Genomic DNA, 144,179 nt, shown 5'->3' with positions numbered 1-144,179 from the left:
GTGTTTGGGAAGCATTTAAAGGAAAGAATTTCTGAAATTATTCTACAGAGTGAAATCTAACAGTCCTATAACCCATTAGAGTTTACATACGACTTTCACATCTCTCCAGTTAATTCTTACAATACCTTGTGAGGAAGGAGTTTTACTTATCCCTAATTTACAGATTGGAAAATTAGTTTCTGATTGCCTTAAAGGGACTTGCCCAAGATTGTCTCAAACATAGTTTCTCAGACCAAAATTTTCCGATGATGTCATGTTGCTATAGAGAAATGTTTTCATGTAACTACAAATTAAAATGTTCACAACATTTATCAAGGGCCTAAATAAAAAGCAACAAATGACTGTAACTGATTTTTTTTGATGAAGATAAATTATATTTATTCCAAATAATTTCCCAATTCTCCAATTACTTATTGACCACTTGATTTTAAACAGTGTGTGCTGAACTGAGTAGAAAAGAAATAAAAATTTATTATGAATGGAAGTTATAATTAGAATTTGATAATAATTTCATCTGGATGAGAAATAAGTTATAAAATATATGGCACATGCCCTTCCAAAGTATTAATAAATAGTTTTACAGTAGTAGCAATCCATTATACACAAAGAACCAAAAGAAATAGTATAAGTTGGAAAGAACATGGGCTTTGAATTCAGTCAAGTCTATGTTCAAAACCCCAAATCCTGTTTCACTTCTTATTGGGAATGTGACCTTGGCCAAGTTACTTGAGAGCCTCTTCATCTTTGAATTAGTGATAATAGACACATCTAACAGCATTCTGAAGAGGAGCGCAAACGTTAGATTATCTTAGTTTGAAAGCAAGTTTTGGGCAAGGGAGAGATCCAAACAACAATCATGACATGTCCAAATTCACATTGTCATGGGTCACAGCATTACAGGGGTTTACACTTATTTTCTATTGGTTCAACAATTAAGCAAAAAGAGATGAGATCTGAAAATCTCAGCAGTAAAAATCGAAACAATAAATTAAAATTAAGAGAAGGGGGTGGGTGAAGAGGCTCAAATACTGGCTCTCCCACTTACCACCTGGGCAAATTACTTAACCAGACTGTGCCCTATTGCCTTCATCTATAAAATAAAAGGAAAATGGGGCTTCCCTTGTGGCACAGTGGTTGAGAGTCCGCCTGCCAACGCAGGGGACATGGGTTCGAGCCCTGGTCTGGGAAGATCCCACGTGCCGCGGAGCAACTGGGCCCATGAGCCACAACTACTGAGCCTGCACATCTGGAGCCTGTGCTCCGCAGCAAGAGAGGCCACGATAGTGAGAGGCCCGTGCACCGTGATGAAGAGTGGACCCCACTTCCCACAACTAGAGAAAGCCCTCGCACAGAAACAAAGACCCAACACAGCCAAAATAAATAAATAAATAAATTTATAAAATGAAAAGAACAGTAGTAGCTATCTTCTTGTGGTTTATAACATATAGTAGCAAACAGTCATAATTTACTAATTTTTTTTCTTGGCAAAAATAGGAAAAATCATTGATTGTACTGAGTTTACAGGACTTTAGTCTTTTTTTTTTTTAACATCTTTATTGGAGTATAATTGCTTTACAATGGTGTGTTAGTTTCTGCTTTATAACAAAGTGATTCAGCTATACATATACATATATCCCCATATACCCGTCCTCTTGCATCTCCCTCCCACCCTTCCTATCCCACCTCTCTAGGTGGTCACAAAGCACCGAGCTGATCTCCCTGTGCTATATAGCTGCTTCCCACTAGCTATCTATTTTACACTGGGTACTGTATATATGTCAATGGCACTCTCTGACTTCATCCCAGCTTACCTTTCCCCTTCCCCATGTCCTGAAGCCCATTCTCTATGTCTGCACCTTTATTCCTGTCCTATCCCTAGGTTCATCAGAACCATTTTGTTTTTTTAGAAGCCATATCTATGTGTAGGCATACGGTATTTGTTTTTCCCTTTCTGACTTACTTCACTCTGTATGGCAGACTCTAAGTCCATCCACCTCATTACAAATAGCTCAATTTCGTTGCTTTTTATGGCTGAGTAGTATTCCATTGTATATATGTGCCACATCTTCTTTATCCATTCATCTGTTGATGGACACTTAGGTTGCTTCCATGTGCTGGCTATTGTAAATTGTGCTGCAATGAACATTGTGGTACATGACGGTTTTTGAATTATGGTTTTCTCAGGGTATATGCCCAGTAGTGGGATAGCTGGGTCATATGGTAGTTCTATTTTTAGTTTTTAAAGAACCTCCATACTGTTCTCCATAGGGGCTCTATCAATTTACATTCCCACCAACAGTGCAAGAGGGTTCCCTTTCCTCCACACCCTCTCCAGCATTTATTGTTTCTAGATTTTTTGATGATGGCCATTCTGACCGGTGTGAGGAGATACCTCATTGTAGTTTTGATTTGTATTTCTCTAATGATTAGTGATGTTGAGCATCCTTTCATGTGTTTGTTGGCAATCTGTATATCTTCTTTGGATAAATGTCTATTTAGATTTTCTGCCCATTTTTGGGTTGGGTTGTTTGTTTTTTTGATATTGAGCTGCATGGGCTGTTTGTATATTTTAGAGATTAATCCTTTGTCAGTTGCTTCGTTTGCAAATATTTTCTCCCATTCCGAGGGTTGTCTTTTCATCTTGTTTATGGTTTCCTTTGCTGTGCAAAAGCTTTTATGTTTCATTAGGTCCCATTTGTTTATTTTTATTTTCATTTCTCTAGGGGATGGGTCAAAAAGGATCTTATTGTCATTTATGTCAAAGAGGGTTCTTCCTATGTTTCCCTCTAAGAGTTTTATAGTGTCTGAACTTACATTTAGATCTTTAATCCATTCTGTGTTTATTTTTGTATATGGTGTTAGGGAGTGTTCTAATTTCATTCTTTTACATGTACCTGTCCAGTTTTCCCATCACCACTTATTGAAGAGACTGTCTTTTCTCCACTGTATATTCTTGCCTCCTTTATCAAAGATAAGGTGACCATATGTGTGTGGGTTCATCTCTGGGCTTTCTTTCCTGTTCCATTGATCTATATTTCTGTTTTTGTGTCAGTACCATACTTTCTTGATTACTGTAGCTTTGTAGTATAGTCTGAAGTCAGGGAGCCTGATTCCTCCAGCTCCATTTTTCTTTCTCAAGATTGCTTTGGCTACTTGGGGTCTTTTGTGTTTCCATACAAATTGTGAAATTTTTTGTTCTAGTTCTGTGAAAAATGCCATTGGTAGTTGGATAGCGATTGCACTGAATCTGTAGATTGCTTTGGGTAGTATAGTTATTTTCACAATGTTGATTCTTCCAATCCAACAACATGGTATAACTCTCCATCTGTTTGTATCTTCTTTAATTTCTTTCATCACTGTCTTATAGATTTCTGCATACAGGTCTTTTGTCTCCTTAGGTAGTTTTATTCCTAGGTATTTAATTCTTTTTGCTGCAATGGTAAATGGGAGTGTTTCCTTAATTTCTGTTTTGTATTTTTCATCTTTAGTGTATAGGTATGCAAGGGATTTCTGTGCATTACTTTTGTATCCTGCTAGTTTATCAAATTCATTGATTAGTTCTAGTAGTTTTCTGGTAGCATCTTTAGGATTCTCTAGGTATAGTATCATGTCATCTGCAAACAGTGACACTTTTACTTCTTCTTTTACAATTTGGATTCATTTTATTTCTTTTCTTCTCTGATTGCTGCAGCTAAAACTTCCAAAACTATGTTAAACAATAGTGGTGAAAGTGGGCATCCTTGTCTTGTTCCTGATTTTAAGGGAAATGGTTTCATTTTTTCACCATTAAGAATGATGTTTGCTGTGGGTTTGTCATATATGGTCTTTATTATGTTGAGGTAAGTTCCCTCTATGCCTACTTTCTGGAGCGCTTTTATCATAAGTGGGTGTTGAATTTTGTTGAAAGCTTTTTCTGCATCTATCAAGATTATCATATGGTTTTTATATATCAATTTGTTAATATGTTGTATCACGTTGATTGATTTGCATATATTGACGAATCCTTGCATTACTAGGATAAACCCCACTTGATCATGCTTTATGATCCTTTTAATATGCTGTTGGATTCTGTTTGCTGAGTATTTCTGCATCTATGTTCATCAGTGATATTTTTCTGTAATTTTCTTTTTTAGGGACATCTTCATCTAGTTTTGGTGTCAGGGTGATGGTGGCCTCGTAGAATGAGTTTGGGAGTGTTCCTCCCTCTGCTATATTTTGGAAGAGTTTGAGAAGGATAGGTGATAACTCTTCTCTAAATGTTTGATAGAATTCACCTGTGAAGCCATTTGGTCCTGGGCTTTTGTTTGTTGGAAGATTTTTAACCACAGTTTCAATTTCGGTGATTGTGATTGGTCTGTTTATATTTTCTATTTCCTCCTGGTACAGTCTCAGAAAGTTGTGCTTTTCTACGAATTTGTCCATTTTATTGGCATATAGTTGCTTGTAGTAATCTCTCATGATTCTTTGTATTTCTGCGGTGTCGGTTGTTACTTCTTTTTCATTTCTAATTCTGTTGATTTCAGTCTTCTCCCTTTTTTTTCTTGATGAGTCTGGCTAGTGGTTTATCAATTTTGTTTATCTTTTCAAAGAACCAGCTTTTAGTTTTATTGATCTTTGTTATCATTCCTTCATTTCTTTTTCATTTATTTCTGATCTGATCTTTATGATTTCTTTCCTTCTGCTAACTTTGGGGTTTTTTTGTTCTTGCTCTAATTGCTTTAGGTGTAAGGTTAGATTATTTATTTGAGATGTTTCTTTTTTCTTGAGGTAGACTTGTATTGCTATAAACTTCCCTCTTAGAACTGCTTTTGCCGCATACCATAGGTTTTGGGTCGTCGTGTTTTCATTGTCATTTGTTTCTAGGTATTTTTTGATTTCCTCTTTGATTTCTTCAGTGATCTCTTGGTTATTAAGTAGTGTATTGTTTAGCCTCCATGTATTTGTATTTTTACAGTTTTTTCCTGTAATTGATATCTAGTCTCATAGTGTTGCAGTTGGAAAAGATGCTTGATATGATTTCAACTTTCTTAAATTTACCAAGGCTTGATTTGTGACCCAAGATATGATCTATCCTGGAGAATGTTCCACGAGCACTTGAGAACAAAGTGTATTCTGTTGTTTTTGGATGGAATGTCCTATAAATATCAATTAAGTCCATCTTGTTTAATGTATCATTTAAAGCTTCTGTTTCCTTATTTATTTTCATTTTGGATGATCTGTCCATTGGTGAAAGTGAGGTGTTAAAGTCCCCTACTATGATTGTGTTACTGTCAATTTCCCCTTTTATGGCTGTTAGTATTTGCCTTATGTATTGATGTGCTCCTATGTTGGGTGCATAAATATTTACAATTGTTATATCTTCTTCTTGGATTGATCCCTTGATCATTATATAGTGTCCTTTTTTGTCTCTTGTAATAATCTTTATTTTAAATTCTATTTTGTCTGATATGAGAATTGCTACTCCAGTTTTCTTTTGATTTGCATTTGCATGGAATACCTTTTTCCATCGCCTCACTTTCAGTCTGTATGTGTCCAAGGTCTGAAGTGGTTCTCTTGTAGACAGCGTATATATGGGTCTTGTTTTTGTATGCATTCAGCCAGTCTATATCTTTTGGTTGGAGCATTTACTCCATTTACATTTAAGGTAATTATCAATATGTTCCTCTTACAATTTTCTTAATTGTTTTTGGTTTGTTTTTGTAGGTCTTTTCCTTCTTTGTGTTTCCTGCCTAGAGAAGTTCCTTTAGCATTTGTTGTAAATTTGGTTTGATAGTGCTGAATTCTCTTAATGTTTGCTTGTCTGTAAAGGTTTTAATTGATCCATTGAATCTGAATGAGATCCTTGATGTGTAGAGTAATCTTGGTTGTAGAGTTTTCCCTTTCATCACTTTAAATATGTCACTTCTGTCTTACAGAGTTTCTGCTGAAAGCTCAGTTGTTAACCTTATGGGGTTTCCCTTGTATGTTAACTGTTGCTTTTCCCTTGCTGCTTTTAATATTTTTTCTTTGTATTTAATTCTTGATAGTTTGATTAATATGTGTCTTGGCATATTTCTCCTTGGATTTATCCTGTATGGGACTCTCTGTGCTTCCTGGAGTTGGTTGACTATTTGCTTTCCCATGTTAGGGAAATTTTCAACTATCATGTCTTCAAATATTTTCTCAGTCCCTTTCTTTTCCTCTTCTTCTTCTGGTACCCCTAAAATTTGATGGGTGGTGCATTTAATGTTGTCCCAGTAGTCTCTGAGACTGTCCTCAATTCTTTTCATTCTTTTTTCTTTATTCTGCTCTGTGGTAGTTATTTCCACTATTTTATCTTTCCGGTCACTTATCCGTTCTTCTGCCTCAGTTATTCTGCTATTGATTCCTTCTAGAGAATTTTTAATTTCATTTATTGTTGTGTTCATCATTGTTTGCTCTTTAGTTCTTCTAGGTCCTTGTTAAACGTTTCTTGTATTTTCTCCATTCTATTTCCAAGATTTTGGGTCATCTTTACTATCATTACTCTGAATTCTTTGTCAGGTATACAGCCTATTTCCTCTTCATTTGTTTGGTCTGATGGGTTTTTACCTTGCTCCTTCATCTGCTGCATATTTCTCTGTCTTCCCCTTTTGCTTAACTTACTGTGCTTGGGGGTCTCCTTTTTGCAGGCTGCAGGTTCGTAGTTCCCTTTGTTTTTGGTGTCTGCCCCCAGTGGCTAAAGTTGGTTCAGTGGGTTCTGTAGGCTTCCTGGTGGAGGGGACTGGTGCCTGTGTTCTCATGAATGAGGCTGGCTCTTGTTTTTCTGGTGGGTGGGCCTGCATACGTTGGTGTGTTTTGGGGTGCCTGTGAACTTGGTATGACTTTAGGCAGCCTCTCTGCTAATGGGTGGCTTTGTGTTCCTGTCTTGCTAGTTGTTTGGCATAGGCTGTCCAGCACCATAGCTTGCTGGTCATTGAGTGGAGCTGGGTCTTAGCATTGAGATGGGGCTCTCTGAGAGAGCTTTCACCGTTTGCTATTATCTGGGGCCAGGAGGTCTCTGTTGGACAAATGTCCTGAACTCTGCTCTCCCACCTCGGAGGTTCTGGCCTGACACCAGGCCGGAGCACCACGACCCTGTCAGCCACATGGCTCAGATAAAAAGGGAGAGAAAAAGAGAGAAGAAAAAATTAAAAATTAAAAAAATAAAATAATTAAAATAAATATGAAAATATTATTAAAATAAAAAAGTAATAAAAATGAAAGAAGAGAGCAACCAAACGAATAAACATATCAACAAATTATAACAAGCACTAAAAACTATACTAAGATAAACTTAAAAATCAGAAACAGTTCAGTCACAGAGAGCAAACCCCAAGTCTACAGTTGCTCCCAAAGTCCACCACCTCAGTTTTATGTTGATTTGTTGTCTATTCAGGTATTCCACAGATGCAGGGTACCTCAGGTTGATTGTGGAGATTTAATCCGCTGCTCCTGAGGCTGCTGGGAGAGATTTCCCTTTCTCTTCTTCGTTTGCACAGCTCCTGGGGTTCAGCTTTGGTTTTGGCCCCAACTCCGTGTGTAGGTTGCCCTCAGGCTTCTGTTCCCTTCCAGACAGGATACGGTTAAAGCAGTGGCTTACTGGGGGGTCTGGCTCACTCATACCAGGGGGAGGGAGGGGTACGGTAGTTATAATTGTAATGCTGTGCAAGCCTGAGGTGACAGAGGCCGGCATGACGTTGCAACAGCCTGCGGTGTGCCATGTGTTCTCCGGAAGAAGTTGTCCCTGGATCACGGGACCCTGGCAATGTCGGGCTGCACAGGCTCCCAGTGGGGGTGGGTGAGGGGCCATGTGGATAGTGACCTGGGCTTGCACACAGGATTCTTGGTGGCTGCAGCAGCAGCGTTAGTGTTTCATGCCCACCTCTGGGGTCCGAGCTGATAGGCGCAGCTTGCACCTGTCTCTGGAGCTCGTTTGGGCAAGGCTCTGCATTCTGTGGGCAGACGGGGAAGGAATCCCCTCTCCTCACAAAACAATAGTATCTTGCCTCTTAAGCAGCTCCAGACTTTTTCCCAGACTCCTTCCAGGCTAGCTGTGGCGCACTAGCCCCTTCAGGCTGTTTTCTCGCAGCCAACCCCAGTCCTCTCCCTGCGCTCCAACCGAAGCCCGAGCCTCAGCTCCCAGCCCCCACCCACCCCCACAAGTGAGCAGACAAGCCTCTCAGGCTGGAGAGTGCTGGTCGGCACCGATTCTCTGTGCGGGAATCTCTCTGCTTTGCCCTCTGTACCCCTGTTGCTGCGCTCTCCTCCGTGGCTCTGAAGCTTCACCCCCGCCCCCGCACCCCCACCCACCCACCGTCTCCGCCAGTGAAGGGGCTTCCTAGTGTGTGGAAACTTTTCCTCCTTCACAGCTCCCTCCCCTAGGTGCAGGTCCCATCCCTATTCTTTCGTCTCTGTTTTTCCTTTTTTCTTTTGCCCTACCCAGGTACGTGGGGATTTTCTTGCCTCTTGGGAGGTCTGAGGTCTTCTGCCAGCGTTCAGTCAGTGTTCTATAGGAGTTGTTCCACATGTAGATGTATTTTTAATGTATCTGTGGGGAGGAAGGTGATCTCCACGTCTTACTCCTCCGCTATCTTGAAGGTCAGTATAGCTGATTTTTCACTAGCCTTTTATTGACTGATTTTTTCCCCCTTACCTCCTCATACCTAACTATGTCCTCAGGGAGCTCTCATGTACAAACTGTTCATCTTCCATATAAAATCCACCATTTTTTCCATCTTCTAAACTAATCTTCCTTTGCTGGGGACTATTGTATCTGTTGGGTACAAACATCTCCAGTGAGTGCTGCCATTTCTCCCAGACATGAATTGCTTTCTGTAGATGCTTACAAGCTCTTTCTGGGTACCACCACCTTTCCTGGGTCTACATCTGCTTCTTCTTGGTACCTCCATGTCCATTGTATAAAGTACCTGTTTCCACTAGATTCTGCCATGTTTCAGTTACCCTTATGTATGCTGTTATGTCTACCAAACTCCACAATTTCCATTAGACCCTATTGCCAAAATCATTAAGTGTCATTAATTTCCTCGAGATTTCACTTTGGGGCAAAGTTCTATAAATAGTCCTTTTATTATTTTTGTATTTTATTCAGTTATTAGCATAACAAATTATCAAAGCAATGATTCCCTGGACCCTAACTGCCTTAGATTAAACATACACGTCCTCTCTAGGAGCCAGACACAAGTCTATGGAAGAAGACTTCTTCACTCTGACAATTAAAACCTTGCTCAAACAGTCCTGACATATTCCCTCTTCTTTTAGATTCTCTCCAAAAGGCTCCTTAGCCACCCAGGAAGATTTCTAAAAGGCTCATTTCCTTATGGTCCAGGCATGAATTGATCTATAATACAGCATTACTTTGACCAATTAATGAATTGTAAAAAAAGAGAATTCATTTGGACTTGACTTGCAGAAAATTCTCTATAGAGAGACTCATTTAATGATTTAGGATGACATTTCCTTTTCTCTACAGATCCAATTACACAGCTTGTTTCTGCAGTGAATGATGTTTTCATCAATAATGTAAACACTGTTGGGTTTTGTTTTTCACAATTTTGTAAACCAAGTGTAGAATTCTCTAGTCTATGAACCATGGAAATGTTAAAATTACGCTAAAATTCTTAGAAACTGGGAGACAGAAGAAGGGAAAAAGAGAGAGGAGATTATACCTGAGCAAACTGCATCTTTTGTTTTTGGAATAAACTGCTACTGCTAAAAATTGATGAATCAAGAAATGGAGTTGTTATGTTTATTTCTTAAGCTTATGGGTGGTAAAGTAGGCAGTACCAGATATCCACGAGAAAAATGTAAATCAAAGAAAAGTAAAAGAGACTGCCTCTTGTAGTAAACCTGCAGTAAGCAGGTGGGGCGTGAAACTTTTACTTTTTATTGTTTGCTCTGCCATAATAAGAGAATATTTGGGGATCAAGCTCTTGTGTTTACTTGAATAAATTTCTTCTCAACGTGCACGTTGAATTCACCTATCCTAAGTAATATACACGAACCCTTGGTTGGAGAATACCAGCCTATTATATCACAGAGTAAGTATCCCCAGTTTTCTCTTACTCTCTTCCAGGCAAGAAAGGCCAGTCACTTGCCACCATGAGAGGCCCTAAAGATCAGGGAAACAAATCGTTTTCTGACCCTGACTTCTCTGCTACTATAGTCTTCTGCAGCCTTAAGCCATGCTGTAGGCCAGAGCCCAAAACCAGATCCATGAAGAAGGCCTGTTGTAATTTCTCAATTATTTATAAACATGCTATCATGAAATGAAGGACAAATCCCATGCTATCCACAAAAGAAAAATCTGTAATTCAAATAAGTATATACACAACATACGCATGATGAGGAAACATGGAAACATCACATGTGAAGAAAGAGTGCTGCCTTCACCCAGTTCTGGTGACTGGCTTTCATTCTTGCATTGCTTGATCCCTGCTTATGAACTGCCTGTCACTTAAAAGAATGATGTGCACCAGACCAACCTTTGGAAGAGTCGTGCACATGTTAACAAAAATTATTAAAAAAAAACTTGCTCTGTTCCAAAATCATAAGTCAACTGTTTGTTAACCAACAGTAGCTGTAAAATTTTTACATCATAACATCTAGGACACCCTAAAAAACATTTGTTGAAAGTAGAAATTATAAATATACCATTAAAAATGGTAAATTGTTTCACCATAAAGATTTTTTCCCTAAGATCACACAAGATGAGAGTGGGAAAAGAAGCTGTGAATCCAATTGCCCATCAGACTCCTATCATCAATTTTGGATGGAATGTGGAAAATATTGTTTCTATATCCAAATTACAATCCACATGTGACACCTACTAGGAAATAGGACATTTTGTATATAATAAATAAATAGTCATAAATTTTTGTTTTCAGTCTTTAATTGAATGTTATTTTTCCCTGCTGGAAGAATTTTCAAAATTATCTGGACCTTCTAAAGCGTATAAAGCAGTGAACTGTCCTTTTCCTTGTTTCTTTCATTCTGTGGAATAATTCTCTCAGCAGTTAGGAAGCATTTGGGTACACTGCTGATTTGTAGACTGCAATGATTTTATATATATATATATATATAGCCGTAAACACTAATTTTGGATGTTAGTGTTGGATGGCCCACCCAAACACTAACATCCAAACTTTGGATGGCCCATCTAGTGCATGATATTGATTCTAAAATAGCAAGGGATTAAGTGAATTTCAAAACGGCAACTCACCAGAAGAGGCCCAGAGATTATATCGACCCATATGTGTTTAAACTGCAGAGTCGTTCAAGAAAAAATTGCTACTGAAGCTCCAAATCTGGAAGTGATCCCTGATCACCTTTGACATTTTCAAAAACAGAAAATTATTTGGCTTTATCTTAAATGTCACTCCTCTGCAGGTGAAGAATTTATTCATTTCGGAGATTGCAGTATGGAACAAACCATGCTGATGCATACTGGCTACAGAAAGTTTAACAGAATTGACTACATTCTTATGAAATAGAATTTGAGTATTTGCTGAATCATGTGGATGCAATGATTAAAAGAAAAGGTCTTACTTCATCTTCAGAAGTAGTAGGGTTTGGAGGGAAGTTTCCTGGTCTAAGAGTTATAATGCAGGATTTGAGTCCCAGCTTCAGCAATTAATAGCTCTAAGTCTTTAGGCAAGTCAGCCACCTCCCTAGGTCTCTGTTTCCACATCTGTAACAACAGAGTTGGTACTACTAGCTCTTTGGTCTATTCAAAAGTCTTTGCTTTCTCATTTCTCATTTTATGTCTCATCCTCAGTCTTCTCATATGAAAAACAGGGCTAAATTCCAGGCCCTGATAATTTCAGTAGTTATGAGAATGCAATTGAGAATATGGATGTGAATCTACTTTGAAACCATAAAAAAATAAGGTATTTGCTTTATTAATTTATATAGCTGCAAAATAATAATATATTGAGAAAAGCTATTGTCTTTATTTGTCTAAAATATATTTTTAATTCTAAGTATTAAAATTAAAAGTTACTAAGTATTAAAAGTACTTAATTCTAAGTATTAAAATTTGTGTTATGGCTATAACCTAATTTGTTTGAATTGATTGGCTATTTCTAATTTCTTAACTCATACGGACATGTTATCTCTTAAGAACAGATATGGAACTTTCTTTCTAGACAAGAATATGAATAGTTGAGCATTTGGACCAGTCATCCTCTAAGTTTGTAACAAAAGCCTGCCACATAGCTACTGAAATAAAGGGAAAGTGGAGAGATGAAATTATAGTCACCGGGGTCAGCACCTTTTCTCTTTTTTTTGGAGCAGTGTGGCACTAGTGTCATCTAAGAAATGCAGTGTGGGGCTTCCCTGGTGGCGCAGTGGTTGAGAGTCCGCCTGCCGATGCAGAGGACACGGGTTCATGCCCCGGTCCGGGAAGATCCCACATGCCGCGGAGCGGCTGGGCCCGTGAGCCATGGCCGCTGAGCCTGCGCGTCCGGAGTCTGTGCTCCGCAACGGGAGAGGCCGCGGCAGTGAGAGGCCCGCGTACTGCAAAAAAAAAAAGAAATGCAGTGGTATTTTCTCTTGAGAGGAAAGAAAGCTCACAGCCATTCTGAAGCAGCTTCATGCTTTCTTATGTAGGGCTCTTCACTGTTCTGCCCCTCTGCCATTCTTTGTGGTTATAAATTTGGCATCACCTGAAAGAATTTCTATGATGAACATTCTTTGTAAAAACATCTCTCCTGACATTTCTTTAGCCATTTAAAACCCTTCCCTACAGTCTCTACTGCTACCCCCAATCAAACTGAGTTTCTCACTATTCACTGTATATTGCCCCTTACTTTCCAACTTCTGCTCATGCTGTTTCTTCACTTGGGATTCTTCCTCTCAATGGTTTCATGGTGAAATCTTCTCCATCTTTCAAAGTCCATTTGAAATTCCAACCACTGGATGAAGGCTTCTGTGATGATCCTGAAGGTTTGAAATGTCTCCATCCTCTGGAATTCCATAGCCTTTTAGCCACATCTTACCACTTTTGCTTTTGTTGGTTATTTACCTCTCTTTTCTGTCGTTTTTAAAAACTGTTTAAAGAGAACAACATCCTTTATTCGGCCCCAGTAATGCAATACGTGCATCCCTAGGGTCTCTTTAATTCATTCCAACATTGATATGCTCACCTGCGCGCATATGCTCACCTGCGCACCCCCCTAGTGATGGTACTGTCTGAACTGGAGTCCACAATAGCTGCACGTCCCAGTCTTTGTTTCTTTGTTGACGTTTATGTATACTTTCAGGCGGCCAAGGGCCCCTCCACCGCCGTCACACTGTATCACTACTCTCGACTTCGCTCACAGGCTTCTCGGCTCTCTGATCAATGACAAAGTTTTCGTTCACCTCTTTCTGATGACCTACAAATTGAAATTTCCTGTCATCTTTATCGTCATAAACCTGGCCGAAGTTCATGACCTTCTACCTGGTAGGTGAGGTCCGCACCCTGAAGCACCACCTGGTGCCCAGGGGGTGTCTCTGCGCTGTGCACGGCCCCATCCCAGCAGCCGAAGGAAGGTCACCACCGCAGCCTTCTTTCAGGCTGACCCTTGACCTGGCGCGCTGTTGCGCTGAGCGCTGACGCATGCGCACGGCTCTCTTGTCGGCATATTTAAATCCAAGTGCCTTGGGGGCAAGATGTGGTCATTACAGTATTTCCCAAAGGACTTGGCACATAACAGTTAATATGTGCTAAATGAATGGGTGTAGATTATTAACTTTAAATGTTACCAATTATCTGAGTTTTCACCAGGCTACGAGTAAAACTAAGGTCTCATTATATGAATAATTGAATCTTATTAGTTCTGAGTCTCCAATATCTACAGGAAATTCAGTCTCCTGCAGAAAGAGTCCTTTTCACCTCCGTATTTCTGAGAGTCACCCAAGAGGTCTGCTCATGGTTTGCTTAGGGACGTTTGAAATGTGCTGTAACCCTTATTCATCTGATGATACCTCGTGATGCCTTCAGTGAAAGTACAATTGTTCCAGCTAAATTACCTTTCCACTCACTTCCTAGGAGTTTACCAGAATGTCATTGTCACTGAAAACATCCCTGACTGTCATCCCTGTGTCTTTATGCACACCCTTCTCTCTGTGGTTCTCATGCCTCCCTTCTCTGCATGTCAAAATCTTACGTATCCTTAAAAAGCTCGATCAACTGCCTCTTAGGATAATATCCCTGATTTCTTTACAGGATTTGATTCTAACTTTCTATGAACTTTGATTAGCACTTTGTATCAATGTACTTCCCCTAGAAACAGAGTTAACCTTATCTCTACTACTAGCATTAACTCTTCTTCCCTCTACCCTACTTCTACCTCCTTCGACCCTCCACACACACAATACTTAGTCTCTTTGAGGTCAAAGACCAAGTGTGTTTCATCTCTGTAATTCTCACATTACCTGAGGCATTACCAAGTACATATCTGTGGGTCAGTAAACATTGATAAATCTAAAGTACATAAATTTCAGAGGACAAACTCAATGGAATTTCAGCACTTACCTTCCAATTGCTCTATCACAATTGTGCCAACAGTCCAGTAGCATTAGACAGAAGTAGAGTACAAAGGCTAAGAGCTCCAGAATCCTAACCCAGGACCTTACTAGAATTGTGGCTCTATACATGCCTCAATATTCTAAACTGAAAATGTAAATAACAGGGCTGGCACATAACCTGGAAGGCTAGTGGAAAATACAAATGCAGAGCCCCAGGCGTGAAGGAGGGACTGGCCAGTGTCCTCTTCCCATGGGCTTGCCTCCTGACCTATAGTGAATGGATCACCTCCAAAGGAATTGAAATTTTCACATGGGAATGAGTTTAATACCTAGATTGGAGATAGGTGAGAGGTCCTTGCCAAACTGCCTGTCCAATGCTCTATGGCCAGAGAGTGATGGTGAAACACAGCCCCCCAAGCAACCTGGTCAACTCCTTGGGCAAAGAGCAGCAGTTTGTCACAGGGAAGAAGGAAGCCAGGAAGAACTTGTCCCAGGGAGGTGGAGAGGTGGTGGGAGCCAGGACAGTGCATGTGCCCAGGTCCCAAACCCACTGCATATGCTCCATTGTCCCATGAGACTTAGCTTACAAAACATAAATTCAAATATCAAATTATGAAGAATTTCAAGATGGTAACCAACCACAGAACATTAAACATTAAGTGCAGGGCCCCATATAGCTGCACTAGTTAGAGGCTCATGAAGCCACACTAAAATTAGTAATAAATCTCTAGACTTGATGTAAAGGCTACATTTTCATGCGCTGAATAGTGAAAAGACATTTAAAACTTCAAGATTTAATTTGCTGTTTATACTGAATCATTGGACATCACACTATGAATATGGATCTAGCTTTAGTCTGAATAGTCCTCCCATTTCATCCTGAACCTCTATCAAGAAAGAGGAAGGAAGGGAGCAAGGGAGGAAGGGAGGAAAGGAGGGAGGGAGGAAAAAAAGAAGGAAGGGAAAGAAAGGGAGAGAGGAAGGAAGAAAGCAAGCAAATTCCATTTTCATTTTAACTAGGATGCAGGAAAAAAAAACCCACAAATTCAAAAATACAGTCTAAAGCAGCAGAAACTTGCCCTTAACCCCTTGGGATGCAGTGGCATAGGGAGCAGTGGTGCATTGCAGAGAAATCAAGTTTCCAGGGGGGCTGAAAAGCAGCAGAAAGAGCCAGAAAAACATGTGTTTCTTGGAGGTCAGGAGCCCATGGGAAACAATTTTGGAGAAGTAAGTATTTTGAACAAGGATGAGATGAACTAGACTCAGATCAGACTGAGCCAGCTTATGGGGTAAGATGGAGTGATAAAATGGAACAAATGTCAAAGGATGAGAGTTAAGCCTTTATACATTCAGAAAGATCCATAAAAACACAGCTTCTGAGAGTGAGAGGCTCAGCCATGTCCCTTGGACAAGAACCGTGTTCCTTGGTTGTATTAACCAACAAGGGAGGTGGGGAGCCCAGGACAGGCAGAAACCCTCCTATGCCCAGTTTGGTTGAGGGATATGGAGTAGGTACATCCTCACAGCAAAACTCACAGTGCGGATCTATTTGAAGAAAACAGTTGGTATCATTTGCAGCAGAGGACAAATCCTGGGAGACCATAGTATCCCTTGTCCTCTTTTTCCCCTTCCCAAACCTTTGAAGAGCTACTCCAGGAAAATTCAACTCTTTCAACCATATACCATAAAGGAGGACCTAACACAGCCTTGATAAAAGATACTATAAAAAAGAAAGGTGAAAGAAACAAAACTTACTGTCAGAAAAAAGAAGACACACAGAATATATTGTCATAAACGTATGAAAATTATAACCATAAATCTATCATTAAATTCATAAGTTTAATAAAGCAATCATTGCTCAAAGGAAGATGGCAAAATGAAAATACAAGAATTGAGGAAAGAGGGGAGATAAGAGGAGGAAGTGAAATATAAGTGGCCAAATTGGAAGAAGCACAAGAAAGAGTGGACATTGTGGAAAACACAGTAAGGAAAACTGAGAATAGAAATAAACAAATTAAATTAAAAAATGGAATTGAAATACATAATTAGTGGAAAATGATAGATATGAAATGGGGTGAAAATGGAATAAAGCAGTGGATGAAATAGAGTAAAAATAACAGATATAGAAGACTGGCAAAGCAGAGCAAATATAGACATAACGTGGTCTCTGAAGAAAAAAACCGAGATAATAAGACGGAACAAATATTTAAAAATATAACTGAATGAAATTTTTCTGGCATAAAAAAAAAAGGCTTAAATTTGCATATTAAAAGAGTAAATCATGTACCAGGGAAAAGTGACTCAGAGCTGTCAACATTGAGCTATTTCCTACAGAAGTTATTTGACTTTAGACAAAGAATTATTTGGGCAGCTAAGCAAACACTTCATATCACTAGTAAAGTGAAAATATTGTATTGGTCTCAGATTACCCCATAGCAGCTTTCAAAGGCAGAAGACGATAAAGAAATATCTCTTATTCTAGGAAGTAAAATGTAATCCAAGGAATTTCCATCAAACCAAGCTGAGTTTCAAGTAGAAAGGAAATAGTCTGACAGCTGATCCTGAGTCTTTCTAGGGAAAAATGAAAAACAAAAACAGAAGCAGAGTGTATTTCCTTTCTCTTTTTTTGGCCTCTGCTCAGTTTGCCGTTCCCCGATCAAGGATCCAACCCTAGGCCCTGGAGGGAAAACTTGAGCCAAGCAAGAGATGAGTAGAGAAATGCAAAAGGAGTGGCAGTGAAAATAGAAGATATTTGATTGCAAAACAAAGACACTTTTAAAATGTTAGGAGTAAGTGGCAGGATAGAATTTAATTATAAGAGCTGATGATGTAGAGAAGATGTAATTAATGTAACTTGAGAGGCGGAAGGTGAAAAAGAGAGTAGAAGTTGAATAAAGCTAGGAGATGCCTCTCCAGTAGTAACTGGGACTCAAAGGATAAGATCTAGAGTGACAAGAAAAGCAACAGAATAATAAACATCTTTTACCATATAAAGGTAAAGAAAGTTAATAGTGTTGACTAAAATTGGGTGAGGGGAGAAAGATTATAAACTATAACAGATACTTTGTAGAGGCTTACAGAACTATGAATATTACACAGTGGTACAGTTATAAATTAATTATGAGAAAAATAATAACAATCATCTTAAATATCAGAACTGCAAATAAACATAGAAAAGAATTCAGAATAGTTAAAAATATGTAACAGAAAACATAACATAAAATTATTGCAGACAAAAAACAAATATATCTGCAATACGAATAAATGTAAATAAGCTTATTCACCTATTCAAAGAAAAGATTTCACACTGAAGCACAAAGTAGTAATGTGAGCACATGCACATAAAAAGTGACACCTAAAAAGAAGGATTCAGAAACGTTTAAATTAAAGGGTGTGCAAAGGTATATTAAACAAATGTCAAATCAAGAAAAACATGGGTTATAATCTACATATCAGACAGAGGTGATTTTAGGTCAAAGAGTAGGGGAGACTTTTATTAAAAATTCACAGAAGCAGGCTGCAAATAGTCACATTCCACAGCATTGTTTTCTTCAGACCACTTTATTGTTTTTCTCTTTTGGGCCATCTAAGAAATACTCTTTAGGCATCTGTCCACCTTGATGATAGCATGGGCACCCTATCGTCATTCATATCCTCGATAATGTTGCAAAACAACCTGTCTAGGTAATAAGGAGAGTGTCTAAGTTACTGATTACTAAATTAGAGATAAAAGCTATAGAGAACAAGACTTCCTGAAGGCAAGTAAATTTTAGCACTTTCTACAGATATTTCTTAATACATTAGCCCTGGCTGCTTCTCAAAATGTATGAAGCAGGCATAATTTTTCATTATATAGTCTCTCCCTGTGAATCTTTTCTCCCGCCCACTCTCAGTCCCTGAGGTTCAAAGACTGTTGAGTGCACCAGCTACAGGATTAGGCATGTGATCCAGATGTGGCCCAACAGAGGACCCCATCCTCCTGACCACAGTGATTAGATCATGCATCAGCATATAACTCAGCCTGGACAAATGAGAACACATGGAACTTTGCTGGCCCTATCCAGAAAGGCCTTCCCTTTCTCTTGCAGTTGCTAAACTGAAAGAACACAAGTCTAGAGATTCCAGTAAAGAGCCCAGAAGCAACTCAACACAGAGAAATCAGAATCTGAAAGACTCCTGATGACAGTACTAAAAGTACCTGAATCCAGCTATGCCTTAAAATTTTTCCTTGAACTTCCCAGTTCTATGAAAAGGGAAAAATAAGATGCCTTTTTTTGGTGGTTATTTAAGCTAGGTTTGACTATCTGTCTCTTGCAGCTCAAAAATCCTAATAGAAAACTTTTCTTATTTAATTATAAGATATAGATACATTTTAAAGGTTTTAATGCTCTCCAAAGTATAAGTATATTACTTATTCTTTCCAATAAAATCCTCATGAAAATGGAAAGATTATATTTAAGAAAGCAGATATTCAACATATATTCCTTACTTTAATCTCAAATTCTCTGGAGCAGTTAGAAATTTTTCAATAGAAAAACAACATACTGGAGAGGAAAAAGAAAAACAAAACACTAGGAATAATTTTTATAATCCTTATTACAAGTTATAAAGTACCATCATATTTTAACAATTTCATTCTCCTACCCCCATAACAAGCCTTTAAGGGGACGGCGTGTTAACTGTTTTGAAAATGACCAAAGCCAAGTTTCAAAAGTCCTAACGTCCAAATCACAGAGCTAAGGAAGGGAACAAGAGTTGAACACAAGTATCCCAATTTATTCTTCGTATGTCCATTCCACCATGTAGACTTAGATCAGAACAAACAAAATCTGACTGTTCAACTGTTTATTCTCAACTGCAACTGTTCATTTTCACTTGGGTTCTGGAAATCAAATGGATTTCCTCTTTTACATTTGCAAATCAGTAAATCTTTCTGTTCAGTTTTTCCTCTACTAGTCCTGTTCAGAAAATCTGTGTTCACATTACACAGAGATATTGATTTTGCTCACCAAAGAATTATTTTTTAGGTACTATTTATGAAGAGTGTAGGGGAAAGCCTCTTTCGTTCATTACAGGAAAGTAAACAGTTCCTACAGAGCTGCCTGGGGCTGTCTTCAGATAATTTAATTTGACACATAAACAATTTACAGGGCTTGCCTGGTGGCACATGGTTGAGAGTCCGCCTGCCGATGCAGGGGACACGGGTTCGTGCCCCGCTCCGGGAAGATCCCACATGCCGCGGAGCGGCTGGGCCCGTGAGCCATGGCCACTGAGCCTGCGCGTCCGGAGCCTGTGCTCCGCAACGGGAGAGGCCACAACAGTGAGGGGCCCACGTACCGCAAACAAAACAAAACAAAACAAAACAAACAATTTACAGAGTCGATGCATTTGTAAATCCTGTGAAATGGTGCTAGTTGTGATGGTGGATAAAGATGAGGAAAATGGTCAAGAGGAATAAGACGGTTCCTGTGCTGGGGAGACAATGGGTGCAGCATAGTGGGTAAGGGGATAGGGTGTGTTTCTTGGGTTTTAGAGTTGCAAACCACAAAATTCCTTCCATTTTAAGGGGAAAAAAGAGTATGCTTTGCATGTTAGGTGGCTTAAAATATACCTGAGGTGGAGACAGAGTCAGAGCTGGATGTGTGCAACCAAGAGCAGAGTCCGGGGACTGCTTTTGCAGACCCCATTCTTAGTACCAATGGAGACACACACAGCAGCTCTTCAGAGGCCAGACACCTTGGCCACCAGGCTTTCCTGCAAATGGCTCCCATGGGGCGAATGCTCCCTCAGGTAGCTCTCTTGTGAGGATGTTTCTGTTTGAGAGGGTCTAGGTCATATGCCTGTTTCCCTGCTGCAAGGAAGTCAAGGAGGACAAATATCTGTCTTCTGAATTGAGAATAGAGTCACACATTTAGTTGAAATTTCTCAAACATAGAAAGGATATTAAAGGGCTCCTGACTTTTTCTAAGCATATACATGTCTACAAGATAGATTGGAGGAAATACAAAGGGCAGTTTCTAGCATCTTACATCTTAAATCTTACATCTTCTGATGGAAGACATGGCAGAGAGACTTGAAGGTAATGATTTTGAGAAAAACTGTACTTGAAACAGAGCTTAGGCAGCAAAGCTGGACTCCTAGCACCCTAATTATTCTAATCCCTTCACAAAATGTTTTGCTCTTCACTCCTTGGATATCTCAGACAAAGTCACCTTGCACTAAAGATGGTTTTGAAGCTTTCAAGGTGCTTTTATAGAGACAATAATACTAAAATGTAAACTGTCCCCGCCATGGTCTCAAACATCAAACTCACAGATGTCAAACTCTAAACTGAATCCAAGTATACTGAAATAATTTGGCAAATGAATAAAACAAAACTCCAGAATGGAAGATTAACATCTCAACGTCTAATAATGAGGCAAGCAAAGCAGTTCACATTCAACTTTTTGAAGTGATCCCCAAAGAGCTGATTTATGATAGCCCTGAGCTAACATAAAGCTGGTTCTAAAGAAATCTTTCATCCTTGCTTTAAATGTATAACAAGCAGAGCATTAGAGAAACAGGCCAGACTCTACCAAAGGAGAGGCAGGTTTCATAATTATAATGTCCTCCAGGGCATTGTATAAGACACCAGGTCACAGGACAAAATCCCTGAGCAATCCTCCCTAACACTCCAGCCTGTGCCTTCCCCCCAAAATGACTAACTTGCAGGTGGACTGTTCACCCAGCCAGCTCCTAGTGCATTTAAACATTTTTATATTGGGGGGTTCAAAGAGGCAGTAGGAAAATAGACCATACCCTTACTTTCTGAATGTCTAACATACATCATTTACATGATAGTTTTATTATTTTTTGAAATTCACTCAGTCAAAAAGAATATTAGTTATTATTTTAAATGGAATACTATATAATGATTACAATTATGTCTGTGGAGAAATGCGGGGTACTAAATATTTTCAATATATTAGTTATATTTTTGAATGCACAGAAAAAAATCAGCAAGGATATGCCAAATTTTGACAATGATTGTCTTTCAGTGTTTGAATTTTGTGAGGCATTTTTAATTTGAATTTTACTCTTTCTTTCTTTCTACCTTCTTACCATCCTGGATGTTCCAAATCATCTCTAAAACATATATATTACATTAATAATCAGAAGAATAACAGCAAAGGCTTAGTTTAGGATGTCAAAGTCACGATTATTTGAGTACAATGTAAAATACATGATAATTTATTAATGTTTTGAATATATGTTAGCCCCAGAAACTTGTTTTTGAAATAAAATAATTTTAGTTAACTATTTGGGAAGTTTAACTTTCTAAACTGGACTGCTTCCCTACTGAAAAAGAAACAGCAGGCATTAGAAACACTAAACATGTTTTCAAGGCCTCAAATCAACTAATACTGTCATGGACATCGACTAATAATAAGAAGGGGCCTGATTTTTTTTTTTTTTGCTGCTCCACATGGCTTGTGAGATTTTAGTTCCCCCTCCAGGGATTGAATCCAGGCCTTCGGCAGTGAAAGGGCCAAGTCCTAACCACTGGACCGCCAGGGAAATTCTGGGCCTAATATTTTTTACTGCAACACTTAGCATCTCTAAACTACTCTATTTCTGAGCTCTTTTATTTATATATTGTCCTCTGGTCTGCATTTCTGTGGGGCTGTGTAGCTGTGGCCATTGCTCCCCTAAAACCAGCATTGCTTTCTCTTGCCCTCACTCTCTCCTCCCTGGTAGAAGAGTGGGTAGAAAAAGCATACATGTTGGCACCATGCAGGTTGCATTTGAATTCACATTTGAGCATTTACTAGTGTTCATGATCTAACCATTTAATCATCTGTAAAGTGGGCATGCAAATAAATAATAGTCCACAACAACCCAAATAGTAACCCAACAATAATAGTACCCAGCAAGCATTTAATGTGTTGGAAAATTGAATTAGTTGGGATGCGTGAAAGCAGCTTTCAAATTATAAAGCAATATGCCAATGATTTTATTCTTTTCAATTCTATATTTGTTGCTTTTAATAATAAGCCGTGGCTTTAAAAACCAGACTACACATACTAAGTATAATGAAGAGTAAAATGAAATCTAGTTAATGAGCTTTAAGTGTTGCCTGAATTAAACTAAACGTACCAAGTTTCATCTATTCTAAGACATACAGATTGTTCCACAGTTTCAATATTTCTAAAATTGGGATGTGTCCTGAACCAATCGTGTCTTGTAATTGCTGCTGCCAGATGGCATTGGGGATGTGGTCATTACCTGCCCAAGGGCAAGCATCAAAAGCACCACCCTCAACCCTTGCAAAATGGTGTCTGCAGCTTGGAAAAAAGTCCCAAAGTAAAGGGTGAAGCACTCTTTGAAGAAATTCTGCAACACCAGTTTTCCTAGTGGTACAGAGGATGATACTGGAAGAAATGACATGGATGTGGGTGGCAGTGAGGCCAAACAAGATCTGAAAGAGTCAGACTCTGAGTGTGGAGAAGTGTCAGGAAAAGTTAATGAATTTTTTTTAAGTTTTCATTTTTTAGGTATGTACAAAGAGATGTATAATTATGCAAATTTTCATGAATGACTTAAAAATCTCTATCAATAAAAGCTAAAATGCAAAGTGGTATGAAAGCATATAGCATTATTTTTATTGACAGCATTTTTCTCTCAGTTATTAAACAATAGTGGTACATCTTACAATCAATGGATAGAATTAAATAGGGTAAATGTCCACCTGTTCGTTTTTGTTTTTGTTTTTGTCCTGTTACCCTAATACTTCAGCATGCTCTCTTAGGAATAAGGACATTCTCTTATAAAATTATGGTACTCTTATTACATCTCAGAAAATGGACAATAATTCCATAATGTCATCTAATATCCAGTCGATATTCAACTTCTCCAACTGTCCAAAAATGTCTTTTATAGTTTTTTTTTAAACCAGCATTCAATCAAGTTTCATGCATTGCATTTGACTAAAATTTTTATTATTATTAGCACTGTGTACCAACTACTAAGTAGGGACAAATTTATTTTGTTTTAAACCTGCCCCCCTTTATCTTTTAAGGCATTGGTGTTCATTTTGTTTCATCCTGTTTTTATCTTGTGGAACTTTTTTAAGGTAGGAAATATTTAGCAACCTTATCAAAAGATTTGCCCACCTGGAATCTAATTTTTTTTACTGAGTTTCTTATCTTTCAGATGTAAGAATAAATAGAAGGTCATTTCTTTTTTTTTTTTCAACATCTTTATTGGAGTATAATTGCTTTACAATGGTGTGTTAGTTTCTGCTGTATCACAAAGTGAATCAGCTGTACGTATACGTATGTTCCTATATCCCCTCCTTCTTGCGTCTCCCTCCCATCCTCCCTATCCCTCCCCTAATAGAAGGTCATTTCTAAACTTAACTTTTGAATTACAACAGAACTAAATTGCTCTCTGGAGCAATACATATGTACACCAGAAGTTCCAGATATCTGGAGAAGCATTGCCTTTTGAAAGTTCAATGTCATGTCCCCTGAGTGTTTTGGGTTTGGCTAATTGTGAGTAACTTCCTTATTTTGATGAAATATTCCAATCTTCCTGCTGCTACTTTAAAAATAGTTCCTTTCATATTTTCTTTAGAGAGGAGGTGGTGCTTTGAATATGATGTTCATATCTTGGAAAGAATAGCATTTCTCGATGAATTAAAATGTTCTTTTTCAATAAAGAATTTGCTGTACCATTATTGTATAAAATGGTTTATTACTGGTATGGGAAAAGAAATGTACAGACTTGAGAGAAGTGTATAGACTAAAGAACAACAAAAAAAATTGAATGTTAAAGATAGTAGGACGGGAACACTGCATATATCTTATTATGCTTTCCATTTACGTTGAAGGAAAAAAATGATATTTTTGGAAAAAATTGGATATTAAAAACCACACAATACCCAATATAGAGTACAACGGAGATTATCAAATTTACCATGTTATCTATTTTTGACTAAACAGTTTTCTATCAAGAATCCCAGAATATTTAATTGAAATTGTCTGGCAACCCTAGTGCTGCAAGTATGTTGTATATTCCTATTTTAAGTTGTTCAGAATGAATATTTTGCCTACTTCTAGGTTTCAATAGGATTTCCGTAAGTAAGACATCTAGACAGTAGAATTCTGCATGAGTAGAGTTTTTCTGCTTATATAAATTATTCCTTGTTCAGTTGATAGTAAACAATAAGCTAACCCAGAAATGTGCAACATACAGTGATGTTTAATCATTGGTTTAGCATAACCTCTATTAAATTATTATATAGATTTACTATGCTAACCAGATTCAGAATGGATTAGTCTTAATTTCCAATCAACTGATACATTAGTAAGTAAGTGGACAGACTCTATCAACAAGCATTTTCTTTTCTTCTGTTTCTCCTATCCTCCCAAAATAATAATTTTTAAAAATCCAAATATATGATCTTGGGATGGAAGCTTCCTCAGTTATGCTTCTAAGACCCATCATTACCATTTGAGCACCAGGGCATCTCAGTGGGCAAGTAAAGTCAAGGCCATTTCTATTTTTTGAGGTTCCCAGTTGCAGAATAAAGAAATGCCAAAATATGGCTACAAAACTGATGTATGTTAAAGGTTTACATTTAACAAATTCATTACGTTTATGCTCTAGAAAATTCAGTCACTGTGTATGTTACATCTTAGAGATGACATCAAAAAAATATTTTTAAGACTCAACATTATGAGAGATCCTGGACTCCGCAGTCACTCTGCAACTTCTGGTCTCTCTTAGGTCCTGCCAATCACACATTCACTTTGTGAAATACATAAACTTTTGATTCCCCTATCATCTTCAACTCGTATAAACTATTTTCAATTGGTCACTGTAGCTTTTTTGTCATATTTGTAATTAAAAATGTGCCACAATAAAGTACCAAACATTGACATCCACAGCAATAAAAAAAAATGATTGAAAAAAATTTATCAATATCTTCTTCCACACAACATTTTTTAGGACAAATCGTTTTATACTTTTAGTATATCATTTCAATTCCATGGAGACCATCAGAATTCCTACGAAAATATCTACAGAAATATTGCCATTTTATTTTATTCTTTTATCACAGAGGAAATTTCTCTTACTTCCCAAGATATAGGTCATCATTCAATTTCCTGCTTTTACCTCATCCCTGTCCATCAATAAATAGCTGTATCTCCACTGGCTCTTATCACCTCTCTCCAGTTTCACAAGTAAGTTGGTCTTATATCAAGTCAAACATAATCCTTCAAACTGTGCCCTAAATCACATTTTCTTCCTTAGGGACCTCACAATATCTTCCTTCTTTTCTGTACTCTCAGCATCTCTCTCTACTGCTTCCTTTCTCTTCATACATAGGTACATATGAATCTCTCTCCCATTATTAAGAATTAAATGTTCAGTCTGATTTCCAGGGTCTTCTAGCCATCCTTTAATCTCCCTGATTTCCTCTGTAACCAACTACTTTAAAAGTAGTCTACATTTTCTCCTTTCCATTCTGCCCTCACCCTACTACTATGTGATTTCTATCCCTATCTCTCCAGGGAAATTTTTTCTCACAAGGGTGATCAGTTATCCCATTTTTCCTAATAAAATAAACACATTTCAGCCTTGATCTTACTTAATTCCTCTGAAATATATAGAAGTCTGGACCAAACCTCTTGAAATTTTCTCCTGGAAGACTTCCACGATGCAATTCTCACCTATTTTTCCATCTACATCTCTAGCCATTTAACCTCCTGCATGAATTCATTTTCTCTCAGCTACCCTTTAAAAGACAGTGTTTAACAGAGTTCCATCTTTGTCCTTCTTTTCCTCTTACTGTATTTGATCTCCCTTAGTGGCCCCATCTACTCTTTGGATTTCAATTAACACTGGGTTGCTAAAGCACAGATCTATTCTTCCAACCTAGGTGTTTCTTCAAAGTACCTGGCCGCAACAAATGCCTTTTGCACTTCTCTATCTACTTTTTCAGGGGTCTTCTTAGTCCCCAGGGGATCACTCAGTACTTTTCATCATCTCTCCAAACTGCCTCCCTTTTCAGTCAATGGAACCACCACGCTGCCTAATTCAGAATCCAGGAATTATGCTTGGTCCTTCCCTCTCCCCTACTCCTCACATATAATTGATCGTCAAGCCTCTTGAGTCCACCCACAAAGTCTCTTGGTTTTGTCAGATGATTTTCCCTTGCACAGTGCCTGATGTTTAAAACCTTGCCATTTACATTACCCGCCTACCTTTTCTCCCTGCCCTCAGTTTAATGACCTTCAGTATGTCTACCACAATCTTACCAGGATGATCTTTGTAAAATGAAGAACTGATCAAGCTGTTTCTCATTTCCAACACTACTTAAAACCACTCGTTGGATTCCTACAGCCTTCAAAATAAAATATCAACCCCTGAGCGTGGCCCTCCACAGTCTGGCACTGCCAATCTCTGCAGCCTCCTCTCTTAACCACATTTGCTTTGCAGACTACATTTTAGTTATACTGAAATGTGTATACCAAATACTGACATTTCAATCATATTGAAACACATGCTTTGAACGAATCCCTGATAAAACACACGCTTTCAAGCATCCGCACCTCTGCACATCATCCTTTCTTGACTCAGCTGGAGCATCACCCAGGAGACTTTGTTTGCTCTTTCCCAAGGGACTGGGGAAATTCTGCTGCTGTATATTCTCATAGCTCATTGAACTAATCTCAGCTACAAGACTGTCTTGTTTTATGATAGTCAATGCATTTACGTGTATATTCTCTAGGCTGCGGATTCTGTGTTCCTTGAGGGCGTGGATCCTATCTTCTTCATGTCCCCATTGATCTTCTCAATGACTGGCACACACTATGTACTCCATCAGTGTCAAATGAATGAATATAAGAGCTACTTACCAATACTCCTTTGTGGTTAGTCATATGATAACATCATATGGTCTCAGTTAAACTTATAAGCATTTTATTTTATACAGATGTATAGATAGATGTATAAAACAAAAATAAACCAGGAATTTGTAAACTGATCTTTCCTACTGTAGACATTAATATCGTCATCCACAATTTTACATGTGTGCTCACACACAAACATACATGCACAAAAGCTTCTCACTCTGCAGAAATACAAATTATTATTTTAGGGATCACTGGTAAAGAAAATGATTAACAATGCTTCTGTGAATGGGAAAGACATTGTAATTAGTTACATGTAACTAGAACAGGCAGATGAAAAAATCTAATGCAAGTAAAAAACATTCCGTTGGCATTTTTGAGATTATAATTCTCTTTTATATAATATTCTTCTAAAGGGAAACATTACACATGGCTATCTTTAAAACATTATTTTAAATAATCAAATGCATCTCTGAGGCTTCAAAGAATATTAAAAATAACAGTAAGACTCAGGGAAAACTATCTTGCATAAAAGCATATAGCTTGTAAATGAAAAAGTCATGAAATGTTGGCATTTTAAAAATTAAGTATATCTCATTCCTTTATTGGAAATGATTGGTTTAATTGAAAATATTGTAGCCTCTAGGGTCTCTTCTGTAATTTTAAAGTCTCATTTAGACTCTTAAGACAAAAATGGAAAGAATAGTGGTTCTATGTGGTACCCACTCATGATGGGACTCTTTTATGTAAGTGTGATGGCACTACAGGGACATCTGCTTCCACCATTGAACTCCTGACAAGTAGAATCTCAGGGAATACAATTTATGCATCATTAAATCGTCAGGGTCCCTGATCAATGGAGAAATCTAAAGTTAGATGATGCCAGCCGTGGCTTAACTACTCTGAGGGGAAGGAAACCATCAGGTCGCAAGAAAAAAGTCCCCAGAAAAGCAAAGCTTCCCCCTTTCATATCCAGCCCCACTACTAAAGGGGCTCTTTACCCTACCAACCTGGTTATACCACATCTGCCACTCGGACGTGAGGCTAAGAGATCGTAAGAGGAGGACACAGATGTGTCTGAGGTAAGACCACTGCCATCCTTACTACACTATGGTTCCTTTCACTGGTATTAATTCAGTGCATGTGATGCAAATGAGTTTTAGATCTCACATTTAGTTTTCTTAAAAATCAGCTATACAGTGAGGAATACATGAGGCATTTTAGATAAAGTAGTATTCTTCTTTATTTCCCTGAAATGTTTCATATCCCAAGAGCAACTTGGTGCTTATGTTTAAATGTGATTTTACATTATAAGGATTCTTATTCATTCATGACAAGAAAAACAACTTCTACAACTTAGCTAATGTAATACACAGTTCACACATGTTTTCATTTGTGTTTCATCTGATCTCTACAGTCATGTAAGTATTTTTATTTTTTACTTTACAGAGCTGTAGTAGGCTCGGGGATATTACATTAATTTGGAAGTTCACATACATACTAACTGGTGGATCATAAAATTGATCCCACGTCTTTAGACATGAAGTCCAATGTTCTTTCCACTACTTAATTCTACAATGTCCTTAAAGACATAATATTAGAGTGTAATATACTTTTTCTTCAACAAAGTTTTTCAGAGTAAGTATATTGGGTTATAAGTATATTGGGTTATAAGTATATAGGGTTTCAATTGTACTTGCTTTGTTGAGATATGCTTCCTCTCTAAGAAAAAAAGTACCCAAACATTTGATTCTCTAAATAAAAAGTAGAAACCACTATTCCATAAAGATGAAAGAAAGAAAGGAAGGAAGAAAGAAAGAAAGAAAAAAAGAAAAAAAGAAAGAAAGAGAGAAAGGAAGGAAGAAAGAAAGAAAGAAAGAAGGAAGGAGGGAAGGGAAAGAAAAGAAAAGAAAAAGAAAGAAGGAAAGAAAAAGAAAGAGGGAGGGAGGGAGAAGGGAAGGAAGTATAAAGGGAGGAAGGGAGGGAAAGGAAAGGGAAGGAAAAGAAACATCAGATACTTCATTTTAAAGAAAAAAATGTACATTAGGGGTCTAAAAGATTCCATCTTTTAAATCTTTAGCTCTATTAACAAACTCTATATACAGTTCTTTGTATATAAATGTGTATGACTTTCTGGAGAAAAGAGTATAAGTCTTTCACGCCTAGTAGTCTGTGGTAGTTTTATCAGAGGAGTGTATCTCCTAAAGTAAGGAACTGTTTGTGTAGGAGACAGAAAATAATAAGGCAGAAAGTTCTAAGCATAAGAAAGAGGCAACTGAATGAAGCAAAGGGAATCTTGGAGGGGCTTATTGACACTCATGGAATCTGAAAGATAGGTTGAATTTCCACAGGAAGGGCAAAAAAGGAGAGGACATTTCTTGCTAAGAGAAAAGTAGGAGCAAAGATATGGAAGAAAAATGTATGTTTGGGAAAATGCAGATGATTGTAACATAACAAGAACTTAGATCGTGTATAGGGGTCAGGTGGGCTGGAGTGCTTCAGGAAGGGCAACAAGTTTATTTTCTTGTTTTGAAAGCAGTTTATGTTAGCTTCAGTAAGAATAATAACGCCAGAGTCTCTGACCTGAAAAAGATGGTTTGTTTTCCCTTCTTTAATTTACAGAGGAGAAATGTGAGCCCTAAACCTGGTTTCCAGCTCTGCCTTTCTCTTAGTTCTTATTTATAAAGGACAAGCCTCAGATCTACTCCATTATAGAAAGGCTTAGTTAGTGCTTGTTACACTATGTAGGCTTCCTGCCTCACTCTCATAAACAATTTGGTAATATTTCCCACCGAAGGAATCACGTATTTTTCCCTAGGTATATAGACAGAGCAGACCTCAAAGCATATTTGCCTTTTGGATAACGTAGATCCTAATTATAACTCTTTGGAATGAGCTAACATCCCAATCTAGCTCATGCTCATTTCTTTTTGAGTTCCTTTTTCTCATCCATCCACCTAAAACATTTCCAGTTCATACAATTCAAGAAAACTGGGTTAATTGAAGTCACATGTGTTGAGTGTAAATTTATTTCAGCTTTTTCATTACTATCTCAGTCCAGCACTAAAATCTTTAAGAAAGAATTGACTATCGTGTGGAATTAATTTTAGAAACTTAAGGTTCATTGGTTAGATGAGCTCTAAAGTCCTTTTCTAAAAATGCTATTATTTTATGTTCTCAAATTCTTTTTCTTTAGAGGAAATAAACTTTCATATACTTCGGTTATTTTTAAATTGCTTTAACATGTTTGAAATTGTCATAGGTTATTAGATACCGTGAAGTTGCACCATATATAGGGATTAATTAAGTTCTCAGATCAGCACAGAAGGTGAAAATCCCATATTCCAAATTACCCTATATGTGTATATATGTATGTATAAATATGCATGTGTAAAATATACTACAATAATTTAAAATAGTGCTTATCAACGATGAGAGACAGACAGAAATCCATGAATTACAGAATGGCAAACATATAGAGTTGAAAATTAGAAATCTAAAATGCCATTTGATGAAAACTTCATTATATATTTAATTACAGGACCCTGAAGTGATGGTAGTATATTAATAAGGAAAAAGTATGCTAAGAAATTACTCTCTTTGTATTAAAAATTATTATGACTATACTGATTAGTTATCAGTTTGCTCACACCTCCACATTCATTCTATACTCTGAGATGCTGGGGCTCAAAATACACCAACTCTATTTCCCAGATTCCCACGCTGGTTGGCTGACTGTGACCTCCCACCAACAAGCAGCACTCTGAGAGCAATCCTGGAAAGTAGGAGGAGGGGACAAAGAATTTCCTTTCAGCCTAGGCCCCTACCACTGTAGCTGTGGTAGCAATGATGCTTGACCAAGCCTGCAGCTTCTTTTTGCTTCCCAAAACCAACCACACTGTGTCCCTTATCTTCACTGTTTCCTCTTTATCCCAGGCTCTTCCTATAGCTATTATTTTAGGTCACAGTGTTTCCTTTTTGCTCTTTCAACTCTTTAACTACTGTGTAGTGATATCCCAAATCAAATCTATTTTATTTTCAATGACTAACGCAGTTTTCATTTTCCCATCAGGATTCCAACTGATGCTATAAAGGATTTCCAACTGAATGCCAGTCTGTAAATGTTTTACCATCTCCTACAATGACCATAGATGGGTATGATGAGAAGATTGGCCAAAAAAAGAAAAAAGAAAAAAAAAGTCAATGACAGCGTCCTGCCCTTTGGAGCCAAACAGAAACAAACATGTGCTGAATCCAGTGAGCAAAAGATGTATTCTCCTCCGAAGTTACCCCTAGTCAAGACGAAATTCCCTACACATCAATCGCTCAGAAAACAGGAAGTAAAAGGAGAACAGTTTTGTTAGAGAGCTTTCCACTAGAAACTGGGTCACAAAAGGGAGGGGAGGTGGTTTGAGGAACATTTTTATCTTCACTTCAAGAGTTTCAACATTATTTTATGCTTTTCAGCTTCAAAAATGTCCTCGTTCATAAAAGTTTTATGAGTAATTTAGGTATTTTCTGTAAAGCAATACAGAATATACAATAAGTTTTTGAGTTCAGGGGTTTTCTCTGTTAGCAACTAATTTCTGATTCCTCTCAAAAGGCACCCCAGAAATTTTGTTGTCTTTTACCTATCACACTCTCATTTAGTGAAGAATTAAATGAAACCTGAAACCATCATTTTAATGTAATCTTGGGGCTAAAGGTTATGTTATTTTAAATGTTAAATATTTTAGTTCAAGAAAACAGCACAGCACTTAAGTGTCTTTTAGAATGAAGGCAATAAATAGCGCAAGTAGGCCACCCATTCAGATATACTTGAGACATAATTTTATGGCTACAGCCAAATTATATGTGACTCATGGCAGAGCTGTTCTAACGATTTCAATAAGTTACATCGATACCCCACTGACTGCTGCCAGCAGAAATAACATATAACCTATTGAAAGTAACCAAGGACCTTCAAGACCTCTGAAATAGACATGTATGGCCCACAGGTGTTAAGAGCAAGCTGGGCTTTCCTACTCATCTGTGACTATTCCGGCAGAACAGTTAGTTCATTATATTGATGTTTCTAGAGACAGACTATCCTAGCAAAATAGTTTTGTCCTTGGTCATTTCTGACTTTCAAAAATAAAATAGTGCCATTTCGTATTTTTAGAATGTACAAATTCTTTCATATCTCTTAACTAATCTGGTCCTCACAGAAGTATCACTCTGACTTGACAAAGGAAAAACATGAATGCTCCTGGAGGGGGGCGCTTAGGCCTGATCACACAATGTGGAGTTGGGAGCCAAGACTAAGAGTCACAATCATCACAGAGCTGGGGAACATGGTCCTCAATACTCCCAAACAGAGAGGATATACTCGGGGTTTAACTTTCATTTTTTTCAAAGGAAAAGATAAATGTTTTATTTCAGACCTGTTTCAGGGATATCAGAGGATGAATTATTTCAGTCAGACCCAAGCAAGATTTTATCTTGTATTCACAAGGAGATAAAAACAAATAATGGAGCGACAAAACATTCCCTTGGAGCTAAAGTGTTTCTTTCATAAAGGAAAGTCCAAAGGATAAAAACTTTGGTCTAATACAACCTAGAACTGCCCTTGAATGATTTTTGTGTATAACAGTATAAAAGATGTTGATGGTACTCTACAAGCTAGAAAGCACATATAAGCTTCTAAGGAATAAACTATAGCAGATGAGAGTTTCCAAAACCTCAGCATAGTCTAGAGCAATGGTCCTCTGTGGTCCCTGGAGCAGTGACATCAACATCACTGGGGAATTTGTGAGAAGAGCAAATCCTTGGGCCCCACTGAATCATAACTCTGGCGATGGAACCCAGAACTCTGCCTTTTACAAATGCCTCCAGGTAATTCTGCTGCATGCTGACATTTTAGAACTTTAGGTCTAATGGAATAATTAAATTTAAGGTCAAATTTGAATTTGTAAGTGTCCACTGTGTCATCTAGGGTAAATAATCCAATTTTTCATGGCCTAAATTTATTCTCTGGCAAAATGAAAAAAACACCTTCTTACTGTATTATTTTAGAGTTTGAAATAATCATAATAGCCAGTGCTCTCATGCTGAAAACTCAGCCCAGAAATATCCTAATAAAGAAGAGAATCAAATAACCATTCCACAAGGAAGCTACTACTAAAATAAAATTCCATGGACACCTGCTTCACCTTGAGCAATGCTTGGGCCATAGAAGTTTAAAAACCACAGAGGTTGCCGAAAGACTCCACGCAGCGAAGACCATTCTGCAAGAATGCTGAGCATGGTGTATGCACTGAGGCAGAACTCATTTCTCATCCATATTGCATTACTCCTTTGAAAAGTGGATGTACAAGATTTCAGACCATAAATAATTTACCTAAATACCCATGGATCTTCTGAGTATTAGGGCTGTCCTTTTAAATAGACCAAAACTTGTGAAAATTTGCCTAAGAAAGACAGCTTATGCCCAGCAGCAAAATCTGTTCTTTAGTGAGAGCCAGGGCCAGTAATGGAATGGCTGGCATACCAGGACCAATCTTATCCCTGGAGATGGGAGATTTTCTAATTCTGTTCCCACTGAGTCTGGAGGGCCTCAGAACCTCACCGTGGGTCTTCCCAATTGCTTCCAGGACAGATTGGGTCTAGCTAGTGTCTAGCTGCAGAAATCTAACTTTCTAGAACCTCATGCACACAATTCCAACGGGTCTCCCTGAGCACACAGGGTTGAGCTGGGCCCTGGGAACCTCCAGAAATATTTTTCCTGATGCTCTCATGAGACAGTCCCCCCCACCCCCTCCCCAGGGAGAACATGGCCCTAAAGGCCACTGGGAGTATTGGAATCCAAGATGGAGATCTCGAAGATTCTCCCCCATCTTCTGGAGCAAGCAGGGACTGTCACTTGACCTCTCAGCTCAGAGCAAATGCCAGCAGTCATTAGCCAGCATTCCTATCGAGGTTCTAGATGAAGCTTATTGAAAATCTATCAGAGCTGACTGTGAAGGTCTCAAAGTCACACCAGGAGCCACAAGTCAACTCTGGTGAAGTTGATGCCATCAAGAACTTGGCTTAAACCTGCAATTAGAGACTGAGTTCTGATGACATCCAGAGAACCTCAGTTCTGAGACCCCTGGAAACTTATCCTGGGCTTGGACAGTTAATATTACTGGACTAGAGAAGCTTCTACGTGAACTTGACCAGATTCTTGGGGAATGTTGGCTTTATGTGAAGACACACGATATGACTGAATATCTCAGCCTCAGGAGCCAGTGTTTACTACCAAAGACAAAACAACATAACAAAAACAACAAAATAAACACGGGCTAATCCAAGTGTTTAGGGGCCCAGCTGCCAGGGAAATCTTACAGTTACTAAAAAACCTCATTCTCCTTGCAGCGGGACACCCATAGAAGAAACGCCTCTGCAAGTCACAGAAACACCCTAGTAGTAGGAATGGCCTTCACTTAGTAAGACCCAAATGTCCTCTAAGAACCAGGGACTCTGGTAAGCCATTCTGTAGTCCATTTCACAGGTTATTACATCGGGGTCAGGTTTAGCATTAGTTGATAGTGTTATTTCCTTAACAAATGTCCCTGAAGCCAACTATTTTTTAAATAAAACTCATGAGTAATATATGTTTGCTATAGTAATTTAAAAGAAAATATAGTCATTTATAGAATAAAATTTTCTTCCTTTCTTCCATATATATATATATATATATATAAATACATACATACATGGACATATGTATTTGACTGTTGGTTAAATCTTCTTGTGATGCTAACACTAGAACTATACCCATAGCCTATACAAGATAAATGATAAGCAGCTTGAGGTGTATGTACTTGGCCAAGCACCTGCACATTATCATCAAGATGCTTTTTCAAGTAAAAAATAAATGATATCGATGAGATACTGCAGTATCAGACAGTGGTACAATTAGCAAGGTATTCAAATCCAGGGCTGATGGCTTCCAAGAGCTCAGCTCTGTCTCTGTGATCACACATGTCCTGAGTGTGTAGTGATTTGGGGATACTGTAAGCTCTGCCTAATAGTCAGAAGACCCCACTCTGCTGGTGTCATGCATGATTTGCTGTTGCCTTTCATTTATCCTGTCATGGAGTGAAATAAACTTGGCGCTGAGTAAAGCCTATTCCTTCTCTCGTGAGTATATCAGTTCAAACCTAAGATCAACACCACTGATCAGGCAGAGTGGGCATTGCAGCCTTAATTTGCATCTCTCTGATTACCATCAAGTTCCCGTCTGCATTTCTTCTCCAGACTATCTGTATTTTTTAAACTTTTTCTATGGGTTGTTGTGTTTTTCTAATTAATTTGTTAGGAAACTTTTTTATATTAGGTGTGGTAACCCTTTATCAATAAGTGTTAGATTGTTTCTCCCAGATGATTATTTGTTTTGTGACTTTGTTTCAAAGAGGGCCTTTGGCTGTGCATAAGTTTTTATTTGTATGTGATTAAATCTGTCCTCTTGTTGTTGTTATCTGGGGCTTCTGGATTCCTAAGATTTACGAATAGTATCCTTTGTTTGCTTCTCACAGTTGTTTTTTTTTTTTTTGGTACTCGGGCCTCTTACTGCTGCGGCCCCTCCCGTTGCGGAGCACAGGCTCCGGACGCGCAGGCTCAGCGGCCATGGCCCACGGGCCCAGCCGCTCCGCAGCATGTGGGATCCTCCCGGACCAGGGCACGAACCCGTGTCCCCTGCATCGGCAGGCGGACTCTCAACCACTACGCCACCAGGGAAGCCCCACAGTTGTGTTTTATTTTCTTCCCACAGCTGTGTTTTAAATTTATTACATAATTTGATCTTTTTAAATTTAGACTACAATTCACCATGTACCATCGTATACTCTATACCAATCTTGATTTCCTTCAAAGGAAAATCAGCTGTCCTATTACCATTTATTAAATGATGTACCTTGTTTTCACCCCTGAATTGAAATGCAGCCTCCTCAGATACTAAGAAAATATATATTTACATTTATATTTAATTCTGTTTCTACTCTCTATGCTGATCTACTGATGTATTTGCCTATTCCTGTTTTTCTTCTTAAATCATACCAGCATTATAGTAAGTTTTAAATCTGATATGTAGGTCTTCATTATTATTTGTCAAAGCCTTCTTCAGTTTCTGCTGAGTATAAGATAGGCTACAGGAATGTATTGGGAAACGTGGAAATATAGCCAATATTTTGTAATAACTGTAAATGGAGTGTAACGTTTAAAAATTGTATATTTTTTTAATTGAAAAATAATACAAAATATCTTCTTTAGTTTCTATGGCTAATGATATAGTGCTTACATGGGGTTTGCAAAAATGTAATTTTGAGCAAGTCATGGTCCTACACAAATGTAATTTTGAGTAGGTCACAGTCCCTCTCTGGAACACGTTTAGAAAATTAGGTGAGTAGTTCTCAGTGTGTCCCATGGCAGTTCATGTACTTACTCTCCAGTTTTCTGTTCTTTATCCTTGGTGTTCCTGAAGATTTCTTACTTCAAGCTCAGTTGTGTGCTTTCAGTAGGATATCAATTACATTTCATCTGGCATCCCAGGTAGTTGTGTGTTTGTGTGTGTGTGTGCGCGTTGTGGAGGTGGGGCTCTGGTCGTGAAGTCTGCAATAAAGGTAAATAAAATAGAAGTCCTCACCTATCTATGTCTCAAGGAATTTGTCTCTGAAATAAGGGAGTTGAACCAGATTTTGCTCCTAAGTGTACTCCCTAGAGCAGAAGCCTGGACACTCCTGGGGACAATACTAGAAAGGCAGAACATAAGTCCCCACCTCAGATCACTGTTGTGGCCTCTCCCGTTGCGGAGCACAGTCTCTGGACGCGCAGGCTCAGCAACCATGGTTCACGGGCCCAGCCGCTCTGCGGCATGTGGGATCTTCCCGGACCGGGGCACGAACCTGCGTCCCCTGCATCAGCAGGCGGACTCTCAACCACTGCGCCACCAGGGAAGCCCAGACTTGCATTTTTAATTGGAGTCTTAGGGCTGGTTTGCATATTTGAGTCTGACAAGCACTGAACTAACTGTTCTTTTATATCCCTGCAACTTTAGCCATACAGAAGTCAGTAATTAAACTATAATCCTGGTTTCCCTGATTCTTCCTACATGTCAGACTGAATTAAGTCTGGGAACCTGCTCCAAATGTTAAAACCTTCTCTAAAGAGTTACTAACAGGGAGGGAGAAAGCAGTAATCAGGTTTACTGGGAATTTTCCCAGTTCGTGGTAAATAAACTGTCATTGTCCTGGTAGCTTGCATGAGTACATGTCCTCTTTGATTTCTTCAGTGATCTCTTGGTTATTAGTAGTGTATTATTTAGCCTCATGTATTTGTATTTTTTACAGTTTTTTCCTATAATTGATATCTAGTCTCAAAGTGTTGCAGTCAGAAAAGATGTTTGATATGATTTCAATTTTCTTAAATTTACCAAGGCTTGATTTGTGACCCAAGATATGATCTATCCTGGAGAATGTTCCATGAGCACTTGAGAAGAAAGTGTGATCTCCTGTTTTTGGATGGAATGTCCCATAAATGTCAATTAAGTCCATCTCGTTTAATGTATCATTTAAAGCTTGTGTTTCCTTATTTATTTTCATTTTGGATGATCTGTCCATTGGTGAAAGTGGGGTGTTAAAGTCCCCTACTATGAATGTCTTACTGTCGATTTCCCCTTTTATGGCTGTTAGTATTTGCCTTATGTATTGATGTGCTCCTATGTTGGGTGCATAAATATTTACAATTGTTATATCTTCTTCTTGGATTGATCCCTTGATCATTATATAGTGTCCTTCTTTGTCTCTTGTAATAATCTTTATTTTAAATTCTATTTTGTCTGATATGAGAATTGCTACTCCAGTTTTCTTTTGATTTGCATTTGTATGGAATATCTTTTTCCATCCCCTCACTTTCAGTCTTTATGTGTCCCTAGGTCTGAAGCGGGTCTCTTGTAGACAGCATATGTACGGGTCTTGTTTTTGTATCCATTCAGCCAGTCTATGTCTTTTGGTTGGAGCATTTAATCCATTTACATTTAAGGTAATTATCGATATGTATGTTCCTATTACCATTTTCTTAATTGGTTTGGGTTTGTTATTGTAGGTCTTTTCTTTCTTTGTGTTTCCTGCCTAAAGAAGTTCCTTTAGCATTTGTTGTAAAGCTGGTTTTTGTGGTGCTGAATTCTCCTAACTTTTGCTTGTCTGTAAAGGTTTTAATTTCTCCATTGAATCTGAATGATATCCTTGCTGGGGAGAGTAATCTTGGTTGTATGTTTTTCCCTTTCATCACTTTAAATAAGTCCTGCCACTCCCTTCTGGGTTGCAGAGTTTCTGCTGAAAGATCAGCTGTTAACCTTATGGGGTTCCCCTTGTATGTTAATTGTTGCTTTTCCCTTGCTGCTTTTAATATATTTTTCTTTGTATTTAATTTTTGATAATTGATTTGATAATTGATTTTGATTTTTGATAATTTGATTAACATGTGTCTTGGCGTGTTTCTCCTTGGATTTATCCTGTATGGGACTCTCTGTGCTTCCTAGACTTGATTGACTATTTCCTTACCCATATTAGGGAAGTTTTCAACTTTAATCCTTCAAATATTTTCTTAGTCCCTTTATTTTCTCTTCTTCTTCTGGGACCCCTATAATTCGATGGTTGGTGCGTTTAGTGTTGTCCCAGAGGTCTCTGAGATTGTCCTCAAATATTTTCATTCTTTTTTCTTTATTCTGCTCTGTGGTAGTTGTTTCCACTATTTCATCTTCCAGGTCACTTACCCATTCTTCTGCCTCAATTATTCTGCTATTGATTCCTTCTAGAGAATTTTTAATTTCATTTATTGTGGTGTTCATCATTGTTTGTTTGCTCTTTAGTTCTTCTAGGTCCTTGTGAAATGTCTCTTGTTTTCTCCATTCTATTTCCAAGATTTTGGATCATCGTTACTATCATTGCTCTGAATTCTTTTTCAGGTAGACTGCCTATTTCCTCTTCATTTGTTTGGTATGGTGGGTTTTACCTTGCTCCTTCTTCTGCTATGTATTTCTCTGTCTTCTCATTTTGCTTAACTTACTGTGTTTGGGATCTCTGGTTCGCACTCTGCAGGTTTGTAGTTCCCATTGTTTTTGGTGTCTGCTCCCAGTGGGTAAGGTTGGTTCAGTGGTTTGTGTAGGCTTCCTGGTGGAGGGGACTGGTGCCTGTGTTCTCATGAATGAGGCTGGATCTTGTCTTTCTGGTGGGCAGGACTGCATTGGGTGGTGTGTTTTGGGGTGCCTATGAACTTATTATGATTTTAGGCAGCCTCTCTGCTAATGGGTGGGTTTGTGTTCCTGTCTTGCTTGTTGTTTGGCATAGGGTGTCCAACACTGTAGCTTGCTGGTCATTGAGTGAAGCTGGGTCTTAGCATTGAGATGGGGATCTCAGGGAGAGCTTTTGCCATTTGCTATTACGTGGGGCCAGGAGGTCTTTGCTGGACCAATGTCCTAAACACAGCTCTCACACCTCGGAGGCTCAGGCCTGACACCCGTCCAGAGCACCAAGACCCTGTTAGCCACACAGCTCAGAATTACAGGGAGAAAAAAAGAAAAAAAGAAAGAAAGAAAGAAAGAAAGAAAGAATAAAATAAAGTTATTAAAATATTTTTAAAATTATTAAAAATTAAAAATAGAAAAGTAATAAAAAATTAGAGAAAGAAAGAAGAGAGCAACCAAGCCAAAAAACAAATCCACCAATGATAACAAGTGCTAAAAACTATACTAAAAAAAAAATAAAGACAGACAGTCAGAACCCTAGGAGAAATGACAAAAGCAAAGCTATACAGACAAAATCACATAAAGAAGTATACACATACACACTCACAAAAAGAGAAAAAAGAAAAAATATATATATATATAAATTAAAAAAGGAAGAGAGCAACCAAATCAATAAACAAATCTACCAATGATAATAAGCTCTAAATACTAAACTAAGATAAACATAAAACCAGAAACAAATTAGATGCAGAAAGCAAACCCCAAGTCTACAGTTGCTCTCAAAGTCCACCACCTCAATTTTGGGGTGATTCGTTGTCTATTCAGGTATTCCACAGATGCAGGTACATCAAATTGATTGTGAAGATTTAATCCACTGCTTCTGAGGCTGCTGGGAGAAATTTCCCTTTCTCTTCTTTGTTCATACAGCTCCTGGGGTTCAGCTTTGGATTTGGCCCCGCCTCTGAGTGTAGGTCGCCGGAGGGTGTCTTTTGGGAAGTCTGAGGTCTTCTGCCAGCATTCAGTAGGTGTTCTGTAGGAGTTGTTCCACGTGTTGATGCAGTTTTGATGTATTTGTGGGGAGGAAGGTGATCTCCATGTCTTACTCCTCTGCCATCTTGAAGGTGCCCCCTCAATAATTTAATTAAATTTTAAATGTTTTCCTACTAACTGATTGACAGTTATTTTCTGGAAGAGATGAGAAATTACTGCTAAGCTTGCTGCTGAACAATATGGCAGAAGTTTTCTATGGCGTTTGAAGGCTTTAGACGCCTTCTCTCTCAACTTCGGAAATGTAAAGTCAGCTGGAAGAAGACAAGGTGGCTCTGAGCCATAGAAGCAGAGGTGGGCAGGAGGAGAAATATTGCTGCCCTGATTGTTCATTAAATAAAAATGTAACTAAACTTATCCCTTCAATAGAAACAGTATCTAGGGCCTTTGTTTCTTTAGATTTTCTCCTGTGCCTGACTTGGCACTTTTTAGCACCTTTGCCAAGTGGGTTCAAGACAAGTGTACATATACTTATCCAAATGGCTCAGTTTGTCCTTGTTTAGCAGTTTCGGTTAAAATTCAAGTGTTAAAATAGGTGAAAACTATTGGTTAAAGTATGAGAAAGAACAAGAGATGTTTTCAATTTTTTTCCATGTCAACAAGTAAGAAAAACTAAATACAAGGGAAACCATTGTATTTCTGATTTCAGCAAGATTAAAACAGGCACTAATGTTTTGCAAATTAAGATGCAAAATAAATTCGTTACTTGTAATCTTAATTTCTAAACAAGATGGAATAAAATCTAATGAAGAATTTGCAAGTATAATAATTCTATTGTTTTCTCATTTTAACAAATAAAACAGCCATTTGAATAAACTAAGAAAAAATAGACAAGCAAATGGAAAACTATATTAAAATTACCCATAAATCTCACTGCTAAGGAACGACTATCCTTCACATTTATAAGCTTATTGTTTCAGTCTGTTTTCTATTCTAAAATATATGTGTACGCATAGCTTATATAACTTGTATCATAATATGCCTATTGTTTTATAAGCCTTCATTTCATTAAAAAATAAATCATGAAAATATTTTACAGATTAAGATTTTATAATGTAATTGTAATAGCAACAGGATGATCTACATGACCATCCGTCCAATTTTTTTTTCATTTTTTCATTTTGAAATTTTAGACTCACAGAATAGTTGCAATAATAGTACTGTACAAAGAAATCCTAAAATCCTTTCACCTAATTTCCCTAAATATTATTTTACTGCACTTTATCTGTGTGAATGTCTCTCTCACTCTTTCTGTGTGTGTGTGTATGTTTGTGAATTATACTTTTTTTCCTGAACCATTTAAGAGTAAGCTGCAGACAGGGTGATACCCCTTTACCTCTAAACACTAGTGTGTAACTTTCTAAAATGAAGTACATTATCTTACATAAACAGAGTACCATGATTAAAAGCAGGAAATTAACACTGATATGATACTTTTGATATACAGACTTTATTCAAATTTCTCCAGTTGTCCCTTAAAATCTTTTATAGAATAGGAATTTTCTTTTTCTTATCTGGGACCAATCAAGGATCACATATTGTGTTAGTGAATTGGGTAAGACCCAGATCAGGGTGAACATTAAGATGTAGGCCTATTCAGAGAAAGACAAATATCCTATGATATCACTTATATGTGGAAGCTTAAAAAAAATGATACAAATGAACATATTTACAAAATAGAAACAGACTTACAGACACAGAAAACAGACTTATGGTTACCAAGGGGGTAACGGGTGGAGGAGGGATAAACTGGGAATTTAGGATTAACAGATACACACTGCTGTATATAAAATAGATAAACAACAAGGACCTACTGTATAGCACAGGGAACTATACTCAATATCTTGTAATAACATGTAATGGAAAAGAAACTGAAAAAGTCACATACATATATACACATATATATACACATACATATGTGTGTGTGTATGACTGAATCACTTTTCTGTACTCCTGAAACATTGTAAACCAACTATATTTCAATTAAAAAAATAAATAAATATTTTTCAAAAAGATGAAGATCTATTAAGAAGTTTTTACTTAATCTTATAAAAATTGGGGGTTTTAAGGAGGAGGGAAGATTCTGAGATTGTTTCGTTTTGTTTTTTAAAAGGCATTTCTGTTGGTGAAATATTACAAAAAATGGTTCTACAGAAAAAGGCACTTTAATAAATTCCTGGAATCATGAGAGGAAAGAGGACAAGGTGGAGACTGTATGGATGAAGAGGAGGAAAAATAAGAGATGGACCAAAATCCAGTGTGCAAAGGTAAGCGCCGCTCCTACATTCCACAATAGGAATAAAACAGTTTAAATTTGTGATGCCAGACCTTCTCTTATCACTGGTATGAAAATTCACACATAAGAGACAGGACAAGAAACGTTCCCTGTTTTTAACCTATGCTTGCAAAGGATGTTTTAAGATCGAGTCTGCAATGAACATTGTGGTACATCACTCTTTTTGAATTATGGTTTTCTCAGCTGCATCGCATGGGGAGATCAGCTCGGTGCTTTGTGACCACCTAGAGGGGTGGGATAGGGAGGGTGGGAGGGAGATGCAAGAGGGAGGGGATATGGGGATATATGTATACGTATAGGTCATTCACTTTGTTATACAGCAGAAATCAACACAACACTGTAAAGCAATTATACTCCGATAAAGATGTTAAAAAAAAAAAGATCGAGTTTGTAATGGGTGGCTTACTTCTCAGTGGAAGGAGATAGCCCAGTTTCCCATTTTATTTCTAAAAATCTTTTTATACCATCACAGTCCCTATTATTATACACCAAATTAAGACAGGCCCTAAATGCTTTACTTTATCCCATAGTCAGAGTAATATTAGTGATCATCCCTAGATTTGTACTTGATTTTAAGTAATCATCTCTTTAGTTATCTATAATGCTAAACTTTTTTCTTATAATGCTAAACTTTTGTCATGTAACAAGCTAAATTAAAGAATAAGCAACAGCTTTATCAGTTGAAATGAAAACATATGCACATATATTGTTTTCCAATCCTATAAAGCCTGAGAGCCTACCCTAACCAAATAGATCTATCAATTAAATGTCAAAGTCCAACCTGAGAGCTTAGTGCATCACAGATTTCAATGTGCACATGTCTCTTCCAAGAATTGAGTTAAAATGCAGATTCTGATTCCATGGGTTTGGGCTGGATTTTGTATTTGAACATTCTGCCGGGGATGGGGGGGATCCATGGTGCTGGTTCCCAGACCACATTTTGAATAAGAACATAGAAATCAATTGCTTACCGCTGGATAACAGATTTTTCTCCTTGAAAATGAAGGTGGAACAGCAGGTGGGAAAGGGCACAAGGGTGGGGTCAGGATAAGAAATCTAAGACTTGTCTGCCATCAACGAGCTAGGTAACATGGATAGATCCTTTAATCATTGGGGGCCTCAGTTTCCACAATGTAGAAATCTGCATTAGAAGAGCGAATTGTTTTCTAGGACATAAGGTATGTTTCAATAAAAATTTAACAAACTTCAAGGCTTCATGATGAACAAGCTAAAGTTGATTTAACTGCAGTAAACATATTTATTTAAAAACGGTAAATGTTTTCCTGCTGAGAGTGCAATCTCAAATAGTTACCATGTGATTATAAAGAAATGCAAAACTAAATTACCTCCATGAGAAACTGACCCTTTCTTTTTACGAAGTCACAGACTGAATGAAGCAGTAAACAAAGAACGTGGCCAAAAAAAACATGATCCAGGAGATTAAAATGTAGAAATGGATACACTGCTTTTCTGCCTCAGGCATGGCTTTCGGCAATATATACACTTTGAATTTGGAATGAAGCAGATTTTCCTTTATTTCATTTCAACATCTGGCTCGGAACTGATGGGAGGTAAGGAAAAATCAAGTGTCGGGTCTCTTGCTTGAAGAAGTGTTCAGATGAGTATTGGCAGAGCTCCCCAAGGAATAAAACTGGAACACTGAAAATCCAAAATTACAGACATTGTACAAAACATAATTTCCTAATAATCTGCAAGCGGTCAAATGGCAAGGATGGAGTTTTTAAACTGAGACAGACAGAGAGATCGTTTAACTGGGTTGAGGCTTATCCTGGCACATTCATTCACCTTCTCACAATCTTCAGGATCATCTGTGCTCTCGAAGCAGACAAGTATCCAGGGTCACCTTTTGCCAGTTGCCTGAGTCCTGTTGCTTTTGATCACTTTCTCCGGCAGATGTGATGTGATTCTTTCTGCCAGCTCATTCCCCTGCGTCTGCAGACTTGAGGCACCCTGCTCTCATCTCACTAGCAGCGCTGCCTCTGGGTGAAAAGCACTTAGTCCTGCCACAGGCCGCTGTCATCTCCTGACAGCCCAGACTCCCACGGCACCTCTCCGTCTCGTTCAGTGTCAGATTCAAAGCCCTGACCGGCTTCCACCGGCAGAAGCTGCCTCTTAATTGCTATAGATCAAAAAGTACTGAACATGTCAATTAAAATAGAGTGGAAGAGGGCAGAAAAGATCTGGCATTTATGAAGACAACCCATTTCCTGCTGGGCTGATGGCTTTCCTTATGCCTCATGGCCCTGCTTGATTAATGGGCACGTCATTTCCCACCAACACTGCGAATACAGCAACTGATGGCAGCATCTGTCTCCTTTGCCCTGCTCTAGCAGACTTTTCTCTCTCCTATAATTTGTTCCGTTCTTTAGCAAAAGGGTTTGTCCCTAGAACTACCTACATATTTCCAGGAGAGGAGAGCTCCCGAGACTACACACACAGATATCACAAAAGAAGAAGCCCTATTTCTTTTCATTCACCTATTTGTCCTTTGTTCTTTCCTATTAACATTCTATTGTCATGGCTAAAACCTTGATTTTTAGAGCTGCAAGGGGGCTTCACTACATAGAGTCTAAAGGATGAGTGAACAGAGGCCCAGAGAGCTGAACTGGCTTGCGCAAGGCTACACAGACACTCTCCTTCCTACCTGGCTTTCTAGGCGATGCACACTTTCATTGCACAGCTATGTTCCCAGGCTCTCCTTGACTCAAGAACCAGGTCTAAGACCTGGAGAGGCAATTACATGCGGGGCTGAAAGCCAAGCCTAACATGCCTCATTGGTCCTGCCACTTACTAGCTTCCTCCTCTGTAAGGTGGGAAGTTACAGCAGTAAGACAGTCAGTGTTGACAAAGCTCTCTGGTCTGAACACACAGTGAGTTCTACTTACAGACTCTTTCTTATGTGGAAATTAGTTTTCAGAGGAGGTTGATGGGTCCAGGACAAACCCTGAAACATGGCACCTGGGCGTATTGAATATCTGAGGCTGAAGGGGTTCGAGAAAAGAGCAGAATTAGAAAATTCTCCTGACCTTCCCCCCTTGTCCTTCTTCCTTGAAACAGGTCATAAAACTTATGTGAAGGTTCCCTCCCTGTATCAGGAGGAAGGGAGATATTCTTATCCCTAGAGATGGGGAGTTTGGAGCCGAGAAATCTGTATAAACAAACCTTGCTAAACTCGCCCTTATCTTCCCAGTTACTTCTTCACCATTTAGTACTTCAGGCCCAAACACCTTCTTCTTGTCAATTTTTCACAGATTTATTGTTTCTTTGTCTAAAAGGTATAAAAGCTTTTGGCTCTGGTCATTTCTTCAAGTCTTCATTCTCTTGCGAATGCTCCCTTGGACATGTGAAAATTCAATAAAACGTGTATGCTTTTCTCCTGTTAAATCCATCTTGTCAGATTAATTTTCAGTCCCTGCCAGTGACCTTAAGGGGTAGAGGAAAAGTTTTCCCTTCCTTACAAAGTAAATTTATTGTTCACTCAACGTATTTAATGTATCCAAATAAGTTAGAGACCAATGCTCTCGAATTTGGTAGATCAACAGATTGCCCAATTTTCTTCTCCCAGGTAAGCAGATTAAAAAAGAAATCCACTTACTAGCACATCTATCTTGCAAACTAAAGAATGCTTAAATTCAAAGTATTAGAAAGGGTACAACTTGAAAAGTAAAAACAATCTTTCTCAAAAAGGAACAATACTTTTGCTTCTGATGAGAAAAACGTTGTCAGGGTCAGTGTTAGGACAAACCCTGGAGCTTGCATGCCCCTTTTCTCCAGCTCATCTTCTCTAAGGAGGAAGCTGCTTGCTGTCTATAGCCCCCTTCCCTCCCACCTTCCCACCCTGAGTCAAGCCTCAGGGCCTCTGACTGTGAAGTCAATTTCCAGGCTTCTAAATGATGCAGGAGTCAGTCACCCGAGCCTTAGCCAGTGTTCTTCAAACCTGCACATACATTCAATTTGCCAGAATCAGGATCCCCAAAATCAGCAAAGGTAAATGATAGGCAAATCTACGAAATGAAATATAACCTGGAAAAAGAGCAAACCCTGCCTTCTGTTGTAAAATCCATCTGCACTTCTGGGGAAGCCCATAAAAATGGTGCATGAGAAACAAACAGAAAGCTTAATAAAAGATCAATGTGGGTTTTAACTGCGTGAAATGCGTCCATACTTCAGATAGTCCATACTACTCAGTTTTGTGGAACTCAGACGGTGCCTGGAGGTGAGGTGCCCGTAGGAACCGAGACAGACTAACACTGGCAAAGAGGTGATTGGAAGTGCCAAGGCCCTGGGCTGTGTTGTAAAAGGACACTGAAGACCCAGGGACGACTATGTGGGAGAAGTGAACCATCAGGGAGATAGTCACTGTCTCCAAATGTCTGAAGAGCTGTCATGAGAAGAGAAAGTAAAACTGCTAGAGGGCATAAGAAGGTCAAATGATTGGAAATAAGGAAACCAGATTTATGCTGCATAAAGAGAAAACTGTTAACCCTTAAACCTGTCAAGAGAAAAGGAAAAGAGAAGAGAAGAAAGGAGGGGAGGGGAGGAGGGAGAGGGGAAGGGAAGGAAAGGGGAGGACGCTACAGGTTCTAGCAAAGAGTTAGAGAACCTGATATTCCTGCAGTTTGATCTGGAACAACTCCTGGCTTCTTTCTGTTTCTCTTTGCCCATAATTGAAGTTGTTATTGCTGATAAACTCAGAACATCCTTCCAGTCTGAATATGTTCTGCCTTTTATCAATAAACATGTCTGAGTTTTTTTTTTTTCTTCCCTTAGTTTTGACTACGACAACTATCATTTATCGAATATTTTCTATGAAAAAGGTACTGTAAATTTTTGAAATAGATTATATTATTATCCCCATTTTACAGATAGGGAAACTAAGTTTCAGAGTTGATATGTAATTTGTTCAAGCCACACAGCTAGCAAGAGAATCAAAAACTTACTTCTAACCCAAATCTATCTGATGCACTTAAATCCCAGGTGCGAGGCCTGAAAACAGTTCAAATTTATTACCTTGAAAGAATACTTTTTCTCATTTTGCTCTAGGAGCCTTTGTGGCATTACCAAATTCTATGCCTAGAAATTGACACAAATTCCTGATTACTCAAGGATTCCTTTGAGATTAGCATCATAAGATCTTTGTCCTTCCCGGATCTGTTTTTCTTTGCTGTTAATGTAAACCTCCACAACAACGCCTTCGGTCATGTTCTGGGACTCAAGGCCCACATAAATGACACTTTAGACCACCAAGTGTTCAAAGTCCTTGACCCTAAACTACAGTCATCTTCCTTTGCACTGCACTTCTCATCTACTCCTTGGGCTTCAGTCCTTTTCCATATCTAAAATATCCTCCTTCTGACCAAAAGCTTTTATTCTTTACACTCACTCCCTCATTTCCTGATCCCTGCACCCTGATCACTATGATCTCTTGGAAAACTTTTCCCTCTTCTTCAAGAATGTTACTCCCTTACTTCTGGGCCTCATATCAAGATGTCACGGTACCTCACTTATTCTCTTTCTTTCTTTCTGGCCCTTTGACTCTGCTACACATGCCCATCTAAACCCCAACAATGGATCACTTCCAACCATTCAGATCTCCTGCCTCTACGTATGGGTTGCTGATGCAGCTGCTGAAAAGCAGGCATTCGTGAAGATGGATGCCGCCATAAATGCAGAGAATCCAATCCCAGCTGCTCTCTCGATCCACGGTACTCAGCAGTTCCTAGTCAGTCCCCTTCATCATTTCCCTTGGCCATTTCTCCAAACTGTCGCCATTCTCCACTGGCTTCTAAATCCCACTTTTTGGTTGTAAAATAGAACTTTGCTTCTTATTTCACACTCCTCAGACTTCCAACCTTACCCCCTCATTCTCATTCTCAGCACAGGAAATTCTCTCCTACTACACAGGAGAAAAAAAAAAAAAAAAAGAAAAGAAGGAAGGAAGAAATGAAAGATAGAAACTCTATCCACTTCCTGCCACAAATCTATGTCATCTATACTCCATTGTCTCTGGCCTTCATATTATATATAACCTATTATATAATATGATCTCCAAGGCCAAGTATGAACATATATATGTATGTGTGTGTGTGTGTGTGTGTGTGTGTGTTATACACATAGAATGCATATGACTATGTGTCTCTGGCTCCTCACTTTATCAGAAATTTTATTCTATCGGTACTGAAGTTTCTTTATTAATAGTGCAAGTTCTTCAAACTTTTTTTCACCCTGGTTGATCAATCTCACTAGCTTTGAAACATGCTCAAATCTCTCTGAACCCTACATTCTCCTTAATATGACTACAATTACATGGAATTAAATCCTATGTACAGAAAAGGGCCTGGAACAGAATGTAGTAAAAAGTGTTTGTAATTGTGTTTCCGTAGGACTATGGGTGATGCATTAATTGATTTAAATTCTACTTATCACAATTCTAAAAAATTATATAATTAGCATTTAATACTTTCATAAGGTATTGTTTTTTGTAAAGAGTATGACTTTTCCTAACTAAACCAGTGTATTGGTTTTTATATCCAGCCAATCCAGTTGATGAGTGCTAAGTCGCTAGTACTTCAAGGTTTAAGCCGTCTTGCCGGCTCCGAGAGCCCTCTTCTGGTAAAATGTGGGTACAACAGACAAAAAAGCAGAATTTACAGTTTGGTGAAGGTTAGAAAACACCAATTCGTATTGATCAATCATTTTGTTTTCACTTGCATTATTGTATGAGCTAGTTAACATGTTAAAATGGGACTCCCCCCGTCTCCGTTTGAACTGAGGTATGTAATTGATCTGTGCTGTCTGTTAAGAGGAGCCACTAGCCACGTGTGACTCCTGAACACTTGAAATATACCTAGTTTGAACTGACAGGCCCTGTGAGTGTAAAATACACACCTTCTTTCAGAATTTATTGTGGGAAAAAATTAAGTTTAAAAAAATTAAGGTTTGGGAGGCTCTCAGCTATTTTTTCGTGAAATAAACTCTCTGCTCTCTTCTCCTTCTGTGATACCCATTACCCTAATGTTGCCCTTTCTAAAAGAGTCAAGATTGTTTTTAGAGAATTTCCTCATATTTTTAGATCTTAATTATCTTTTCCCTTCTACCTGTCTCATTTCTAGATTTCTATTTCAAGCTCACTATTTCCCTCTTCCATATGCCCTGCTTTATTTCCAATGCTTTTAAATGCATTCTTCATCTCATTTATTGAGTTCTTTAGCTCCAGAATATCTGTTTGGTTCTTTTTCAGAATTTCAATTTCTTTGGTAAAGTATTACTTCTGTTCACTAATTTTATTCCTGAGCTCATGAAATTGCCTCTCTTAGTTTTCTTGTAGTTTGTCAAGTTTCTTCATGACAGCTATTTTGAACTCTCTAACAGATTCAAAAAGTCAGATATTCCATGACTTTAAGTTTGGATTCTGAAGAATTGTCATTTTCTTTTAGTGATACAGTGTTATTGTGGTGCCTCATGGTGTTTGATGAGTTGTTCCCTTGCTGGTGCCTTTAAAGTAGTGAACATGTTTCTACTTTAGATAAAGCTTTTTTCCTAACTTGAATCTAAAGATTCAACAGATTAGAAATTAGAGGCCTTTCTTTTATTTCTCAGTAAGTGGCACTATAGCCTAACATTTTGGCTTCCCTTATCTGAGCTGTCTCTGGTTGTATTTGAAAGCCCTCACTTTCCAACCCTCCACCACCTCTGTCAGAGGTTTCACCAAGTGCTCTTATTATCACTGCTTTTGTGCCCCTGGGATTGTTGGTGCCTTGCTGCGGCTGGTGTTGCTGGCATTGCTGCCTGGGGCACTAGGATGGTGGGCACTTCTGCAGCATTCAAGATCTTCTGAGTTGCAGGCTCTGCTGCCACAGAGAGAGAGAAATGGGGAGAGGGGAAGCCAGGGTCATGGGTGCCTCTGTCTTGTCCGGTGTTATTGGGTTCCTGGATGCCACCACTGCAGGCAACCGTCAGGGGGCTGGAGTTGTGTGCACCGCCTTTCCTGCTGATCCTGGGTTCTCTGGGGCTTCAGGCTCAGCTGCCATGGCCAGGGGACCAGGATTGCAGGCACAGCCTCCACTGTTCCCATGGTTTTTGTCTCCTGTATCTGTTCCACCCATCTTTAAATGTACAGATATGTGGAATTATCTGGCATCCTGGTATGTTGGACAGAGGTGCCTTTTTTGAGTTGTGGATGTTTTACTGGTTGTAGATTGAAAGGGAGGGACAAAGGAAACATCTCACTCTGCCATGATGCTGACATTGTTCTCCCTTGTTCTTTTATCCTTTATCCTATAAAAGCTTCCCGCCTTCCACCCCATTCTGCAGTTCTCTGAAAGAAGACTCCACTTCATAGTTCGCCCCCTTAGTTTGTTAGTATCACCTAAATTGTCTTCTTTAATCATTTTTTAACACTACATAGTAAATGGGGATCCCAAGAATGTCAAGGTTGGAGAGAGCTTTAGGAGCCCTCTTTCCTTTCCATCCGTCAATTTACTCAACCTAGAAACTTCTACGTTGAGCTCCTACTATGTGTCAGGCACTCTGCTAAGCAAGAATAAGATGCAGTCCTAACCAGGATTATATGTGGTTAGAAATCACTATTTCCCAGTGTAGCCCACTTCACCTTGAAAAATATTTCATTTTAGAAAGATTCTGTTTACATCTAAATAGAATTACAAAGGAGCCTGTATGTTTGGAGAAAGTGAGTTTATAGTGGTTGGAGCATAGTTTAATGAATAACTTGCTACTTCCTGAGGCAGCCTAACAGCTTTAACTGTTAGAAAAGTTCACTTGTCCACTTTGTCAAAATCATCCTGGTAACATGAAGACTGCAAGTTTATAAAATGTTCCTCTTTTTCGCCAGTAATATTTTTACCGAGGTTTGACTTTTCTGATATTTATCACAGCTTTATTTTCGTTAGTGTTTTCATGGAACTTTTTTGTTTGCTTTTTGTGTTGTTTTTTTTTTTTTACTTTCAACATTTCTGTATCATGTATTTTAAATATTTCTTATAAGCATCATATAATTGGGTTTTCTCAGTCTGACAATCTGTGTCTTTTAATTGGAACATTTAGTCCACAAACACTTAATATAACTACTGAAATGTTTAGGTTTGAATTTACCATCTAACTACTGGCTTTCTACTTGTTTCACTTTTTCTATGTTCCTTTTAGATTGATTATATTTTATTATTCCATTTCTCTCACTATTATCTATCTTAGTAGTTTTACATTATTTTACCACTCTTTTTGTTGTTATAATAAAGATTACAGCAAGCATATTTGACATATCAAAGTCTAATAAAAGTTAGTATTTTTACCTCTTCCTTTACCTTGCTTCTTAGTGTGTTGTTAGACCAGCGGCATAAAAAATCACCTGGGAGCTTGTTAAAATTTAAAATCTCCAGCCCCACTCCAGAACTTTTGGTCAAAATCTACAATTTAACAAGATCCCTAGATGATTCATATATTAAAAATTTGAGAAATACTGCTTTATGACACTTTAACTCCATTTACTTTATCATAATTCATATACCATTTTGGTGTATTTTATTTACGTTTTAAACCCACAAGATACCTAATCATTGTTTTAGACAGTCAATATTCATTTATATTTACCAACAAATATATACTTTTCATTTATGTTTATTCCTTTCTGTATTTCTGACCTTTCATCCAAGATCTTTTCACTTTTGCCTGAAGTACACATACATCTTTAGTGTGGCTTTTCATAGCTTTTGTTTGAAAATTTATTTCCCTGTCATTTTTAAAACTTCATTATGGACATTTTCAAACATATATAAAAGTAGAGAGAATAGCATAATAAATCTGATTTACTCATCACCACTTATTGATATATGGCCTATCTTTTCTTTTTTATACTCATTTATGTCCTACCCCTGACATCGTATCATTTCATCTATAAATATTTCAGTGTGTATCTCTGAAATATAAGAAATTTTTGTTTACAACACAACCCCAATTTCATTATCAGACCTAAAAAATTAACACTAAATTCTTAATATCAACAAATATCCAGTCAGTGTTCACATTTCCCTAATCACCTTATAGATTTCAGTCTTTTCAACTGGTTAAAAGTATTGCTTGTGTCTTACACTGTTCCCCTTCTCCATTTTCTTTACAAATATATTTTATTTTGAAGAATTTTTGTTGTTTGTTTTATAAAGTTTCTTAGTCTGGATTTTGCAGATTGCAATCTTATGTTGCTATTTAAAATTGTCATGAATGCCCTATACTTCCTATATATTAGCAGATAAATCTAGAAACTTGGTAATTTTGTTGATAATATTGTTACTTTCATTTGGAGGGACATAATATCTAATTCTCTCTCTTTTTATGATACCAACTGTTAGTGATCATTGTGTAGATCTATTAATTCTTTGAGGGTTGCAAAATGATTCTATCATTCTATCATTTTTAAAATTTGACTATTAGCTAAAATATTCTATAAAGGGAAATTTATCATAATCAGCTATTCATTTATTCATCAGTAAGATACAGATCTTATTTTAAAAAGAAAAAAACAACAGGCAGGATAAATGCTTGATTATTCTCCATATTCACCAGTTTTCAAAATAATGAGCTGGTCCATAGCACCTGCCACAGGTGATCAGTAAGGGTTATTTTAAGGGGATAAAGATCATTTTAAATACATGGGTTTAAACATATTTTATGTCTTTCTATCCATTTCAGTCATTATTCTTATTGATGCACAAATTATCCTGTCTTTGGCTGATTGGGGATATTTTGACAAAACCTTTTCTTTGATAGCTTCTTTGCTATCTGGTAATATAAGATATTGCAGTTTCATCTTGCAAATTTAAATATCTAAAATTAGCCATTTCTCTATGAAAGTCTGATTGGTTTTTTTTGGTAGAAAAAAAGACCACAATCTGTGCATGAAGGATGTTAATCGCTACCAGGGTGCTATTTGTTTCTAGGTCTATTTGCTTTATTTTACTTTCACTTTTATAGTTTTCCTTTTACTTGTAAAATTTTGTTTCATAGTGATTTAAAATAAGTATCTGGTTATAACATCAAATCTACAAGATAAGGTATATCCCATTATGTCTAGCTTCTACATATCCCCTACACATGTATTTCCTCCCTCCCTATAGCTAACTTTTAAAATTTTTATAAACATTCCATTTTTTCTTATTATAAGGAAACATGCATACACAGCAGCATCCCCACACACCCCCTTTTCCAGATACATGATGCAAAACCTTTATGCTTTCACCACCTTCCTTTTCTCATTTAAAAATATATCCTGGAAATGACTCCATGGCTGAGATTTCCCTCGTTCCTTTTGACAGCTAAATTGTACTCCACTGTTTATTACTCCTCTCGTTACTCATGAAAAGCATGGTAAGATAAATTTCCCAACATTAATCTATAAAATGACTCAGATTTGCTTTCTAAGAAACTGCCCAGAGTGATGGCAGCCAAGTGACTATGTAGGCGCCTCCAAGCTCCAAATTCTGCCACAGAAATATCTAGAAATAAGCAGAAACTTTGTCAGAACTATGGAAAACAGTCATAGGTTTACATTAACCAAGTGAACACAGAATCCAGAAAAAGTTAAAAACAGTAGAAAAGCTTCTAGGCATTTTACTCGCCATCGCCCCGCCCCCTTCTCTGGCTCAGCCACAGTTGAAGACAGTAGCCTCCATTCCCAGTTGGGGCACCCTGGTCCCTGTTTCCAAAGGAAGCGGAGCAGAATTCATTTGCAAATTATTGTGTAAATCTTTATAACTTGACTGGGGGGCTACCTGAAGGAGTGATGCAAAATCCTCATCTCTGTTTTGCCTAAGTTGGAATTCACGGAGGCTAGAAAAGCAGTGGGCATCATTTGAAAACATTGCAAAGTAGATAAACCATTCAAAGGCAACTGGGGCAAGAGATTACAGTTGAGACAACAGATAGCCGGTCTTAGGAGAAAAAACCGGGGAGAGAGTTTCTTTGTGAAATTGGAGCAATTAAAAGCACCCATATTTATGGAGAAATTTAGAAAACCATGCACATGCCCAGGGCAAGATGCATGCTCAGAAAAGACCTCAGAAGAACTCAAGCTTTGACCTTGGGTAGATCTTAGACTCAGTGAAAGTCTGGCTAAGTGTTAAAGGAGGGCTTCAGAACAGTCAATCTGCAAAGACTAGGAGAGATTTTTTTCCTTTTCTTTTTTTTTTCACCTCTGATGTTCATGAAAATCTCCATCAAACACAAGAATATACATAACATAAAATATGCCATTTTAGCAATAAAAGAATATACCAACTAAATAAATAAATCAATGAAATGATGAAAAAAAAGAAAATCACCAAAGTGATCTTAAGTTTCCCCTGGAGGAATAAATATGAAAGAATAGCCATAGACATATTTTGAAAGAGTCATCAAGGGGAAACGTCTCACTAGATGTTAATTTCATGATTTAAAATGTAGTACTAGACTAGGAACTAAGACAAAAATTTTTTTTAAATGAGGAAATACAAAATTTGAATCATTACAATAGTGGCATTTCAAATCCACAGGAAATGAGTGTGTTGCTTAATAAACGACATAGAAAGAAAGGACCAACAAAGTGAGAAAATAAAATAAAGCTAAATTATATCAAAACAAACTCCAGGTGAACTAAACATCAAAACCTAAACAAAGCATAAAAATGCTAGATTAATATATAAGTAAATAGTGGAGTTTTCCACTTGTAGGAAGATGAAATAAACCTACTTCTCCCTATTCTTCCCACTAAATGCAAGAAAAAACAAACAAACAAAAAAACCTTTAATGTTATATAGAAAACAAACACAAGAAGACTTAAAATGGTAGAGAAAAAAAAGATGAGGGATTTGGGGACCCCAGGAACAACATGATTTTGAGTTCCTTGGGTTTTCTTTTTGCCTTGTATATATCAGACTTGGATCTGAAGAAGCCAGGAACGTGGAAACACCAAGAGGCCCAGAAAACAAAAGGCACCAACCAAGGGCCTTCTATCTCTAGCCAGAGAACTGGGAAAGGGACAATCTGGCAAGACAGATACGTTTAGACAACAACAGTTCTACTCCAGCCAAACACCACAGAGAAAACGCATGGCTCCATGACTCCCCTTGCCAGCAACGGCCTGGTGGGAAGCTTAGACCTTCAGCCTTGTTAGGCTGTAGGGAGGACCCTCGACCCCCTATCATACTAGGGTGGTGTCAGAGAAGGCAGAGTAGGGAGCTGGGACTTACATCCCCAAGGTGATGAGCCATCCACCATGTCCTCTCCCTGACCACACACATACACAGTGTCAGTGGGGACCATGTGAGGAGTCTGGACCTCCTCCACACCAGGCAGCAACAAGACATCCCTCCCCTTTCTTGTTAGAATGATATAAAAGGAGGCCTAATCTCCGTTAGTCACGACTTTCAATAAACCTTGATCTAAACATCACACTTTATGTAAAAATTAACTCAAAATGGATCAAAGATTTAAATATAAAACTTAAAACTACAAACTTGTAGAAAAAAGTACAAAAGAAGGGCTTCCCTGGTGGCGCAGTGGTTGAGAGTCCGCCTGCCGATGCAGGTGACACGGGTTCGTGCCCCGGTCTGGGAAGATCCCACATGCCTTGGAGCAGCTGGGCCCGTGAGCCATGGCCGCTGAGCCTGCGCGTCTGGAGCCTGTGCTCCTCAACGGGAGAGGCCGCGGCGGTGAGAGGCCCGCGTACCGAAAAAAAAAGTAAGACTAAGCAGAGTTCTTAAGACTTGACGCCAAAAGCATGATCCATAAAAGGAAAAATTGAGATATATCACTTGGTACCCACCTCTCCAGGCCAGAAAAGTCCACTGTCATTTACACACACATCTGCCAATGGCAGATATACCTGCAGACACACACACTCACACACACACCCCGCCCCCAGCTCTGTGTCTGAGAGCCCCCAAGGCCTGGTCAGGGATTTGAGGGCAGGTGCTTGGTGGGTCAGCCGGAAAATCTTCCTCAAAATCAGGCAGACACTGAGAGCACTGCTCGCGAGGGCACAGATCAGGAAAGGAATGACACAAAATAATCAAGTGTGGCAGGTGCACGTCACAATTCACATGACCAAAGGCTCAGGAATCGGTGAGAAATATACGTTTCGGGAGTATGAGAAGTAAGGTATACTAGCTGGACGTTCAAGAGTTCACAAGAATATCTAAAGACCTTTCAGTGAGAGAGGGTCATATTTGAAGCTTGGGGATAGAAAGAGACAGATTTGGTTAGAGGAACACATGTTAAGTTGAGGGCAATGTGCTGGGTGTGGAGCTAGGAGCAGAACAGCACAGTCAGGAACACAAGATCAGCAAAGGGAACAAACACGCAGTTATAAGTTCTGGAGACTAACGTACAACATGGTGACTACAGTTAATGGTAATGTGGTATATACTAGAGATTTGCTAAGAGAGTAGGTCCCACGCGTTTTCACTACACACACCTGCACACACAGGTAAGTATGAGACGCGATGGGTATGCTGCTTTGATTGAGGTAATCATTTCAGTGTATACGTACATCAAAACATCACATTGTGCACCTGAAATATATACAATTTTTGTCCAAAATAAACAAAAAAAAAATCTTTTTAAAGGACACGAGTTCAGGAATGAGGCCTTTCAAACGAATGCCTAGGAAGAGTTCGGGATTTTCCAGGCTCCCAGTAGGGCATGAGGCTCTTCTCTTTTTGAGGTATCTTAAAGGAACCCAGCACATCTTGACAGCCAGGATCCTAGAATATTCGACCTGAAGGAGTACTTACAGATTGCCAACTCTCACTGCAATGAGCTTATTAGTAGAAAGGGTAAGTGGTGTTCCAAGGTCCTGAACCAAGTTCACAGAAAAGCCGGGACTAGGACTCAGACCTCCTTATTCCTGTCGATTTCCTTAGTCATTGGCTCTACTGCAGTGTTTAGTTCATGTTTGTTTAAGCACGTAACTCAGATACAATGGGGAGGAAACACGTGATCTTTCTGCCCCTTGATATGTGGGTGAAATTTCTTCAAATCCCTACCCTGTGACATGTAGTACTCCAAAGCCTTCTGAGATTTCTCTAAATTTCCAAGGAGTAGAAGGCAGCTAAGGTTCTCCCGGCTGTCTTTGAGGAGCTTTCTAGTGTGCTACCTCTCCACACCACATGGCCACAGCCTGACACTCGGACCCAGCCATACCCACAAAACCCACCCAGGCATATTGGGTACCTCCTGCCACAGATTAAGGGGAGCTGCCTTAATTACATATTTAATTTTTTAATTGACTTTTAGGTATGCAAACTTTTACCCCTGGCAACTTTCACCCATTCTTTAGAAACTGAAATCAACACATCACATTTCTTCAACTAAAAAATACTGTAATGTCTGCATATCACCAGTGCTCCTTAGGTGTCTGGTAGTGATACACAGTGTAAACCTTAAACAGAGCAAAGAGCAATTTTCCTTAAGCAAAAATTAGTTTATATGGGAAAAGCAAAGGACTTGCAATTTGGGACAAGCCAACTATGTTGAAACATAAGCAAGTCTGGAGAACAAATGGGGAGGGGTTGTTTTGAACAAAAGTTCACTGGAGGAGAATGAGATTTTGAAGTGGTGGCGGCTTCTCATTGGCTGAAGATTAGGGCAGCTTACTGTTGCCAGGTGAGAGAGGAACTCTTCCTCCTTCCTGCTGAACTATACAAGCTGCAACGCGTGGCACATGCGAGAGCCCTCCCTTCGTGGCTTCCCAACTCCAATTTTGGATTAGGTTTCCTTAACACGTTTTCACAACAGTATAGATGTATAACTGAGATCACTTAGATTCCCTGTAATATTTGCCAGAGAAGGAAGTGAGGTCTTGAGTCTGGCCGAAGGAAACTAAATATTGGGTTGGCCAAAAAGTTCATTCAGGTTTTTCCGTAGCGCCATGAAAACCCCAAACGAACTTTGTGGCCAACCCACTAGTTACCTCTTTAAAAATCAGTTTAACAGTCATTGAAAATAGTATCTTATTTTTGTTATGAGGGATTTTTTGTTTGTTTTTGTTTTTGTTTTTTTTGCGGTACACGGGCCTCTCACCGCTGGGGCCCCTCCCGTTGCGGAGCACAGGCTCCGGACGCGCAGGCCCAGTGGCCATGGCTCATGGGCCCAGCCGCTCCGCGACACGCGGGATCCTCCCGGACCGGGGCACGAACCCGTGTCCCCTGCATCGGTAGCCGGACTCTCAACCACTGCGCCACCAGGGAAGCCTGTATCTTATTTTTAAGTAACCTGCTAAATTTCTGCAGAATCAGTTTCCTCATCATGATTAGTCTAGTAAAGAAAATTAGATAAAGAAACACCTCATAAAGGTAAAATGTTAAATGCTGGTTATTATTAATGTCTATTTTTAACATCCATGGACTGCATGTGCGGTGCAGACTTGGTTTTTGGCCTCACGGAGCCTTTGATCATTCGGATTATTGTGTGAACATCCACTTACCTGTTTTTCTTTCAAATACATCAACCAAGCCACCAATCACCACACACAAAACAAAGCCACTTCTCTAACGGATTTTTTTTTTTTTTCCTAACGGATTTGGACTTGGGAGTACTTGTTGAGAATGTTAATGTACTAGGAAGTATAGTGTTATACATGGTTACAGTAACCAGAATAAGATAAAAAGCTACTGTTATTAAACAAAGATACATTAGGGTTAACTTTGTAAAGAAGAAAAAACAAATGAATATTCCCAGATCTTCCCAAGTCCTTGAATGTGGTAAAGAAAACATGAGACAGAGACCATTAACGTAATAAATGGATGACTGTATTAAGAGAAAAGGACAAGATTGGTGTTTGCCTCCATCCGTTCAGGAAAACAAGCACACGGACTTATACAATACTTTGGTTTAAAAATGATTCATAATATCAATGTTAAACCTGATATTGAAAGAATCCAATGGGTCACAAGGTGTAAAAAACGAACCACTGAAACACAAGCTTGCATAGATGAATGAATGAAGATGTATAACTGGCACTGAAGGGAGGCTTGAGCACTGGATTCTGAATGACGTTAGCACCTCAGTCGCCCAAGACACAAGAACGTCTCCAGCACCACATTTCTCACTTTCCCCAATGAGGTCATGAGCAGAAACCTGTGCTGTATGAAGGTGGATTGAAACAGACTGTTTCCATCAACTTCTTCCAGAAGCGTGCACACATACCCACTGGTACCCAACATCAGTCACCTTAAGGCATCCAGTGTCCCTCACAGTTTCACTTAATCTCTAGATAGGCATGTGATTTGAGGTGGCCTCCTTGTTTTCTGTCCTCAGACTGGCAACTCTATTCCATTAAGGTTCTGTTCAGTTCCATGAAGTAACTATTTCAAAGCTGCCTTTCCCTCTGGGGCTTGGCTACAAACTGATGAGCACTTGAGATAACATCTCACTTGTTTTTTAAACATCTACTTTCCAAATGTCAAAGGGCTTTCTTACCAAAGCATCCAAAACCTCTGGGCACTGTGCAGTTACCTCTTGCAAGAGGATACTTTTCCAAATTTTGAGACAAATGACAGCACCACCTCAAATTTCCTGAGTAACTTGATTTATACGAACAAACTCCTATACTTTATAATTTGGCACCTTTCAAAATACAACAGTGTTGGGATGGATTCTTCTTAAGGAAAACCGCATTACAGAGAATTTTCATTTTGGAACATCATTTTTATATGCTGTCATAATACTTCATGAACTAAATATTGGGTTGCCTTTAAGAGGCAGGTGAAAAATATAGCTATATCCGAGAAAGGGCATTTGGCTTTCAGTCTATGACAAAGCTGAAGGTATAGCCTACGGGGATTTCAGAGGCTAATTCAATAAGAAATTTTAGAAATTCTGATATCAAAAACCCTCTCACTAAATTTAGAAAGAGTTAGAAACTCTTTTAGCAATTATGGTCTGAAACTCAGTGCAACAAAAATTTATCCTAAGTATATGTATGATGTGTAATAGTATATTCTCTCAACTGTCTTCTCTTTGCTGTCCTTAATCCTTGCTCTTTTGTGAAGGAAATGTCACTTGACCCCTGTCTTTCAATTCTTCCATTCTTTCTATATGAAACTCAGCAATGAATCATGGGGCACTAAGTTACACAATTAGTTCTGTTCTTATCTGAAATGCCTTATGCTATGAAAAAGTTACTCAAGATGAGAGAAAAATTTTCTAGTTTGCTGAGAATACACAAAAACATTTAAGTCTATTAGGAACATATATCTAGGCAGTGTTCACACATATTTAAGGGCAAAGAGAATGATTTTTAGGACCAGACATTTCCACCAATCAACATGATTACTTAGATGATTGTGTTAGTCTGTAGCATCAAATACAACCCTAAAACACACTCTGGTGTCTCCCCTACCATAGCAAAAGTTTCAGATTGATTTTCTCTTAAAAGTAATAAAATACAAACACTCTTCATATCAACAAATCTCCCATTTGAGTAAACGTCTCTGTTTTGTTCGGTTTCCTTTTTTTGTTAATGTATGCATTTTAATATATAAGAGTGTTGGTGAAATTCTTACAAAACGTAATGACTTCACACTGCATAAGAGAACCTTTGGAAGTATCTTCTACACAGTAGCCATAGAAAAGGAGGACAGTCAACTCTCAATTATTTAGGAAGTGATCACCTGAAGAATCCAGTCAGGAAATTCTCTCTCGCCTACTACCAGGCTTGTTGGTCATGCCACTGCTCATTCACAGATTGAGAGGCGATTTGAAATGGAATGACATACCTATCAGTGTGGACGTCACTCACAGCTTGGTGTGAGGATGTCCAAAGCTTCTGATGATGAGGATGTCTGGGGCTCACCTGTGAATTTTATATCTCAATGGAGAGTTGACAGTCGTTCACATATAGGAAATACAGTACACTGACCTTGGTCAGAATCAAACTAATTTAAGGCAATACTGCTCCTCACAGACATTGCTGGCATACAGTGCAGGTCTCCTAAGAAAAGTGACTGTAGAAGTGAGGATTTCCTACTTTACCCTTTCCTTCTTGATTTCTCTAGAAATAAATTCAGCATTTCTAATGAGAGTTAAATGGCAAGAGTAACAACAGCCTCAACTCTTCCCTTTAACAGTCTTATGTATCCTCAGGGATAAAAGAGACTCTTCCCAGAGAACTCTGGGTGACACCGGGTGCCCCGTGCAGCATTATCAGGCCAGTCTCCAGTTTGCTTCTCCCTGCCCAGATGACCTACTATGGACTAGGGAGAAAAAAAGGATCCTATCACCAGTAAGATAAGCAGTTATGGCTTTAAGACTCACAGGCACCACCAGATAGAAGGAAAAATGGATCATTTTATCTAACTTTTCTCTGACTCCAAGCAGTAAGCAATGGACAAAGTACTCCAAAAATGTTTTTGTCTTTGTTTCTTTTCCTTTTCGCTCAAAGAGCAGGTTTTGATTTCTGTATGCTTGTTTCTAAAAAGCCAGTATTATCAGAATATAGCACACTATGTAACAGTGAAATCTACCTGAAGGATTCCCTTTTCCGTATTAACGTCCCCAACATAATAGTGCTTTCCCAAAAGGGAAAAAAGCCTTTGAGTGCAAGTTCTATCTTGTTCTCAGTCCTTCAGAAAGCTGCTTACGCAGGGGTCTTACGTCTTTATGTGGCTGAGGATATTACAGCCAATCACCACAGTTATCTTTCAAGGAAATCATCACTGAATAAAGGAATAATCTTGGTACTCCCCAACGTGATTTTTATGTAAAGACAACACTCATTAAAAATCAAGGCCCTAGAGTGTTAACCACTTATGTGGTAAACTAAATGCACCATATTATACCAGGTGTTTCCAAAGAGCAATCTGGCACAAGACAAAATTCAGAGAACATTTGACAGTAGTAAAGAAAAATAATAATCAGTTGACAGTTAATTAGTTTTATACTGAAAAGTCCCAAGATTGTGCGAAAGGTACGGACAATGTCTGCAACGGATTTATTCATGGTCCAGTCCCACTGTGGGCCACAGTACAGAAGAAAAGGGGAAAACAGGTCTGGTTCCTAATTTCCTCGTGAGTCCAGTGGAACACAGGCCCAAGTTCACACATTACGGAATATGTTGATCTAGATCCAAGTGGCCACTGCCATTCTAAAAAGGTTTTCCTCCTGGGAGCATCTATCCGTATCTTTTCTAATTTAGACGTTTCTCTATGATCAAAAACCATATAGTCTTTTCTGCAGTTCATTAGTCTGTTGCTGGTTGTTGTAAAGTCACTTGGGAAATAGTAAGTCCAAGACTTTGTATGCAAAGTCACCTTCTAAAAATTGCAGTGTTATTTTAAAGCATGTGTAGCAACCGTCCAGTCTCCCAATAAAATTATGTCTAACAATGGTTAGACAGTAGAGTCACATTATTTTCAACTCAGAACATTTAATCTTACCCTTATCTAACCTTGCTTCCAGGCGATGACTTACAAAAAGTTAGGTTGCGGCAATGGGGTGTGCATGTCCAGTAGCCTTATGATAAGGCTCCACAACGCACTGTGCTCATTCAGTGATACTGATGTTAATGAGACCTGGTCTCCACAGAACACAGGTATGGAAACAGAGAGATTTTCTAAAGGCCAGAAGTATTAGTTTACATCACAACATTAAAGCATAATACACTGTGGGCTTAAAAATTAAATTGCATGTGTTCCAGCAGTAGGAACAGAAACAAAATAAATGCTTCCATATTTATATAAAAATGACAAAGTGAAAAGCAGAGAACACAGTGAAGAATGTCTGGCAGTTTCTTAAAATACAATTGTTAGTTGCTTCTATAGTCTCAAAGAAACAATTACACTATTTGAATGAGAGTAAGAGGAATTCGACTGGTTGAATTTGATCTGTCTCCTTACTCACAGGGAAAGAATTATTCTGATACTCCTTAAAGTGTCTGCTTTACAAAAAAAATTAAATTAAAGTAAAATATTTAAAAATTCTAATCTTTTAAAAACCTTAAAAAAAAAAACAAATTTTCAGTACAGATGCTGAATTTGTGTGTCACGAGGGAAATACCACCTTTGGTCACTCACTAAGACAGCTGAAACACTAACATCCTGGTCACGTGTTAACTCACCTGACATTTGTTTTGAGTAAAATATATCCAGTTAGCATTTTACAATAATAAATACGACTGGATGAAGTAATACATGAGAGGCAAGAGAAATGTAGAATTTGAAAAGAAGAACTGATCATTGTATGAGATAGAAAAATAAACATTTATAAAATAAAAATATGGCAAATGTTGCCCATTTGCCTGATTTTCAAGTAAAAATATACTGTTTTTTTTTCTTTAAAGCTACCATAAAAAACTTTTTAAAACATGAAGCAAAATCACAGGGCAGACAAAGAAAACTATAGCATTACTGTAAATCAACAGTACCTAAACTTTGGATATTGAAACCACCTTCTGGAATTTGACTTAAGGCTAGGGTCTCCGTTTGGTTTGCCCTTGCCTATTTAAATAAAGACTTTTTCTCGTTCATTTCATCCTGGACATTCAAAGTCCTGTTATTCTTCCTTTCCCCAATTTTCTGAAATGACTACATCCTTAAGGGTTTTGTTTCTTTCTAGATTATCATTTTCCCAAAACTTAATTCTTAGATATCTTTTACTTAAGTTCACACAGTCCAAAAACTTTATGAAACTAAAGATCTTTCTCAAAATGAAAAACCCAAATCTGCTCTGAGAAACTAGTCTAAAAAGCTTCCTGAATATTGCCCAACTTTAAAGACTATCTCAAAAGATAAGGCAAACAGAAGCCAGAAAAGAATGGATTAACCGTTTTTCTCAAGTCACCCACAGATTTCTTTCCTAAACAAACATCACACTAAAATGCCAAAAACGTCAGATTCATACAATGAAAAATAACAGGAAGTCAGGCTGAAAGGATATTATTTATATATATAGCATGACTGATACTTATGTTAACTAACTAGTATGGGAAAAGAGGCATTTCCATGAGGTTAGAAGATGGAAAAAAATTCCATATTTCTTGAAGAGGGGTTTAAAGGTCTGGCACAAAAGGAATCCAATGCCCCTGTGTCATTAACAAATGTGTAGAACCAAACAGTTGGATGAAGAACCCCTTTATCAACTTCATGCCCAATTAATCTACTTATTGACAGATACACAAAATATTTTTGAGAGGTTGCCAACATATGCTGCTATGATCAGTCTTACAGCTAGAGAAAATGATGGCAGCACCATGTATAGAAACATCTTTCCAATTCCATTCCCTTCGGCTTTATAAGTAAATGTAAAATAAGAGAAGGGATACAAAATTTTTCATTTTCAGTTTTTCGATTTTCAGTTGATTTTGCACAGACTTTAGTTAAAACTTCACAGAATTAAATTTTTGCTAGTAAATACTAATAGATGGTCCAATGCGCAGAGGCTTCAGAAAGCCTTGCTATTGAGGAGGCAATGGCAGCGACGGTGTTAGTGAATGACATCTAGGCCAATCTTCTCAGGAGGGCATGTAAGGATACGTAAAACCTCTACAGTCCTGGTAGTCTGTTACATATTTCAACTGTTCCAGGTTTTTTTTTTTTTTTTTTTTAATATTTTATGGTTGTGATTTTTTTCTTTCCTTGAATAGTAAAAAGCAAATGTCTCTGTCTTTTAATATATCATACACTAATGAACCAAAAAAAAGCTATTTCTTATATTCTTTTATTCTGCATTGCATCCAAACATTGTGTTACTTTGATCATTATCTCCACAAAATTCTAATTGCTAAATAAAGCCTATTCCCTAGATATCAATACTCCATACCTAACGAAAATGGCATTTTATAGAGCTCTTAGATACTATATCCCAGGAAGCGTATGCAGCATAAAGGTGGCCAATATTCAGAAGCTAGATTTTCTTGTACTGCCCACGTGATCAGGAATAACCAAAACATTTTAAATGAATGAAAATTATTTATGGTCTAAAAAACACTTGAGGATAAATCTGAGGAATACAAAATATAGGAGAAAAAAATAAGCATGGAATGCATTCTGTATCATCCAGTAATTTTGCTACAGTGAGTCCGTTTTCAAGGCAGGTTCCTAGGTTTTTACGGCTTATAATGGAAACCTGGAGAGAGAAGGAAAAAAGAAGAAAAACGATGAAGGAAAAATCTCTGAGACACTTTTTCTCCCTGCTCAGGTAAAATAATTTACCTATATTTATATGCATTTCAAGTGGTTCATATTTTGTTTGTTTTTGGTTGTAAGAATACAATTGGCTCTCCATATCTGCAGGTTCCCCATCCACCATGGACTGAAAATAGTCAGAAAAAAAATTTCCAGAAAGTTCCAAAAAGCAAAACTTGAATTTGCCATACGTTTGCAAGTATTTACAGAGCAGTCGCACTGTATTACGTATTGGAAGTAATCTAGAGATGATTTACAGTTTAGGGGAGGACGCGTGGCAAATGCTATGCCATTGTATACAAGGGTCTTGAGTATCTGAGGATTCTGAGATCCTCGGGGGTCCTGGAGCCAATCTCCTGCAGATAACCAGGTTGAATTTACATTCAGAATCAATGTGTTATTTTAATATTATGTATCAAATGTATGTCAAGGACAGGAAGGCACCTCCTAAAAGTGATGCATGTATATAATTTGAGAAAGAACCTCATGAACTTCCTCCAGTTAAACAAGGGATGGTAAAAAGGCCACCAACCAATGGAAATTGTAGTGTATGGGTTGTTTTGATAATATTCAACTAATCTCATCTTTTAAGTAATGTTTTTTGTCTTAATGTCAACATTGGATGAATGACAGAATGATAGGGAAGCAGGAGAAGGAGAGCTTTTAAAAAAATACAAATGTCTGGCAAAACCTGCCCCCGGAAATTCTAATTTAATTAGTCTAGAGTTGCACCTGTGCAATGGTATCTTGTAATCACCTCAGAAAAGAAAATTTAAGTAAGTTTGGGAAGGCAATCATTAGATTTGGGAAAGGATAATGAAAACATCACCTAATAAATCTTCAAAAACCATAAAAAAAACCAAACATCAATTGATAAGACCTAATCTTTGTAAAGTCTGTTGCAATCTGCTTTCATATATTTTACTCATATAATCCTGACCATGCTGATACCATTAAAATCACCTCCATTTTTAGATGAGCAAATTAATATGAGAAACTACATTTTCCTCACTCATTTTATGGCTGTCATAAAAATACATCTAAGGGAACGCATACGGTTAGTAGAGGAACTAGACCCGATTATTCCTTTCATTTTAAAGATCTGGTCCAACTTAGATCTCGTATTTTTTTCTCATGTTCTTTGTCCCATTTTTCTTCCATGTGATGTGTTTTGTGTGATGTGTGTATGTATGTGCGTATTTTAATCTAATTAAGAGAATCATGGGCAGATGAGAAACAAGAGCCAAGACAGGAAAAGCCCAGTAGATCTAGATGCGGGACACAGTCTCCCTTTAAGAATCTGATAAAAGCTATGAACGACCTCTCTCCGGACCCTTGAACAATGTGGGGTTTAGGGGTGCTGATTCTCTGCACAGTTGAAAATCCGTGTATAATTTATAGTTGGCCCTCTGTATACACATCTGCAGACTCAGCCAATATGGATGGTGTAGTACTGTAATATTTATTATTGAAAAAAATCCATGTATAAATGAACCCCTGTGCAGTTCAAACCTGTGTTGTTCAAGGGTCGACTAACTGTACATAGAAAAGTCCTGTATTCAGCTTAAGGTGTTTGCTTTCTGTTTTTTAATCATTTTTGTTTGTTTTCCAAAAAATGAAGACTATTATAATGATCTTCCAAGAGGAAGAATAACTTATTTTTCCACTCTAGTGATCTATAAGACGGCATCTGGCTTTTCCACCACAGCATGAGGATTATTAAAACGGATCTGAAACCTGACCATATATATTTTTATTACCTTTATGAGAAGACTCTGACTTTGAGAAATGACGTGTGGAATTATGCTGGTTTGTAAAATGAGTGTAATCCAAATCCTCAGCCTCTGTCATGGTAGGTGGTAGTGGCCTGAAAAAAAGTTAGAATTTAAAGAGATACTCTAAGGAGTAATGACAACAATTCCACCTCTCACTGGATCTCTTGGCAAAGACATTTTCAGTAGAAATACAAAGCCAGAATATTTTAGAATCCTCATGTTAGTTCCTGGCCAGTTACATGACCTTGGATAAATTATTTAATCTTACTGTTCCTTTGTTCCGATGCACATAATTCAATGAAAACAAATATTTTCTGAACACCTAATATGTGTGAGGCATTGTGCTAAGGGCTAGAGAAACAAAGATTAATGTTACCACTGCCATTAATGAGAAGTATGCTTTGTTTTGGTAGGTATTACGAAGAAAAAGAGAAAGAAAGGAAAGGATAGAAGGGAAGAAAGTAATTAAGGGAGAGAGGGAGGCAGGTAAGAAGGGAGGACAGAGAGGGGACGCTGGCCAACACAGAAAATTTAGAGCAAAGTTCCTTACACCACTAGGTGGCAGAGTAGAACTTAGAGAAGGAAAGGGCAGTAATACCAATTACATGTGCGACTTTTCATGTCAAAACAAGACAAACTGTAAAAATAAATTGGGAAACTTTTAATACTCCAAACTTTGTATTATTTTACTTATATAACATAAATTTTTACAGACATTTGGCACTGATAAAGATAGAACAAAATCTCTCCCTTTTTTTTGGTTGTTGTTTCCTAAAGGTATGCTCAACATTTGTGTTAAAGCATGGAACCAGATGAGGTTAAGACCTGCCAAATATACAGCCACGTTGTAGGATGCGTCGTGTAATTATATATGCAATATGGAAAGCATAAATATTTTGAAGTTTGGAAAGTTATGGTCGGTTTGGGTATAATGGGTTCTGTCATATAAGAATGAGGACAAGTGTTCAAATTTCTCACCCTGACCCAAGCAGTAGGTATCTCCCTGGGTAGTCAGTGTCTGGAAGAGGTCAGCATCGGATGTAAATGTGTATATATATTGAGGGCTATGCTATGGGCTCTACAGAGACAATCTCAACTTTCAGAATGAGTTTGCATGGTAGCTATCATCCACATATTTTAGAGTTAGATTAGGTTAGATCAGGTAAGCGATCTAAGTTCACACAGTTGGTTAGTGGTAGAGCCAGGGCTCAAACTCAACTGGACTTCAAAACCAGTGCTCTTAACTACTATACTATGCTCTGCTACATAGGTGTGTATTTTTATCATTAGCATTATCTGCATTCAAGATTATACAAACACACACACACATACACACAAGCACACATACTCCTTATACTTTCAAATGGTACGTGGCATATGTTTTTATACTTTCTTACATTTTTATACACATATGATAAATATGAGTGTAACAAATAACGTGGCATTTTTCTTGTTTTTCTTTTTGAACCATTTGTTTACAAATATTAGAAATCAAATCAGTGTTTTCCTTTCATTATTCATGGATATTTATAACATTCGCCTTTAAAAAGTAACATAACACTTGGCAGGGACAGCTGAGACAAAGCAATCTGACTCCAGAATTAAGAAAGTTAATTAAAGAAGTAACTTAGGCTCAAGAAAACAGGATTGGTAATCAGGGTGGCAGGCTCTATTTTGTACTCTTTTTAATACCCTCATTAGGTGACTGGAAACTGGAGAAACACAAGCCAACTGGTACTGTCAAAAAAACTCTATGTTGGGCTTCCCTGGTGGCGCAGTGGTTGAGAGTCCGCCTGCCGATGAAGGGGACACGGGTTCGTGCCCTGGTCCGGGAGGATCCTACATGCCGCGGAGCGGCTGGGCCCGTGAGCCATGGCTGCTGAGCCTGCGCGTCCAGAGCCTGTGCTCCGCAACGGGAGAGGCCACAGTGGTGAGAGGCCCACGTACCGCAAAAAAACAAAAACAATAAACTCTATGTTTATTGCCTCACCATCAACTCATCATCAAGGAAAGGGATGCTAAAGAGTGAAACAAAGTATAGGACACCAACGAGTTCTCTAGGATCCCCCCTATAAGGATAAACAAACGAATCTAGAATGCCCTCAGTTCTCTTGGTGTGCTGTTTTGTTCAATATTTGATTACACGGAGAACAAATCTTGCCTTACTGCTTCCAGGGGTCCTACCAAACTATTTGTTACACTGGAGACAGTTACTTCAGTTAAGGGTATTCATATCCAAAGTTGGAAAAATCCTGTTAACTAATAGTTTGTTCTACAGTTTTTGATGTATTAGGATTACTTGTTTCCAACTGCTCGTATGAAATGATTTGTATCTTTAAGCTAATAGTGATAAAGCCAAATATGCTTCAGAATTCACTCAAAATTCATTTCTTTAAGAAGCCCGCCTAGACACCTAGACTAGTTTAAGTGTCTCCTTATGCTCTGCTAACAACTGTATTTTTCATCCTTAGCATTTAACACAATCATAATAGTTATTTGTATAATTATCTGTTTAGGTTATAAATTTCATAAGAGCAGGAAACAACTTTTTTTGACTGCTGCTTACTTTAGCTCTGGACAATTTATTAGGGTGCTCAATAAATACTTGATAAATGAGGAAAGGGAGACAAATATATTTCATATTCATAAGAATACTGTAGGAACTAAATGAGATTTATAAAATCCTTAAGTTTTTCTAAGGGAAAAATGCAAAACTAAAATACCAAGTAGTATTATTAATATACAATCCTAGAGTTAAAACAATTTGGAACTTGGGTTGAAACTTTTTCCAATTACAAAGAATTGGAATTAACTCAGATTGCCTACTGGTTCTATTTTTTAGACTAGAAATCTTATAATAGACAATGCAAATGACTTTTAACCATGACTGTTACACTTAAGTAAACGTCTTGAACTAGCAAGCTCCATGTTTCTCAACCCTTGAAACCATCTCTTTCTGTACAAATGGATAACTCAACTTCCACCATGATTAAATATGAAAGAGGAAACCGCAGACTCTAACCAGAAAGCATACCTTCTGATATTAGTTGTATAAGATACCTATAATAAGATAATAGGCTTTAAGTTTTAACTATGAAAATATAGGTTTCATAAAATTCTTATTCATTTTTGTTTTGCCATATATAGTCTTTCTGCAAAAGCTATTTAAAGACAAACATTCCTCTTAATTCAATTCAGTTCTATTAGTCATAGGCCACTTCATTTACAATAGCCATTTTTAACACAGGATCATTTGATTATTCATAATCAAATACATCAAATATTTTAAAGAGTACCTATTACATTCCAGAAACTTGTTTTCAACTTTAATAAATCCTTTAAATAGACATTCCAGACTGTTCTATCATAGGCTGTCAAAGTTATTCTAAAAAAGCCCAAGGTGCCAAGGTGTTCTAAAAGGCCCAAGGACTTCGAAGACTGCAAAATTACTAACTCTAAAGATGATTTTAATTCCCTTCATTAAAAAAAGCATAATATGCCACACCTATTTACCTACTGAGAACAGTTTAGTTACTTCTTATTTTCCTTGGCTGTTGCAGGGATGTAAATAAAGCTGAAGTATGTAGTTCTAAAATTTGCTTTAAAAGGCATTTGGCATGTGCATAACTAAAAGCTGGAAGAGGAACCAATTTTATACAATTAGACAAACTACACTACTGTTGCCCTAAAAGCTTTACAACCTGATATAATTTTCTGAAACGTATTTATCTTCTGAAAGCCCATGGATTTAAAAGTAGAGTATGGCATTTTAAGGACACTATATTCTCTTCAAGGAAACAAGTCTCGTAGTTTAAGCGTGAGCAATGAGTGGCAACAACAGTGTATACTTTTCAGTGTGATAAAATTTTTGTTTTAATAATTAATGAAGGGCTTCCCTGGTGGCGCAGTGGTTGAGAGTCCGCCTGCCGATGCAGAGGACACGGGTTCGTGCCCCGGTCCGGGAGGATCCCACATGCCGCAGAGCGGCTGGGCCCGTGAGCCATGGCCGCTGGGCCTGTGCGTCTGGAGCCTGTGCTCCGCAGCGGGAGAGGCCACAACAGTGAGAGGCCCGCGTACCGCAAAAAAAAAAAAAAAAAAAAAAAAATTAATGAATATATTATTAATAATCAGGACCAAAATACAAAGTTTCAATAATTTAGAGTTTTCAAAATATTAGATTTAGTGTTACTTTTGTCTTTTTCTATTTAATGCTCTCTCTTCCTCTTCCAATCAATTTCCCTTTGAAAATCAACAGAAAGAAATAAAGAAAAAATAAAGGTTGCTTCCCCAGAGACTTAAATGTTGAGAACCTGCAGTGGAAAAACAGCAGACGTTCCATAACCATGACCCAGGACTGCTTGAGAGAAGTCAGAAAGTATACATAGCATAGCCACAGCTATTTGATCTAGTGGGATTTAGAACAATCTGCAATGACTCAAATGAGTATTTGCCTAGGACGTTGAGACTCACAGAGAAATGAATTTAGGTGTATGTAAATGTCATGCACACACTAATGTGACCCGGAAACTCAGAAAAAATTTAAAACCTGAGATTTTACTTAGGAAAATGGTTAATCCCATCCCTTCCTAGCTGAGGGCAGTCAATTCAGTGACTCCAGAGACAAGAACTTGGTCCTAACCAAAAGTACATCTTTCCTTCTATACCCCAGCTTCTGTAAAATTCTCCGTCTTCCTGATTTGCCTCGTTCAACCCAATTTAAAACTGAAAACAAAGCTTGAAAATAACCTGCAAGACTTGATACCACCTTACAACTGCAGATTTCTGGATCTCCTTTCCAAGGAACAAACACTCTTTTCAGGCAGCCAACATCTCCTTACTCACCCCAAGATCAAGTTCCTCACTCCCTTTTTCAGGTGTCATCTTACCGTGCTGGCCTGTCATTCTTAGAATGGTGATGTTCATCACTCTCTCTTGACTTTGAGTGTGCTGATTTAGCTGTCTTGGGCTATGGGGAAAAAAAAGAAAAGAAAAACACACACACATACAGAAAACAGCAAACAAACAGAGAAAGATTAGATTTATTAATTATCTAAATGATATGAAACTCTCCTTTAGTAATTTCAGGTTACTTACATCCAGTTGAGCAACTTAAAATATTTTTAAATACAGCCACTCAGAGACAAAAAAATATATAATCATGAAAGTGTGTTGCAGGTTTTCAGTACAGCCAGATGAGTGGGCTAAACACACACAAACACGATTCCCCATAGAGATGCGCTTGGCCGCCCATTATTAACAGAACAGCTGCACAGCAGCTGAGGAGAGCTATAACTGATCAGGACCCTATCACGCCTTCCAGGGACAGACGCCCCTCCCCCATATTCTCTGCGTTAGCTCCTCCCTGAAGTACCTAGGTAATAGTATCTGGTGCACATTTCCTGAGTGGTTTTACAGATGTGAAAACCCCCACCAAATGGAAGATGTTAACTACTTGATGACCATGAGCACACAGCCCCCAGGCCTTCTAAAAATGCTCTCCTGAAACCCACCGGGGAGTTCGGGCTTCTTGAGTACTAGCAGTCCCAGACTACTGGTAGGGGGCCTTACAGTAAACACTGCGCTTTCCTTCCCCACAACCCAATGTCAGTAGAGTGGCTTTACTGCACATGGGTGAGCGGACCCAAGTTTGGTTCAATAACAGAACTGGCGGGACTCCCAGAGTCTGTGGAATCTAGCTTCATGCTCTTAAGCTTATTTCTGAACACCTGACTTAGGGATGGTAGTTTTCAAGCTCAGAAACTAAGGCATATTCATGCCAACTTTTCCAGGAGAGAAACAATTCCAGCACCAGTTACAGAATCTAGAGATGACAGAAGTCCTGATACTGCTAGAAATGTGGTCTACCCCCTCTTCCTTTCCTGATTTGCAATCTTTAAAAATACCTACTCCCTCACAGTTAACAAAGAACCTGAGTAACTCCTGGTCAACTACTTATGGTTTAATTTACGTAACAGAAGCATTTGGGAACCCTTCTACCAAAATGAAATATGTCTGTTAGGAAAAATCATGCATTACTAAGAGAGTACAGGAGGGAGATAAATTAAATAATTAACATGCAAATAATATTTTCATCCGCTTTCAGACTCACAGCTAGGTAACTGAGCAACAGGCAATAGTAGAGAGGTACTGTTATGCTTTCTCTGTCTTTGTTTTCCTCAAAACATGCTGAGACTGTGACAGGATCAGAGACCCAAGGGAGGATTTTGTTTGAGAGAGGGAGGGAAGGGGGGAGGGGAAGAACAGTGCTAAACATCAACCATATCATGGACACACACCCTGGCTCCATCCTTCCAGCATAGTACAAACTCCCTCCCTAAAAGCCTTTACTATATGAATTCTCACCCCCGCTCCTTTGTTGCTTTTCCATTTTGCATTTTTCAGCCAGCTTGACCTTGTATCTGTTAGCTGTCTATAGTTTATCTTCCTCTCTACATTACACATTATTCTGGGGAAAATCTATCTTTGTCTTTCCCTGTAAGTCCGGAGTGGTCCTTTGCACACAGTAGCTAATGAGTAAGATCTGTTCAACTAAACTTGCAATCACCATATACAACAATTAGATTACAGGAGAATGAACAGCAGTCGCTGACTATTCTGTCTACTATTTCTGATTAACGAGGGGATGCTTACAGTTCAAGCTCATGCTAGAGGGTTTCACATGCAATGATTCCTGGTGATAAGAATGGCCGTCAGTCTGCCATGGGTCAAGTGATGTCAGAGGAAACAGAGACACCTGCACATGATCAAGGAGGAAAGGCAGTATACGCAAACAGGGAAAGTTGAGAGAAGAAGAGAAGGGCACTGTGGAAATTTAAGAGCAAGTGAAAACACTACATTCTCCTGTAAGGCAAGCATAGTAAACCTAAGATTGCTCATGGCCAGAGGCACCTACCTGCATCTCAGCTGGTCTTAAAATGAAGGACATGAGTTTTCCGACCTTAGCAGTAACTTTTTACATAGTTACTTTGAAGAATTCAATATGATTTTTCATGGTGAATCTGACTTTTACAAGTCAGATTCACATATGCAATACAGATAATTTGTATACCCTAAATATATTTGTGAGCTTACCCTAAAACAACGTCTCCCCATTTCAGTTCTAATTGTATTTCTAATTAAAAACAAACAGACAGACCCTACCTTCCACTCGGGGTCATGCTTTCTTTTGTCCAAAGATGATTTCTCCCGTTCCCTGGCTTTCTTGTAAGCTTTCTTTTCTTCAGCCATTAGAAGTCTAGCGATTTCCTAAACAAAGTCCAGTCAATATCATTGATTGCAAAGTTGCAGGTAGAAAATTGGGATAAATTGGGATAAAAACTGGGATATTTCCAAAGAATATCAGCTAAACAAATTAACTAACACGAACTCACCTCATCCTGAGCTACCTGAGCTGCTCTCATGTCCACCTGGGTAGCCTACGGTATAGAAAATACAAAAAAGTATAATTTAATTGGAATCTGTGTTGTCCATTAAAAAAATCTTCATAAAAATAAATTGGTATTTGAAACTAGTGGTGATTAACACCCCTGAAGATGATAATCAGTTGGTATACTTTTGTTAGCCAGAGCAGGGTCTATTTTTATCAAATTCTACAGTGGATTCTTAGAGAATTATCAGAACTCAATAAAGGAGAGACAGGGATATGGAATTCTGTTGCTAATGCTTACTCGGTGAGTACAACTGGACACGTTATTCCTATTGTCTTGATATTTCCACCCATAAAAAAGGTATCAGTTTCTTGACAGAGAGAGGACTATAATGCCTATTATATAATGTCAAGATTGATTCAATTCACAAAAAACCCACTAATTCACCTAAAATTCTGTATTAAAGGTTGCTCACCAAAATTTCTTCTTCTTGCAGTTTTCTGGCAATTTCAGCATCATTCCATTCCTGATCCCTGTTGGTCACTCGTGATGGAGTAGAGACCACTTCCTTCATCCCTCTGGGCTTCATTCCTAGAAAAAGCTCAGTGCAGTAAGGCTACTGAGTGTGTTTTCTGAAAAGTGGCAAAATTTATGATAAAGAAATTTTTCTTCAGTATCTAACAGTGACAATACTGCCTCCACTCTAAAATTCAACGTAGGGTGTGCTGGAAATCATTGTTTCCCCTAGGCATGCAAGACGTGATACAGGTAATCCACACATTTAAAACAAAGTTACCCACCCAAACCTGCTGGGTAAAAACTGCCCTCTCACATAGTTTCTCCAGCAGTAGAAAATCATACAAGGAACTGTAAGTGAGGCTTTTGCAAAACAGGAAGTGAAAAAAGATTAAGTCCCTGAAATAAAAAGAATTTAGAGAAAAGCAAGTTATTTGGAGTCTTAAAGAGACTAAACTGTCAAGGCTGGAGGAGATGAGAGGCTTTCCATCTTTTTACCTCGGCCCTGCACACCTTACTTCCGAGGGAACAGAAACAGCATCACCTGTGAGTTATGTGACAGTCCCTATTAACCAGTCAGTGGTCCTGCCAAGTGGCTTCTGCTCTTATGGCCTCCAAACCCACTTGCTTTAGAGCTTTCCTATAGCTCTGATCAGCTTAACGTTGCTAAATTTTACGCAAGACGTAACATAAGTGAAATGTCAGAGAGCACAATGACCTTAGAGTTCTATTGTTCTGAGGAGAAAGGAACATGGGGACTGGTACGGAATTTTGGCTTTTTACTTTGAAATTTTATAAGCAGCATATATTCCTTTTATAACTTTCAATTAAGTGGTAAATGCTAGTGGTTATTCTAAAATTGTGGGTATTTCCTTCTTTGTATCCTTTATAAATTACACTTATTCAAAAATGTGACTGTATTACATTCAAAAATAATAAAAAATTTTAATGCAGTGAATAAGATTAACCATCTGGAATAGCGACTTTCAGTAAATGGATTACTAAAGGGAGAAAGAAAATTTACTCCTAGTTGCCTATTTCTTTACATTAGAGGTTCTCAATCATGTCTATATATTAGAATCACTTGGAGTACTTTACATACACATGAAAATTTTTGATCCAAACCCCTGAGATTCTAATATAAGTAGCCTGGGTGAGATCTGGCCTTTGTTAGTTTATTTTAAATCTTACCAGTTGATTCTTAATTGCAATTACCATTAGAACTACTAGTTTGGTGTATTATGTCCATCAAATTAACTGTACATGAATATAACTTTTATCAAAATGCCTCAGCACATGATTCATTGCTTTAAACAAAAGAGGAAAAAGGAAAGAAAACGATACAACTAAATTCTGGGCAAATGAAGAGTTTAAATTATCTGGTGAAGCCTCTTTTTGAACTTTAAACCTAGCTTTGTGGTAAATCCAAAAGCCACAGACTCATCTGCCTTTCCCCAAATAAAGACTATTAAACCTGGCTTTCTTACCTTCAGGTCTATTAGCACCTGATTACCCAGAATTACAGAATCTACTTCAACTTCACATTATCTCTAGAGCTACTGAATCTTATGCTAAGCTGGGCTGGTTTTAACGCAGATTTCTGAGTGGTCTGGGACAGTCAGGAAACAGTGGTATACTCACTCCCAAGAGTAGATAAAACTCCTTGAGTTATGTTTAGCTTAGTCATAACTAGAAGGGAAGATTTCAGGGAAAAATAAGTAAAATTAGATAGGGAAGTTGGCATTGGGAAAAGTCAGTGGACAAGATAGGTTGCTATACCATATGCCCTCCTACAGAAATGGCCCTTCCACGAGCAACCCAAAGCCTAGCTGAGGACGACAGGGGAGATCACACTTATGCCCTGCTCTTTCAATTTTGCCATCTGGGGAAAGAAGTACAATGGAAATGTGCTCAGATTTCAAGAACTGAACTTTCTCCACTACTATGCCTCCTACTCTACACCACAAGATTAACTGAGAAAATATTTTGTTTTAATATCAATCAAAGATGCTTGGAAGGCATTCAAATGAAACAGTCAAACAAAGAGTCTCATCTGGTTTGAAAGGTGTTAAGACTGTGACCTCTTGGCAGTTAAAAAGAGAATTACACATGGGAATTCCCTGGCGGTCCACTGGTTAGGACTCCGCACTTACACTGCCAAGGGCTCGGGTTCAATCCCTGGTCAGGGAACTAAGATCCCGCAAGCCATGCGGCATGGCCAAGAAAAAAAAAAGAGAGAGAGAGAGAGAGAATGACATATAGATCAGTGGAACAAAACAGAGAGCCCAGAAATAAGCCCATGCATATATGTTCAATTAATTTATGGCAAAGAAGACAAGAATACACAATGGAGAAAGGACAGTCTCTTCAGTAAATAGTGCTGGGAAAACTGGACAGTCACATGCAAAAGAGTGAAATTTGACCACCAACCTATACCATACACAAAAATTAATTCAAAATGGTTTGAAGACTTGAATATAAGACCCCAAACAACAAAACTCCTAGAAGAAAACATAGGCAGTAAGCTTCTTGACACTGGTTTTGGAGATGACTTTTTGGATTTGACACCAAAAGAAAACTCAACAAAAACAAAAATAAGCAAGTGGGACTACAACAAACTAAAAAACTTCTTCACAGCAAAGGAAACCATCAACAAAATAAAAAGGCAACCTACAGAATGGGAGAAAATATTCACTAGTCACATACCTGATAAGGAGCTAACATCCAAAATATATAAAGGACTCATACAACTCAACAGCAAAAACACAACCTGATTAAAAAAATGCGCAGAGGATCTGAATAGACATTTTTCCAAAGAAGACATACAGATGGCCAACACATACGAAAAGGTGCTGAACATCACTAATCATCAGGGAAATGCAAATCAAAACCACAGTGAGGTATCACACCTCACACCGGTTAGAATAACTATTATCAAAAAGACAAGAAATAACAAGTGTTGGCAAGGATGTGAAGAAAAGGAAACCCCTGTGCACTGTTGGTGGGAATGTATATTGGTACAGCCACTATGAAAAACAGTACAAAAGTCCCTCAAAAATTTTTAAACAGTTAGAACTATCATACAATCCAGTAATTTCACTTCTGGGAATTTATCTGAAGGAAATGAAAACACAAACTCAAAAAGATATATGCACCCTGTGCTTACTGCATTATTATTATTTACAATAGCCAAGACACGGAAACAACCTAAGTGTCCATTGATGGATGAATGGATAAAGAAAATGTTAGATACATACACACACACACACACACACACACACACACACAGAGGAATATTATTCAGCCATAAAAAAGAATTAAATCTTGCCATTTATGACAACAGGGATGGACCCTGAGGGCATCATGGTAGGTGAAATAAGTCAGAAAGAGAAAGGCAAATACTGTACGATTTCACTTATATGTGGAATCCAAAACAAAACAAAAAGTCCTGAGCTCAGAGATACAAAGAATAGATTTGTGGTTGCCAGAGTGGGGGTTGGTGGGGTGGGCAAAATGGGTGATGAGAGTCATAAGATACAAACTTCCAGTTATAAAATAAATGTCATGGGGATGCAATCAATGTACAGCATGGAGACCGTAAGTACTGCATTGCAGATCTGAAAGTTGCTAAGAGAATAGATCCTAAAAGTTCTCATCACAAGAAAAAAATTTGTAATTATGTATGGTGACGGATGTTAACTAGACTTACTGTGATCATTTTGCAATACATACAAATATACACTTGAAAGTAATATAATGTTATATGTCAACTATACCCCAATAAAAACAAACAGTTATATTTTGAGGTAATATCTCTCTAGGTCAAATATTTAGAGGGAAAAAGAAGAGTTTATTTGAATTCTTGATATATCTTTGGAACTTGCACGTCTCATAAGTAGAAAATTTCTACAGCCTGGAATACTAGATTTCTGGACCGACAGGACTGCCCATTAAATGCAGCATACTCCGTACCAAAGGTGAAAAGAGCTTTTGTAAGTATGTAATGAGGAACTTCAGATAGTACCGTGTAAGGCTGTCATTACAGAAAACAGAGATGCTCTAAAATGTTATTAAACATAGTTAATTCAAAGAAATTACCAAGATGGCTGCCCTCTTTTTGGAAACCCAAACATAATTTGGAAACTAGCTTTCAAAAAACCAGGTGGACCATACTTTCAAGAGTTCCACGTTCATTTCTTAATCAAATTCTTGCTTATCTTTTTCCGTTCATCATTCTCCAGTCTGAGGACACAAGAATCTCCCTCAATAAACACAAACAAAGCTTACCTTTCAAGAAATTCTGATAAAATAAAACTGTTAAAAATACTGGTACTCAAGATAAACTTATCCCAAACTATGGAATAAGGTAATCTGATGACACGTGGATCCTGATACCATTCAAGAGTATTTTGTAATAAGCCATTCTGACACTTGGGAAATATCATAGCAGCATGGTGTTTAATGGCTCTGAGAGGCTGGAAGTTGACCGGCAGAAAATTAATAAGCTGTTGTAATTTAATAGCTCAATAGAGGTGTTTACCCTCAAAGGTGGTATAGATTTACTGCCCTTTAGAAAGTTAACCAATCTTATATTTAAGTTAGCAATTTTATTCTGTGTTCCATTTTCAACCAATTATAAAACCATGTCCTGGGCTTCCCTGGTGGCACAGTGGTTGAGAGTCTGCCTGCCAATGCAGGGGACGCGGGTTCGTGCCCCGATCCGGGAAGATCCCACGTGCCGCGGAGCGGCTGGGCCCGTGAGCCATGGCCGCTGAGCCTGGGTGTCCGGAGCCTGTGCTCTGAAACAGGAGAGGCCACAACAGTGAGAGGCCTGCGTATCGCAAAAAAACCCAAAACAAAACAAAAAACAAAACAAAAAACCACGTCCTGCAGATCAATGCTCTTAGAACTAGCTCTTTGCTGTCCTGCTAGTTTCTTCATTATTAAGTTAAATAAAACTTTGGCTTATGCTAACAACTTTAAGAACTGTGCTTTCACAACAGCCACCAGTAATAGACACCAGTATCTAATAATTATATTTTAATGTATCTTCTGACCTATTCTGGGTAGGTGGGGGGGAAGGGCATCGCAAATTCAGACGCCTACAGGGCCCACGTCGGTAAAGTTTGCAAAGTAAGTTGAATATAAAATGACAGACGCTAGCAGCTATGTTGTAGCCATTTTAGTAGCTGCCTAGTCACACTGTTTTTAAACCCTTATGCTATTAAAATAAAACAGACAAAACATTTGCCTATAACTCCAGTACTAGGGCCTGTGAGTCAGTGTTTGTTTCATATTAGTTCCACCCTTTCTAAGCCTGTTTAAGATACTCTCAAGTGTACTGAAAGCCATAAAGATTTAACCAGCCCTCAGAGCACACTTAGGAGGTTGGAGTCACAGAATCAGAAATGTAGAGGTCGATGTAATCACCATTCCTCCCCGGTATCTTTTGGACTCCAACATGTCTTTCTAAATCTGGATCCAGTGTAACTTACTCATAAAGCCTACTCCACGTAGATTTTATCACTTCCTCCTCTACTGCCCCACAGCTCTTTGTTAAAAGTATATCAAATTTGCAATTGTTTGTCTACATATCCATCTTTTTGGCTTGACTCATGAAACTTCTGAGGCTCAGATCCAAGCATCCATCCCCAAACATAAAGCCTGAGGCAAGAATATTTGTGGCAGACACTCATTTGGCTTGCTGAACTGAATTTTCATTTTCTTTATCACCAAGTCCTTTAAAAACTTAAGGACTAACATGATAGGAAGAGATAACATGAAAGGAGGAACCAAAAGGATCAACCTGAACCTGCAATCTAGAAACTACTTTCCAGACCAGAAGTAGAGGTTGGCTGGGCAACAGTAATGGAACTTAAGTAAGAACAGTCATCTCCTTGGTACTTTTTTCCCCAATAATCCTCGTATCTCTGGAAAACTTCCATGAGAGCAAAACAGAACTAGGGAGATGAGTATGGTCTAATTAAAACACCAGACAGTGCAGTACTATGACTTGCAGTGGTACAGCCACACGGAAAACATCACAGTGGCAGTTTCCAGACAAGAAGAGAGAGAACCATTACTATGTCAGTGACAGACTTCAGAGTTAGGCCTCATGGATGCCAGAAATTTGAGGTTTAACACTAATGTTCACCTCGTTCTTATATAAGTACCAAGAACTCACCTCATATTGGCACTTCAGAACACCAACTGTAGAGTTAGAGTTGAAGATGGTTAAAGCACAGGAAGGAACTCAAGGCGATTGTTTTCAAACTTTAAGTACGTGAGAATCACCTCCTGGTCTAAAACAAACCCGAATTGCCATGTTGCACTCCAGAGATGATAACATATGTAAGACCCAGACATCTGAATTTTTAGGAAATAGCCCAGCTGATTCTGATGAAAACAAACTTGAAGCTCACTATTTGAAAAACGCTATCTTAAGAGATTGCCTCTCCCATCTCTCACTTTAGAGCCGGGAAAGAGGAGGTCAAGAAAATCCAGTACTTCCAGCCCCGCAGGTCTTCTAGTTAGGCAAATACTATGAAGGTGGTGTTCCTAAACCTTCTGGGTTCACTGAATCAAAACCAGAAACTCAAGAGCATTGCTTTGGTATCAGAATCTCTGATATATGGTCTTGGCAAATTAAAAATTGTATCTGGGATGGGTACCTCCACTGCAACCTGGAGCTGGAAGAATGTTGTAAGGAATGAGTGTATTCTCTTAGAAGGCAGAGATTTGAGATTAAGTGAATACCTTTTTGTAATATTTGGCTCCAGGATTTATTTCCAAGCTAGGAGCACAAGCCAGAGAGAAAGGACAGGTTGTTTACGATGCTTATTAAATACAGTTGTTTGTATGTATATACATGATACCAGAACTTCCAACGAGGCTGCCCTTTATTACCTGCATCATGGAGTTGGTGCCGCGCCTCACTCTCTGAGATGGGAGGAGCCCTGGGCCTGTGCTTCCTCTCTCTGTGCTCACCTTGCCCATGGTTGCTTCTATATACAGCTTCCTTGCAGTGAAGCCCCGCTTTCTGTGAGGCCTTGGGAGAAAGCTGGTCTTGGTGCCTGGACTGTTTTTCCCAATTCCGAGTTCGATGTCTATGGTTAGCCTCCCAGTCTTCCGATTCAGTGCTCAGAAACACCTCACCACTGATCTTGGGGAGAGGAGGTCTTCGGAGCCTCTCATGACCAGATCGTTTCCTTTCAGGCTGCTCAGTGTTAATTCGGGTATCGTCCCTCGTTTTACCCAAGCTAGAGGACGAAAGAGGTTTCTCTGATGAACGATGCTCCTCCAGTTCTTCCAAGTTCTCCTGTGGAGGTTTCGATTTCTCCTTTCTCTGCTTCACAGTCTTTTCCTCACTTTGGAGTCTATAGGACTTTGAGAAGCCAGAACCCAACTCCCTTGCCCTCCTTGACCGTGGCTGGTCTGAGCGGAGGTGGAGGAATGTGAAAAATAGAAATGCAAGTTAACTTCATGAGTGTGAACTCACTACAGGACAGAGACAGGGCCCAAGTTTAACATATTTTAAAATGAAGAGGATTACGTTTTCAATTTAACAAACTGAAACGAAGGGATGAGCATTTGCTGGAATGGTCCATGCGTACATGAAGGATTCTGGGTACATAGCCAGAAAGGTAGAAAACTAAAATGAAAGTAAGTGAAAAAAAGTAAATCTGAAAGAAGAGCTTGATCATGATTAGCGAAGAGTTAACACATACTTTAATATTTGCCAATAACACAAATTCTAGTCATTAAATGTTTAATTCTATTTATAAAACCAATTTGGAACTAGTATATGGGGGAAAAGTGAGAGCTGAAGGAGTCTTATAAAACAGAAAAAGAATTAAGCTTTGTGATTCCAGTCAGAGACTTTCAAATATTCTTATTGGAAATAACAATAAATCTAGGTCAGAATATTGCTAATTTCTACTCAGTCCACCAGAGTGATGAGCCACAGATTTTTGTATTCCTCTGTCCTTTCCGCATAGGTGGCCAAAGCCAACAATCCCAGCCATGTTACGGTTCAGTGTGGAAGAAGAGGGAGTAAAGGAGAATTTTACGTGAGTAAATGACCGTATTATCTTTGGATAACTCTGTTCCTAATCTTACTTGAAATTTTTCAGAGGAAAAAAATTAAAAAGAGATGCCATAACAGAATACATAAAAAAGAAGTCACTTCCTAAATACATTTCAAAAAACTTCATGATATTGTTTTCTGGGTATAAAAATACAATATGTGCTAAATATACAAGTCCCTAAGTTTAACACAAACTGCAGAAACAGCACACAGATGGGTGCTTTTTTGTCAGGTCTCATTTAAGAACAAGCAAACTGTGAAAACAAAGGAAGTAAATTAACAATGCACATTGCAAGAGCGTATTTATTTTAACATTTTCTAAGACATTTACTTTAACTGGGAAGTAACAAAAAGAAATCCTAATTCTGTGGAAAATTGCTAAGATAGCCAAGATTCCCTATTGGAATTAGTCACTCGCTGAACTGCTTTTGAAACAGCTACCGTAATTGGGTGGGATGTAGAAAAAATAACGACCATAAACTTCCTTAGTTATTACGGGTTTTGTTTGCTTGTTTTGGGTTTTTTGCTTTTGTTAAAGTGTGTTATTGTTATCTAATGAAGGAACAGAGGTGGGGAGGTGTGTTATATGTATCTCTTATGCCATAAGCTTCCACTAAAAACTCCAAATTGTTTCCTCTTGAGCTTTCCAGAAGAAAAGAACATTTGCCTCAGAGATGACATCTAAATTAAAATCTGTCTTCTAAAAAGTCTGTAGAGGTATTTATCTTCATAATTTATGGAAAACTTATTTTTTACATAAGCAGAAGTGAAACAGAACAATTGCTCTCTGTAATAAAATAAAGTATCTACTCTTTTAGCCAAACTGTTATTTTAGGAGTATCTTGACAGCTGAGAAAGAATCACTTCACTACTGCTGTGAATTAACATAATACTGACCAGCTACATAAATGATGACCCCAACTAGGAGACAATGGTTTAGTGTTAATACCTATGTTCCCACAGAAAACTGCAGAAGTGAAGCCTGCCTTTAAGCCCAAAAAGAGACAAGAAAGGTTTTGTTTTCAACATGGATTTGTCAAGTTATGACTGTTTTGTTTTTTATTTTTACTTCTTTCTAAAAAGTTAACAAATATTAGTAGTTTTACTTTAGAGAAGTGTGTTGCAAGAATTAGAACAGAGCTGTCACTATGTTTTCACAGAGTTGACAGGAAAAAATATTTATTGTGATCACTTGTGATATCTTTAAACCTGGGAAAGAAAAAAAAAAAAAGAGAGGGGGTGGAGGAATCTGTTTGAATCCTTTAAAACCCAGTTCAGTTAAGGACTGAGACTTTTATGTTTCTTGAGACCAAGTTATTTGGCAAATATAATTAACTTCCTTATAGCCAATACATACATACATACATATACATGTATATACGTATACATATATCTACACCCACACATATGTTTGCATATATATATATGCATATATATATGCAAACATTTGATTTGTGTGCTTCCATGTTTGTCTTTCAAAATAAAATGATTTTTGTTTAAATAGACAAAATACTATGTAGTACACACATTACATTAATATATGTATAAATAATAGTACTTTAGAGTTCGTAAGTCTTCAGAAAAATTATGTTGTTTAATCTTCTCAACATCCATGCGAAGGATTTATTTTTAGAATCTCCATTTTAGAGGTGAGAAAAAGGCTTAGAGTGATTCCAGTAGATAACTTCCTTAACATTACAATTTTTCTAAGGAATGGATGAAACGTGAATCAAGGTCTAATGACTCCAAAGACCATGACTTAAAGTCTCTAATATGCTTGCAATACAGGTAAGTGGCTTTGAAAAAAAAACATGGATTCATAAATGAATAAGATATACCATTTCAATCAATATAAATCTGACAGATGTTTTGGATAATTTCAGATTTGTAGAAAATCTATAAATGATTATTCTTAAAAGATTAATTTATTAAAGTTTAAGTAAAATGAAAGCTAAAACAACCACTTCTGTAATGATTTGCTGTGATTGTTATAAGACAGACAAAAATCATATTGCGCGCAAAGAAGTACAATTAAAGAATATCCCTTATGTGTTGGGAAAGGACCACTGCAAAGAACGTAAGGCTGCTTTGTAAATATGAGCTGGACTGCAATATGGTTTCTGTGGAACTCAACTTAGTCTAACTCAAAGGCATATAAATGAAGATCACGTGCTCAGCGATATATCGTCTCCCAACAACAACACAACTGAAGAGAAATTCCAACAGTACTTTACAGGCACATGCTCAGAAGGTCATTGTTTTCTCTTACCAATCCCCCTCAACTCCAAAAAAGTAGCATATATGCCATTCTCCATAACTTTACAAAAGCAGTTAAATAGAGATTTGTAAAAATTTTAGGTGTCCCTGAAAATCCATGGAATTCTTAACATAGTCTAGAGAGATGAAACAGTATGTCAGCAGTCTGGTCAAAACCACCAGGCTTGAGTCCCAATTCAAGTTAGTATAAGGTTTTAATAGAGGAATGCTAAAATTAGTACTTTAGTGTACTTAATTTACTTACCACCCTAATGTTTTACGCCAGACCACAATTCTAAGATTTTAATTAAAGCTGACGAGTAACTCTTTACCTTCTGACCTCTAGTACAGAAAAATACGGCAATAATTTTTCTTTTTAAATGAGGTACCACATTTGATTAGAAAGACCAGCATAAGGAAAATGGCTATCAACAAAGAGCTGAGCATTTTACATATGGAAGAACAACACGCCAAGCAATAAGTAGAGAATCAACCTGCTTACTGATTGTGTTATAGAGCTGAGCTCTACTGATTAGGATAGATTTAGAACACTGTGACTGCAAGACTCAAACTATAATAATCCTATCACCTACATATATGTATCTTTCATTCTACTCATCAAAGACAAATACCTACTTACCTTTTACAATGAAATTATAGAAAAGCAATTGACAATTAATTTTCAAGGGACTTGGGGATTACTGACCTTAAAATCTTTACTCTCTAGAAGCTGCTTTTAGATTTTATTTAGCTGGTATCCTAAGTATAGTCTCCAAGCTGAACTACAATAAATACAGACACTAAAAACCATAGGAAATGTCTTTCCTTTGACAGATCTTTAAAAAGGACTGAACAATATTTGTCAATATTCGTTTCCCAACACACTTTTAAGATAAAGATTCACCATCACCACAAGTGCCACCACCACACCATCACCACCACCACCACTGCAAAAGCAAGCACTAGAGAAGGGATCTCTCTATCTCAGAAATTTTTCTATATGGTAATCAAATAGCAAAGAAAGCATCAAGAGCAAAAAAGGAACAGAGAATCTTAAAATTCAATTTTGTCATCAGCAGGTTAACCCATTGGCCTAGGTTTAAAAGATACGAAGCATGGAAAAAAAGCTTTGGTATCCAGTAACTGATAAATGCTGTACCTCCTTTATTATTTGTGCCACTTTGCTGCTTCAAACAGTACTGTCCAGATTTCCTTGAGAAAGATCAAGCCCAGAGACTCATATGCCACTTTTCCACACCCCAGTTTATGTGCTTAGAATGTAATACAACATTCCAAGTAGCAATAGTGCAAAAGAATGCAAGCCAAATTTTGCTAAACTATATTCAAGTTTTAACAGCCATAAAAATGGCTCTGGTCATCCAACTAAAGAACAGATGAATTTATTAGATAAGATAAAATTCCACCACAAATCTAAAGGGGCCCTAGGGTCACTTTACAGACAAATTTAAAGGGGTGTCTTGCAACTGAGTCTAAGGATAGAGTAGGTCATGATGCAAAAACTTACCTCCATCTTCATAAGAGTAACTACCACCATAAGCATTGGCTCCAGGGGACTCTGGAAAGTGTTTTTTTCGCTTTTTCTCTTCCTGTAACTCTTTTTCTTGCAAGAGTCGAGCTATGTCCTGCAAATACAAAGAGAAGGGAAATAAACATTACCAGAGAATGAACAAACTCCATACACTGACCCTACAGGTCAATGGTTTGACATTCCACTGCCAGGCTTTTGTGGCTCTGCCTCCAGCTAGGCTCTCTAGACTTCCTGATATTAAGCTCCTTCTGTCCAAATGCCACAGATGACTGCTCAATAGGAAGGGCACAAGATCCAGATGAGAGGGAAAGGTTTTTTTTAATTGAATTTAAATCTAACGTAACTTGAAGACATTCAAATGTAATGTTCCTAAAGGTGGTTATAGAACAGAATTTTTTAAATACATATTTATGGGCCCTTTTTCCAGGATGATGATTCACTAAGTCTGAATGAGGAAGAGTACCATAATCTATAAACTTTTATAAACTGTATTTACAATGTAATTTGAAAACTTTTTTAAAAGAATTTTTCAGTTGGTTCTCATTTAGCTTTGCATTAGAGGACCACCGTCTTAACTAATAAAAAAGAGAAAACAGTCTTCCTCCTGTCTCCCCTCTGCTCTATCTCCAGGCAAGTTTTTAGCAGTTACTGAGTGATGAGTAATAACATTCTGACTGCGTCCCCTAAACGATTACCGTCCCCCATGAAAACAAAGGTATATACAAATAGCTGCAATACAACTGAATTATAAATGCCTCAAAAAAGAGGGTAAAATGTCTATGGGAGCACAAAAGAGGGAATATTATTTCTACTCAAACGGATTAGTTCAAGGCTTTGCATTAATGTTAGGTTTTGAACAAAGCACTGGATTCCAACGGGTAAGGGAAGAACAGAGAACAGCATCAGCAAAGTTATAAATATTTTAATGGGCATCAATCTAGGGAACAACCAATAGTCCAATTAGAACACTGGATGTGGGGTGTTACAGAGAAAGGTGAGGCTAAAAAACCAGGCAGAAGCTGGATCACAGGCGCCCCTTACAGACAATCTTAAGAAGTCTGGCATCTGTAATGTAAGGGATGAGGGGTTCCTAAAGGTTTTGAGCTAGAAAGTGACAGTGTTCTGAATTTGAAGATTATTTCTATGAAAGGCCCAATAAAATAGCACATAAACTTTATTCATGTACACTTTTTTGGAAAGAAGATCCCTAGCCATTATCAGATTCTTAAAGATCTTACAAATATGGCAACAACACTCACCGATGCAAATGGTAATAATAGCCATAGGTAGTTTGAGGGGCTAACTTCTTTATATTTACAATGAGGAATATAAGATGTGCTCAGATGTAAATGGTGCAAATTTTGAGGCAAGAATTAATCACTATTCTTCTTTTTGCAATTTTCTGAATAAGCCAATGTGAAGAATATACTAAGACTGCAAGGCAAATAAAATTCATCTGAATGACTCAATTTCTCTTATATCACTGTAGCAGTAAGTTGGATCCTGAGGCTAGGTAAATTAGCAAACGTTATCCATATACTTGACTTTTAATGCTCACAAAATAGCCTTACAAACCTGACTTTATGTTAAATACATGCCTAAATTCAAACTTATAAATATACTATTAACATATATCCTTTAACTGATTTCTATGCTGGAAACTTCTCATAAGTCTGTAAAATATATACATATATATTTGATAAGTAATCCATGCAAAAGCACTCACAAAATACTGCAGCTCAGAATGAAAGGTAAAGAACACAGTCCCACTTAAAACACAAGTATAATTTTCATGCAAAGAGATCTGAATTTCTAATACTCTGATGGAAAAAAATCCCCTAAACCTAAAGAATATGATGATTTTCTTTTTCTCTTCCAGTTCAAGTCAGAGATGCTTTAGAGACACGGGGACAGAAACATTAACTACTAAAATGGATTTCTTTGGGCCTGAATTCTTTATCTGTAAAATAGAGTCTGAACTACTCAACCTTAAAGTCAAATGTCTTGACACCCTAATGCACCATTGTAATAAATCTGAGAGTGTTACCAGGTACCAGCCCCTGTGCCAGGTTCATTCTGTTTGATGTCTTGCAAAGCAATATACCAGTCAGTTAGGAAAAGAGAGAGGTGTGACAAGATAATTTATTCTCCCCAAAGTAATACCTGTTACAGAATTTCCCAAATCCCTATTTATTTTACTGCACAAGGAGGAAGAAAATGTAAACACTTCCCTGAGTTGCCACGTTTACTAAGCACCCAACACTCATTTTCCTAAGTGGTTTGTTTTACTGGAAACAAAAAGTTTCCCTTGATATAACTGAATAACAATATAAAGGAAAATTACCAGGTCCAACTGCCAGTAGAAATTATTAAACTCTACTCCAGGGACTTTATAATTGCTTTGCTGCTATTGAATTTGGTCCTAATTAATACATAGTAATAAGCCTGCTCAATGTGAAGAGCCAAAGTGGAACCAAAGAGAAACAAAGGTGATGCCTCTTTTGTACAATGCATTAGCTAGTCCAAAGGAGGGCTTTTAACCGAGTAGGATCATAATAATCATAATGTGTCATGCACCTTAGCACCCAAACCCTTTGCTCTTTTAACCTCTCAGCTCTTTTCTGAGTAAGCTTCTTCTGTCTGAGAAGAACAGCTAGCTAGACTTGAGGAGTGAAAGGAAAATTGCTGCTATGTTATAAACCGTGGTTTAGCCCAAGTCAGTTTTCTTCCCTGCTCTCCAACATTACTGCACAATGGGTTTAGTTAGGCGATTTCAATATAAAAAATTTCCCCTGAAACAAGCTAAAGATGGCAATTATTAGTCACAATGCTTGGATGCAGCGTAGTCACCCTTGACATAAACAACCTCCTTAGTCTTCAGCTTCCTTCCTGTTAGTCTAGAACAGCATTTCTCAAGCTCTGTTTCTGAGAACAGTGGTATCAAAAGTTTCTCCAAATAAACCAGAAAGCATTCAATAGAAAACATGTATTATATCTAACTCTTTAAACACATTAGCTCATTTCTTTGATAAAAGAAAAGTAACCTGTTATCTTCCTGTAACCCAGGAATTTCCAAATTTATTTTGGGACAGATGCCTTTTTGTTACATAAAAAAATATAAACCTTATGAAACTAGTGTTCAATAAAACATAACTTGGGGAAAAAAATCTAAAAGAACTCATAAGCCCTTTTGAAGTCACATTCAATTATTTTTTAATTAATCAGGTAGACTTACTTTGGGTTAATATGTAGAAACAACTCTGCTGCATACAAGACTTTCTAGTAAATACATTTATTGAAACAACACTCAACTCTGGAAAACTGGAAGTTGTGAGCATAAGTAAGGGCACAGGTAAGGATCCCTGGAACGCTAGAGGAAAGTTATTTTAAGAAAAACATAGATTTACTGATTCCCTTCAATGGGTCAAACATTCTGCTAGAGACCTCCTATAGGGAAACAAGATATGTGGTCAATATCATTAATGTTCTTATCTATTAAGTGCTAGAAGAAAAGTGATTAACCTAATGTAAGACATGCAGAGATGAGCGCTCTAAGAGAAGCATTCATACAATCAAGGTGCAATGGAACCCAGAGGAACCCCATGCATCTTTCTCAAGTAGAAGACAAATTACTGAACTGTGATGCTGGATCCCTTAGGGTATTTTTATGGTTTATGTGATTTTATATCAGGGTTACTCCCCCCTTAAAGTTTTCACCTCTATCATACAATAGTACTGGGATTCAAAATGAGAAAATCTTGGGTATAAAGACAAGCTAAAGGAGATCTGAAAATGTGATTGTCAAATGACTGTCAGAAGAACAAAAAAAAGGAAGCCGTTCCATTAGATTGCTAAATTTCTTTTATTAACTAGCAATTAATATATTAACATCTAACTCAGTAGGGAACTCAAGCAGGAATAATCCCCAAAGGGTTACTCTATAAGACCAGAAAAAGAGGGTAACACCAATTCCGTTGCTATAAAAACATCAGTATAACTAGGATAAAAAGAGAGAAGAATTTTCTCAACCAGAAGAAACCCACTCACTCCCCGTCTGGCTATATATGTATAAACCTATTTCTAAAGTGCCAAAACATAGGAAAAAAATTCAGTTGCTAAAATTATTATTATCTGAGCTATTCTCTAGATATTACCAACTTATATAAATATTTTTTTAGAACACAAATTACTAATGACCTTAAGAATGCTATGAAAAAGTTCCATGGCTCACACTAGATTAATTTTTAATGTAAATTGGTTACTAAGTTTATCCCTGAACAGTTCACATTATAAACGGCTCCAAATTGTTGGACTAGTGCCACAGACTTTTCATAACATGGTTGGCCATGCTACTGTTTATTTACGCAAAAAAAAAAAAAAAAAAAAGTTTTTCGCTAAAATAGTTTCACATTCACATATATTTGGACCTAGGTTCAAAGACACACATATGTATACATTCACACACAATTAGTTAAGAGTTTTATTTAAGAATAACTGAGTTAAATCAACTAAACACACATTTCTTGGCTTCATTAAACAACACTGACAAATGCTAAAGCTGTGGCCAAAGAGAAAGATCCCAATAAAATTAATCCCCCCATATTAATCACAAACTCATACAGTCCAGTATTACCAAAGGCTACAAGCCCCTTCAACAGGGCACTGAGAGGAAGGAAGGAAGGAAGGAAGAGGGAAAGAGAGAAAAGAGGGAAGGAAAGGAAGGAGGGAGAGGCCACAATGTTGGTAAGAATACAAAGGATCTTTTTTAAACTTTTCTACATCTGTCTCCCCAATGGAAATGCTACCTTCCTTACATCTGTGCTCTGTTAAAAAACACAATAAAATTATACCATAACAAAGCTAGACATGCTAATTCACCCACACGAAGTCGTATAACACTACTCAGGAACAATGTTGTTCAGAAAAAAATCTGTCCCAAGAGGAAAGGGGCCTTGGATTCTACATCTGTTTTGGGGGACTAGGAACTACCCAAGAGAGTTGACCCCAAAAATCTCTAAAAGAGATTTGGGTGAAAATCAGAGAGGAATTTTCCACAGCCCTGCCGTTCAGTAAGAACTCATTAGCTAGGCAGACTCTACAAGGAAGCAGAAGAGCATGGGGGCGGTGAGGAGGGGGGAGAATTCGGACAGTTGATGAGTAACAGGCAATGCAAAGTTGGACAGAAAAATCAGCACAATTGTCTTAGTCTCCCCTATTAGGCACCCTGGACTAAAATAAATAAGGATTATCATACATCCTTCAACATCAAACTTTACTAATGCAGATTTTGTTTATTTAATATTACAACATACTAGTCAGCTGGAAGTCACATTTTTCTACAACAGAAGAACATCTTGGCGGGACAGCCATCTAATCTAAGGCATCAGTGAAAAGTCAAAAAAGTCTGAAAGCAGTTTTTTAAAGGCTAGTCTCACTAAACGTCCACAACTAGATTTCTCATCTCTCACTGCACTGCACTGGGGAAGGGGGAACATTTCAGTAGGTCAAACAATAGTGGAAGGCAGTGTAGTAGGAGGGCAGCAAAGCATAAACTCCTGAAGATCCCTCAGATCAGACCACACTAGAACACACCTAAGCCTGTGTATTGTTTCCCCTTTCTAATTTCACGCTTATCTCCCTATAAGAGAAATCAGAGTTGTTGTAAGGGGCAGAATGGTGGGGAAAACACCTGGCAAGAAAGCAAAAAGGAAGGAGCAACTATTAATTTAATATGTGGCAGAGACTTTATATACTTAATTTTATTTAAACTTCACAACAGCCCTTTGGGGTAAGTGTGGCGTTACCATGGACTTCTTCAATTTGGAACCTGAGGCTCTAGATGGTTAAGTGAGATGCTGAAAGTCTCAGCTAAAAGTTAAATGGATAAGATTCAAACCCAGGATAGTCTAACTCCAAAGTCTCTGTGTTCTATGTTGTGTCACAGTACATCCAGGTCAGAGGCAGTCAGTCAGGAGACTGAACTGTACAGACATTTCTCTGGCATCTTATTGTAGCTTGGGACCAGTCATTTACTTCTTCAAGACTTAATTTCTTCATCTGAAAAATGCAGTTATTCACTACACTACACACTTTATATAGTGTAACAATGAGATTATTGTGACTGCTATTTAGATTCCACATGCGTAAAATAAAGTATTTTGGTTTCCCGAATACTGTTTTTCCCCGAATGGGGTGGGGGGAGGGGGGGAATTACAGGACACCAGTAGCATTTATAAGAAGCCAACTTCATTACTCTGTGATATTTAAAATAGAAGCTTTTCTGTCTACAAAACATAATCACTTCTTTCAGTTGCCAGTTTCATCTCCAAGGCAGTCTTGACTATAGAGATGCAACACATCCTGTAGTAAGAAAGAGCTCCTGTGTTGCTAACAGGAAGGATGAAAAGGAATCCTTAATTCCTACTTACAACTCTGATCATCACATAATCATGGTTTGTTTCTTAAAGAAATAGCTAAATACACTCACACCAGGCGTCTCACACTCACCTGGCATTGAACAAGGAGTTCCAGAGGAACAAGGATGGCTCAGTGGAGGAACAGAAGATGCAGGCTGGTTCACTGATAACCCTGATTATATCTATTTAATAGGGTGATCGTATGTGCCAGTTTGCCCAGGAGAGTCCCAGTTTATGTACTTATTAATAGCACCCACTTTAACCCTGAAAAGTATTTCTGAGTATGCAAAATACCATATGGTCGTTCTACTATTAAAAATAATAAATCATTTTTTCCTTATTATAAATCAAGACAATGGCCAAGAACAGCACAATAGGTGTAAAAAAAGCAGACAGAGAATCAATGCAAATTGAAAAGGAACCATTTGAAATGCTGAAAACATAACACAAAAGCAAGTGATCATTAAGCGCAAATTCAGGTCTTCTCACAAAACATATACTACTGCTCATTTTAACCATTTTCAGCTTTAAAAACAACACAGTTTAAAAATATATACAGAATCAAACAGATCATTGTTTTGAGGCAGCATATCACAGGAGAGTGAAACCATTAACAAAAAAGAATGAGAACAATGAACAGTCCCTGACTCCTGTTCAGGCTACACTCAAGGTCTGCTCTCCTTGAAGTTGTGGGAATAACCCGCAGACAGACACCCAGAATTGAGCTGAAGCGTCCTTTAAAAATTCATTTATACCAAGAACTTCAGAGCATGATCTTATTCGGAAATAGGATCTTTGCAGATATAATTAAGAGGAGATCATACTGGATTAGGGTGGGTCCTCAATCCAATGACTGGTGTCCTTATAAGAAAACAAAAGGACAAAAAGATACAGGGAAGAAGGCCATGTGACAATAAAGGCAGAGACTGACATGATGCAACTACAAGCCAAGGAATGCCAGACAGCCAAGAGCCACCAGAAGCTAGGAGGAGGCAAAGAAGGCTCTTTCCTAATGGGTAGCATGGCCCTGCGAACAGCTTAATTTCGATTTGCAGCCTTCAGAACTGTGAGACAGTAAAGTTCTATTTTTTTTTTTTTTTTTTTTTGCGGTACGCGGGCCTCTCACTGTTGTGACCTCTCCCGTTGCGGAGCACAGGCTCCGGACGCGCAGGCTCAGCGGCCATGGCTCACGGGCCCAGCCGCTCCGCGGCATGTGGGATCCTCCCAGACCGGGGCACGAACCCGTGTCCCCTGCATTGGCAGGCCGACTCTCAACCACTGCGCCACCAGGGAAGCCCAAGTTCTATTGTTTTAAGCCACGTGTGTGGTAATTTGTTACAGTAGCCCTACGGAAATGAATTCACAATTTATGTCAAATTATCCATTATCATCTTTTAAGATTTCACCACTTAAACAACTGGTCAAAGGGCAATAAACAGTGGTTCATGGAGGGCGACACTTGGACTATGCACCCCAAATGGGGAGAGTTCTTCCGCCCATCCAGCAACCCTACACTGAGCCCGTGAATACAGAAAGTCACAGCTCTGGAGCTGAGCAGCCCTCCTCTGTGGGGTGGAGGGGCATTAACTAAGTTGTACCTCATCCTTCTTCTCCTGAATGCGTCGTCTCTCGGCCTCAATAGCCAGCTTCTCCTGAATCTCCTGAGCAATTTCACAGTCTTGTTGTTCACTAAAACACAAAGGTGAAAACAACATGATAAAGAACGTAAGGAATGATTTTTCCTAAACACAATTTCCTGAATAGTCACTATGAGCCAGTGCATATTTTTATCTCACTTAATCTTCACAATAATGATGCAAAGAGGTTGATATTGTCATATCCTACAGATGAAAAGACTTGAGGCCCAGAGTAGTGGAATCATTTCCCTAAGATTGCAGAGAAAATAAGTGGTAGAATCAGAATGTAATACCCAGACACTACAACGGAAAGCTCCAGGCTTTTTCTATACTACCATATCACCTCACCCTACTGGGGTCGCTTTACAGAGACAGGCATGTTCCCTCAAAGGAGATGTATACTATGAGAATAAGGTGCACAAATAACCAAATACGTACAGAGTATGCAGGAAAAAATTGGGAGTGAGTTCACTAAAATGTCAATAATACTGTGGCCACCTAGAGGTGGTGGTATGACTTTAAAATGATTTTTATAAATTTTTTAATTAGAGGCATTTTTTTTCAGTTTCAATAAAACTTTTAAAAAGGGGGGAAAAAACCCCAATGTATATTCCCTAGCTTTAGGTCCCAGGAGAAACCTCTGTGGCTGATGCCAGTTTTCTTAATACTCTGGCCACTAAAAAGCCCAAATGTTGTAATACGGCTGCTACCACAGTTTTGTTTTGTTTTGGTGTTTGTGCATTCAAAAAGATTCAAACAACACCTGCTATCATCCAGGAACCATGCTCAACACTGAGGATACGAAAATAAATATATCTCCATCCTGCACTCAGAAGCCCACAGTACATTTTGGTGGGAGAAACAAGACAAATCATTTTGGTGGGAGAAATAGATCCTTTAAAACAGCACCTATGAAACAGGGGTTCCAACAGAAAATGGGGTTTGGATCGCTCAGAGATGGCTACAGGTACACCAGTCTTCTGGCTGCAGATTTCAAGAAAAGTCACTGGGAAGCTTATAACTCTAGAGTGTGATAGTGCTGGGGAGCCAACCTTTACACAGCCTTTACAACCTTTAACTGCTAACTAGGAGAGAGAGAGCACGTTTAGAGTTCACTATCTAAAAAGATGCTGGAACAAAATTACAATTGTGGTTTATATATGCAGTTCGTTTGCTACACAAATATTTCCTCTTATTCTCCCCCTGCCAGTTGAACTTAAAGTACTCAGTTAATCTAGTCTTGGTTGTATATTCCATGTTTAATGGCAGTCTTTTATAACTGAAAAGTATTGGGTGTTGGGGGCAATAACCTAACTTCTCTGGAGGAATCGAAATCCATACATTCTATTCTAACAAAACTGAGGGGATGAAGACTATTCTCATTTGTATAAAGAACTGGTCACTTTCAACATGTTGGGAAATAGATGTAGGTGAAAGTAGATGTGTGCACACATGGGGGTGTGTATGTATGTGTATAACGCACATACAGCACAGAAAGGGAGGAAGGGACTACAAGACAGAGAACACAGGCCAGAAGCAGAAATGGCAAGCTTTTTTAGAATCAGTAGAAAAATCACTGGACAAGATGCCTGGAGATCTGATTTCCAGTCCTGCCACTGTTAACCAGTGAATCATGCACTCTTATGTCGTCTTATCAGCTATAAAAGTTTTTGGACTTAATGACTTCATATTACAGGTCTAACATTCAAGGATTCTGAACCATTCAAACCACAGAATTGAAAATAAAAATATACTCATTTTTTATTTCCATACCCTCTTTTCACTTACTTTTTTTTTTAACTTACCAAAAAGTGTTTATTAATCTAGTTTTAAGAATATGGAATGTTTCACAAATTTGAGTGTTGCTTTGGCAAACGCTCAGAGTTTATTTCCCCTGAGTCCCTTAAAGGCAATGGCTATGTTTTATTCATATCTGTGCTCTCTGGTGCCTTTCATGGTGGCACAGTTATTAGCAAGAGTCAGTAAGAATGTTTATGTACAAAATAAGGAAGCTGAATAAAATCACGAATAAAGTCCTCTCTGAAAATAATAAAATAGAAAAACCCTTCCTCAAAGGCAGCAAAAATAATAGGCTATCCTGTTTATTTAAACATGACAACTAAAGTAAATAGAAGGGTCCCTTCACTTCCTCCTTTACCCCTTCCTCCTCAAAACAATTTTGTGGTTAAATCCACCATTAGAGATTTAGGTATAGGAGCCTCTCTCAAAGAAGAAATGTACTCTGTGAGCCTTTAAAACATTAAAAAGAATAAAAAGTCATTGTGCTAGAAGAGACCTTAGACGTGATCTCTCCATTTAGGAGGAGACAGAGAAATAACTTTGGTCAGACACTGAAGTTATGAAGAGGACTAAGGGTACGATTCAGAGCTTTCCAAAAGATTCTGCCTCTACTTAAAAAGCAAGGGGTTTGGGACTTCCCTGCGGTCCAGTGGTTAGGACATGGTGCTTTTACTGCTGGGGCACAGGTTTGATCCCTGGTCAGGGAACTAAGACCCTGAAAGCTGTGCGGCACAGCCACACAAAAAGAAAAGCCACGGGTTCGAGGAAAATAGGAGTAGCAAACACTGCTAGGAAACAATAAAGGAACCCAACAGACCTCATAAAGTTCTTTGACATCCAGTATTTCGCTGGATTCCCCCCAAAAGCCCAGGAGGCAGAGGGGACAGAGATCATTGGCCCCCTGTACAGGTAAGGAAAACTGAGTCAGAGAGGTGGACCAAATGACTCAAAGTCATCAGTGAAGAGTGTTGAGTCCACACCAGAAACCACATGTCCCAAAACCTAGTAAAGTATTCCAACAACAAAGACAATTTTTTTAATTCAAAGAAAACTATGGGATAGTCACTGTAGGATTTGTAATCTAATAGTGAAAGGAATCAGAGGAACAGATGGAGAGTCCTCTTCCCTGCCCTGGTTGCTGACCCCACAGAGAAAACCAGTCCGGGCATGATGCCCTCCCAGTCCCCAAGTCCTCACAGGGCTTTGTAGCGCTTCTGCAGCTGAGCCTGAGCTTTCAGATCTTCCTCTTGAAGCTGCTTAGCCACCTGGAGATCATGCTGGACCAAACGGTTCCGCTGAACATTCGATGCCAAATGATGCTCAACTGGATAGTAAAATTGGAGAGAGGAATTATAATGCTTTGGCTTATTAATGATAAACCTGAGAATAAACTTAAGAAGAGCCTTTCCATTGAAAAGGGCTTCACATCCATCATTTCATCTTATGCTCTAAATAACGCTATATAATACGCAGCACAGGAGTTATTATTTTCATCTTTGCATTGCAGAAAAAGAGAATCAGAAAGGTTAAAGTAATTTGTATTGGGCACAAGATAAAACAGTGGCAGTGCCAGGACTTCTACTCAAATAATCTAAAACCAGGGCCAGTGCTCTTTCTGCTCTACAAGTTGCCACCTTATTTATAAAATACTATTTCAATACCGAATTTTTATACTGACACACGAATTAATGATTCACAAATTACAAATTCATACTTACGTACTTCTGTATAACACATATAACTTAGATTTACTATTCATGAGTACATACATAAAAAATTCAGAAAAATCTACAATCTAGACACCGCCCTCGCCTGGGAAAAGATGTTCAGGCCTCCTATTCTAGGGGAAGGAACCCATCCCTCTGCCAGCCTTCTACACACCCTCGATGCATGTATAACCACTATCTCCCTCCTATAGCACTAAGGCAAAGGAAATGGTTCAAGTCCCTCTTTTCCTCTGATACATCCAACAGTCTTCTCATCCCTAGCAGCTATCTGACTTCAAAACACCCAGAACTTCATTCTTCACGGAGGTGTCATTTGCCTAGACAGATCCGTCAGGATGGATGGGTGATATAACTCGATGACTCTGTTTTCTCCCTGCCTCACTCTGAGAAATCTGCCTCAAGCTACCACTAAAAAAGAAAACTGAAGGAGCACGCAGAGGGCTATTACTCACTCTCTTGTTCCTGCAGGCTGTGGGCCAGGGTGTGGTCCTCCAGGACAGCAAAATCTCGGCACACTGCAGAGGATGAGGGAGAAGGCAGACAGGAAAGCTCATTAGTAGTACTTTAACATAAAAAGAAAAAGATCTTGTTCAGGACTTCAAAGACTCCAACCTAATATTTTAGGATGATCAACTTTATAACTCGCAATGCACAAAACAGTGACTAGTTAGTATAAAGTCTTCATTCACAAAAATCCACATAGTACCTGCTCAGGGCCAAGAACAAGGTGTCACAAAATAATGGTTAGGTCCCTGGCCTATGGAAATTAATCACAGAATCAGAACGCAGAGGCCCAGAAATTCTAACCCACTTCTATAAAGGACTGCTGTAATAATAAGAGATAAGAATGTTTCACATATTGCAGCTGAGAAAAATCTGAGTTTTTGCATGGTCAGAGGAGTTAAGCCATCTGGGATTCAGAGGATCCTTTCCCAGAGACTTATGTGTATCCTGGTGCTCTTAAGGAAAAACACACCTTTATTAGTCCCTTAGGCAGGAGCGGATCTCTACTTTAAGTGTAGTCACGTTCTTCAATGGGTCCACACCCTCAGACACGAGTTAGAACTGGTTCTCTAGGTCTCTCTAAATATAGAGCTGCCTAAAGAGAGCCTGCAAACCAAAAGACAGTGGGAACCTTGGAGGGTACCAGGCATCTGCCCCTAACTTTGCCTCCATCTGGAGAGCCAGGCAAGAGCGTTTCCTGAACTACTTTCTTGGACACAAATAGGAAGAGATGGTCTTAAAGGTCCATTCCACCCCAAACTGTAATTTAAACTTCTGCTTCTTAAAACAAACATACATATGAAGGACTCTTATCATGAAAAATGCTGTTTTGTTTGTTTTAAGGACGTGTAGTTTAGGTGATATATCCTTACTCTATTCCAAACATGTACGTCACATTAAAGAGGAACGTTCCCAAAGCCTCAGACTATTGCAATGTGTAGGACTCATGAAACTGTCCTCTAGGGCTTACCAGAGTTTACAGATTTCTTTCTGCAGCTCTGACTTTGTCTGTGAAGACATTTAATTAAAACAGAATGAAAAAACATTCCTTTGCCATTCTTAGCACTTATGTATGTTCACATACAGATTCACACAGCCCTGTCCCTCGCTGAGAGAGAATGCAACGAAAAAGCAGGCAGAGCTTGGAGACGTCAAGGTTATTCTGAAAAGGTTTTATGATGGAAAAATTATTTCTGCCCCCAAATCATATTAAACCGAATATGACCTACTTAGCCCTGGCTCAAATGCAACTACAAAACCGGCAATTTCAATAGAAAGTCCTGTTCTTTTACATCCAATATATTCTCAGCAAATTCTAACAACTTGAGGCCCAGGTCAAAGTTCCCCAATATTTCACAGAATGAAAGTGCTTTCAAGAAGAGCTAGTTAAACCTCTTATTTAACAGGTGAGGAAAATAAGGGCCAGAAGAAAGAAAGGGCTTATGAAGGCTGTAGACATAGTTTGCCGGTGGCAGGGCTGGGAGTCAGTTTCTCAGCAAGCAAGAGCTCTTCCTGCTCATGACAACCAGCCCTCCTGGACTCTGGTAAACCACAGTCGGAACAGACCGAAAGAAGATATTCTATACTGACCGACATGCATTCTCTAAAACACTTAGCTGATTAACATTAATTAATTAAATGTCTAAGACACGTATGGATTTAGTTCACAAAGAACAAATATTCAGAATGAATATTTTAAAAAGTGTAAAAGCCACTTCAATTTATGTTATTAGAGCAGAAAGGTATGCCAAAACGATATATTTTATATGCTTTTAATATTATGCTGAATAAAATAAAAATTATAAAATTACTACAGTTTTCCATGTGAATAACTGCAATATTTTCACGTTTTTTGTTTCAGTCAGCATGACATTAAAAATATAATGTTTATGGATACATATACCTGTAGTAAAAATACATGGTCTTAATATCTGGCACTGACACAGTGACCCCCTAGAGACACAAGCAAAGGGGCAGGTGTGCCTTGACTATATATATGCTGTTCCACTGCTTTACAAACAAACTAGAGAAGACTGAAGGAAGTGAGGCAAAATATTAACATCTATTCAATTTAGGTGATAGGTTCCTGGGTTTCTATATTTTCTGTGCTTTTTGTAATGTTTTACATATACTGCACTTAAATTCTACAGCTAAATATAAAAACTTTTAAAATTCACATCTTTATTTCATCAGCAGCACATATAAACCATAAACATGATGACACATTTGACATATCATAATACACCAAGGAATTTATGAATTTATGATTGCCTTAATAATGACTCTTAATTATTTCTTAATATGTAAAAAGCAAGGCTGAAGTATGTTTAATTATTGTGATTTGACCCTGAATCTTATTACGGTAGAGGCTGAATTGGTACCCACAAAATATGGGTCAGGCCTGCACTAGAAAAGAACCTAGAAGATCTTCCGTGACTACAAAGATGTACACACACTCATACATGCACAGGGTTGTAGTGTCAATACACAGATTTAGCCCTTCAAAGTTTACTAAAAACTTCCAAATATATCATCTCATTTATGCGGAAATATTACTTACTTAATCCATAATTTCCTATGCATCCACTCTAGTTGCTTTCAAAGTCAGCCCCTGTATTCTTTGCAATGCTAATCTAATGCAAGCTGGGAAAGTCACACACCCAGCCACCTTGCAGATCAGTAACCAGTTTGGGAATTACAGAAAACAATTCTCAGCCAGGACAAGTTCAAAACCAGGAGCTTTGCTCCTCCTCTAATCCACTCTACTTTGAAGCAAAGGGCTATAAACAGTACTGAGAATAAACAGCATAAACTCATCTCACTACGTTTCCAGGCAGGCACATTTAAGATGAACTACTGGACCCTGAGCTTTTATCCTGCCACTTCTCAAACTTTTTCCTTCCTGTGTTCACTTTCATTCACCCTAATCTCAGGTTATCTTCTTGCCATTAAGCCAACCCCATCATTCTCCATTCCCATCCAGCCCTGCAATCTCTACCCCTTCCACACAGTTAGTGCTGGATGTAGCATAAATTTAGTAGGACTTCAGGAGATGCTCATTAATAGAAGAAATGAAGAAATACTGGTCAATAAAGTCAAAGAACAGAGTTCATAGACAGGAGGAAAACAATGTTATGAATAGAATTAAGCTCTGTCGTTATTGACAGCATCACAGAGACTTGTAAAATTTTTCAGACATTCAAATAAAAACTAGAAACCTCTCCCTTTCCCATGAAAAGAACAGAGCTTTAGTGATTTTTAAAATCAAGATATGTACATGTATACAGTGGATTAGTTTATATTAAGGCAAGCAAGTCTCAGGAATGGGAAGTAGGATTTATATATCTCCCACCTATTTTCCTTGAAGAGAAAGATGATTCTCATTCATCTGTGGATCCCTCTAAATAAACAAAGAGCATAGTACGCACCTAGTAAACACAGTTACTCAACAAACATTTGCTGAATTCTATTATTAGGAGGAATAAGTCATTTACAAGCCATCAAGAAGGTGGAGTTGACAGAAAGGTAAATAAGCATAATATAAAATGTAATAAAGTTTATAAAGACCTATAGAAAATTCCTTGAAGGCATAAAAGTGGAGCAGTTGTGCTTGTTATGAACTGGGGGTAGGTGTAAGGAGTGGGGGTGACTTGGCAGAGCTGTACCAGGAAACCTTAAAGTAGTTAACATACAAAACCAACCTCAAAGGAAGGTTAAAACTCCTAGGGCAGAAGTGGTAAGCGTTCTTAGCAGAGGGACGAACTAACTCTAGACAAACTAGAAGATGAGTGAAGAAGTCATTCCTGTTTTGTCATTTTTTTACCCACATCCCCAAACTTTCTGAAAATAAATGGCTATGAAAACTGAGCAAGCTTCCTCCCACATAAAAATGCCTGGGTTGGGTTTCCCTGGTGGCGCAGTGGTTGAGAGTCCGCCTGCTGATGCAGGGGACACAGGTGCGTGCCCCGGTCCGGGAAGATCCCACATGCCGCGGAGCGGCTAGGCCCGTGAGCCATGGCCGCTGAGCCTGTGCATCCGGAGCCTGTGCTCCGCAACGGGAGAGGCCACAGCAGTGAGAGGCCCGCGTACCGCAAAAAAAAAAAAAAAAAAAAAAAGCCTGGATTACTAATACATTCACTAGAAATTATTTCTTTCAACTGTGTCTGTATTGCCTTTTATGTTCTGGTATAATTTTGTGAATTATTCTGTTTTAGTGTAAATGCTATTAGTAGCAGATGGAATACATACTCACTGCTTTGAAAACTGGGTTTATGCTTACTTTCCTTTGTTCTGTTCACATGGAAACACCCTCTATGAATGAGGAAGATGTTCCAGACACAGATTTTGTCTTGAAAAGTTTGGTAATGACAGGCAACTGCAACTGACATTGATATAACACTTTGTAGGTTACAATGCACTTTCACACTTATTCCTCCTAACTGTCTGAGGGTCTGAAGGTTTTTATCAATATCCTCATTTTATTTATGAGGAAACTAGGCTCAGAGAAATAAACTGGCTTGGCCAAGATAACCCAACAAATGAGCAAATGAACTGCAAACCAACCTGAGCTCTTCTGGCCTCCAATATTTCTGCTCAAAGAACTCCTAGAAGAAATGGGCCTATGTTTAAGTATGTCAGAAAAGAGTGATATTATTAAATACTAATTAAAATAAGACAAATATGCATTAGTTTCTTTGAAATTGAGGATGAAATAAAATTTAAGTAAGGGTGGTACATGTGTTCAGAAGGTGGGTTCCAGGTCCTGAAACAGAGCAATAACAATGGACATAGTTTACTTTGTCTCACTATCTCCCAAGAAGAAGTCTCTAGCTATCACGGTTGGCCTGTGTTCACTTCTGAAAAGCAAGGACAAAAAAATTTTGCACAGTATTTCATAGATGACCTGTAAGAAAAACCCTAGGTAGTAACTGCAGTGGGAAATTCCAAGGAAAATCTCCCTTTGGGATCTAACCACTTTCCCCCATCTCCATCCAAAATCAATGGCTTTTCTTCCCTTTTGTAAGAGAGCATTAATGAATTCTGACTAATGTGTCTCAGAGCTGTTAAAGACAATTTTAACTAAGAAATGATAACATAGGTAAAACCCCTAAGCCTTTGTCTGCTGCCCTACAAGAGAAATGTCTCGCTAACTTATTAAAGAAGTCTCTTCCCTTTATTAAAAGCTTTAATAAAACTGCCTCAGTAGAAGAGAAATGGGATGCAGGTAAACTGTGAATAGACCTCATCCTAATGCCAAATCTTCCACCTCCTCAGCCCCAGCAAAGTTTATATATAGGAACTAAGATAACATCAACATCACCACCACTAACACCAACACCAAAACCAGTCTCCAACCCCATCACCACCACCATCAGTGGGAGCTTCTTAGAGATGCTCAGCTATGGAATGGAGACACTCTCCTAACCACCTGCCCCAATTATGAGCCCCCAAACAACAAACACAGCTTTGGGCCCCTGGTCACTCTGACAACTGAAATTTCCCACTTTCAGGCAGAAAGCTGAAAACAATTAGAATAATACCCAAGTAATGTTTGAGCAATTAATTTATTAGGGATAAAGGGTAACTGAAAGGTAACCTTTGATCCTTCTCTGACTTTTAGTGTCTATAATTTCCATCTTGTCAAAATGAACAAAACTGAAGTACAGTATGACAGAGGAAATAGAGTGGCACCTAATTTTGGCTGATGCTAAAGAGGTAAACAACACAGGTGTTCCATACTCATTTACTTTGTTCCTAGTTAAAGTAGCCAATGGGTGGGCTACTTTTCTGATCAAGTCTCCAAATGCCCTGTTCTTTCCAATATACATACTATGGTTACTCCATCTGTCTGGGAGATAGAAGAGCCTTCTGAGTAGAGATCTATAAAATAATTAAGTCAGATCCACCTTCCTGTACTTATTGTCCTTAGTATAATTATCCCCCCTTACTAAACTACCCACAAAGTACACACAGATTTCTGCAATTCCTTTATGAAAGACAAAGACTTTCATTCCACATATTGTACAAATGATTGGGGCATCGAGTATCATTAACCACTGTTTCAATTGTTTGGGGATTTTTATGGTTATTGGTTTTGGTTTATGTTTTTCTTGGGTGGTTGGTGTGGATGTGAAACACAGAGAATGGGGGAATCTTGCAAGTCTGAGGGAAGTTTAGTCACCATTACACAGATGATGGGCTTAAGAACCCTTTTCTATCTGCCAGTGGTTCCTCTCTACTCTCAAAAACTTCATAATCAACCTTCAGAAACCTCATTCAAATGTTACTTCTCTATTAATCCAATCCTATAGGACACAGAACCAAAACCATCACAACTGATACTCTCACACACCCGGCAGATTTACTTATGCTTTTTTTTCCCCCCAGTGATTTCATAATATGTAGTAAATATAACACTGGAGAACTAATCATATAAATACATGTACTCATTTGTTTCTCCATTATACATTCAAGATCCTGAAAGGTAGGAAAAATCTTATGGATCATTTTCTCTCCAATATTTATCTCAATGCCCGGGATGATGATTTTCAAATAAATCCTTGTGGAAAGGAGGGCTCCTGAGAAAAATGATGACTAGTATAAATGATGCACCATGAAATCTTGCATGTCCACATTCTCTAGCTTACCTAAACAAAGCTAAGAAGCTGCACATCTACCCACAATGCCTTAAATGACAGCAAAGGGTTTCTGTTCCCAACACCCCAAATTTCAGATGTATTATAATGGAAAGGATAATTACCTGATAGACTCCTAGAACACCTAGAAAAGTTGTACACTCAGGCAGGTGGTCAATTCTTGGTTCCTTTAGATGACAATTAAGTACACCACTCAAAATGGCTCTGAAAGTTAGAATAACATGCCAAGGATCACATAGTTAAATATGTGGCATTTCCAAGATTAGACCCCAGGGCTATGAAAAATGTCTGTATACATGAGGACATGTTTATTAAGCTAAACAGCCTGAAAGGGTACATAGGATGTATGTGGCATTTTAAAGCAGAATGCACTGTATGCTAAGGTGCTGGCATGAATTTTCAGAATCTGGAGCTAGTCCCCTGAGCTATTTGTTTGATAAAACTGTCTCATGTCCTCAGAAGTCCTCTATAGTTGCAGGCTGCCAAATAGTCCCGAAAATTAGAAAATGTTAATAAATTAATTATAAGGTGAATGAAAAACGTCAAGGATGACAGAACCAAAAAAAAAAAGTAGGAGGAGAGAAAAGTCCTGAGAAATCTAGTAACAGAAAGACATTTTCAGGGTTAATTATCCTTCCATCAACATTACAAAATGATAGAAAGCTCGCCTTTTCATAAAAAGCTCCACAAAGACCAGAACAGTATAACCCAGGATTTTCTGCAAAGTTCTACCAAATATCTGATCTGCTAAAGTCACCACCTTGGTTAGAAGTCTAAAATGTCTTTGAGCATCAAGAGGCTTTAATCCAAAATACCTCTGAAAATAATAAAGGCCCTGGATGACAGGTTGGGTTCCCAAGTTTCCTCAAATATTTCTAAATTTCAGTCACTGTTCATAAAAAGGTGCTGATTCATCACTTTCTTAAAATTATAGAAATTGACTATCAGAAAGGGTCTGAGTAGTTGTTAAGTCCAGCTTTATCCTGTCCAAATAATCATCTGGACTCCTCATAAATATTTAACCACAGGAAGCCCACTTCCTTTCAACACAGTTCCCTTTCGGGTAACTGTAAAATGGTCTGTGGAAGGACAAAACCTGCCAATCTAGAGGTATCATCCCTGGTCCTAGTTCCAGCCTCAGAGTGCACTCACATTCCCTACAGTGTATGTGGGTGTTTTGTACAAACCACTGGCACTCTTCAGTCTGTTGTTTTATACACACGATAGATGACCATCCACATGGCATATTACATGGGCTATATGCACAGGTTAAGTCCTGAAGGTACTCGCCATGATATGGGCAGAGCCCAGGGCTGATTTCTGAGTCTTTCTATAGTGTACACTGACTACAGCTGAAATATTTGATTCTTCAAGTTAAATTTTATTTAGAAAATACTAGAAAAGATAAACATCAAAATCTTAACATTGATCAGGTACTGTGGGACTATAATGTAGCTTATTTTCCTTCTCAAACATTTCTATATTTTCCAATTTATCTACCATGAAATGGAATCTTATTATTTATAATCCCTTGCATAACATTTTATAATAAAAAAATGCATGTTTTTAATCTAATTTAAGCATCTAAACAGTGAAGCAGCAAATATTTACTACAGGAAAAAATAAGTTGCAGTAGCAATGTTATGGATTCAATTTAATTATACTGTTTCCTTAAGGTTAGAGAATAAGTTGTTTTTTTTTTTTAAGGAAAAATGTATACTAACAAAAACAAAGTCTACGTAAGACCCCAAATTTGCATCTGATCTTCCTGAGAACCAAAGCAATCAGGGAAATATGAAAAGTTGTTCAGTTCTCATTATTGTAAAGGAGAAATAACACCAGTTCCTGACTGGAGAGGAATGTTTTACTAGTACCAAACACGAAAGCAAGTTCAGCCACCATGTTGGAACTTAAGTAGAAAACACTGAGTTATATAATGTACTACTCAATAGTTCAAGCATGAGTTTTAAACACGTGTCTACATATACACAAACATATGCACACACCTTCAACAAAAGAACAAGACTGAGCTCAGTAAGGAGACATTTTAAAAAGCAAAACAACTGATTTAATCCCAACATTTAACTCTGATGCAATTTATCAAAATAGGTTCCTGAGCTTTTGTTTTCCCCTAATCCCCCCAATTCAAAGTTAAATGAAAGCCCCAGTAACCCAAACCACTTGTTTGGCAAGGAGATATATTATAGCTAACCACAGACACACTAGATTGCAGGCAAGTGGGTTTTGAAAATGCTGACATAATATAAGTCCTCAAATCAGAAGTACTACTTTAATATCACAGACCATCTGCATCATTATCAGAGACCACAGAGTAACTGGGTAACTTATTGGAAAAGTGAAAATGGCTGAGTTAGAAATTTCCATCGGACAGGGTAAAAGACTGAGGGTGAGAGGAATACTGAAAAAGGGAAGGAAGGTAGCAGGGTGGAAACAGCAGTTTTTACTCATCCTGGTAGAACTGCTGGATAGAGATAAGTCTTTCCATTAGGAAATATCTGACTCAAGTTTTCATAAATGATTAAAAATACCCACAAACACAAACAACCTCACAAGCTTCCTGGGCTACAGGCATAAACTTTATGGACTGGTGCTTTGAAGCCAAACCTTTTTGTGTTGGCAGTAACAGAAGAAAAAAGTTACCCAAGGAAAATTACAACTCTCCAAAACCCCAAGTGAGGTGCATTCACATGGTCCAATGTTGGATGGAACACATATTAGAAAAGACTGCCCTAAACTGAACCAAATCTGTATGTTCTATCCATCCATCATTATTCTATCCACTAGGGTCACAAAAATTTTTTTCACACTATATATGGTAGCCACTAGTCACACATAGCTATTTCTTTAAATTAACCAAAATTAAATTATAAAAATTCAGTCTCACTAAAAACATTTTCAGTGTTAAATAGCCTTATGGGGCTGGTACTTACCATTATGGACAGTGAGGGATACAGAACTTCACAAAAGTTCTGTTGGACAACACTGCCCTAAACAATAATCACAGTATGACAGAACGGACAGTGTCAATTTAGACAACCGGACCACTCAGCAGCATTTAAAACCATTTTAATCGTGTGTGTGTGAGAGAGAGAGAGAGAGAATGCATATTTATATTTTAACCAACAGATACAACTCGCTTTGCCAGTATGGACAACCAAGGGTCCTGAATATATTTTTAGCCTTGTAGTAGCTACTGATTTAACTTCAGAGGGCATTATTTCTCCTATGCTTCTTTTTTCTCAGCCTTAAGGTGGTGGTAGTTTTGCTAACCTCAGCCGGTTGAAAAGAATAAGAGTTGTTGTACATCTATCAAGTAACCACTGTGCAGATACAGTCACAGAAACAAAGTGAACAAACATCCTCTTGGAAAGGAAAGTGAGCTGTTAATTCAATATAGTTAAGGGAATTCGATTCTGTGAAGTACAACTACTACTGAATAACCTACCAGATCTCTAATACCTTACAGATCATTTACCAAAGAACTGTGGATTCTCATTAGCAAATTATGCATTTGTGAATTTCAATTGGCATGTAAAATTAAACTGATCATAATCAGAGGAGCCTTCTCCTAAAAGTACTGTCTTTGGTGCCTTCCTTAAATAACAATTACATTTTACATGGGTGTTCCACTTCAGAACAATTCAGGAATATATGAATTTACACAGCAGCTAAACATGTAATTACTCTTACTATCATAAAAATGATTAAAAAGGAAGCACTCCTGCTTTAAAATGATTCAGTTGATTTCTAAATAGATTTATAAAATTTCATAATTAAACATAGAAAGATGACTATCAAAATTACACTTAGGAAAAAATGAAACTCTTAAACAGTGTTAGAATTCTGTAGTACACTGCACAGAGCATTGGTAATGAGATACTCAGTGAATACTTACTGCATACAGAGGTACTACGGTATAACCAAGAGTAGTACGCTTACCTAGATTCTAATCCTGGCTCTAACACTCACTAGATGAATAATCTTGAACAGATTAATATCACTTACATTTGCTCCCCTGTAATATGAGAGTAATAATAACAACTGTAAGTACTTAAGCACTGCAGGAAATTTTCTTTTTTAAAAAAAGTACTCACAAATTATTCTGATGGAGATAAACCTTCTATGTAGAAAACAACAGACCACTGATAACCACAGGGGTCCTCAAAAGGGTAAAAACCCTTAGACAAGCAAGTAGCAGACAATTTTTTTCAAAGCAATTTTCCACTATGAATATCCTGGTAGTAAAAATTGCTTTCTTTTATTTTCACCCCATGTATCCCTAGAGAAACTCCGACCTTCTGTCCCTCTATTTGACTGGCACTTTTCCTGGCACTTAAGCCCACAAATGGTTTGGCAGCCCTCAAATGGTTTGGTTTCTCTGTTTGCCTTAGCCTAGAAAGAAAAGCCACCCATCTCCTTAAACCTGGGTAGGATAAACCCAGTCATGCATTAAAACCCAAAAGATCACATCAAGCCAACTTAAGTACAAGTTTACACCAAGGGAAGAAAAACCATTTTGGTTTATTGGCTTCATATGACAAGTTTCCTTAAGTACTAGCTACTGCAAGTTCTATTTATCTTTGAACTTTCAACTTCTCTTCTGCAAGTAGATACTTTAGCTAGCACTTTCTTTCTTATTAGGATTAGTAAACATTTCAATTTCAAAAGATTGAGAGTACAGTAATACTCAAAATTTAAAAAAAACAAACTTAAAAAATTGCTCATGGGATAAGCAGGTATGGGAAAAATATTCTCTTACAATCTTGTTCCCATAAAGCAAATGGCAACACTCGCAGTTCCACTGTGGTAACCATCTGTCAGAACTCTACACTCATTTCCAGTAATCTTGGATAATGTAAATCTGAAAGTATGCACATAAAATAAATGGGCAAGTCTTGAGACTTCTGGAATTCTACTCTGATATGCTGCCGTATGCTCAATAATTGGTCATGTTTACTGACTAGATTGTGTTTTTCTAAAAGGTATCTTGAGATCATGGGTACATTCCTAATATCAACTCAGTTTTTACACTTACTAGGGGAATGCCTCCCCAGAAGACCAGGAGATTTCTCTTACAAGCGGCTTATATTAAAAGCAGATTTTGTCTCCTAGAAATACTCTATACAGAAGAAGGTAATGACCCAACAGCAAACTGGAAAAAACAAGCCTGTGTTCCAAAGTACACCCAGAAACGTCCTAAGCAGGTAACAGGGAGTTGTGCATAGATTTTAAGAAGGGATTCTGTCAACCACTTTGGTTCTCCATGTAGTTCATCAGAGGGGATATTTTACTTTATTTCTTTTCTTTTTGAGAAGGAAACCTGTATTCACCTTAGTGGTATTTAAGTTAGATGTGAACTTTTGATGGTTCTCTATTACCAAAGAAGGTTGGACACTCAGTGCTATGGGAAGAGAGAAGCAAAAACTGAAGTTTAGTAATAAACTCCAATAAGAAAGAAGCTGAGATTTCTTCAACAATACAAAAGGGAACAGAGGACATAAAATGGCATGATGGTTCTGATTTGGATTTTGCCTAATGTTTAAAGAGTATTTCAGAGAAGAAAAAACAACTTTGGAGCTATACAGATCAGGATTCAAATATTGCTTTCTTATTGGCTAAAAGATCTTAGGCAAGTTATTTGATCTCTTTGAGCTTCAGGTTCCTCATCTGCAAAATGAGGATAAATGTTGTGAGGACTAAATTAGGTAAGTGAAGGGCCAAAGAAAACATCTGTCACTCAGTAAAAGGAAGTTCAATAAACGGAACTTCCAATTATTACTGGCATCATCAGAGTTAATGAATTCTTATAATTAGTTATTTTCTATTAAGTACTTCTTTTAGTCAGGTCCCACTAAGTCCCTGATTAACACAGATATATCACTTCTGTAGTATAGAATCTATAATGGAATAAGCAATCACTACTTCCTCTTATGAATGTATGGAAATGTTTCCTGGCAAGGAATTACAATATAATCAACAGTTGACTACATTTCAATAGCTCTTTCTAACTTCATATGTTTTCCCATGAGGGAGAACATGTTTCCTATATGTATGCATTGTGGGCCTGAGTTAAAAGGAAATCAATGTGTCTAGAATGTTTAATAAGCTCCACCACTCCAAACTTTTTTCAGTTGAATGTCCCGGATTAGAAAGCAAAGTAGAATTCTATGTGAAAGTCATGTAATTATAGTTTACTAAAATAGAATCATCATCAAAGTATCACCATTAAGAATGGTCGGAGAGTAGACTGTTGAGAAGAAGTGCAGCCATCAAAATCTAAACAAAATATTAACATGTAAATTTAAAATACAGCATGCCTAAAACCAGATGAATTTTCCTAATTTCTGTTCCTTGAATACGCTAGTAAAAGCTTTCTGCCAAATCCACATGGCATTTTGGTATCTTACTATAAGAAATATAGATATCTCTTTCCCAATTTATAGAAATATAATGGCCTTATTGTAGCATATAAGGAACAAACAGGTTGAGTAAAAACAGCCCAGTTCCTCATTCCAGATACCGGTCAGAATTGTAGTTCTGCCTCTGTCAGCAGCTCACCAAGTGACCTTTGACAAGTCACTTTCCAAATCAGAACTTCAGTGTCCTGACCTATAAGGAAACAGTCCAAATTATTTTTAAGAATTCCTCCCACTTAGATATAGGGTAGTATGAAATTTAGTTGATTCAGTATAAGTAATATATATTTGTCTCTTGGATACAAGCACATCATCTAAAATGTCATAACCACAGCCTATATAAAAGACTACCCATACAGGATGACTGTTATGCTAACTTTCTCCTGTACCAAATATTGCTTTCTTCATTGCTGTTGTTGGTTTTACCATTTCTACCATACAAAATGGCAAACATCCGCTTTTATCCACCTTATTTTATGTATAGTAGCCTTAACCACCAATAAATCTTAAAATAACCTTTTGTTCAATCTAGTGACTTATAAAAAGGTAGACTTATCCTGTCTCAACTAGCAGTTCTCACAGAGCCTTCAGTATCATGGTAAAATGAGACCATGTTATCATTCATTCACTGTCCAATGAACGCAATTATGGACAGTACTATTTACTAAAAGGTTAACCTGGGGCCCAATGAACAGAGTACAGACTGGGAAAGCGAACACCCTCAATATTCAGAAGTCTTCTTGAAGATCACCAAATTTAAGTTCAACTAGAATGTGTTCTAAATGCCTTGGATTTCTCTATGTACTGCTACTGAAACTGGTTTCAGTATGGTATATTTGGTTATCCTATAGTATATTTGGCTGTCATGTAATTCCCCTGAAGAGGAAGTGAAAGAAAATCAGGGGCAGCCTGCATCTGTGAACAGGAAGACAAGCTGTCCAAACACCTTTCTGCTCTAAAGGATTGATTCACTTTCTCACTTGTTTTTTAAGAATTCAAAGTCATTTTGATGATTTTTAAAAACTGCTATAATATCTACTTAGAAGTATAAATTGGTTTTTGTAGCACTGCATGTTTTTAAAACAGTGTTAACTTCTAATACACCACATGAAGCTGAAAGAGACTACGCAGTATGCCCTAATTTAGAAAACCATCCTAAAATAAGTATGAATTAAACGTATCCACCCCCAAAGCAAAAATTCTTGAGCTCTTTTGCTCACGCTTTCCCACCCTCTCTTGATCATAGACCATACCAGGTTTATAATCTGTACATTCACCTTTTTAGTTTCCAACTCAAAATATTCAGATTCTTCACAATCAGGAACTCTATAACCAAGAACTTAAAAAATACATGTTACATGTGACCTGTTTAGTTAAAACTTTATAAGAACTTTGACCCTTTTACCTAAAAATAAATTTAAAGGAGAAAACAGTAAACATAAAAAGTCTGAATAGAATCCAATACCATCTAAGAAACTAATTGGATCCTTTAGTAACAGCAACAAAATGATACCAGATCACAATCCTGGAAAATGTACACACTTGAACAGGGTCTTACTTAACTAAAATCAATCCGTAAACAGGTAAGATCATTGCTTCCAAAGGAGCCTACTATGTGTTTTGGCCTTGAGTTAACCTTAACACCAATCAGTCCCCTACAGACATGTGAGAGATGGGGAAATTTCATGCAACAAAAAGTAAAAGTGATTGCTTCTAATCCTCTATTCCTATCCCAGTGAATTCATGCAAATGATCATAGCCCTTATTCTAGTGTCATTAGTTCAGTTAGCTCAGGTCAGTCTGCCCACTGAACATAAGCTGTCAGATACTCTGACAAGTTTTCTGGAGTATCTCCTATGGGTAAGGATCCCCAAGTAGTACTGAGATCAGTCAGCTACCAGTCTTGTCTTGATGGAGAGCTTTCAGACCAATACAGAGGATGAGACATGTTGCTTAAGGAAGTAAGTTAAAAAGATACACAGGAAAGAAACAGGGTAGACTTAACTGAGAATCAGCATTTGAGCTGGGCCTGGGGAGGTAGTGAGAGGATGAGAGGATAGAAATATGCTATATTTAGATAGTATAGAAGGAAATACCATGCAGAGGATTAGGGCTCAAATAACAATGGTCTGGAAAAAGGAAAAGTTGGAGTATTTTAGGGTAACTTGAACAGTAATATCACTGAGACTGAATGTATAACACCGCATTTTGCAAAATACTTTCCTATCCATTTCTTCAATTAACTCTCATGGAAAGTCCATATATTAGACACAGTAAATATTATCTCCAATAAACAGATAAGGAAAGTGAAGCTTAGAGATACTGAGTGTTTTCTCTGAGTCCTTACATCAAATGAGTAGGAAAGATGAGATGTGAAACCAAGGCTTAACAAGTCTAGGTTCAAAGTACTTCCCCTTTCCAAAGAAGTCAGTCTGCTTAAGTTAAATTTTATACAAGCTTCCTTTCAATCTGGACAAATTATTTAATGTATCAGTAAACAAGAGCAAATACTGCAAAATAATTCTAGGAGGAGCTCAATTACTTAAAAGATAAACAGCAGAAATGCACAGAGTAAAATGGTAGCCTCCTACTCTATTTAAGATGAAGAAAATGATACTTATATTACATACCGCCAAGTAAGTACGAATCAGAAATGTGAGCATTTTTACCTCCCTTCAATTACACAAATCTTTTCAACACCCATTCTCCACATTCAGGGGGAATAAATGGGGAGAACCAATAAACAGGAAACAAAAAGAAAACTAACTAATTAACAGTAGAATTTTAGGGGCTTCCCTGGTGGCACAGTGGTTCAGAGTCTGCCTGCCGATGCAGGGGACGCAGGTTCGTGCCCTGGTCCAGGAAGATCCCACATGCCGCAGAGCGGCTGGGCCCGTGAGCCATGGTCGCTGAGCCTGCGCGTCCGGAGCCTGTGCTCCACAATGGGAGAGGCCACAACAGTGAGAGGCCCACGTAAAAAAAAAGTAGAATTTTCGGAAACCCACATATGAAGAGCTAAATGAAAACTTAATTATTCCTACTATCTCCAATTGAGCAGATTTCACTTAGTAATCAATTATGAAATAGAAAACACATTAAGAACCTCAAGACAGTATATGGGAAACAGGTACCCTTCAGGTTTTAAGTGTCAACAAAAACTTTACATTTTACACCTAGAAAGGGTTTTTTAACAAGGACCTTGCTTACTCATCACATCCAGCTGCCTGTGGTATTTCAGCAATGTGTCTTGCAGTTGTGTGGTCACCAGCATACACCTATTCTGGTAAAATTATTAGAATCACCCTTTTTACTCACAAAGTGCCTGGGTTTGGCCTATAAATTATTTGGCAGCGCTGCCTTTAAGCCTCAGTAATTATCCTATTTTGGGGGAGCCTGAGTGCCACTGCAACCAAGTTCCTGGAATTCAGGGATGTTAAAAGCACAGTAAACTGGAGTCTATCAATAATAGCTCCCCAGCCATTTTCTAAACCTTCAGCTTGTCCCTTCCAATATACACACATAGCCAAAATGATCTTTCAAACATTAGCTCTGTGGAGTTTTAATGGGGTAACTTACAAGGGGAAAAGAAAAGAAGAAATGCTTCATGGGTACACTAAAGCCCAATTTAAAATAATGAGGTCTGACCATGGAAAACTGGGAAAACAACAGAAGCAGACATGGCAAGTTAGAGTCCAGGAATCACTGACAGGATAAGGAACCATTTGTAAGCAAAGCCAGAAAGTGATCTGTAAATGCAGACACTGAGAGTGCATAGTCCTTTCCAAAATAGCTGCTGGCAGATGTCAGGCCAATCTCAACGTGCAGATGAGAGGATATGAATCTTAATCAAGTCCCTTGTTTCTCTTCCTCTACTTCTGGTTTCCCATCTAGACAATAAAAACATTTCGAAAGTATTTGCCAACCCTAACATTCTGTATTTTGCTGAATTTCATAATATGAAAGACAAAGCTAATATTTTAAAGTATTTGGTGGGAAGTGCTACTCAAAAATTAGTGAATTTAATACCTAAAGTGAATCATGGACTCCTCTGTATAGTCAATAGGCAAAAAAGTTTGTTGATGGGGAGGCAATGAAGAGGGAAAGATATCCTTGTAAGTCATTTGTGCTTTTACTATATGCAGTTAAAAGTCCTGGAGTAATGCTAATGGAAAGTGACTCAGTCTTTATGACTCATTAGAAAAATAAAAGCCAAAAAAGTCCAGTGGGGACTCCCCTGGTGTTTGGTCATTGAGAAGCTGTATCAGGACTAGAAATGCCCATCACACACTAGGCCTTCAAAGTTTAGTGGTAAATCAACCGAGGTACTTCTGATACAAGTTTCCAAGGAGACAAAGTGGCACTTCATTCATGCAAATGTTCGTAACATGTTTTGAGGAGAGCCAGTAACAAGTAACAAGCTAAGAATCATAAGCAAACTTTTTAGAAGTTGAACTTGTTTACTCATGCACTTCACTCATGAAAGCCCCACAGATCCTTACTCAGAGTTGGCATATGGATTATTCTCACTTTACATAAGATTTCTACCTTGATAATCAATTGTGAAGTCCCTAGAAATTTATATGGAGACCACATTTTCTTTTTAAAAAAAAGTAAAATAAAAATCAGGATGTAAGCCTGTATTTTTAAAAGTCACTACAAAAATAAAACATGCTACACGAGTTCAGCCAATAATAGTCCCCAACAGGGCACCACTATAATTAAGAAAAGTTTTGATAAATGTTCATAGTGATAACTGAAATATCAAAAAAGATTAAATAGGGAAGTTTTTTAAACGGTTTCACTGAAATGGTCCCAAAGAAATTATTGTTTTTCTACAAAGTACCAGATAGTAAAGAATTTAAGCTTTGCTGATCATAGTCTCTGTTATAATGACACTCATCTCAGCATTCGCAGCATGAAGGCAGCCACAGACAATATGTAAACAAATGAGCAAAGTTACGTTCCAATAAAACTTTAGGCATTGAAATTTGAATTCCATATAATTTTTACCTGTCACAAAACATTCTTCTTCCTCTTTTTTTTAATCATTAAAAAATGTAAAGACTATCTTCAGCTCACTTGTATAAAAACAAGCGGTGGCCCATAGGCCATAGTTTGCAAACCCCTATCTTAGAGGAACTAATTTCAATTACTAAAAGGAAAAAAAAAAAAATGCTGCCCATTCTTTAACCCTGATAAAGAAGTGAGTTGCCAATGCAAAAGCTTAAAAAAATCAGAGTAGGGTAGGATCAATCCCTGCATTAGGGTGGCCACAGTATTCTTAGTCATATGTTCCAAATGTCTATTGTAAGTCCAAGAGTATAATCTAGATATAAAAATCTATAGATTCCCGGGACCATCTCCAAGAGATTCAGCTGATATCAAGTAGGGCAGGAATATGTTTATAGCAAAGCTCCCCACATCATCCTAATGTTACACCAAGGTTTAAAGACCACCGACATTTTCAAAATATTTATCTGATAGAAGACTTGAATTCAGAATATGTAAAGAACCCTCAAAACTCAATAAAAAGAAAACAGTCTGATTTTTCTTTCAAAGGCAAAGCTTAGAACACACACTCCTTCGACAAACGATATGAGAATGGGAAATAAGCACAAGAAAAGAGGCTCCAATCATTAGTCATTAGAGAAATGTAAATTAAAGCCACATAAGATAATATTACACTGTTAAAATTTAGATCACACAGCTACGAAACAACAAAACCAGAATTTAAACCCTTAAAAAAATAGTTAAAAATTTTAAAAAATATATCTTGACACTGTAAAGTGCAGACAAGGATGCAGAGCAATTGGAGCTCACGTACATTGCTTGTGGGAATGCAAAACGGTACAGGCCACTTTGAAAAAGTTTGGCAGTTTCTTATAAAGCTAAACATACGTTCACCATATGACCCAGTAATCCTACCCTAGGTGCTTACCCAAGAGAAATGAAAACATGTTCACCCCCCAAAAAAAACCTGTATACAAATGTTTACAGAGACTATTTATAACCACCAAAAGTGAAAACACCCCAATGTTCGTCAACCAGTGGATGGATAAGCAAATGGTGGTACAGCCATACACTGGAACTCAGCAATAAAAAAGAACAAAATTACTGATGCACACATGATGTCAGATGTACTATGGTAAGCGAAAGAAGCCAAACTCAAAAAGCAACTTATTGGATGATCCCATGTATATGACATTTTTGTAAAGGCAAAACTATAGGGACAGCAAACACATTAGCGGTTGGTGGAGGTGGGGAAAAGGGTGGAGCAGTCTGGGGGTTATGTAACTGTTCTGTATCTTGATTGCTGTGGTGGGTACAAGACTATACATTTGTCCAAACTCAGAACTGCATACTAAGAAGGATGCGTTTTTACTGTACGTGAATTATACATCAATGAATTTGACTAAAAAGAAAAAAAAACCCTGATATACAACAAGCAAGACTGGTTTTACATTGGTTCTGGTTTATCAGAAAGCTTTCAATGTTTTTATGTCAGTGTATGGTTACCAACTATTATATGAAGACCTACATATCTTAATGTGTGTGTGTTTGTGTGTTTTAATGATAATAATGACCAAAAAAGACAGTTGTTTTGAGTATGCATGTTTGTCGTGTCCTTTTAAAAGTAGTATCTAGGAACTCTTTTGTACTGGTTTCTAAATTCAAACATCTGGGAATAAATAGTCTAAATAATCCCCAAGGTATATAAGACCAATGATCCTTTGTAGGTCTTATTTAGGATCTAGGGTATCCTAATTTTACAGGTTTGAAGCACAGGACACTTTTAAATAGGTCATCAGTTAAAAACATTAATCCAACAGCCCTTCCAGTGGCTACGTCTGAAACTGCAAATGTAGCTGTGATAAGGTTTATTTTTTTCCCCTTATAGGTCAGGGTAGTTAATTTTAAAATACACTCCTGTATTTAGAGAACTGGGATTTCAAGCAGAGTTTACTTAAGTTTTGTGGTATCACACTGCTTTTTGTTACTGAGGCAAAAATTCATTTATCTCAATCAAAACTTCTATGTTCTTGAAAAGAACTAGAGAAAAAAACATAGCCTATGGCTTTCTTTATTCCCCTAATATGTTTAAACTTCTTAAAATGTCCAAGCCTCTAAACATTAGCCCCTTCAGCTGAGTGTACCAGAGAAGAAATGCATTTTCTAGGTAGAAAAAAACACTGAGGCAGGAGTATGACCTCCTGTAGTTCACCCAGTAATTCATTTGCTGAATCGAAATAAAAACCTAAAAAAAAAAGCTTTTAATTAAAAAATAAAATGAAACCTATGTTAACTCATTAACATTCATATCAAACATTATGCCTAAAATAAGTTGAGAAAAATCTCTGGAATTGTTTTGTCATTCATTATTTTTATTCCACTGTTTTAAATGACAGTATTAACGGAATACATGAGGAATGATTCTTATGCATCTACAGAATAATTTAAAAGAAAGAGAAGAAGAGTGAGAGGGAACAAAGGAAGAGAGAGGAAGGGAGGAGACAGGAAAGGAAGGGGAAGGTGGGAAAGGAGAGAGCAGGGAAGACTGAGCTGTGTGAATACTCAGTTTCGAACTTTTCTAAGGCTAGGCCCCATGTGACAATTTTTAGATACTTAGCCTCAGCGGTTTGATACAACTCACTTTCCCATCCTGGCTCTCAGATTTTCATCTGGAAAATCTGGCTGGCCTAGATCAGTGGTTTTTAATGCTTTCTACTCTGAGATCCTTTTTTTAAAATAGCAATTAACTTTACAGTTTCCCACAAGGGAGAAGTTGTCCTTTATGTACTTGTTAGTTTAAAAAAAAAAAAAAAAGCATTTCTCAAATCATTAAGATAATCTTTATTTTACAATTAACAGCTATTTCATTTTTTAAAAATCACTGATTCATTTAAGAAGGTACTGCATACCTGCATATAGCAATAAACTGAAAGATGTTTTTTTCCCTTATGTGAGAGGCATTCTGGATGCACGTACGGAATTTCAAGGGTTCTTTACAACAACTCCTTGAATTCTACAGGACTGCCTCTCCACCACAGCGAAGATCAGAGAAGAAAAAACATTAGAAAAATAGATTAAAAGTTTTTATAAAGTTAATAGCGGCACTAAGATACATGATGCCCATGGTTAAAAGGCATTATCTCTGCCCTTTAAGAGCTTATGCTCTGAGGACTTTCCTGGTGGCACAGTGGTTAAGAATCCGCCTGCTAATGCAGGGGACAAAGGTTCGAATCCTGGTCCGGGAAGATCCCACATGCCGCAGAGCAACTAAGCCCGCCTGCCACAACTACTGAGCCCGCCTGCCACAACTACTGAAGCCCGTGCGCCTAGAGCCCGTGCTCTGCAACAAGAGAAGCCGCTGCAATGAGAAGCCCGTGCACAGCAACAAAGAGTAGCCCCCGCTCGCTGCAACCACAGAGAGCCTGCACGCAGCAACAAAGACCCAACACAGCCAAAAATAAATAAAAATAAATTTATAAAATAAATAAATAAAATAAAATACAAAAAAAAAAGGGTTATGCTCTGAGAAGGAATATGAAATTATGCCAGAGATAGGATTCCTAAACTAAAAGGGAGCATCTAGTATTCATGATTTACTCATAAATTCATTCACACATTCAAATATTTGCTGAATCTTTGCTGGCTATGTGAAAGACCTGAAGCCAGATGAGGGTAAGGAAAAGCAAGACACAAACCTCCTAACTCAAGATCTAGCTGTGGTCTCATTAAAAGACAATAACAACAACAACAAAAAAAACTGCTGCGGAATTTTGCAGAAGACAGAAAGTGAGTTTGCCCTGGAGCCAGACAATGCACCTCTCAGAGACCACCATCGCATAAGGTACCTAGTGTGCGTGTGATATGCTTTAGATCTCTGGGACTACTTGGTTTACTCACTGCACCAGACATAATTTTGTATTCTTCCCCTTAAAGTTCTGGATTTATGCCATTAACTTAATTTACCCCATTATGCCACTGGGGTGTCCTGGACCTAAAATGAATCAGTGCTTTCTAGGCATACTTCAGAAAATGTATTAACTTTTGTCTTTCACGAAAGAAAAAGGATTTGCTCTCAGAATAGCTAGCTACCTTTATTTCAAGAAATGTCTCTACCAAGTGCACCAATTTCAGATGCTAATCGTGACTGCACTCAGGTGCACACGTGCCTGCACATACACACACACAGAGTTAACTAACTTTGGAGACGGTGGAAACTTCCAGTTGAAGGACAGTAAGGATATATAACACATAATAAAATTTCTTACTGCTGAAAGGAAAGAAAAAAGAAGGTTAGCCCTGGTAGAAAATGGGAGGGTTGATACATAAGTGCTCAATGGCTAAAAGTGGGAAAACGCTAGTGACTAAAAAACTGCAAAGGAGTTAATAAACTTTAAAGGGTCTAGAAATGGCTTTGATGGACAGGCTACAGCACTCAGACCAAAACTTGAAGATAATGTGAAACCTCTGTTAGATGGCGGAAAGGGCAAGATTAGTGATTGGTGAGCAATTAAACTAAGTAGAGAGATAGGAATCAGACTGGAGAGAGGAAAAAAAAGTGGGGAGTGTGGATTGCGGTTTCAGAAAGAAGATTCAGAGAAGAAGCTAAAATTTACCAAAACTCTAAGCTTGTTAACTAATGGACAGTGCTCTTTTTTTTGTGGGGGGGGGGGGGGCGGAGCTCTGATCTAAACTAAAAGACTTTCGGAATATTGCTGGAACCTTTGTCTATTTGAGAATACCTTTGTCTAGCACTCACAAACTGCATGGTGCATTTGAGTTACACATCTACTGATAAAAAGTGGCTGAGAATTATTTTCAATCTTGTGGCAAAGAACCTCAAACGTTTCAGAAGAAATAAAGCACTACTACCAAACAATGGCAACAGTATTTCCATTACAAAAAGTATTTAGATGTTCCAAATATGGTTTTAAACCAGAAATAATGATGTGTGTTGACATTTAGTTAGACGTAATTCTTTTCACTGCATAAGAACTCGCACATGTCCCTTTGTCTCCTATTTTAAGAGATTTCCCAAAGTAAAAATACTGCTGTAGTTATTTTTTTCAAAGGCCTGTCCAAATGTTGAATATCTTTGGCCATCTTAAAACTAAATAAGCAAGCATTCGACTTTAACCTAGAAAAAAAAAGCTTTCAAATAGTCTCTTTCCCTGATGTCAGCTGCTACCCATGACCTCTGTTGAGAAGTTCACAACAAAAGTCCCAGGGCTCCCCATCCTCTCCTAAAGAAAAGGGCAGTGGGAAGGGACAGGCATCCACTGCATTATTCTTCTCAATCTCTATTGGAATCTACCCCATGATCCCAAATTGTAATTGTATATAAAGGTTTAGATTGATAGAAGTAGAGGAGACAGATTTTTAAAACTGGAGTTTAAAAATCTGTGCCAGAATATTAAGCAAATTATTACTAAACTTCCTTTTCAAACTGAGTTGGAGTTTCAGTATTAAGAAGTCTCAATGTTTGTGTTTGTTTTATCCAATCATGGACACCAACTTTATTTTCTTTAATTAGGGTCCAGAAACATCGTTAGGGAGCAACTGGCCATAATTAAGAGTTATATTAGGGACAGATACACTTTATTCGATGTGAATACTTCCCAGATCAAAAACCACACCACCATTAGCACATTCCTAGTATAGTGTATCACTTCCTTTGATGATCTTTGAACTAGAAAAATCAGATGCTTACATAGACAATAATCTTCTCAACAATTTTGGACCACCTTCAAAGTAAATCGATACTTAATTCTAACTTAATGAAACAGCCACAGAAATGTCCTTACCACTTTACCATATCACGTAAACGCGACTGCCAAACACCATGTTGTGCAAAATAAAAGCAATCCAAATGTGTTAAACTCCGGAGTTTAGCAATGGAAAAATTTTGCATTTACAGATGGAAAGTGTTTGTTGAAACCCTTAAGAAAGAATATACTAGAATAAACCATTCATGTCTCGGTTAGAAACCAGAAGACCTAAGAGTAATATAAATGCATACACAGAAAGTGAGTTTCAAGTTTGTTTCAGGTCACTGACATACAGGGAGCTGGGTAAAATCTTAGCACTACCTGACTAATACTTTACATATTAAGGTTGTTTTCTCTCTCTCTCTCTCTCTCTCTCTCTCTCTCTCATACCAGAAAGGTTAATGACAATCTCAAAGACCTGGACTTACAAAGTGTAAATTTGCCTTTCCTATCTCTCAGGCTCCAGACTTGACAGTGTTAAGAAAAGTTCATTTACATATGAATGCCAGAATCTTCACCAAAGCCAGGTTAGGAACTGAAAGGTTGAAAAACACTATTTGATAAAAATCTCAGGCCTAAACTCTTAACATCCTTCAGGAACAACAGGACAGGCCCAGCCCAATTAAAAATTCTACATAAAATCGCCTAGTGTTTGGAACTCTGGGACATCAAGCAGGCAAGCTTTCTTCGGATTCTGGGGTCAGCCTGAGCACCCACAAGCCCCTTTGAATCAAATCAGGTTGGCAATGAAACACGCAGTTCCAAGAAAGCAAAGATTCTTATTTTCAATTCCATATTCCCAAGACAACGAAGACCACAAGAGTCAGCTGAAACAAATAACATCCACTACAAAGACAACCTCTGCAAGCCCGGATAGCACTCTGGGACTTCCATGCTTCCCAAGGTCAAAATAACAGCCAAAGATCACTAAAGATTAAGGCGATCCAGCACCCAAGATCTCAGTTGAAAGAAAAAAAAAAAAAAATACTAGGTCTGGCTGAAGACGAGGAACAAGAAGTCAGTGGGCTACTTGCTAGAAGCCAAGCCAGACCAATACTAATCAATCTTGATTTTTCTGGACCTCAGTATACGGAGCCAGTAAAAATCAAGGTCACAGTGAGTCCCCTGCTCCCCCTTGCTTAGTGCTTTTTGTGAGAAAATGCTCATTTATAGCAGCTTCCCATCCGCTGCTTGCGCTGGGCAGTGCCCAGACTAAACTTTTAAACCTGGAGGAAGGTGGGAAAGTCAGCCAGCCAGACGCAGGGCTAGGAAAAGTAGACAGAAGGAGGGAAAGAGTCAAGTTTCAAAACAAAGGCTCCACAAGGAACTGAACGTCAACCCTTCCCCACTTCCTAGCCTTCAAGTTAGCTAGACTGGGCCTGAATTTTTAGGACACATCTCCCTGCTCTGGAGCATTCACTAACGGCATTTCTCTTCCCGAGAACCTTTGCACAACCACTTGATGAGGGTGGTGCTGACCTCTCTCCCACAATCTCCTCAAGTAGGAGAAAACTGAGGCTCAGAACGAAAGTGACTTGCCCAAGGTCCCACAGCAGAGCCTGAATTCAATTCCCTCCCGGCCAGGGCGGGCCGGCACCAGGTGGGCGCCGAGCGAGCGCCGCTGGGGACGCCGAGACGACGCCCCCGCCGGGAGGGACGCCGGGCTGGGAGCCGGAGGGGCCCCGGCGCGCGCTCCACGGCCCGGCCCCTACCTTCCTTGACTCCCGGCAGCTTGGATTGGTCGATGGTGACTTCAGCCATGTTGGCCCGGGCTCCGGGCTGCCCTTCGCCTCCCGCTTCCCGGCGGCCGTCGGCACCGAGCGCGGCCCGGAGCGCAGCAGGAGCAGCAGCAGCGCCCGACGCGGCGCAAAGTCAGGCCGGCAGCGCGCGCGGGCCCGGAGGACAGAGCGGGCCGCCGGGCAAGGACTGGCGACAAAGGCGGCGGGAGACGGGCCCCGGCGCAGCAGGCTGGCGGCCCAGCTGCCCCGCCGCAGCCACCTGCTCCCGCGCCCCCGGCCCAGATCGATACCAAATACCCCGAGCCCGGAAATGGACCCGGGCCGGCCAGTACGGAGGGAGAGAGGAGACAGAAAGGCCGGCGGGCGGGCAGGCGGGCCTGGGTGGGGAGGGGGAGGGGAACTGCAGGTCTGTAACCGCAATCGCGAGTGGCTGGCGAGTGCAGATCGGCTCCCGCGGCCGCCTCCCTGCTGTCTCCTTTGTGCCGAGTGACGCGCGCCCGAAGCTGGGGCCCGGCGGTGCCCCCGCCCCCGCGCCCTGCCTCCCTCCCGACGAAGGGTCGCGTCTGTCGGTGTGGGGCTTTGTGTCCTGAAGGCTTCCTCAAAAAGGCCGCACGGGCCCCCCAGAACACAGTCGTTACTGTCTCCGGTGTAGTCCCCATTCTGTGAGCTGTTTCCACAGGATGCTTTGCTGTGAGACTGGCGCTCTCGGGCACTCTTTGCCTCCTGGGATTAGAGGAAAGGTAATACATGGGCGTTAAAAACCTCTGCTACAACTTACAGAACTAAAGAGCAGCTGATCAAAATCTGGACCAGTTAGGAGAAGAGAGTGTTCACAGTCAGCCGGGGGAACTGAGTCATTCATTCATCAGAAATGCATGAATGTCTACCAAGTGTGATTTTTAGGTTCTGAGGGTGATAACAACGTGTGTCAGACATCTCTCTCTTCTGGCATGTCACACATTGGTCTATAATTGTGACATTTTTATCTCCTCGAAATAGACAGCATCTCCTGTCTGCATCTCCTGGCAACAGAATTCTCCCTCCCTATGGGAAGCCCTCCTCAGGAGGGCCTCCTCTCACAAGCTGGTACAACCGGAGAACCTCTCCACCATCAGCTAGCTTCCTCCCTCATCCACATACATTCATCTAAGGATGGGTGTGTGACCGAGACAGGTCAAGCAGAATACTTCTCTGGGGTTATTATATAAAGAAGGACAGATAAGCATTCTATTTCTTGTGGGGAGGGTTTCTCTTCCTAGTAGACAATGAAGCCAAACTGAAGACACAAACCACAATAGCAAACCAGCTGGTCCCTGGAGCAGCTGGGATTCCGGCTGCTCTGCATTCTGGGATTTACCCCCAGCATCTTCTCAATTTAGGCTAGTAATTTTACTACCTTAAACTAGTAAAAGTTGATTTTCTGTCACTCACAGCTCAGAGTCACAGTATGAGAGGCCATATGTAGGAGGTTTTATTTGGACTTGACATTGACTAAGGCCAGAGAAAAATTAAGAAAGATTTTCTAGGCCAGAGGGTGGCAAACCGTGGCCCATAGGCCAAATCCAGCCCGCTGGATCTGAATGACTGCTTTTTATGTGTTTAAATGATTACATTTAAGTGGTTATAGAAATAACATAATATTTTCAATTTTGCCTCTTAGGACTCAAATTATAAAATATTTACTCTTGGACCATTTTCAGAAAAGGTTAGACAACCCTATTACTAGGCAGAAAGAACACCCAGTAAATTAAATGTGTAAATAGAAAGGAAGTACTATTAGAAATGTAGTTTTGTGAGGATTTTTAACTTGCCTGCCTCCTGTGACTTTTTTTTAAACTTCCTGTGGTCATAGAGAATATTTATAATAGCAGTATTGTCTGTTTCCCTCCCCAAAACCCATTGTCTTCACTGCTCTGTCATGCTCTGCCCTCAGAGGCTGACATTTATGAATATATCACCAGGGCCTCCTTGCCCTGTGGCTTCTTCCTTTTGAGTTAGACGAACACACAGCACTGGCAGAAGATCAAAAAAGGGAGGAGAGAAATATCAGGTGTGTATTACACTCCTTTCCTTTATGCTAGGCCAAAATTTTGGTCATACTGTGTCCCTCTGACTACAATGCCTGTCTAGAGCCCTCCTTCCCATTGTTCCAGCTCTCATGGGTCTCTAATAATACCATTTCTTTCCAGTGCCCCTTCAGGCCTAGGATAGTAATGGCTTCACTGCTGTTCCCTTAACCATACCCACGCCTTGGTAAGTAGTCCCTGCATTTTATTCTTTCCAGTTAAACCGTTTTGAGTGTGGCTTCTGTTTCTTGCCTAGGCTCTGACTAATATGGTTAAGATATGCCAAAGGGTCATTGCTTTGTTTTCCTTAAAAATATCTACATTTCTTATGATCTTCATAAGATCATAAGCCGTATTGATCTATTCATATGATCTCCACTTCCTATTCTCTCATTCTTTCTTGAACTTATTCCAATCATACTTTTTAGCGTCACTGCTCCAAAAACAGCTGTTTTTATTAGAATTAACGATGACCTCCATATTGCCAAATCCAGTGGTCAATTCTCAGCCCTCCTCCTATTGGCTATTACCATGTAATAGATATGATTCTATTCATCTTCTTGAAACATTTTTTGTTTTGGTTTTTGTATTTTTGCTTATCTCATTTAGCTCCCAAGACAGTTCTACACCACTAGCCACTTTGTTCAAAAATTATCCAAACCAATGAAAGCTCATTTTGAGGGTTCTTCTGGATAGTGGTATCTGCCAGTTATTGGAGATAGTTATAGGCTAGCAGCTCCACCCAAATTGTTTCTACTAGGTTACAAAAAATGTCCAAATTCATATAATACACATTTATTAGCACATAGGTACAAAGTCATAAAACCTGCTCTGCAAACTTAATACAGTCCCAATTCTTTATCCTTTTATAGGCTCTAACTACACAGTCCATAAAAGATTTGTGCAAACACAGCCATAATTTTGGAATCATGCGTTGGGTATTGTTGCACAGATTAAAGGCTGAAAGGCTCTCTTGGTTCTTATACACTCTTCAAACAAGAGTGGGGAATTTCTTTAAAATATTTCAGTCAATCCACATATCTACATATTTCAAGTGCCCCCGATTTTAAATGCATTTCTAATATTCATTAAATTATGCTATAAAAGTTCTGTTATTAATCTAAGATTTTAAAAAATAGCTTAAGTTCTCATAATTTTCTTTAGAGTGTAGCCTTCTGGTAAAATCCTAGGTTACAACACCTGCAGTTTGTATTCCTAGTTAGGCAACTGACCACTCCTAGAATGTACACCAAAACTAAACACACACACACACACACACACACACACACACACACACACTCCTATATCACATTCTTTGGGGGTTCCTCCCAATTTCCTAGACCTTTATTTATTTATTTTTTTGGTGGCCACACCATAAGGCATGCAGGATCTTAGTTCCTGGACCAGGGATCGAACCCGAGCTCCCTGCAGTGGAAGCACAGTGTCCTAACCACTGGACCATCAGGGAAGTCCCTTCCTAGACCTTTAAATGCTGGACTGTTTCAGACAGCACTTCAGTTTGCAAACTATTCTTACTACTTTGGGTAATTCATTCAGTCTCTTTGCTTTAATTATTAACTCTTGGGTAAATGAAATTGCCAATATGGAACCATTTTGACTGACAATTAATATGGTTCAACCTAATATTCTGACAACTCCAAAATTTATATTTTCAACCCAAACTCTCCCATGAGTTCCATATTCATGTATCCTACTGCATATGTTTCATATTCATTCAAAGGTTTAATTGGCTGTGGTGTCAAATACTGTTGAAAAAATAAGGGCAACAAGGACTGGAAAAGAGGACTTTTGATTTGACATCTAAGTTATTCACAAGGAAAGAGCAATTGTAGAGTTGAGAGCCAGTAACCAGATTACAAAGTTTAAAAAATGAATGAGGGTGTTTCAGTAAAGATGGTGGATTGAACCTATGTATCTAATTCATTCTCTCCTGAAAACCCACTAAAGCCACACTCCCATTGAAATATCAATCAATTTTTAAATTTTTTATTGAGTTATAGTTTATCTACAATATTATATAAGTTACAGGTGTACAATGTAGTGATTCACAATTTTTAAAGGTTACACTCCATTTATAGTTATTATAAATATTGGCTATATTCCCCCTGTTGTACAATATATCCCTGTAGCTTATTGTATACCTAATAGTTTGTAGCTCTTAATTCCCCACCCCTATGTTGCCCCTCCCCCCCTCCACTGGTAACCACTAGATTGTTCTCTGTATCTGCTGAATCACCTACATTTTATAATACAAGTCAGAGAATGTCACTCCTTTGTACTTAAATCTCTAGTGGCATCTCATCTTTAGAATACAATCCAAAGTGCTTACGATAATCTGCTAGAATCACCCCTAGCACTCTGATTTAATTTCCTTCCTCTTATACCCTAACTCACTGGCCTTCTCTCACCCTGGCATCTTGCCCTTCCTCCTTGATTTTCCTCCTAGGCCGTGCATATTCTTGCAACAGGACCTTTCACTTAACTGGTCCCTCTTCCTGGAAAGCCTTCACCCCACCCCACCCCTTGCCAAACAACCTCTTGATGTGCTTCCTCAATTTCATTCAAGTATCTATTCAAATGCCACCTTCTCAGAGAGACATTTCCTGACCTTATCTAAAATAGTAATCCAATCCCTGTCGTTCCATATCTTGTCTCTTTTTTCTCTCCAAGTCAGTTAGTTATTCCTGCAGATATTATTTGTTTATTTATTATGTCTGTCCAGTCTAGTAAGAGGATTGAAACTTTGCCTATGTGAATTTTTACTGTGTCCTAAGTACATAGAATAGTGTTGGCACATAATAGCTGTTCACAAAATATGTATTGAATACATTGTTGAATAAAGCATTTGGTAAAGAGGTATTAAAGCAGATCATGACCACGCTGATCAAACAATATTTTTGAAAGTAAATTTTTTTAATGTTTTTTTAAAAACTGAGTTTTAAGAAAAAAATCTAGACCTTACTAGATAGTAGACATCATTTTTAAAAAGTTAGAGAAACAACTGGGTTAAAAAGACAGAAATCTTGGGCTTCCCTGGTGGCACAGTGGTTGAGTGTCCGCTTGCCGATGGACGGGACATGGGTTCGTGCCCCGGTGGGGGAAGATCGCACATGCCGCAGAGCGGCGGGGCCCGTGAGCCATGGCCGCTGAGGCTGTGCGTAAAGACAGAAATCTCGTTTTGCCAAGAGGAAACGTTAGCTTATATACCACCATGTCCTGAAGTCTAACTTTTGTTTACAGGGTATTTATTTGTTACATATAAATACATTTCCAGTGTGAAAAAATAAGGAAAATAAAAAATAAGTATGGATACCACTGTCACTTGGGAGATTTTTCATGACTACCACGAGAGTGCAGGCAAGAGACAGTAATGAAGAAAGTGAGTCTATATGGAGCCAGAGCAAGGGATTCTCATCCAAGAGACTTGGCAGGGACTAAGGTAGGATGTCAACAGTCTTCATATCCAGGGATATTAAGCACACTGGCATAGGTTCTGACTTGTGCAAGGAGGATCATGATCTAATACAGAGCTAAAGCAAGATTCAACAGTGTGAGCTATGTTAAAAGGTTTCTAACCTCTGGGGGACAAATACCTGTATGCTGGAGTTACTTTCATAAGTTCCACTAATTTATATATATATATATGTATATATAAGGAATTATCTGCAAATTGCATAAATTATAAATCTCTCATAAAGCATATTTCTAGTTTTTAAATGAACTCAAGTGCATTTGTGATTCATATACAAAAATTTATTTACAAATGTTACTAAGATCAGCATAGCTTTCTGTGATTATGTACTTTTTTCAACCAAAGGTAACTAAAAAATATTATGTATGGAGGAAGGTCTTAATTAAAAGGAGATCTTCAACCTAGAAAAGATTGGAATCCACTCTTAAAGATGAACCACATAGTCAGTTTTTCTCCAGGAGACCCATAATTTAGGAATCTTCTTTCCACATGTTATTTTCCCCATGATACCTATAACTAAAAGGGCAGGACTATAAATTCAAATTGAGAGAAGGAAACAGGATGAACCTGTGTAACTCAAGCTGTCAGCAGTGTAATGGTCTTAGTAGATTCTTGGGTAAACACATCTAGGGAATTCCTGTCCTATAACACATTTATGAGATTTTTCATTATTTTGCTTGGCTCTATGTGGAGAATGCTTGAAGTATGAAAGCCGTTCAGTGCTAGAGAGAGCTGTATTAAAGATATAAAAATATGCATGAGAAGTTTACACATTGATTACAGTGGCTACCTCTGAGTGGTGGGAGAAGGGGAAAGAATAATGGATGCAGGAAACTGTGAGTAGTAGATTACATTTGCAAAAATGACCACAATATTGATTCCTATCACATGCCCTCTTGCGCTATGAGGTTGTAGAGCTCCATCAAAACGTAGAGTCTAATTCTCCTCGCATTGAATCTGTGCTGGATCTGTTACTACATTGACCAGTAAAACGTGGCAGAAGTCATATTCTGAAACTTGAAAGCTCTGGCATTAAGAAGACTAGGCAATTTCTGTTTTGAGGCTCTGAAAGAAGTAAGGTTCCTTGTAAGAAATCTGACTATCCTAGTATCTCCTTGCTGTGAGAAGCTCAACTAGCCATGTGGAGAGGCTATCTGTAAGGGAAGAAAGATCCCCAGCCTGAACCCCTAGTGGAGCTCCCAAATGACAGCCAACGCCAAGAGGATTGCCAAGCATTTTGGATGTGGATCTTCAAAACCCAGCTGAGACATTCCAGATGAAGCCAGGTGGGACAGAGGTAAGCTGTCCTCACTGACCTGAGGCAATTTGTTGAATACTGAACAAAGAAATGAACGTTACTATTTAAAGCTAAGAAGCTGTAAAGTGGTATATTATATAGCAATAAATAACCAAAAAAGTATGTTTCAATTATATCTGTAAAGTTTCAGTTGTTTGAAAAGCCACATATTTGAGACAAATATGGAAAATGTTGACCTTGGTCTGTGTGTGGTGATATTTTCCATTTTTTTCTTTACATACAAAATATTACATATTTCATAATTTGAAATTTAAAAGCATATTTATACTTGCACTTCTTGCTAGGATAGAGTAAATCGTTCCAAACATGTCCTCCATCCATAAACAAGTATAAAGCTGGAAAAAATGTATGTGGCAATGTTGACAAGTCCTGGGCTTTAGGGAGTGTGATGCCTGAGAGAAGAGAAATACATGAAGTGAGCTCCCATGCTCTTATTAACTTTGTAGCTTGGTACAATTTTCCAGCTTTTATAAAGGGAGTGGAGTCCAAGCAGAGTCTCTCTGGGGAGGCATAAAATAGAGTACAGGACTGCTGATACAATTAGAACTTGTGGGGTAGGGGACTGAAGAAGCAGGAGCTGCACACAGGAGTTCCCAAGTCCTTGGTCAAAGCCTGCACTGCATATCTGCCAGATGAAACCCTATGAGGCCTAACGGAAAGCAGTTTCCACAGAATAGAGGATGGAATGGGCACTCTAGAGGGCACTAGATGCTGGGAAATGTTAAAGACCCACTCAGAGTGGAGAGACCTCATTAACACGTCTGGTATTCAGGTAAGCTACCAAAGAGGCCATAAGTTTTGTGGATAGCCTACCTGCAAAGGATATTCTGTAGCTAACCTAACACAGCCTAAAACCAAGCTTTGACAGAAGAAGAGCTTCTAGCAAATAACCGCCTGCCGAGACAAAACTCAACAATCATTAAAAAAAAAAAAAAAAGGCAATTTAATCCAGACTCCTTACAAAGTATCATGCAAAATATTCAGGAAAAAGAAAAAAGTTTTCCCACCAAAAATTACTAGACACGTAAAGCAGTAGGAAAATGTGATGAATAATCAAGAAAAAAGCAATCAGAGGGGACAAACACCAAGATGACCCAGATGTTAAATTTAGCAGGCAAGGACGTAAAGAGGCTATTTTTAGCTGTTATTAGAAATATTTTTAGGGACTTAAAGCAAGATATGTGGTCATAATGGATAAACGACTAGAAACTCTCAGCGAAATAGAACTTACACAAAAAACAGTGAACAGATATAGAATTTTAGCAGATTAAAACCAAAAACATAAATGGAAATCCTTGAAACAAAAAGTACAATATCTGAAGTGAAAAAAAATCACTGATGGACTTAATAATATTTTGGAGATGGTACATACAGACTCAGTGAACTTGAGAGCAGATGAATAGAAATTATTTCATATGAAAAAAACAGAAAACAGATTTTAAAAAAAAGAGCCTCAGGTACCAGTGGAATAATACCATACTGTTTATAACACAGGTACATAAGGACCCAGGAGAGGAGAGAAAGATAATGAGGCAGGAAAAAAAAACAACCCTTGAGAAAATAATGGTTGAAAGTTTCCCAGATTTTATTTCAAAACCTCAGTCTACAGGTCCAAGAAGCTCAGGAAACCGCAAGAAGGAGAAATACAAAGAAAAAGCACTTAGACCACTCTAGTCAAAATGGACAGCAACCACAGAGGAACAGAAAATCTTCAAAGCATCTAAAGAAACATGGCATTTTTTTGTTGTTTGTTTTGTTTTTGCGGTACGCGGGTCTCTCACTGCTGTGGCCTCTCCCGTTGCGGAGCATAGGCTCTGGACGCGCAGGCTCAGCGGCCGTGGCTCACGGGCCCAGCCGCTCCGTGGCATGGGGGATCTTCCCGAACCGGGGCACAAACCCATGTCCCCTGCATCAGCAAGTGGACTCTCAACCACTGCGCCACCAGGGAAGCCCCCCAAAAAACATAGCATATTTTATACATGGGATGTATACATGGGATGTACATGGGATGTAATGTTGCCTGACTTCTAACCAGAAACAATACAGGCCAGAAAATCATAAAATTACAACTGTAAAGTGATAACAAATACCTGTCAAATGAGTATTCAATACCTGACAAAATTGTCCTTCAAAAATAAAAATAAAATAAAGATATTTTCTGAAAAATGAAAGCTCAGAAAATTTGTAACCACCATGTCTACACTACAAGAAATACTAAAAGAAGTTCAAGAGGCTGAAGGAAAGGATAACAAATGGAATTTCAGATTTAAAGGAAAGAAAGAAGATCTAAATGTGAGGATAGGTTTTCAGAAGGTTTTGCTTTTGTTTAAAGCAAAAAAAAAAATCATTATAAGGTAGTGTTTATAAAGTGTGTAAAAGTAAGATTCATGACAACAGAAGCACAAAGTAATGGATGCAAAAATGAAATTAAAGTGCTATGAGGTTTAGGTGTGGAAAGACTTGAATAAGCCAGGAGGAGAAAACATGACCCAATTTATTTTATGTGTCTAGCATAGCACTGAATACAAAACCTGATAGAGATATTATATGAAAAGAGCAATATAGACCAACATCCCTGATGAAGATAGATGCAAAATTTCTCAACAAAATTTTAGTAAATCAATAGAAATATACAAAAGAAAAAACACATAAACAACAATTGAGGCTACTCCCAGGAATGTAAAATTAATTTTATATTTAAAAATCAGTCACTGTAATTCAACAGCTTGATCATCTCAATAGAAATTATCAAAAACAATTTTGACAAAATGGAACAGCAATTCATAATTTTGAGAAAAGCAACTCTTACCAGACCAGGAATAGACCAGCAATAGGAGGAAGCTTCCTCAATGTTGTAAAAGGTATCTATGAAAAATAAAGAGCTTGGTGAAATATTGCACTGTTTCCTCCTAAGTTGGGAACAGTGAAAGGATATCAATTCTCCCTATTTCTATTCAACATTTTACTGTGCAACACTCCACAGTGAAATAAGAAGGATAGAAAATAAAGTTCACTCAGATTGGAAAAAAAGTCAACTTTATTTATAGTTGATATGATTATTCACATAGAAACTATTTAGAAGCAAAGCAACTATTGGAAGTAATACATTTAACAAGGGCATAGAGTACAAGGTCAATATACAAAAATCAATTGTATTTTTATATACTAGCACCAATTAAAGAATAAAAAAATTTAAATCAGTTTCCTATAGCATCACCCCAAAAACAACAAGTAAGAAACAGTATCACATTCCAAAGGAATTGAAGAGATTTGAGCCACCATCAAATATACAAAAGATGTAGCAAAATTAGCCATGAGCATTTTTCTGATCCATTAATTTGTCTGACCTCTGTAAAAACCATGGGTCATGGTGGATGATGGGAGACTGCTGTAACCTGAACCAGATTATAACTCCAATTATTGCTATCCTACAAGACATCAAGAACTGGGAAGTGTGAGATTTTACTCCACTTGCAAGCTAATAAGTTAGACTGTCACAGTTTCTTGGACACTGGCAGAAAATAGGAGATTCCTGGGTTAGAGACAAAAATAGTGTATTACTTACAGAAATAGCAGTAGACAGTGTATCAACATTCACACCAGTTCCCCAAACCCCAGTTCACACAGGATGATACAAAGACAACCAGGTGATTCCTTCACACTCAATGGGGTGTACTATAGGAAAGGAACCTCAAGCTTAAGGATCCTGAATCTTTTATAATGGGAAGTAAGCCTGGTTGCCCTTTGCCTTGATGGGAGATACTGTCTTTCTTATACTGGACTGTAAATAAACCTACTGTTGGCTCTGAAAGGGGATGCTTTCTCTGTCTTCCAAAGCTGTCTACTATACAATCATCCTTTGAAAGATAGTTTAGAATAAAGAAAGTCGTGCTTTGTGACCACCTGGAGGGGTGGGATAGGGAGGGTGGGAGGGGGACGAGGGAGGGAGGAGATATGGGGATATATGTATATGTATGGCTGATTCACTTTATTGCGGGGCAGAAGCTAGCACACCATTGTGAAGCAATTATACTCAATAAAGATGTTAAAAAAAAAGTCAGTGTCTCTGCTTACAAGTTATGCAAATATGTGAGATACCCATTGAAAATTGACTCCCAATAGCTAATTATTATCTTTATTAACCCAGTCTCTGACATTTGGTGTGCTCTTATCAAATTAACGATCCATTTAGCATAGAAGATCAAGTACAGTTTGCCTTCACATGGTTATGTTAACTGTAATACTCTTTCGGGATCTAGTCCTCCAGTGTCTTGACCATGATGATCGTTCTCACATTCTACAGAATATCCCAATGGTCTATCTATAGATGACATCACTCTAATCATTCTGATTGGCCTGGTAAGCAAGAGTGAACAAGTATTCTCAATACTTTAGTAAGACACATATATACCAGAAAGTGAAAAAGACCCTACAAAGATTCAGGAGTCATGTGTTTTGGGTCTGGTGATCTGGGGCACACTGAGTCCTTCCCTCTAAAGCAATGGTTATCAACCGGGGAAATTTTTTGCCCTCGAGAGACATTTGGCAGTGTCTGGAGACATTTTTGTTTTTCAAAAATCAAGGTGAGTGGGTAGCATCTAGTGGGCATCAGGGGTAGAAGTCGGGGAAATAGCTAAAGTGGATAGAAGCCATGGAAGCAACTAAACATGCTGCAATGCACAAGAAAGCCTCCTCCAACAAAGAAGTATCCAACCCTAATTCTCAGTAATGGCAAGATCGAGATTGCTTTAAATGAAAGTAATAAATATGATTTTGCCTCTTGCAACTCCTACATGACAAAAGAGATATAGCACGTGTGAGCCCCTTTAAATTTTGGCGGTAACATTTATAGCAAATGGCAATACTACTGTGACTGTGACTTAGAGGCTGCACGTTTTGCTTGTGGCCCTGTACAAGAGAGTGTTCTGTAGTGGGTCCATGTTGCAACTCAAGCTGCCTTGTCACTTGGAACATCTTTATGTGGTTCCTCTTTACCTTTATCCCTGGCCCTAGCACTTGCTTCCAAACCACAGAGATTTTAGCAATAGCTCTTGCCATTCCCATGATGATAAAGGTACAACTATTTCTACTTCTCCCACAAACACAAATGAATGACCCCCTGCATAAGGTACTAGAGGCCGAAATCTCAGCCTCTGTACACCATTGCAGAATCTAATCTGGGAGACAGAGGTTTGGGTGAAGCCGAAGAGAATAGCCTTATTTCTTTGCCAGGCAAAGGGGGACACAGTGGGTCCCTTCCCTCAAAAACTATGTGTCCCCACCTGGGTGGATTTGGTGAAGGGTTTTATAGTAATAGTTTGAGGGTGGGGTTGCTGACAAGATTAAGGTGTGAGCAGGACCTGTACTCCCTAAATATCATCATAGGTGGGCAGTCTCCTAACCTTGATGAGCTTCTCCGGTCCCTTTAATCTTGGTTCAGGTGGTTTCTTGGTTGTTCCTACCTTGAAAACAACTGTTTGAATCTGCCCTTTGGAACTCAGGGAAGGTTATGGAGGCTGAAGTGTTGCCTACAAGAAATGGGGGACAAAAGGCCCTCCATGCCCAGGAGCCTCACAAGGCCCTGCTCGGTTTCATACTGATTAACAAGGAGAAACAACTGCCATGGCTTACTGGTGAATTGAAGTTGAGGAGGTTCTAGCTTCCCTACCGGAAGCCTCAGGAAATAACACAGCCTGAATGTTCAGGAGAGGGAACACTCCATGGAGTAGACCAATAAGATAGTAAGACCAAGAGACCAATAAGACCAAGAGATGAGATGGAGGTAACAGAGAATCCCTTGCCCTACCAATCCACCAAGGACTCTTTTGAGGTGCAGTGATTCCTTGCAGAGAGTCCAGATGTATCCTGCAAGACTCAGGTAAGTAATGGGAGACTGTGGCCAGCACAGCAACACATTACTCTGTATTTGGTTCCCCTCTTTCCATCCCTTTTTGTCTCGTGCTCCTTTGTACCATTCAGGAGGCAAATGGTACCTCTAAACCTCTTAGGGTTTTTGGCTGGGACTCAGAATTAAATTGACATAAACAGATTAACAGGAGAAAAGCATAAAAGTGAATTTAATATGAGTTTTACATGATAGAGAGCCCTCATAAGTAACTGAAGACCCAATGAAGCAGCTAGATTTGAACGCATCTATATACTGAATTGGGCAAAGAGTAGTAAATGGTGAAAATGTGGCAAGGTAGTGGGGCTAGAACTAGGATAGTTCATTGGGTAGAAAAGTGACCAGGAAGAGAAGTGTAGTTTAACAAGGTTTATTTTTATACGTTTCTCTCAGTGCTAAGAATGCTACTTTCCTCTTGGTATTAGGAGGGCATGTTCCATAAGTGGGTTTATCTCCTGCTTTCAGGAAGAAAAAGAGGAGGTCACAGTGCCCTTCTTTCACCTGAATATTCTTCAGGTGTCTTTAGCTCAAAATAATCCTTATGTCAAAATGGCATATTTTAAGGTGGCATATTCTGTCACCCTTCAGTACCCTCCAATAAAACATAAGCATGTAATTTTGCCTCAGGTTTTCTTTTCTAAAGTGCCCAGGCTAAAACACAGTATACTAGAATATGGAGGAAATGTGGTCAGCAAGGAGACTATAGGGATAGGTTGAGGCTAGATATGGAGAGCCTTCAAAGTCAAGCTTAGTATTCAAAGCAAGCTCAGGTTCCAAGAATCTATGATTCTGTATTCACACAGAGTGGTCGGAACAGAATTCTGCCTCAATAAATGACTCAGTGCCTGTCCAGGCGTTCATTAGCTAATTAAAATGGGAAGTGAAGATTGCTGATTCTTTCTCTTCACATAATTCCTATGAGTCTCTCGTTCATTTAATTTCATGGGTTGCACTCTCATTGCTGTCAGTAGCCCGTCTCTCATGTGCTGGAGAGGAAAGGTCTGCCAGAGGTGAAGCAAAGCTTCTTCAGGGAATTAGTTAATGAGAAATCTGCAGCAACTATAACCATGAAATTTCCCCATGCTTACCAGAGGGGACTATTTAGTGCTCAAGCAGCTAAAGAACCCCAAAGCAGGTCTTTTGAACTATTATAAATATCTCCACGGTGCTTTAGGCAATTTCTGAAACTGCAATGGAGTCTAGTGGCTATTTTATGTTTCTGACTTGCATACAAGATAAAACAAGAATAGACATAAACTAACAAAATACTTGACTAGTAGATCCTTGCAGGACATTTGGTCCTGTCCAAAATGTCCATAAGACATTTGGTCCATTAGATATTTGGTCTATGCCAAAATGTCCTTATATTTTTAGAACTATTTGATCCTGTCCAAAGCCATTTGGCATGGACCAAATATGCTGATGGATATTTTAGATAGCACCAAATGTCTACTAGCCCAAATAGATTATTTGCAAATTGTAAATGTGCTAGAGTTAAATCGTCTTTATACCTAATCTATAGATGATGAAATCAGTGAGCAGGTTGAATATGTCTCTGAAGTTAATTGGTGCTCTTTATGTTTTTACAGCAATGTAGTTTTTCTTTGTCTTATATGGTAAGTGAGGGAAAAGGTAAGCAGTGCACACATATCTTGTGTTTGTTGAGTTTCTGTACAATGGAGTTTTGAGGTTAAAAACAATATGTGAATATTATATTTTATTAGAGGTGTCTTAATTTGCTTTCTTCAGAAGCATACCTTGAGACAAGGATTCAAGTATAGGTAGTTTATTGGGGAGGAAATACCAGAAGAGACTGATGGGGAGAGGAGAAGTGAGCCTAGGAAGGGAAGAAAGCCGATCGAGTATGTTATCAAGCAAGATACGATTGTGGACAACTGGAGTAAAATCCACTAGGGAATTTGGGATGACAGTGAAGTACATGCTTCAGAGTTTTCCCAATCAAGGTCAAGAAAACCAACATAACTATTTTTCAAATCCCTTTCACTGGATGAAGGCTGTTTCAGGAACTCTACTAGATTTCATTCTAAAGTCATCAGCTAAGTCTCTCTTCTGAAATATATTCTTCACCAAGCTGGACCTAAATGAATATGTCCCATCCTATTCTATGTCTGGATACACAGAAAACTACAACTCCAGAGGGCTTTGGTGTGGGTCAATAACATGTATATAATACTCCACAGACAATGAACAGTTGTTGATTGTACCATCAGCTTGAAATACTGGGAAGAACAGCAGATGAGGAAGAAGATAAAGAAATCAGGACTCACCAATTATCATGACATTCACAAGTGGTGCATCACAGATTGAACTTAGGCATTCTGAATCTTAGTAATAAGTTCTTACCATTATGGAACACAGCTTCTTGAATGATTTTATCCCACATGTCTCTTGGCTCATTGGTTGTTAACATGGTTGGGGATAAATAGGTACTTGTGAAATAACTGTGAGATTTTTTTTAAAAAGAGAATATATTGCTAGACACTACTGTCCCAGTTCTTGTCTCAAATTTTCCCTCCCCAGAGACATTAATCTGTTCATGGGTTATAAGGGATGCTTGATGAAGATGTCTCGTAACACAGCTAAGTATGGAGTTGACTCTCAGCAGTCAACAAAACTGATTGCTTCTACATAACTCACTTTCCAGGGACTATTTTCCTCTCAACTCACATTTCCTAGCAAAGCTTCCAGTAGTGGCAATAATTCTGAGTTCATCCTGTTACAGTACTTAGTGGACTTAAGAACAGCTGAGCTAAAAAGTCATACCCTGGCAGGAGTTACAAATTATACGTCAGGATAAAAGCTTCATAAATATTGATCCCACCTAATGGCTTGTGTCAAAGGAAGAAATCTCATTATGATAATGGCATTTTCTCCCTAAAACACTTCTCTTTGCACTGAGTTTCTCTAGGAGTATTAAGTTCATCAAGAAATTAATTAATAAAACTGAATTGTTCAATATCTAATTTCATCCATTACTTAATGTAATGACAACATAGAAGATTTCTCACAGTGAAATCTTGAAAAATATCGTGGTGCAAAATGAAAGGAAATTTGTCGTTGGCAAGGTAACATTGTGAGTCAACCAAGACTGAGCAAAATGGGTTGTCCAAGCCAAGCATATTTAAATGACTTTGTTTTCCATTAAACTCTTCAGGCCACCCATTAGAATGAAACAAATTCTTTTGTTGGTTTGATGAAGGCTTATATAAATTCTTAAGCTTGTTTAGCCACCCAAAAAGACTTCCTGGAATTCACCAAAAGGAGAGGAGATGGCTTAGTCAAGGAGAGGAAAGTGACATATTGTGGGTAAGCAGAAAGCCACCACTACAAATGGAAGAAAAGGAAAAATAAACTAGAACACACATACAGTAAATAGATTTACTGCGAAAAAAGAGTAACCATTCTAAGCTAAACAAAGCAGTGATGATTTCATAATTTAAATCAATGATTTTTTTGTGAGGCTACTGTGGATCTATTATTGTGTTCAGTATTATATTAGGTGTGAAAATGTATGACAAGAACCTTGAATTATCTTTTGTTTTAAGATGATTTTTGCATGCTACAAATAGCTTATAAGAAAGTATTCATTAGAAAAAGAACAAAAAAACTCCCAAAGTTAGCAGAAGCAAAGAAATCATAAAGATCAGTTCAGAAATAAAGGAAAAATAGACAAAGGAAACAATAGCAAAGATGAATAAAACTAAAAGGGTTATTTGAGAAGATAAACAAATTTGATAAACCGCTAGCCAGACTTATCAAGAAAAGAAGGGGGAAGACTGAAATCAATAATATTAGAAATGAAAATGGAGAAGTAACAACTGACACTGCAGAAATACAAAGGATTATGAGAGATTACTACAAGCAACTATATGCCAATAAAACGGGCAGCCTGGAAGAGATGGACAAATTCTGAGAAAAGCAAAACCTTCCGAGACTGAGCCAGGAAAAAATAGAAAATATAAATAGACCAATCACAAGCACTGAAATTGAGACTATGATTAAAAATCTTCCAACAAACAAAAGCCCAGGACAAGATGGCTTCACAGGTGAATTCTATCAAACATTTAGAGAAGAGCTAATACCTATCCTTCTCAGATACTTCCAAAATATAGCAGAGGGAGGAACACTCCCAAACTCATTATACAAGGCCACCATCACTCTGATGCCAAAACCAGACAAAGATGTTACAAAGAAAGAAAACAACAGGCCAATATCACCAATGAATATAGAGGCAAAAATCCTCAACAAACTACTAGCAAACAGAATCCAACAGCACATTAAAAGGATTATACACCATGATCAACTGGAATTTATCCCAAGAATGCAAGGATTCTTCAATATACACAAATCAATCAATGTGATGCACCATATTAACAAATTGAAGAATAAAAACCATATGATCATCTCAACAGATGCAGAAAAAGCTTTTGACAATATTCAACACCCATTTATGATACAAACCCTGCAGAAAGTAGGCATAGAGGGAACTTACCTCAACATAATAAAGGCCATATATGACAAACCCACAGCCAACATCATTCTCAATGGTGAAAAACTGAAACCATTTCTACTAACATCAGGAACAAGACAAGGTTGCCCACTCCCACCACTGTTATTCAACATAGTTTTGGAAGTTTTAGCCACAGCAATCAGAGAAGAAAAAGAAATACAAATCAGAAAAGAAGAAGTAAAGCTGTCACTGTTTGCAGATGACATGATACTATACCTAGAGAAACCTAAAGATGCTACCAGAAAATTACTAGAGCTAATCAATGATTTTGGTAAAGTAGCAGGATACAAAATTAATGCACAGAAATCACTTGCATTCCTATACACTAATGATGAAAAATCTGAAAGAGGAATTAAGGAAACACTCCCATTTACCATTGCAACAAAAAGAATAAAATACTTAGGGATAAACCTACCTAAGGAGACAAAAGACCTGTATGCAGAAAACTATAAGACACTGATGAAAGAAATTAAAGAGGATACAAACAGATGGAGAGGTATACCATGTTCTTGTATTGGAAGAATCAACATTGTGAAAATAGCTATACTACCCAAAGCAATCTACAGGTTCAATGTAATCCCTATCAAACTACCAATGGCATTTTTCACAGAACTAGAACAAAAAATTTCACAATTTGTATGGAATAACAAAAGACCTGAATAGCCAAAGCAATCTTGAGAAAGAAAAACGGAGCTGGAGGAATGAGTCTCTCTGATTTCAGACTATATTACAAAGCTACAATAATCAAGACAGTATGGTACTGGCACAAAAACAGAAATATAGATCAATGGAACAGGATAGAAAACCCAGAGATAAACCCACACACATACGGTCACCTCATCTTTGATAAAGAAGGCAAGACTATACAATGGAGAAAAGACAGCCACTGGGAAAACTGGACAGCTACATGTAAAAGAATGAAATTAGAACACTCCCTAACACCATACACAAAAGTAAACTCAAAATGGATTAAAGACCTAAATGTAAGGCCAGACACTATCAAACTCTTAGAGGAAAACATAGGCAGAACACTCTACGACATAAATCACAGCAAGATCCTTTTTGACCCACCTCCTAGAGAAATGGAAATAAAAACAAAAATAAACAAATGGGACCTAATGAAACTTAAAAGCTTTTGCACAGCAAAGGAAACCATAAACAAGACGAAAAGACAACCCTCAGAATGGGAGAAAATTTTTGCAAATGAAACAACTGACAAAGTATTAATCTCCAAAATTTACAAGCAGCACATTCAGCTCAATATCAAAAAAACAAATAACCCAATCCAAAAAATGGGCAGAAGACCTATTTCCAAAGAAGATATATACAGATTGCTAACAAACACATGAAAGAATGCTCAACATCGCTAATCATTAGAGAAAT

The 144,179-nt window shown here is 38.2% G+C and overlaps 1 protein-coding gene across 4 annotated transcripts; it reads right to left on the bottom strand.

Moving 5' to 3' along the window:
- Nucleotides 1-43,273: 43,273 nt before the first annotated feature.
- Nucleotides 43,274-126,114, bottom strand: CCDC50 (coiled-coil domain containing 50). 4 transcript variants are annotated; one of them, XM_012536367.3, is made up of 12 exons: nucleotides 125,457-125,817; nucleotides 99,825-99,887; nucleotides 98,843-98,969; nucleotides 95,807-95,897; nucleotides 87,769-87,886; nucleotides 82,808-83,335; nucleotides 75,861-75,976; nucleotides 75,389-75,433; nucleotides 75,159-75,263; nucleotides 72,884-72,963; nucleotides 67,983-68,089; nucleotides 59,829-66,163 (listed from the first exon to the last, which is right to left on the bottom strand). In XM_012536367.3, exons 1-12 carry the CDS (start codon nucleotides 125,503-125,505, stop codon nucleotides 66,144-66,146), a joined length of 1,449 nt encoding a protein of 482 aa, XP_012391821.1. In that variant the 5' UTR covers nucleotides 125,506-125,817; the 3' UTR covers nucleotides 59,829-66,143. The 4 variants fall into 4 exon arrangements, with proteins under 4 accessions (XP_049566429.1, XP_012391821.1, XP_033259605.1 ...); XM_033403714.2 differs by having other exon boundaries at nucleotides 82,889-83,335; XM_049710472.1 differs by lacking the exons at nucleotides 59,829-66,163; nucleotides 67,983-68,089 and adding an exon at nucleotides 43,274-44,174.
- Nucleotides 126,115-144,179: the final 18,065 nt, after the last annotated feature.

Source organism: Orcinus orca, chromosome 5 (assembly GCF_937001465.1).
Source record: "Orcinus orca chromosome 5, mOrcOrc1.1, whole genome shotgun sequence".
NCBI lineage: Eukaryota > Metazoa > Chordata > Mammalia > Artiodactyla > Delphinidae > Orcinus > Orcinus orca.
Note: the sequence above shows the minus strand (reverse complement) of the source record. Positions and strands in the feature narration are given on the sequence as shown.

Bases quoted from the DNA above. Each gene is read 5' to 3' on its own strand.
- CCDC50 (XM_012536367.3), bottom strand. From the start codon at position 125,505: ATGGCTGAAGTCACCATCGACCAATCCAAGCTGCCGGGAGTCAAGGAA. The intron at 75,264-75,388 runs GTGAGTTCGTGT...GACTTTGTTTAG, and splicing joins CTCAGGTAGCTCAGGATGAG to GAAATCGCTAGACTTCTAAT. The intron at 68,090-72,883 runs GTAAGATGACAC...ACTTTTTTTCAG, and splicing joins AAGAATGACAGGCCAGCACG to GCCACTACCACCTACCATGA.